Genomic DNA, 144,179 nt, shown 5'->3' on the forward strand with positions numbered 1-144,179 from the left:
CAAGGATGTCTTCTCTTGCCCTAGAGATAGAATATGTAACCAAGAAGAAGCTGAGTGAGAGAGACAGGTGAGAAGAGAAGCCATCCTTCTTTCAGGCTCTAGGGAGCAAACTTCCCAGCCTGGATGGACAGATTTGCACTAGCAGGGCTCAAGCTTTTATGTTAAAGATAATAGCACATTTCTGAGCCTACGTGGTCAGGTGGGGTTGAGAGTCCAAAGTACGGCACGAACCACAACATTCACACTACTAGTTTGAGCCTGCTAGCCTGAGTCTGTCTATCTTTGCTAGGAGGCCTGCTAACATGAGTCTGTTTACCAGCTGAAGTGTAGACTTACCCTAGCAGACCAGCCTAACCAAAGGCTTTGGTATGTAGGCTTTAAATTTGGAAGCTGAACCAGGGTTCTGAGGTGAAGACCCTACAAACTGTTCATTGTAATTACTCCTTCTCTGAAGCCTTCTTTAAAAAGGATGCACTATTTTGTTATGTGAGTTAGCTTTTCCTTTCCCTGGGGCTTTTAAGTGAATCTATTGTCACCCCAGGCAGGGGAGCACACTTGCAGCACCACATGTGCTCAAGGAGGTCTTCAGAGTTTGTCTACACCTTTACACGGTTCCACCATGTATTTAAGCATAAAGCTGACGCGTGTGAACTCAACTCAAACAAAGTTTATACGTTTTCAAAATTGGCATCACAGCAAACTGCATCCAGTTTGTCTATCTCTATATTAAGATTTAAAAAGGGAGGGGGTTAAGTTTTAAAAATGTATTTGGGATTGTATGACACATTCTATTACTCCAGTGCAAATTTCTATGGGGTTGCATTGATGTTACTGAGAAACATTATTTTAAGAAAGATGAGATCTGTTTCAGAGCCCCTGAATACAATGATAGTCTTCAGTGGGTTTTGCATCAGGGCTATCAGAATAATAACTTTTCCCACATTCAGTAGGGAGCGTAACAAGCATACCCAACATTTGCACGTTCTAGGAAACTCCTGCTGAACTCCTGCAGCAATCCAGGATAGCTGTGGCTGGGGCGACTCTGCCAGTCGTACATAAGAGGTTGGAAAGTTTCATCAGCTGAAGCATGATGGAGCGTTCTCTAGTCCTTTCTTGCACCCCTGCATCTCTCCTCTAAAAACCACTTTGCCATTTTTGAAATTAACAACTCACGCCATTGTGTAGCAATTTATTGGATGGGTTGGCTTTGAGGGCATCCTGACATTTAAAGTACATGTCCTTATGTAAGGAGGCGCCCTGGCTCCCCGCCGCGCCTGAGGGGGACGAGCCAGAGCAGGCGTCTCAGTGGGCGGAGTCAGCATGACCTGTCCCCGCCCCCCAGAAGTCAAGGGGCGGGACAGGAAGTATAAAAGCCCGGCCCCAACACTCAGTTGGGCGCAGGCTGCCGGAGAGGACAGATGCTGGTGCCCGGGCTCGTGCCGGGCCGGACCTGCCCCGCGCTTACTACCCAGAGGAACGCTGGCCGGACCTGCCTCGCGCCCACTACCCGGAGGAGCGCTGTCCGGACCTGCCTCGTGCCCACTACCCGGAGGAGCGCTGGCCGGACGTGCCCCGCGCCCACTACCCGGAGGAGCGCTGGCTGGACTTGCCGCAGACCCGGTACCCGGAGGAACGTCGGCCGGACCTGCTGTGTGCCCGATACCCCGAGGAGTGGCCTGAGCTTCCCCACGACCGGTACCCGGAGGAGCCCATGGTCTGGGACCCCCCAGATGACGCCGGCAAGGACCAGGTACCCAGAGAGGGGGAGGTTGGAAGTGGCCCGGGGATAGCCGACCCTGGTTCGGCTCCTGAAGAGCCCGAACCCATGTCAGTGTGTTGCGGCCAGGATCCCCACTGACCGCAGTGGGTCTTGACCGCTGCTAGGGCCCCGGGCTGGAACACAGTGGAGTGGGTGGGCCTGCGTTCCCCCTGCCACCCGTAACCGGGTGGCAGACTCCCCCTCTTCCCGCCTATTGCCACTGCTCTGCCCTGACCCAAAAGGGCCAGAGCTGGTTAGACTCGTGTTTGGTGCCCAGCCTGAACCAAGGGCTGGGCCCCGTTGACTTTGCCACTGCTCTGCCCTGACCCAAAAGGGCCAGAGCTGATTAGACTTGTGATTGGTGCCCCGCCTGAACCAAGGGCTGGGCCCCGTTGACTTTGCCACTGCTCTGCCCTGACCCAAAGGGCCAGAGCGAACTAGACTTGTGATTGGTGCCCCGCCTGAACCAAGGGCTGGGCCCCGTTGACTTTGCCACTGCTCTGCCCTGACCCAAAAGGGCCAGAGCTGATTAGACTTGTGATTGGTGCCCCGCCTGAACCAAGGGTTGGGCCCCGTTGACTTTGCCACTGCTCTGCCCTGACCCAAAAGGACCAGAGCTAATTAGACTTGTGTTTGGTGCCCCGCCTGAACCAAGGGCTGGGCCCCTTTGACTTTGCCAGTGCGCTGCCCTGACCCAGAGGGCCAGAGCGAACGAGACTTGTTTGGTGCCCCGCCCGAGCCAAGGGCCCGGGCTGATGCTGTGTTTGCTCAGCCCCTGCTAGGGGCCTGAGCCTGAACTATTGCTGCCCGGCCTGTCCAAGGGCCTGGGCTGATACTGGGTTTGCTCAGCCACGATTGAGGTCTGAGCCTGAACTGTTGCTGCCTGCCCTGTCCAAGGGCCGGGGCTTATTGACTTTGAGAGCCCTGACCCCGGCTAGAGGGCCGGGGCTCTACCCTGTTTACAGAACTTATACCCCGCTCAACACCTGCCGAGGGCTAAGCCTACCCGGACTGCAGAGCGTAAGGAGGCGCCCTGGCTCCCCGCCGCGCCTGAGGGGGATGAGCCCCGACACAACTGGCTTACACCTTAATTTAAATCAGAATCATTTTTATTTCTATTCAATAGCTATATATTTGTCATGAAAGTAATGACTGTTTAATATTATAATTCTAGGACAAAACAGTAATTTGTAAGATGGCTAGGATTTTTCTATAAAATAGTTTTCTTAAAAATAAAATCACATAGGCTCATGGCTTTGGCTTTTTTTGTAATCATATTAGTCTATAAAAAGGTTCCACGGCAATAAATTATTACAAATGATTTCATTTCTCCTAATGATGTATATTCCTTGGTTTGTGGAGCACTCATCTCTTCTACAGAGAATTAGGATTGGAAATCATAAAGGGCCCTCCTCCCTAGCCCATAAAGAGTGGAATGTACTAGTGAAACTGAGGCAGGTGTGCCTGGGTGAAAGCTGTTCCTGTTTACTTCAATCAGATGTTTAAGGGAATGTGTACAAAAGTCAGTGATATTAAGCAACTGTCAGGCAGCTAGAGTAAAACTGTTTTTCCTAGTAATTGCATGTGAAAGAATTAGAACCACAAAACCCATGGAGACTGATATTTTTGTGCTCCACAATGCAGTAATTCAGTAAACTAAAAATTGAAACCTGACATTTGTTGACTTTTAAGATCACTAGTAGTCAGCTACAGGGGCAAAAACAACATATAATGTTTTCCTATCTGATTTATGTTCCTAATCCCTGTAAAATATCAAATTGAAAGTGGCAAAGAGCAAATCTCCTGTGCCTGAATGTAACAAGGGGATCTTTGCCATGTGACCTGCAAACCTTTGCAGAACATCATTTTTGCTGACAGAATAGTGATGCTGTTTAGATGTTGGTAAATCTGAACACAGCAAATGAATTTTGGTGACATTTACTACCCAGATCCCTGCTTTTCCTATTGCAGTCACAAGCATATTTGTTCACATACCAATTCCTCATTCTAAATTAAACACATCAATTTATACTTCTTGCAGGTGTGGTGTTGGAGAGTGACATCTGTGCAGCCACCCTGAGACTGAGTCCCTCAAGGATGTCTGCAGTATATTTTGTGATTTGACACTTGCTCATAAAATATTGTATATGGTGTACTTGGCTAGCATAAGAAGGAATAATATAAATCACACACCGCTAGCCTATGAACTTCTTCTTTTTTTCTTTTGTTTTTAATTGGCCAAGGCAAACAAATTCCTTGCTTCAGCTCTGACAAGTTAGTTCATCTCTGAAATATGAAGCTGGATTGACAGCAATGTTAAGTGATATCAGTCAGAGAACTAATTCAGGTTCTAGTTTGTACAACCTCTTAAATGTTACTGCATTATGGGGAGGAGGAAAAAATGAGTTCACCCAACAAAGCTGTCTCTCTTAGTCTTACCTTCTGTGACAAAATGCCAGAAGTCTGGTGCTGACCCAGCATGCTAGTCACCAAGGGTCTTGCTATTTGTACCGCTGGAGTCAGGAGCAGTGCCAGGGTTTTTGGCGCCCTAGGCGGGGGTCCTTCCGTGCTCCCGGTCATTGGTGGCAGTTCTGCGGCTGGGGGGGTCCTTCTGCACTCCCGGTCTTAGGGGCACTTTGGCAGCGGGTCCCGGAGCGAGTGAAGGAGCCGCCGCAGAATTACCGCCGCAGACTCAGAGTGCAGAAGAACCCCCCGCCGCCAAATTGCTGCCAAGGGCAGCAAAATGCCACTCTCTCAAATCCTGATGGCCTAGGCAATCGCCTAGGTTGCCTAAATGGAAGTGCTGGCCCTGCCTGGAGTGGACTTAATTGGGAGATGAGGGTTCAAACACTTAATTAGGTAGGAGGCTGACAAGCTAATGAGACCAATCGACCCATCATCTGGGAACACCTAAAAGAGAGGAAGGAAGTGCAAGGGAAAGAGGCTGGCAAAGGTCAGGAGATGCAGGATGAGGAAATCTTTCCCCATCCCTTCCCAGAGAGTGGGCTAAGGGGGAAGTTGGTGCCATTTGTTGTTTGCTGTACTGGTGAACTGATGGGGAGGAACAAATAAACAACACACTGTCACTTATAAATCTGTGAAGCATCCAGCCTGTTTGTGGTGGTCCACAGAGCACAGTAGGTATCCCTGTCACATCTTTCTGCTTTGCCATTGTCTTTTAATCCTCTGTCTGTCCCTCTTCCCTTTTCCACAAAATATCAAGTTCTCTCTTGAACTTCTCTGCACTGTTAGCATTAGTCTATTTTATTTTATTTTGGATGGGGAATGTCTTTTCAAACAAAAGTGAGTGTGTGATATATTTATTAGAGCTAGTTGGAAAAAGATTAGTTTTCTTGTGGAAAAATGACTTTTTTTTTTTTTGCCAAAAAGTGCTGAGAACAATGATGGTTTCTGGTTTTCTAATGAAAATTCTCTATACTTTTTAAGTAAAGCAGCTAAAAATATAATTAATTTAATCAAAAAACCCATTTATCCTTCAAAAAATTGGATAGAAAAATTTCAATCAGCCACACTACTTGCCTTTTATTTTAAGTCTGCTGTGATGGTTGTTTCAAACATGAAGTCCCCAAATCTGAATATTTTCTGGTCCGGTTCTCAAAGGAGAGAATTCTATCATTTCCCTAAGAGCTACACACATGTTCTTTTGAAACCTCCATTTCTGTACTTGCAGTTGCAGTTATGCATACTTTACAGATCTGCTTTCAGCTAAGAAATGTGCCATATCAATAAAGTTGTCTGGCTAATTCTGTCACATTTCCTGTGAATGGGTGACTCGGTGGGACTATGCCTCTCTGGCGGCTCCCCCTTAGACAAATGTTACCTTTAGTTTGCTACCTTTGCATCCATCATGATGGGTGCAATCTAAATAAAGCAGTTAATGCTTTGTGGTCTGGATACTTATTTTAGTGCCATAGCTGCTTGTGGGTGGGTGGGAAGGTCAATGTGATGGAGTCCCTCCGTCCCTTCCTTAAACAAAATGAATGTAATCTTTTGACTCTTCTTTTTTTGATGGACCAGTTGCTGTACTGCTTTGTTAACACATCTGCTGCCAATAGATATGCTTGCTCTGTATATCTTAAGGATATATCTTAAGTATATCTTTGTGTTGCATTGCCTCTGGAGGTGTCTCTGCTATGATCTATTGAGATTGTTCTTGACAAGTATGGTGCTTGGTGGTGGTGGTTCATTGTTGTGTGCTAACTATAGCAATCATATGTTCCAAACTGTTGACATTACTCCTAGTAGGGATCGGGTTAGAAAGTAATGGCGTTGGTTGGAATGGTAATCTCCATGTGAAAGCTTATGGGCCAGCAAAAATCAGAACATAGGGATGTGGTTGACAGAGAAGAAGTAACAAGCCCTGTGCTCTTAAGAAGGTTCTGGTACTACTTAGAGCAGGGTTACCAAAAAGTCACTCATACAAATATTGGAAAAAGAGAAACAGAAAACGCTTAAGGGGACTGCATCTGTGACTGCATGTAGAGCTTGTAGGGGAGAAACTGTCTAATATAGTGCCTGGGGAGAGGGTGCTACTGCCATTGACAATGAGCTTAATAGCAGTAATGCAAAATCAAGTTTGTAATTCCAGGAATTAGTCTTGTCCTGGAAAAAGCCAAGTGGGAGATGTAGTATTTGCTGTCACTCATGCCAAAGAGAGTACATTTGGGCAGATGTTCTTATAAAATAAAAACTAGTTTTACTACTGTGGTCTTTATGCTAAACACATGAGGTGATCTTTACTTTAAAATTTTCATAGTTGTTGAGCAGCTGTGGCTCCCACTGCAAACACTGAGAGCTGTGTGTGCTCAGCACCTCTGACAATCAATTCTATAGACACCAGCGTTCACCATAACCTTCCAGCCTTCAGAACAAGCATTGCAATAGACTGAGGACAGTATAAATGCATGATGCCTGTAACATAACCTGTTACGCTGATTAGATTGCCTGTTGGAACATGACTAATCCACATGCAATCATAGAAATGTAGGGCAGGAGGGGACTTCAAGAAGTCATGTAATCCATTCCCTGCTGAGGCAGAATCAAGTATAGATGGGTCATCCCTGATAGATGTTTGTCTAACCTGTTCTTAGAAATCTCCAGTGACAGTGATTCTACAAATTCCCTTGGAAGCCTATTCCAGTACTTAACTATCCTTATGATTAAAGTTTTATTTTCTAATATTTAACTTAAATCACCCTTGCTGCAGATTAAGTCCATTACTTCTTAGCCTGTGTTTAGTGGACCTAGAGAGTAACTGATCACTGTCCTTATTATAACAGCATTGAACATATTTGTAGACTATTACCAGGTTCCCCTGCAGCCCTCTTTTTCTTAGGACTAAACAGGGTGACCAGATGTCTCGATTTTATAGGGACAGTTCCAATATTCAGGGCTTTTCCTTATATAGGCGCCTATTACCCCCAGCCGCGGCTCCAGTGCTCCAAGCGCGTGGCTGGGGCGGCAAGCCATGAGGGGCGCCTTGCCGGTCCCTGCAAGGGCAGCAGTCAGGCTCCCTTTGGCAGCATTTCTGCAGGAGGTCCACCGGTCCCATGGATTTGGCGGCCGGTACGCCAAATCCGCGGGACCAGTGGACCTCCCACAGGCAAGCCGCTGAATCCATGGGACCAGGGACCTCCCGCAGGCTCCCCACCAAAGGCAGCCTGACTGCCATGCTTGGGGAGGCAAAAAAGCTAGAGCCACCCCTGATTACCCTCACTGTCTGTCCCAATTTTTTACCCTTCTATCTGCTTACCCTAGGACTAAACATGCCTGGTTTTCTTAGCCTTTCCTCATAGGTCAGGTTTCTAAAATTTTTTATCATTTTTGATGCTCTCCTCTGGACTATCTCCAATTTGTTCACATCTCTAAGTGTGTCACAGAATATTGGACACAGTACTCCACAGACCTCGCCAGTGCTGAGTAGAGTGAAACAATTGCCTCCTGTATCTTATATGTGGCACTTCTGTTGATACACCCCAGAATATTAGCCTTTTTCACAATTGCATCACGTAGGCTCAAATTCAATGTATGATTCACTATAAGCCCCAGATCTTTTTCTGCAGTATTACTGCCTAGCCAGTGTTCTTGAACTTGGGACCAATATGGCTACTAGAAATACAAGGTGGCTGAGGCAATACATTTTATTGACTCAACTTCTGTTGGTGAGAAAAACAAGTTTTTTCCAGTTTACACAGAGCTTCTTCAGGTATAAGCACATATTTTCTTAACTGTGACTAGTCACTGTCATTGTTCTTCCTGCGATAGCTGTCGCCCAAAAGAGCTGATTGCCTCCAACTTCTTTTTACAGAAACCCATGACTAAGATAATGAGTTGAACATGTCACATGTAAAGCCACACCTAGGAGTTCCCCTCAGGAGGCTCTAATGTGCCCCAGGGATTCAGATCAGCACCAGAATCCAGTGTCTCCACATGGCATTTCCCTAAGCAAATTAGGGAAATGGGGTCTAGCTTAAATTACTGTTAGGAGGGTGCAAAACTGGTTGAAGAAACAAACTATTCGTTGAGTCATTAAAAGTTAATTGTGAAAGTAAGAGGACATATGTAATGAGGTCCCATAAGGGTCAGTACCTAGTCGAGAGAGAGAGAAATCATACTGGTCCAAGCTTGATGATTTAACTTTTGAATCTCTAAGTTACCCATCTACAAGTGTATTTTCTGAACTGATGTCCACAGCAGGAAGCATTTTCCTGAGTGATTCTGAATAGCATCAGAATATACACAGCATCTGGCTTTTGAAAGATTTAATTACACACATACTCATGTCCAAGGAATTGTTGATCAGATTCTTGACTTGCATCCCTCTTACACAGAGGTAAAGTGACTGAGTTCAGTGGGGTTGCACTTGATATTTCTACCAATGTAAGTCAGCACAAACAGATCCCCAATCATCTGATTCATTGAACAGGGATAACTAAAATATACATGATGTAAAGGATTAAACCACTTTTCTCCTACCCTCTACCTCTGCCCTTTGTGATACTCAGCCTAAGTCTCCATTCTGGCTCAATAATTTGTACCAGTCTGTGCATCTCTGATTGTGTCCCCTCCCTGGAAAGTCAGGTTGTATGAAAGCCTGCATATGGAATCTTGACAGATTAATTCACACTATCTGCCTTGAGACCTGAAGAAGAGCTCTGGAAAGCTCAAAAGCTTGTTCTTTCCACCAACAGAAGTTGGCCCGATAAAAGATATTATCTCACTTATCTTGCATCTCTTGAGACAATATCATTTTTATTTTTCATATAATTTTCCATCTTGATTTTAGAACAATGATACATAATTTGTTATATGTTAACGACAAGAAACAGGCTCCTGACTTCTAATGAGGGGGGAAAATGGGGAATTACTTTGTTTAAAAAATTGATTTGTGTAAAGCACTTTAGAAATCTTTCCCTAAAAGATACGAGCTGTTAAGAGATTTCACTGTAGTTACAATTCAAATGAGCATCAATAAAATTGTCAGCTAAATTCTGATTTCAGAATCTTTATCCTTAGTGCTGTTGCATGAAACAAAGCACACAGCATGACTTTTCAGAAACCAAGTTGACCCTGAGGTGCCTAAGTTTACAAAAACATTGTCTCGATTTATAAACTGAGCCTATTTTATATGGCACTCACTGTGGGGAGAATAAATATGGAATAATAAGTGTCATTTTACCAGTCTACTTTCAGCACCATCATTGTGTATCCACTGGGATCTCAATGTAGGTTTTTGGCTCAATATGGGTATATACTTTGTTTAAAAAAAATAACGGTTCCTGAAAATACCCTTTTTTAAATTTTCAAATTAATTTATTTTGACTATGTTCCCTTTGTGTTAGTTTTTCACGAATATTCTAGACATTCTTTAATCAGCAGGAATGTCCTCAGAAATTTTAAGTCAATTGTAAGTGTTTACTGGAAAGCATACTTTTTTTTTCACACCAAAAAAAAACAAAAACAAAAACAAGAGGGTTGGTGAACAAGTATGTGATGTTTCTAGGACCTATGTATCCAATTAAAACTAATCACAAAACTGCCCATATGCAATCAAAGAACCAAAAATTATTTCTAGAATTTTTTTTGTAATTATTTACGAAGATGAATAAATAGGGGGAAAACTATTGTCAATGGAGAATTCATGAATAGAAAGTGGAAATCACTGAATAACGTATTGCATATTATTCAACAGCTCTGCCTATGACTCTATACTGTATTTTTTACAGTCAGAAAGTCAGGTCAAGCTGCTCAGAATTATGTATTTTTGTGCATATGCAAAGCGACTCCTAAACCTGATTACCTCAACTATTTTAGGCATATTACATAACAATCTAAACAATCATTCTATGGTGGTGGTTACTAATATGGGCTGTGACTTTATAGATTGTCAAGACATTTTGGATAGTTGTTTTATATACTTTGAAAGAAAACAAAGAATTTTCTTACTATTTCACCTTGCAATTGTTTCCTAGCAATATCAAGAATAATAATGTCCATGCTTCAGGTGCAAATGTTCAGGCTATGAATTTATGGGACTGGAAAACCTTCTCCTTTGTATTTCATCTCCATTTCCCCCCCCACTTAAAAATAATCTCCCCTCAGTTACCTGGAGGTCAGTAGGAGTTACACCCAAGAAATAGAATGTAGAACTGCACCCCCTACTATTTAGTATATGGATCAGTAGTTACTAATAAGCTGTCATGTCTGTAAAATGTGTGAAATCCTGATAATGAATACTGTATAACTGCTGTAGCTGCTCAAAGATCTGCTAAGAATTTGGGGAATCCATGGATTCTGAAGCCCAATCTCCTTTCCACTTGTGTTGATGGGACACCTTCCTGTGATGAAAGAAAAGCAAAAATACTCCGTAAGAGACTAATCTTCATAGAGGGAAATATGGCCCCAAAAGAATATTGGAAAATGTTTTTGAACTCCAATTCATTTTACTGCATTTGCTATTCATTGCTAAGGAGATATTCTCCCCCCTCCCCCAAACTTACTAAGGGCTCATTTATCTTCTCTCTCCTTTGTTTGTCTCTATATCCACCTTTGCTGTAAGAGATTATTCTGACACATTTGATGCTTTTTGTTTTTGAAAAGTTTTAAGCAAAATATTATTTTAGAAAAATACTATATGTGAAACACACTGAATCCATGTTTCTCAAAGTCTTTAAAGCTACTTAGCTTCTGAATTATATTGGAAATTTCCACAGGAGATGATTTTTTTTTTTTTAGCAATTCCTTTTTTCAAAGTAGTAATAAAACAAACCCTTCCCACTCTCCTATTCAACTTTTCTAGTGAAAAGAATAATAACTTTCATAAATGAGCTATTGAACACAGCTGAATAAACTTTCTAGTTCAAAAGCCTCGCTGCATAGTTTTGTGTTCTCAAAATGAAGAATACAAGGCAGCTGGAATAGAGAACACTCAGTGCCACTTAGCTGAATTCAGCATATTTAATTTTGTGATTCAGTGATTTTTAGTGTGGTGAAAACATAAATCCATTAGTTGGTACATTAGTGCCTGGTCTGACTTCTACCACCATTAGCAATACTACATACAGTAAGCAGGACTTTACAACCAGTAATTGCACTATAGATGGGTGGTCCAATACAATCAGTGGACTGGTGATAGATGGTGGGCTTGGCATAGTTAGTGGGAGGGCATAGTTAGCCATTTGTGTATTTGCTGCTGATGATGAAAAAAAATCCAGTATTGCTCAATTATGTATAAGTACGCTAGGGGATTTTTCAGGATTCTGTGTTGTAGAGGCATAATGGACTTCATTCTCTGGGCCTCCAGCTCCTTCCATAAGCACAAAATTCCTATTAAAAAAATCTGAATTTGTTTAATTTTCTTTGTGCTATCAAATGTTTATTTTGTAAAGTGGAAAGGATTAAATCCTCTGTATTGCTTTAGCTAACACCTCCAACTGATGGTATCATGATACTATGGAATAGTGTACTGAAGCTGCAAGTTTCTTGGAACAAAGGTTATTAGTGGTGGTTGTATTACATTAGCACCTGGAGGCTCTAACTGAAATCTGTCTCATTGTGGTCAGTGATTCACATTAACTTACAATTGTTCCTGTATTAGTTTGCAATCTAAATAGATCAGACCTCTAGAGAATGTGAGGGAAGGCACACAGAGGAAAAATTACCTGCTCAAGATCAAACAGCAGACAAATTGCAGAGCTGGGAATAGAACTCAGGTCTTTAGACACCTAGGTCCATGCTCTAGCCACTAGATAATGCTGCCTCCCACCAGAAAGTTCCCTAAAGCTAGAAGTAAGAGTTTGGAGGAAGTGAGGGTGGGGAGACACATTCCTGCATTAGCACCTTCAAAAACAAAGTGTTTTATTTATTTATGGTGGAGAGGTTTGAAGCCAAGGGTCTAGTAAGTGCTAAAAATCAAGCCCTGTGTTGTAGCTGGGAATTGGGTGTGGGGCAGCTGGTCATGCCACTGTAGCCAGCATTTGAAGTGGGATAAACAGCAAACATGGTAGGAACAAAGAGGAGAAGATTAGGATACTAGTTTCTTTCTTGCCACTTCCCTTTCTGAGGTCAGCAACTTTTATAGTCTTCTTCCATAACTCATGATTATATGGCAAGCTGTCATGCAAATTGTTCTCTCACATCCATTGATGTCTGCCCTATATCTTTGGGCTCACTCACACTTGGTCATCTTCCATCCATGATCATTAAAGGCCATCTTATAATATAACTCTTAGGGTCAGCTGGATATGTCCATATCAATGTAGAATAACCTCCATCAACTTGTCTCTAATTGGGGCAACCTGCCTTATGCCCTTCACAACTTTATTTTGTTTCTTATAATGGAGTATCCAACATCTTTATTGCCATCACAGAGCATACACATTTCTTTTTGTGGCCGGCAAAGTCTCTCTTCTGTACATTAGGATGGGTTGAATTACAGTTTTATATACAATTTTATTAGCATATTTTTTCTCACAGGGAACTGGGATCAGTACCTGCCACTTGCACCAAACAGTTCTAATATAATGCTGGGCATCACTCAAGAGGGCAACCATTAATTCTAGGTATTTAAAATCTTTCATTCTTCTAAGCCTGTAATATCCTTTATGGTGGGTCCTCCTTCCTCAGTTATCATAATCAGTCTTACCAATGTTCTGTCATGGGTGGCCAGACCTAGTCAGAGACAGAATCTGCAGTGACGACACAGGAGTCAAGAGTTCATTGGGTGGTGGAATATTGCTAGGCCATTACTCAATTTGAATGACATAGCCACATATTCAGAGTGATCATAGTGGGTCTGAAAGGCGGTCTTCCATCCATCCCCATCTCAAATACAGATGAGATTTTAAGCTCCCTGGAGATTCAGTTTAGTGACTATGTGGGCAACTCCCAGGCAGTCCAACAGCTCAGGAATCGGGGTAATGTTTCAAGATTGTTATCTGATTTAGGCCTCAAAATCAACATGGCGATGTCTATTCTTTTTTTAGAAAAAGGACTGGTGCACTGCTGGTGAAGTTGACTTGTGTATGAGCCCCTAGGTCAGGTTCTCTTGGAGACACTCTTGCAGTGCCACCAATTCAGACTTTGACATTGTGCATAGTCACCCAAATGCTATCTTTGCCTCTGGCTGAAATACTATGGGGCAGTTTTAGTCTCAATGTGCAGGGAGGCTTTCTGCAGTCTTCTCAAAGAAGTCAGTGTAGTTGCATTACTTAGGGGAGAGCTGGAGAGTTCCACAGTTACTACAGTAGGTGTTTCAGTGGGCAACTACACCTACTTGAGTCTTCTTTGGCCTGGGTACAATGTTTTCTGGTCTCTGGCCATGCTGTAAGCAGAATTTTGACAAAGTGAGCCAGGAGATGCCAAGGATCAGAGGAAAATCCAGAGAATGGATCACACCAGTTTGCAGTATTTCACTGTGTTCCTGAATAACTGGCTCCAGAGGGATAGTCTCCTCCACAACTGAACCTAAAGACAGCAATAAGCCATTGATAGTTACAATAATCTTGGGCATAGCATGGGAATTTGTAGATCCCGAGCTGTAGCTGCATCCATTAAATCAGTGGTGGGCAACCTGCAGCCCACAGGCCGCACGCGGCCCATCACAGTAATCCACTGGCGGTCGCCAGTTTGTTTTACGTTTGCATGGCCGCCCACAGCTCCCAGTGGCTGTAGTTCACCATTCCCAGCCAATGGGAAGTGTGGGAAGCGGTGTGGCCCACGGGATGCAGGTTGCCCACCACTGTATTAAATTAATCACTGCTCCCAAATCAACAAGAGCCTGTTGAAGGGGAATCCTGAGGGTTTTCCTCCATGCATCTCCACGCATTGTCAGGAAGCCTATACATTAGGATACTAGCTAAACAAGTAGTAGCTTTTCTGTAATAGTCTTCTATATTACTCTTCACATTTTGTCATCATATAGGAGAAAACTCAATGCGAAGATTCACTTATATACCTAACTTTTATATTGCTCTATTTTACCCTCCCACCTTCTATACCATTGTAACTTCTAAAAAAATTACTATGCAGTGTTAAAAATATATAGCACTGTCCTTCTCTTCTCCTTTTATGAAAATAATATTTCATGAGTTATCGGGAATATTTATAATGGCAGCATAATACTTTTCTCTATTGATTTTTAAAAGAGCATTTTTATGTCACCCTGAAATTGCATGGACATTTTATCTAGTCACCAAGGTGAATTACTGCCCTTTCTAAGAGAACAGCTGCAGATTCAGATATGAAAAGGAATCTGCTGGAAACTCCAGCCTGGTTCATCTGAGCCCTTTAACACAACTGTGATGCCGAGTTATTAGTGTAATTGTGTTCACTCTCTTATTATGGTGCTTGGGAGCCTGTCAACATTTCAGCTATAAACTGTTCTTTTCAGGGGTTTATCAGGTGAGTATTTTAAAAAAAAAGTTTCAGGCTGAAAATTAGTGTTCAAACCAAGGGAAAAAAGGAAGTCTGAAAGATTAGCTTAGCTGTAAATCAGTGGGGCAAAAATATTACTGGCTTCAGAGACCGTTTTGTACTCTTGTGATTTAAAAGTATCTTTGGTTTCCACTGCAAATATTACGCATCTGACTTTCCATAAATTGAACTAGCTGCTTAGAGCATATTATAAAACAAGAAAATCCCTGCAAACTGTTTACAACTCCAGCCATTCTTCAGTACAATTTTCATAAGGATTTGAGGTAGGCAGGTAAGCTCTTTTGGGATACTGTAATGCAGCTGTCAGATGCAAAGCACTGTTTTCTCTCAGTACTTTGGTGCTTGTGTTGCTAGGGATGAGCTAACATACTGGAAGCTGCCATTTTCAAATATCTATCTTTGTATATAAATTGATCCTTAGATAGAAAACTGCATCAGCATTAGAGGTGGGTGAAATACTTCATCTGAAATATTTTTGCTGAAAATGCAGATTCAGGTTGACTGAAACATGTAAGTGGATTTCTGTTGATACCTGTGAATCATTAATTTGAAACAAGAAAAAACCTTCAGAAAAGGTGAAATATATTGATTCATTTTGGGGGATGGTGTGGGGAGAGGAGCTAGACGATTCAGATGTCATTCACAAAACCAAAGAGGTACTTAGTATAGGGCTACTGAAATCAATGGAGTTATTCCAGAGCTGAATTTCATTTGGTCTTATAACTTCCTCAAACATTGACATTAAATCTGCAACCAAAGAGCTAATCATGTTCTCACAGAGGAAGAGGTTTGACACTAGATGACAAGACTCCAGCAAGTAACTAACATGTGATTTCATCAGAGCTAGTAATTGCCTTAGGTATGAAAATGACTATTTACAAGCACTTGAATAGACATTTCCAATATACAAGTAAAAAACAGCATATGGAAATTAGTTGCTTACAATGGGCAGGATCAGTCAGCTGTGACTTTTATATTGATTCACTTAAAGCTTTTTATGGTTAATAAACTAAAAATGACAGCTACAAAGATGATTATATAAGTAATGTTTTATAATTTCAAACGTAATTACAAATATATTAAGATCTCCCAAACACAACTGAGCCAAATGTTGAAGTCTGTACTCAAGAAAAAATTCATTGATTTTAAATGACAGTTGCACCTGTACAGCTGAAATCAGCTGTAAGTCCTAAGTGTGTGTGTGTGTGTGTGTGTGTGTGTGTGTGTTTTAATGCTTGCCTTACTATTTGTCACTGATTTCTGAGTACTGATTATAAAACATTATTGACTGCCTTATATAAGGCCTAATCAAGCCCAGAAAAGGCCTCAAAACCCTAAATAAAGTGCAGCCTCTATTGTTTTGCTGAGAAGGGTATGATCAGGAGACAAGAAGTCCATTGAGAGGATTTACATCTCCTGTGTGCCTGAGAGCAGAGCTTACTGCGAGCTCTCTGCCCCATAGCATAAAATAGAGGTAGATCTGAGGTTTATATTCAGTGAAACCAGATTTTTTTTATCATAATTTACAAAGTAATGATTTTTTAAAAAATCTTATTCACATTGGCCTTTGGAAACACACATGTACACGCACACACATACACACAAACTCACAACAGAGCTGACGTGCCAACAGCAGAAAGTGATCACATTGTCATGTCATAAATTAAGTTTAAAGGTGAGGTTGGTCATGTCTTTCCTTATGTCTGCTTCCAGCAATTAGCACTGAGCAGTCAGATGAATCTGCTCTTGGGACATGATCCAACTCCCATTGAAACCAATAGGAAAAGTTTGTTTGCTTACTTATTTGTAGGTCCTGATCCTGCAATTGACAGTCACTGAGACTGCCTGGGTACAGGATGCAATCAGATGAAACTGACTGCAGGATCAAAGCCTACACTATATTTATTCTGCCATTTTCTTGCCTATACCTTACATAATCTGGGAACTGATGCCAAATTGATCCCCTGGCCCCCGGAAGTGGGTTGCTACATGGCTTTTGAGTCTGCCGTGTGTCTGACCCCTTGTTTTTGAGCTGTCGTTGTTTTAATGTATTTTACTGATTTTTCGTAGTAAACTTTTCAGGTGCTTTTTAAATAGGTGATATATAAATGTACTAAACTAATAAAATGATGCAAGAATTATAATACCATATAATATGTCTACATGTGTGCTAAAATATAAGGATTACTTTTAAATCCTATGGTGGCTGATGCTCAGCTTCTGAGCTACACCAATTTACAGCGGCAAAGCATTTAGCCTTTCTTTCTTATGTAGACTTCATCTCACTTTGGATACACAAACATCAGCGTATGAAGATTTCATTTCAACCACGTTAATTTCTTAGGCAAGAAAGTATAGCCATCCTCCTCTGATGTGTTTCTGACTGTGCAGTTCTGCAAAGGATTTGCAAAGGCAGGTAGCCAATAACGTCACAATTGAATACTTAAGAACAGGATGCACTTCTAAAGCCACTGCATGAGGAAATGTGCTTGGCAGGCTGCTGAAACCAAAAAATGTCATCCCACTAACTTGCACCTAGTGCTATTCAGGGCCAGCTCTGGCTTTTTTGCCGCCCCAAGCCAAAAAAGGGGGGGGGGCAGGGCCACTGGAGCAGCAAAGCAGGGCGGGGAGGGAAGGCTTGTTGGAGCAGCAAAGCAGGCGGGGGAACAACACAAAAACGGCCTGGGTGGCGCAACAAAGGGGGGGGGGGGCAGGAGGAGAAACAACGGCGCAGCCGGCAAAGCAGGGGAAAACAAAACAAAAACCCCTACATGGCGGCCGGAACCAAGGGACTCCCTGTGCTGCAGAGTGCGCGCCCGGTCTAATGGGGCAGAGCAGTGGGGAGAGAGATAAGGGGGGCGGCCAGCACTTCAGCGGAGCACTCGCCATGCTGCCCCGACCGCTCTGCTGCCTGCTGGGAGGGCTCCGCTACGCTCCGGTCGGCGGGGAGGGAAGGACGCGGGCTGCCCTGCCGAGTTTGCTGCAGGGTGCTCCCCTCCTCCGTGCCACTGCCCCCTACAGGGCAGCCGGAGCAATGAACAAAAAAAAAAAGCGGCCATGCCACCCTAGGATTGGGCGGAATGCCCCCATAGAATCTGCCACCCCAAGCACAAACTTGCTAAACTGGTGCCTGGAGCCAGCCCTGGTGCTATTCAATACCACAATATGACAATACCAGTCATAATTTTGTATTTTCGTGTCTTGACTTTAGTAGATTACCAAGAAAAGATTATTATGCTTTTAACGATTAATCTTTACAGTGTTCTACAGTAATACAATATATCTATTCACACAGAAAAAAAAGTTGTCTCTTCAGCCAAAATAGAAAAGAAATGAAGATGGTAAGTCAGCCTTACCTCTGCTATTCAAGTTATTGGGTTCAGTTATTGTACCCAGTAACATCTAGGAAAAACACTGTTTTCCAGCAAGTGTTTCAGGCCCCAATATATCAGTTAAGCAGGAGCTTAACTTTAAGTGTGACTGTTAACATGCTTAAAGTTAAGCACTGTTTTTGTACTCTGCTGGATCGGAGCCTCAGAATATTTTAATATAGATTTCCTTGGCTTTGTACAGGAAATTCAACTTTTCATCTTTTTTCTTTGTGTATGTCTGTATATACATTTCTATTGGTCAAAAAACTTCAAATTCTGAAATTTTTGATTGGAAAATTTGCATACTGAAAAGTTATCCTGTTTTTTGACCAGTTATAATAATTCCCTTGAAACACATAAAAAGAAGAAAAAAACAATACAATATTAATCCTGTCTCCTAAGTGCCAATATTGGGACCATAATTCTCCACTGGTGGAAGCTGTAATATAGATAGGGTGCTAAATCAAAGTGGGAATGGATGAGACTGTGAGAAAAGTACCTGCCTGTGTTCTGTCTACATTACCACTTCCACCATTGCTTCCCCTTGTGGAGCTATACCAATGGTATGTGAAAGTCAATTAACCTCCCTATACTCTAGTGAAGGCCTCAGACCATGTGCTAAAATGAATTAACGCTTACTTAGAGACTTCTTAGTATGTATGGACACAGATTAATTTGGATGGCCACAATGACTCCAAAGCAGCCACTATTGTACTTGGCGGCAGCAATTCTTGATTTGGATTTGGATCGTATAAATACTCTCAGATCCATTTATCTTGTATGGTCAGGGACTTCTTAGAGTCCTTGAGTTTTCAAATCACTGAAACCGTAGGTTACAATAGCCCCAAAAAACCTTAAAGACCTACTGAATCAAGGAAAGTGCTACTGTATTGCAAACACATAAAGAAAATGTATTTTTTTTTAGAAAATTTAGCAGTAACTATTTTTCTGATTAACTGCCCCTCAAATACCCTGTTAGATAGGTATGATCAGCTAGGGGACTTGTTAGGCTTTCTAAGCTTGACACTCCCTGGCCAAAGTCAGGTCACAAGGACTTGGCAGAGTGCATAGCTGCATTTATTTTGTTCGGTGTTTGATTATTTTAATTATTAGCTTTTACCTTGAAAAATGGCAAATTTGGTTTGTGTGTGATTTTTATCGTCACAGGCATGATATAAACTAATACACTGAATCAGTTTGAATAACCTTTTTTTCATAATACCCAGGGGCATTCCACATGAGATATTTGACTATATACTATTGGAAACCATCTTCAAAGGTTAAAATGTGTTCAAGATCAAATTAAATTGGTAACTAGGTTGGGGAGTAGGAAGAGACACAGAAACCCACTAATGACACACACCACACAACTTTAAAGCACCATTGGCCAGGGTGAATTTGCACACTAGCGATTTCAAAGCAGTTGCACACATTTTTGTTGAATGCTTTTAAACAACATCTCTCTGTAAATTGGAGGCTGGGTATAACAGCTTTCACTGTAAAGTGAATTTCTGTTGTGAAGCTATAATCTCCCTTTAAAAGGAGGAAAAAAAAAACATTAACCAGACTGGATTTCTGTGATAGTTTTCTGAAGTCATGAAAATGGTGCAGATAAAAGAAATACTGTCTCCACTCCTGCTTTGGATCCACTTCTTAAACATAGACTTTTTTCCCCATTCACTGAGGAATATAGTATTTAGAGATAATAGAAGGTGAACATTTGAGCTGAACCCATACTTTAAGGTCTATGTCAGTTCAGATAAGCAAACCCTTGATTCTTTGAGTACTTGACAGAATTTCTGAGTCCTCATTCTCTACTCATCTCTATTTCCTAGTCCCATAATAGGTTCTCTAGCTCTAGTTTGCACTCTCTGCAATGCTCACATAGCTGCCACCTTTATACCTCCTATACTAGTCGGGCTTCCTGACCCAGAATGCTTTACATGCCATTGACTGCAGAAGCTCCAGAGCACCCAAGTCTTTAATGAAATAATTTGCCAGGATTATCAGAGAGAGAAAGATTATGGATTTGAGACCTGGAAATAAGAATATTGTATGGACAACAAAGGACCTGTTAGGAATTTCTTAGATTTTGGTGCTCGAGCATATGTTTTACATATGAGATGTCTGAGGTTATATAATTTCACTACTGTTTGTATTCTTGTGGCATCCAAAGGCTCCAAATGGAATTAGGCACCCCTTGTGTTTGGCACTGTGCAAACATATATTGAGAGGATGCTTGCCCTGCACAGCTTCCCAACAGGAGAACATTCCATATTTACTAAGATGAAATTGGTCCTTTTCACTTTTGTAATACTTCATACATGCAACATATATTAAAAATTACAAGTTGGTTATGGAACACATGCCTTTTGAATTCCAGAGCGAAGAAGAATATGGTTGGAAAATGGAGCTAGAACTGGTTTGTCCGGGGGTTGGTGTGGCAGAAGTATATTAGAAAATAGGCTGGAATAAAAAGTTCAATTCAGTAAATTTTGAGTAAGTGAGCAGCTTTGTTGCGTTAGCGAGCATGGCATCAAGAATCTCTGAAGCATTTGTGATTTAAATGACTTGCCCTTGATCATACAAGAACTCTGTGGCAGAACTGAGAATAGAACTGACATCTTCCAGTTCCATGTCATATCCACTAAATCATTCAGCCTCTTCTTTAATTCGGAGACAGCTATCCCTAGAGTTTATGAGGGTAACACAGGCAAAGCTAAAGTACAGGTACTGCACAGCTTCAGCTGAAATCTGAAACAGTTTAGAATATTAGATGTAGAAAACAAATGAACACATCAGCTTGACAACTTCAAATATTCTTAACTTTAAAAATGAACTGATTGTCTTCAGATCTGACTTTAAAGGAGGGGGAAAAACCAGGAGAATTTGCAATTTGATAGGTCCTGTGGGTTCCAATCAGGATTGGGGTTCTGATGTGGTAGAGGCCCCTGCCTTATGGAACCTTCAGTCTCTCTACAAGTAACAGAGGATGAGCAATAGGGATATCATCTAGTATACAGTTTGAGCCGGGCAAAAAGCCTGATTTTGTTCACAGGCAATTTTTTGAGGGGGGAGGGGAGGAATCCGTTTGAGATATCAAAGACTGGGACAATTTTTTTTTTAATCTTTTCACAGCTTCCTGTCTCTCATTTAACCTCCATTTAAAAAGTTCTCGGGTTGCATTACTAAATTTATGTCTTGGATTGAACCTCTTTGAAAGTGTGGTAATAGTCACCTTTCATTACTGACAAATATAAGAAACATTTCAGCTCCCTTATCGAACCAGATGGCTTAAACAATAACAGAGTCCACCCAAAACACAGACATGTGACAAGCACATTTGGGCAGAGGGATTTCACTGAGTATTGCTTGGTGGAAGTCTGTCTCTGTGTCTGAGAGAAGTAAGAAAAACTCAAATCTAAGAGAAAAGCAGCAGAAAGCCAAGGACTCGGCCAGAACAAGCACTGGACACATGGCCCTGAGAAAAGCCTGAAGGGATATTTTTGGTATAAATGGTATCTGGAATGGGCCTTGGAACTGTAAGCAAATAAACTGTTTCCTGTTCTTTGATTCCTGCTATGCTTAGGGAAACAGGACTTTGTGCATTCATTTTGGACCTCTAGGACTTCACAAAAGAAATACCTAACTTCAACCTCAATTTGTTTCGGTTACAAGAAGAATCTGCTAGACCCTTAATTTTGGCTAGTTGCCCAAAAAATGGTTATCAGTACCTTAATTAGATCATGATTTTCTCATATTCAAAACCTAGTAGTTAAAATATGAAAAGATGCTTTCTTCTTCCTACTGCAGAATTACAGTTTTACTTGATTTGAAGCTGAGCTCTGATTTGGCCTTCTAGTCACAGAGGCGGGAAAAATATGGTTGCTGGGAGCAAATGGATCAATTAAATAGTGCTCCGTTTTAATGAAGGCTACATCTGCATGCCAATGATAAAAATAACTGACCCTGTCACTAACGATATAAGCCATCTTTTTAGGCCCATGATGAAAATCTACCAGAATCCAACTACGAGCCTTGGCATTTTGATTGATCTTTGCATGTAGTATTTCAGAAGTCAGTAAAACATGCAGATCAAGTCATTATAAAAGACTCAGTTCTATGAACAAAGGTCTCTGGACATGGAAAATAGGGATTTAATTGCGACTCTACTTGGGTGAAAACAGATGAAGAATGTTTTTCTCTCTCTGCCAAAGTGCCTGGCTGCTTCTAACAGGTAGCTTTATGCCTCAACCAAGGAAAGACGGAGAAAAATTTCTTTGGTCAACTATCTGTTAATGTGAATCTTGAGACACCTGTTTAATAGGTACTGAAGCCACTTATTTACATAAGTTTTGTACACAACTACACATAGTAAGAGCATGATACTGTGGTCTAGTCTGCTCTATTCCATCTCTGACTCTGCCACTGATTCCTGAATTTGGGGAAGTCATTTACTCTGTGCCTCAGTTTACTCCATGTGAAATTCATGGTGGATAAATACATGGTAGTTAAGTCCATAAATGGCTATTAGCCAGGATGGGTAAGGAATGGTGGCCCTAGCCTCCGTTTATCAGAGGGTGGAGATGGATGGCAGGAGAGAGATCACTTGTTCACTGCCTGTTAGGTTTACTCCCTCTGGGGCACCTGGCATTGGCCACTGTCGGTAGACAGGATACTGGGCTAGACAGACCTTTGGTCTGACCCTGTACAGCCGTTCTTATGAAATATAATATAACACATATGCAGTGTTGCTGTAGCCATGTTGGTCCCAGGATACTAGAGACTAGGTGGGTGAGGTATCATCCTTTATTGGACCAACTTCTGTTGGTGAGAAAGATTAGCTTACACAGAAAGCTCATCCACCTTGTCTCTCTAACTTAACAACACTAATACTACTGATATCCCAGGTATATTGTTGCTTAATTAAAGTTTGTACGGCACTTGGAGCTCTTTGGATGAAAGACACTATATAAATATTTATTTTTATTATTGGCAAGTGATGTGTGGTTTGTCTTACCACTGGCAAGGATATACACTAGAACCACAGATACTGTATATCAAGGAGAAACTGGAACAATAATGTGACTACTTTCCAAGCCAAATCCGTAATGTTGCATTGAATTTTGCACACAGTATATAGACACACATCTGCATATGCATACCTTTCAGCAGGCTTGTAAAGAGGCTACCACGGAGAACAAGAGGCAGCTCCAAGAAATCCAAATGGGTTCTAGTGGTACAGCATACTCTAAAACCCCACTACAATAGTCTGGCTCAATGTTCAAATTAAAAGCCAAATTCAGCCATGGTGTAACTCAGTTGAAGTCTGCTGAGGTTACAAATTTGACCTGTTACAAATATGGGAGGGATAACTCCAGGATAATTCCAGGATCTGCATAAAGTGAAGAGTCCCTGGACACAGATTTGCCCTTCCTTTAGAAAAGGAGTGTTCATGAACCATGCGAACGATCAGTTCCAAGCATCCATGTGGGGCGTCACAGCATAAGCACTCACATCAGAATCTGCAAATCTTGCCCAACACCTACCACTACAACTAACCAAAGAATATATCTGTGCCTGCAAACCAACCCAGTCAACAGACTGACTGTCTCTAAATGTTGATGCAGTTGTCAATGTCATTTAAAATGGTCTTCAGCAGGGCCAGCACTGACAATAATCAGCAAATGTTGAATGGTCTCAGGTGCTGGACAACACCTTATAGCACTGACTAAAAATGCGAGGTGTTAGACCTCCAGGAGAGAGACAGAGGAACCAACAATAACTGCTTCTGGATACTTGAGATGAACTTAGCCATCGAAAGACCACACAAGCAATATGGCAGTTCCATTTTCATCAAACCTTATCTTGTCATCAACACAACATCTATGACTGATAATGACTTCGAAATCCCGACTGTAGACATCAGTGGCATTTCCATCACAGCTGTCTGCAAACTGCCTTGTAAACAATTCATGTTTGATAGACCACATAACCTCTAATGTGACAAAACATGTTGACTTTAATAGATAGTGTCAAATGGGACTATAGTATAACTGGGAAAAAAGGGGACCTAGCTGAACCTTGGGCAGAGTTCATATCACTTGAGCTCAGTTCATGAGTCTGAGAAGCTCCCCGGTTTCTTTCAACAGCAGCTGATGGAAGCTGGGCTACGACCCCAATCTGTCATTTGTGTAACAAACTTAGTTTGGCTCCAATTTCACATTTTCTGAATGCCATTCAGAGCAATGCAGTCCTAACATGCAGTACCATTCTGGTGCTGCTTTAATTTTTAGAAACCAGAATGGAAGGACTTTACAAACAACCTCAATGCCATTGTAATAAAGAGCAATTCCATACCAGAAAATTATGACCAATGTGTCAATGCAGTGTGCACTGTCTTGAAGAAATATATTGCATGAGGCTGCACAACAAATTATGTGCCAGGACTAACACCCAGATTATTGGATTGGTATGGAAAATACAAGCTGAAGTTCAAAGCAGGCTCATTCTCTGAGGATGCTGGCAGTCAGCAAAGACCTAATCTCCACATTAAGGAAGGAAACAAGGAAGTCATGGCAGAGTCTTACTGAGAGCCTAGATGTGACCCAGAGCAGTACAAAAGCATGGATCTGAAAACTTAGCAACAACCCAAAAAAGTTAGAGCAACACTACAATATTACTGCTGACTAGGTCACGCTCCAGCTCCTAGAAAATGGCATGGAACTGAACAAACAACCCAAGATTATGTCTTAAAGTGACAAAAGACCAGAAAATTTATAATTTCGGGGGACAGTATACAATGACCAAACTAGCCTATGGAATTAATGCCTTCAAGCATAGCAAAGCCACTGGCCTAGGTGACATTCATGCTGAACAAATCAAACACTTTGGACCAGCAATAATTTGTTACTCAAGGTGTTTAACAAATACTCAGCCACACAAAAAGTACCCAAGATTTGGCAATGACCAGATGTTTTGGCACTCCTGAAATCAGGGAAGCATTCAGCAGAGCTAAAGAACTTCAGGTCTATAACACTACTGTGTCCTCTCTACAAACTGTACAATCTTCTCATTCTAATCAGCCTATCACTGCTCATTGAAAAACATCTAATCCCAGAGCAAGCACTTAATCCCAGGCAAATCATGCACTGGTCAAGTGATGAATATCACTCAATGCACCGAAGATGGGTTTGAAAAGTGTATGGTAGTAGATGCCAAGTTTGTTAATATATCAGCAGCATATGACAAAGTAAATTACTGCACACTCCTCACTAAAATATACAACACGATGAAAGATCACCATCTCATATGACAGATACAATCTCTACTAGAGACTCAATTGTGATGCGGGCAGGCCAGATGCCAACTCTTGCCCAGGCTGCAGGCATTAGCTAATAACTGGCAAACTTTTATAGCTGGAGACCGGACCAATTCACATGTATATTAGTTCTGCTCAAAATAGGTCTTTTAAGAATGTATTTTAGTGTTTAGACTCTGTTAAATGCTGATGAATTGCTGTATGCATTAATCTAACTTTCAAGGTCTGTATTTCATGCTATAGAAAATATGTAAGTATTTGCTCAAAATACTCAATGAGGACATCAAAATGCACATCGATGTTGCCAGATGCCTTCTTGTGAGTCTGGAGAGGATTGGTCAATCTGGATGTTTAAATAGCCTCTGAACAACAGTTGGCAGGTCAAAAGTCAATATGCAGAAGTCAGCCGATTCCAATGACTCAGACACGTGACTGCAGTGAAACACAAATCATGGAACATCAATTGGCCTGCCAGCTCCTGGAGGAACTACTCACCAGGGCTATGGACAAGGCCATATCATGTACTGAACGCTGGGAAAACCTATGATTGTGGTGGACGGACTTGAGGCGAAGCTGCAGCATCCATGTGTAGAAAGGACAGAGTAATATGTTTTGCTCTAGCTGAAAAAAAGACGACAACTCTGAATCTAATAAAAATGCCAATACATAAATATCCATCTGGGCTCGCTGATGTTGAATCTGAGAAGATTTTTATCTTTTGATGATTCACAAATCTACTTAACTTTTTCTAAGCAAGCTGGAAAACAGAAATGAATGATGAAGGAAAATGCCAACAACATACACTCACAGTTAAGTCCCAGATGCTACCCAATTTCTTTTTTGCACTTTGTTCATATAGCTCAATGCTTTATAACAAGCTAAGCTGTGTATTTTACTGACTTCTGAAATATAGAACATCAGTGAAAAAGCCAAAGCTACTGTAATAGTTGGTAAGTCACTGTGGACTTGAGCTCTGAAGTGGAATAAATGCATACAGATAGTTGGCAATACGTATCTGAGTTTGGCAGGATTATCCAGAGCAGCGGGAGGAGCACACAAATTTCCTTCTGCTCAGACTGAATGGAACTAGTATTGTGTAGTATTCTCCTCTTTTTATGGGTAAGTTTTTGGGGGATCTCTTCAAAGGGGCAACTGGGCAGTTAGTTCAGTGGGAATTGGGGACTTAATTTACATTTGTACCTTCTGAAAATCTCCCTGTTGATTGCTTGTGCAGTAACAAAAAAACAACTCAGATTATTCTGGGAAATTAATTATAATATTTGTCTTAATGTTTACTTTTATCCTCCTGCAACTGTTATCATGTGGGTTTATTTAAATGTCCTTGTGTTTAATTATTCAATACTAATTAATTACTCAAAATCTATTGCATTTAATTACTCAGTAGATTCTGCCCGGCCCTTTTATGGATGCATAGGGTTGGGGAGGAGAGCACAAAGATAATTGATCCCATCCCTTCCATATCCATGGCCCATGAAATGGAAAACTACCATCTCTGGGAAGGGAAATGCAGGCTGTGCTCTCTCTTTAGTCTTGGGGAGCACACAGTGTGCCAAGGGATTGAGGCTCAGGAAGTAACGTGCATGAGGGAGCAGAGCCATGGCATCTGTTCCCCAGGCTGGAGATGGAACAATCTGTACTTCCTAATGGAGTGTAGCAGAATGTTTCCCCATATTTGTCCTGATGCTGGGCAGTTCAACACTATCCCTTACTCAGTTCTAGGGGTAACCAACAGTACCTAGTGCATAGATACTGCACAGCTGCTGTAAACTATCAGTATATCTATACATACCTTCAAAAACATTTTAAATGGGGACTTTTAGAAGATGCATTTATTGTAACTCTAGTCTCTTTCCTAATATCTCAGCGGGGTTGTTTGATAAATATTATGCTGATTTACTGACCTCTAACACTGAATAAGAGTAATCTTCAATGCAAGCTCTTCTCTAATATATTTTTACTACCAGTATTTTGCTGTGTTGCCTCATTTTATACAAGCAACCCAGGCCAGAACATACCTTTAGTTGTTTTATAAGAGGTTTTTTTGCAAGGGGTATTCTATGATACATATACATAAAACTGAAATTTCACAATTTTCAGTTCTGGAAACAAATCCAGAACTTGTAGAAGGTAGGTTATGTGCTACAGAGTGGCCAAAGGGCAGCAGGAGAGGGTTAGAAGGGAGCCTTATTCCCTGTAGAGAGAAGAAAGTTTGCTATAGATTAATTAGAGCACCTGAAGCCAATTAGAGCACCTGCAGTCAGTCACCTGATAAAAACCCCTGCTTCAGTTAGACAGGGGAGGAGTTGGAGCAGAAAGAATTGGTGTTGGAGCAGAGAACAGTTTGAAGGGAAGCAGAGGAAAGTTTGGAGAATTGCTGTGGTGAACTAAGAAGTCTAAGACCCTAGGTAAATGGGCACCTGGCTTGTGCAGAGAAAGGGCAGGAAGCCCCCCCACCCTCCAAAGCTGAAGGGCAGGAGAGGGAAGTAGCCCAGGGGAAGGAATCTTCAGTTCAAGTGGTTTACCACTATCCTCAGGGCCCTGGGCTGAGACCTGGAGTAGGGTGTGGGCCCAGGTCCCTCCCTCTTCACTCCCTTCCTCTAGGACATTAGTGGGGCAATTAATATTCCAATTCAGAGGCAAGAAATGGTGCCCTGAAACCCCCCCAAAGAAGAGAAAACGTGAGACCCATCATAATAGTGCCAGCAATTTGCCACAGTAAGTATTACTCAGATCTATCCAATGGGGATACTAAAGTTTTAAGGTAAAGTGACCTTGACAAAGATCTCAGAGGAAGAACTAGTTTGTGTCAAAGCAAGAAGTTCCTGGCTCTGCATAATCCAATACTCCATGTTGTTCCTCATGCTCCTTTAAGGATCTCTTCCCTGTGATCAGGAGCTGCAGTGTCTTTTATTCATTGGGGTGGTGGAGGGGGTGTTCCAATTCTGGGTGTAGAAGGAAACTGGTGCCAACCCTAACATCATTACTAATAATCTGGGCAGTTACTCACCCATGCAACTGGTCTTGCCCACTAATATGGAGGATCCACAACTTGGATTTTACATAGGTTTTCCCTAATTTTGAGGTGTAGGGGGGAATCACTTAGTTGTATACTTTCAAATGAGGGGATAGTCAAAATTCAACCCTGTTTCACTTTCTAGCCTAAAATGTATAGGGCTGGAAACTTGTTTTATGTAAAAACATGAAACTAGCCTTGATACTTAGTGTCCCCAAAATGGGGTAAGAGTATGTCATCCTGAAAACCTGACTCTGATGAAAGCAAAGCAACCCTCTAGCTCTGCACCATAGTCCTACTTGTGTGTCCTTGTCATGATGGTCACCTATTTATATTTCAGACATTGCATCAAAAGCTACTTCAACAACACATCCTTGTTATTTCCATTCAAGCACTACACTTGGCCAAACTCCATATCCCACCTGTCTTGCTTCCCGCACCCTACGTAATGAACAAGGAAAACCTCAGAAGTGAGAGGTGGCCATTTAACTGTGCCTGCTCTGCAGACGCTGCAGATTGTTCTGATTCATTGCTGAAATCCAAGCAAAGAGCTACCAGGATGGCTGCTGCTTTTGATGCTCTGCTCAGTGACATGGTGCCATGAAAGGGAGCCCCCTGATGAATAACAAAGGCCCCAGTCCGGCAAAGCACTTAAGTACATGCATAACTTCAAGCACACAAGTAATCCCTTTAGAAGTAAGAAAATGCTTAGGGCCATGACCTAGCAAATCACTTAATTAGGGATAAGCATTCATCTGGAAAAAGGAAGAACTGGACTGAAATTGTTCCCTACACTAAGTCCAAATTTAAACATTTTGAAGGACCCAGGAAGCTTTCCCGACCAGCACCACAACCACCCTATTTTCCTTTATTTATGCTACTGTCCAATAGGCCTTACCAACTCCATTTCTATTCTACTGTCTGTGAGAAAATGTTTGGCCCCATTGCTTTTGTACATCAGAGAGCAAGCCTAGCAGCTCTAACAGTTTCTTACTTTGTGAATATTGGTACAGACTCATAAGGATCTGATTCTCCTTTCACTAACACACACATATGTGACGCTGCACCCCATATTTTTCATAAAAATGTTATCATATTAATATGGTGTAACTAAAATGTTTTATGCAGGATGGGTCATGTAAGGCATCATTTAAAAGGTTATAATTTGCTAAATGTAATTATCCAATTTGTATGCATGTATCATTTCTACATGTAAAGTTAAAAATATTAACTATGCAACAATTACAACTGTGTGTGTATAATTAACTGTATTTGAGATACAATCTGAGCTGGAGAGGAAGGATACGGCACTTTTAAAAAAAATATTTTAGATCTTTAAGTCAGGAACTTGAAAAAAAACTGATCAGTCTCAGTCATCTCAAGTACATGAAAAAGCAACAAGTTCAACTGGTTGGTTTATTTTTAGCCTTCCTCCACCAAAGGTGCAAAGAGTCTGTAAAAAGTGACAGTTGGAGAGAGCTTTTAACGTCCAATGTCAAACTAAAATAATTTTAAGGTTGAGGCAGAAGATCATATTATTATAAAGAAAATATCTCTTGGGGTAGACAGGCCTTTTCTCATGCTGGATATGTTCTCAGAAGTGAATGCATTTGTGAAGTTTAACAAAATATTAGTTCAGCCATGTGTGAAGTTATTTCAGAGTGAAAGGTGTTTGTGGTTCTTTTTCTTTCTAGTTGGGGAAGTAAACATTTCTGAAAGCAGAATTTTCTAGGACCACCTACTGATGGAAATGCAGAACTGAAAATTATCCTTGCTACATACAGTTCCAAAATGTTATATTAGAATAATAATTGTTCTTTGTTTTAATGATTACCAGGTAAGATTATATATAACTACTGCATTTTAGCTCTCAGGATCATATTGGAGGAGTAGTCATAGTATCCTTCCAACATTTAGGAACATAGAAGATCAGGCCATCTAGTCCAATCTCCATTCTCTGACAGTACTCAGAGGAAGAGGCAGGAAAGTTTTCTATAAGGCAGTTAGAGAAAAGCCTGCACCAGGCAGTGGTGCTGGAACATTTTTAGTAGAGGGGTTCTGAAAGCAAGCCCCCTTACCACTCTCCATGCCCACCACCCCGCCCCCACCTGAGGCTGGGAGCAGGGCTGTGTCTCTGGGAGGGGGGGGCCTAGATAGGGCAAGGGAGCCGAGGCCACAGCTGGAGGTGGGCATGGGGCACCGGGAGTGGAGGCCTGAGAGTGGGGCATAGGTGTGGGAACACCCCCAGGTTTTATGTATGGAGCCAGTGGCTGGGATTCGGGGCATGGGGTAGGCCGCTGGGACCTGAGCTGGGGAGGGGAATGCTGGGTGCGGGGGCCAGCAACTTTGCATAAAGCCTGGGGGAGCTGCAGCAGCCCCTCCACTCCTACTTTCCACACCTATGCTGCCAGAGAAAGTTTAGCTGAGCTGCTGCTGTATTGTGCTACTCAGTAAAGTAGTACTGAAGTAAAGAAGAAATTTGATTTCATTCTCTTCTGTGGAAAGTCTGAAAAGATTGTGCCCTACTGTGATTTACAATATACACAGGCCATCCGCAGGCCTGCTCCTGTAACTTTTACCCACTTCCATAGTTTTACCCAGGTGAGTAGTCTTGCTAATATCAGTGGACCCACTCTTGCAAGGTTCTAAGCACTACTTGAGCATGCTGAATGCCCCTTGTCATGCTGTCTGGAGTAGTTCACAACCTCCCATGTCAACCTTGGGGCAAATTTTAAAAAGAGGGGCAGACAGCTCATACTGGGGGTATTTCTAGAAGTAGATTTCACCAACCCAGTGATAAATGTGAATGCCTGGATCACTGTAACTGTCTTAGCATGGAATTACACACCGTTCCCTTGGGCACGTCAGTCTATGTTGGCGACACAAGCTTAGTAATAGTTGGCTGCTATTCACCAAAGATTCAGGTTTCTTCCAGTCCCATGAGACCAGTAAATTACCCAGGTCAGTTTGTACCTCAGATCTCACATGAAAGACAATGCTTGTGGCCAACCCTAGAGTTAACTAAAGATTTATTAACTAGGAAAAAGAGTTAGAGAGTTAGTTACAAGTTAAAGTAGGCAAATGTGTATACAAATGAGTTACAGAATCTGATTTGAAAGGTGACATAGTTGAGGTAATTGGTCAGCACTGATGTCTTTTAGGGCTAACCAGGTTGACCCTGGGGGAATCTCTGCTTCTGTGAGAGTTCAAACAGCAAAGAGAATTTTCTTCTGTCCCTGTTTTATCCCCTTTTTCTTGCATTCAGCTGATGGGACAGGCTTTCTTGGCTATTACCAACTTCGTATGTAACTGTATTAATTAGGCTTTGTATTGCCCACTTAGTTTTGATAGTCCTTTTTGATGGGCAGTGGACCATTCCTCCTGACTGGGTTCTGTATCACTTCTATATCACCATATAGCTTGAGATACAGACATTGCAAGTGAAATAAATGCATGCAGCAACATCCAAGCATTCCACAAAGTCTAAACACAAGACATGTTCTTATGAGTCTAATACCTATCTTTAACATATAGGTGAGTTGATCTGGCTTCCAGGTATGAATTTATCAGTGCTCAGCTGATGCCTACAGCCTTGGGAAAAGCTGACATGTGGTCTTCCAGCATCACACTGTTATACCAAGAAAATAAAACCCAGCAGGATCTTATTAAAGGATATAAGGCACTATGCCACATTTATTGTAAATCATAGTAATAAGTTATAGCTATAATATTCCATTCAATTTCACATTCATTCACACATTCGTTCATACACACACAGGTTCTGCAAGGTTATTGTCAAAGTTATCAGCCTTAAAGTTGCTCATGCCAAGTCACTGGCCAGGTGGCCTGGACATGAGGATGAAGTGGGGCCTTGTCAGATGCACATCTGACGCTCCTGGAAGTGGGTTGCAGAACCAGACCCAAAGTTCTCAGTCTTCAGGGTCTGTTTTTATAAGGTTTATAAGGGTCTGTTTTTATAGGGTTTGCTTCATCATCCTGTTCTCACATTTGAAGTGATGGTCAATCACTGTTCTCACATTTGAAGTGATGGTCAATCAAGCAGATGGCACAGCAATGACTGCTTGTTGTTATCTTGTTCTTTGCCTCCCCCCGCCCCTTGGGGTGGTTGTGGGTGGATTCTGGTTTGCTCACGAGGTTATGCGGTTATCTCCATCCTGTGCATTCTTCGTCCAAATGGTCCTGGGTAGTTATTTTTCTTATTCCAAGGCTGGCACTTCAACCTTTATCACCCATCAAGCATCCATCCGCAAACATACTCTATTTCATTTAACATGTTCCCTATCACATCTACATTTTATTACCTCTTTATTCTTTAACATAACCATTCTAAAATCATTGGGGCATGACAGACTTCAATAAGCCCATTCATACCACTTGTTAAAATGAGAAGAAAACAAGCAAGATAAGAGTAGGAGTGTGTGTGGGGGAGGGAGGGTAGCGAATCTTTTTCCTGCTCTCCGGAGAACAGAGTTGTAATAGTAGTTGTCCTAATGTTATCTTATCACTTTTAGAACAGACTCTGTCTCTGGATGGTCTCCTGTAATTAACACAGACCTTGTAAACTAGCAGGCCTGCTTGAATTAGCACAAACTCACTAGGCTGCAAGAACAGGCTGAGAGACATTTCTTTCTAATAATACAAGCTAAATAGGGGTCTGTACTGTGCCATACTTTCCCCTCATTTTTCCAGTAACAGCATAAACTATATTAATCATTATTTTAATCCAGCAACACCCTCTACTCCAAGTTACATAACTGGGTGTTGAGGATGTTCAGCACTTTATTGGATTAGGTTTTTACTAAGAGGAAGCACCTTAGAGGAAGGATGGGCTGCTCTGTGGGACCCTCAGGTTCAGTTCCTGTTCTATCACAAACATCCTGTATAATCCTGAACAAGTCACATTCTGTCTCTGTACCTGAGTTTCCCAGCTGTAAAATGAGAATAGCAGTGTCCTCCCTCACAGGCATGTGTGAGGATAAATCCATTAATGATTGTGAGGCACTCAGATAGTTTTGTGATGAGATCGTTATAAGTACCATAGACATGCCCAGTTGGACTACTTTTGTGAGCTATCTGAACTGCATTTGGAATCCAACCTGGGTCATGCCCAGTTGGACTACTTTTGTGAGCTATCTGAACTGCATTTGGAATCCAATCCCCACTCTGAACCTCAGCGTCCAAAAGATGGGGTACTAGCATGAATTCCTCTAAACTCAATTACCATCTTACTACTTGTAGCGCTGCCATCAACCAGGAATTGCAGCGCCTGGTACACTCTGGTCCCCCCAAAGACTTGCCCGGGGACCCCCAAGACCCAGACCCTCTGGATCTTAACACAAGGAAAGTAAACTCTTTCCCTCACCGTTGCCTCTCCCAGGCTTCCCCCCCTGGGTTACCCTGGAAGATCACTGTGATTCAAACTCCTTGAATCTTAAAACAGAGAGGAAAATTCACCTTCCCCCCTCCTTCTCTCTCCCCCTCCCAGTCTCTTCCTGAGAAAGAAAATAATCCTAACACAGAGAGAAATTAACTTTTCTCTCCCCCTTCCTCCTTTTTCCCACCAATTGCCTGGTGGATCCAGACCAGTCCCCTGGGGTCTCACCAGAATAAAAAAAACAATCAGGTTCTTAAACAAGAAAGCTTTTAATTAAAGAAAGAAAAAACAGTAAAAATTATCTTTGTAAATTTAAGATGGAATATGTTACAGGTCTTTCAGCTATAGACACTGGAATACCCTCCCAGCCTAAGTATTCAAGTACAAATTAAAATCCTTTCAGCAAATACAAATTTGAACTCCTCCCAGCCAAATACACATTTGCAAATAAAGAAAACAAACATAAGCCTAACTTGCCTTATCTACCTAGTACTTACTATTCTGAGTACATAAGAGCCTGTATCAGAGAGATTGGAGAGAAACCTGGTTGCACGCCTGGTCACTCTCAGAACCCAGAGAGAACAACCACCAAAAACTAACAGCACACACAAAGACTTCCCTCCCTCAAGATTTGAAAGTATCCTGTCCCCTGATTGGTCCTCTGGTCAGGTGACAGCCAGGCTCACTGAACTTGTTAACCCTTTACAGACAAAAGAGATATGAAGTAGTCCTGTTCTGTTAACCCTTAGCTATCTGTTTATGACAGTCCCTTTGAGTTCAATGAAAGCAGGACTGAGGCCTTGGCTCCTGGCAACCTAATTGAGTACTTGAATCCTCAAGGTGGTCAGCACTTCCCCTGCGGAGGGTCTCCAGCAAAAGGCAATGCAGCCTTGAGGCTGTAGTAGTACTTGTGAAGAAGCTCTGGAGATGTGAGAATAGGATTTCTTAGCCTTGGATGCTCTTCACTAAGTTCAGATATTGGGTGTGATTAGGAATGGGAGGCAGATTCAGATCTAAGAAAATGTATGCACCCTTTTTACATTTCAAATTAGCAATGAATAGGCATGTGTAAAAAGCACAATCCTGTTTCTAGAAGAGATACTTCTCTAACTAAATAGCAGTGTTAGGTGTACCGCAGCGCTCACGGAAAGAAATGAATAGGGCACATGTCCTTTCCCATGTGCCAAACCTGGGTAAAAGGGCTTGATGTAGGGTTATCCTACAGATACCCTCTTTCACAGTTATAACATTGTCACCATATAAAAGAGCAGGGGTTCCTGGTGGATTTGCGTAGTCATGCTCCACCAGCCACCCACCCTACATCCTGCTCCAGTCTGCCATCAAAGCACTCATTTGTGCTGCTGACGACGGCATCCAGTGGAGCACAGCTATGTGCCATCCAAGCTGCAGCCCCTTTGCCTGGGATCTGCAAATCCAAAACCCGCCTTGCCATTCAGATGTACAGACCTGATTCTGCTGTTTACTTGGCCTTAAATGCCTATGGGGAGAAGAGGAAGTGCTATTTGGCCCAATGTGCAGAAGTCCTGCAGGATGTCTCCCTAGTAATGAGACTTGATTCATATGTAATAAAGATCAATTTTTTCATTTATCCTGAGCTTGGTGGGTGAAGTAACCACATTTCCATTTTCCATAATAGCAAATGACATGACAACATTTCCGCAGTCTTCAAGGTCTCTTTCATAACATGTTAGAACAATGGAAATCCTCTGAGAAATTCACTTTTCTATTAGTTGGACAGGTCTGAGGACACAAATGCTCTATTAATCTATTTCCAACATAATAAAGCATTAACAAACCTAGCCCTTTTTGAAACTGAAAACACCTAAAGCTGGAACCTCAGTCTTAACAAATGCCAGTACCACTGAGTAGAGGCACCTACCTCTCTGTTTTCTGTAAGATCAGGCCAAAATCTATTTTTTTAAAATCTTCTTACTCTAGTAAAATGTTACCTTCTGTGTGTGTGTGTGTGTGTAGGAATCCAAATCTGACATTTAGACTTTGAGTGTCTCTTATTTTCTCATGTTCTCAAAATTCAAAGTGTGTGTTGTTTTTGTTGTGTAATAGTAAAACAATTTTGCCAAGATGAAATTTCAGGTTCTGCAAGTGCAAAAAGCCCTTGGAGAATTGATCTGTTTTGCTTTGCCTCAAAGGAATTTTATGACGCACACAAAAAAAAGTTGACATGCTTTCATCAATTTCTGTCTTTTTTTTTCTTCAGAAACAGCTGTTCCAAGAAACATCAGTGGAATCCACATGAAATGTGTTTTTTTTTGGGCTCAGCCAACACAAGAAGGAGTTAGCCCTGCCAATCTACAGAAGTCCTGCTTAGAAGAGTATGTACTTTATAGAAATAGCATCTCTGCCATTAACTTTTAGAAAAATTAAAGTGGTATATTGTGAGATGCAAGGAATTGAGCCTTTTGTTCCAAGAACTCTGCAGGGGGAAATATGTTTTTCTCCAAAGCAAAACTAATGCATCTCCTTGAGCATTTGCTCTTTTAATGTATTTTTCAGTAAACATGAGGGGGAAAACTTCCAATTGCTCAAGTGAAGGGCCAGTTGTTGAGCCCTTGAGGTGCTGGTGTCAATAGAGGTTGAATATACTCAATGTAAATAGCCTCAAAACATCTAGCTTACTATCCCCACTGTAAACCAGAGAAGAAACCTTCCTTCCACTAGAAAAATTAAAATATTACCTCCTAATCCCCGCCTACACACCCCTAAGAAACACAAAACAGAACACCAAGAAAAGTGTAAATCTTTGGGTTGAAATGATTCTCCATGTGAGCTGGATGGGATGGGATGGAATCAGTGGAACTAGCACAGAGTGATGTAGCATATTTCTACCTTCCCTCAGGTGGGAGGAAGCAGCTTTGGATCTGTCCTTGGTTTGTAGAAGCCTAGCTCATTGAGGCTGCTGAAATTATGTGCTCTATCAGTGTATCTTCCAACAGCTGTGGCCATTCCCCTTCCTATCCAGTGCCATGCATTTTGTGGATTGTGCTGTCCCCACTGTGGGCTCCAGGAGTAAAGGTGTTGTGGCCCCACTCTTCCCTGGTGGGCTTATATCAATCACTCTGAATCCTGTCTGATGACTGGACATCCTACTGACACATTGAACACAGCTATTGGGCCTAGTTCTCTCCTTTGACTTGAATGGCATTATAGAAGCAGAGAATGTGACCCATGGAATGCTGAAACAGGAGTATGTGGGAAATCATGGCTAATGGTGGCAACTGCGGTTCAATACTGGCAACATGCAATATTCAAAAGTAAGATTAAATTAGACCTGTAGCCTGCTGTCTTGCTATTTGTGCTGTGGGGCACCCTCCTGTGTAGAGAGATCCTTCTTCCTGCAGGCACAGTAATTCAACACATTGTTCTCTAATTTAAATAATGTCAAAAAGATTAAGTGCTACCAAAACCTATGGAGATAATTAATGCATAGTTATTAGTGTGTCTGACTGTACTTACTTCTCTGTCATTTTTAACCAGTTTTAACAGTGCACAATTTGACTTTCATGTAAGCTTTTCTGTGTTTGAACTATTAATAGTTCTGCTGTTTTGCTGGTGGAATGAGTAAACAAATGTAGGACTATCAAAGAAATACTAAGATGGATTAACCAGTACAATTACAATAAGAATCCCTTAACCTGAAAACACTGATTTGAGGAACAGGCGAAGGATAGTTGGGTTAAGGATCCTTCACATGCTCCATAGACAACAGAGGTTCTTACAGAAATGAAGAGATGTTTCTCACGCCTTCGTCAAGGAGCTCAGAATTCTGAAATCCATTCTGGAAAACCAGTTCTAGGTCACCTTTTATTAACAAAGGAGATAAGCCTTTTATGGAAGAGTTACTGGATCCAGTTACACAAGAATGAGGGAATGGGCCATCCAGTCACTTTTAGATTATTACAGTTCACACTGATGTTTCCAGTGGTAGTCACAAAGGTGCTGTATGAGCCATGATTCCAGGAAGCCTGAGGCACATTGTGAAGAGGGCTACTTCCATATGTTCTGGTTTCGATGGGATTTGCATAGTCTCCAAAGTGTGGGGTCCTTTCCTTCTGTTTGATCCTTGGGGCCTCCAATCCTTCACTTTAGTTGGGAGCAAACTCTGTATTGTGATTTTCCTGAATTTTCTCATATCAGAAGTTCCCATCCTAATTCTCCCTCCTCCCCATAGGAAGGAAGGATTTAGCTGAAAAGTGCTAAATTGTTTCATACTGGAAGTACCATATGTATTTGTCTATAGGTTTTTTTCATCCGCTTAGAAGTAACCTGTTAATGAAACAGCTTCCTGCCTTGATCATCCTCCAAGGTACTACACTATTGCTGCTGTATCTGGCCAATGAAAACTACTTCTGAACTCTGTGTGAGGCAAGAAACCACCATGGCAGTTTGAGACCTCACTTTTTCTTTCTACTAAATCTCCTGAATACAGAAATAGCTGTAGGTAGGTGATTTACACTGAATGTGGATGTTAAAATGAAGATGCTCTCTCATTTTGATTAAAAAAAGTTTTGGTAGCTTCTGCATCTGTTTTCCCCCTCCCCCATTGTTACTAGGGTGACAAGATAGCAAGGGTGAAAAATTGGGATAAGGTGAGAGGATAATAGGCACCTATATAAGACAAAGCCCCAAATATTGGGACTGTCCCTATAAAATCGGGACTTCTGGTCACCCTAATTGTTGCATCTCTTTACTTGACTTTACTTAACAGCTTTCACTTTCTCTGCAACTGTTGTTTATGTCTTTCCCTCCTTTTCAGTACTTTCCTCTGAAATATCTTTTTTTCCTAATGTCCCAACTTCTGGCTCTTGTTTATATTTGTGTAATTCTGACTTCAATGGATGTTCTTCTTCATTTAAGTGAAGCAGAATTAGCCCTGTTGTCCCTGTAGATGGGCTTTTTGATTGGGTTGAATCAGGATTTTAAAGATTGTTTTTTCTGTGTGTGTGCAAATGCTGAACTGAAATCTTACAAGCAAGAGATTTTGACCTGAGAAAATGTTAGCCGATGTCAATCCTGCCACCCTGGTTCTACAGCTCTTGAGAAAAGGCAGGCCAACAGCAATAGAAATACACGTGTTTAATGGTAATTACAAAATGGGCAATCTGGAAGATCTTAGAATAAGTCAATGCAATGGAAGAATTTTTCATTGCATTTTTTCAACTGATTTTTTCTAGTGGCATTACTTTTTAGTTAGAAAGTATGACAAGTTTAACTATACACTTCATGCCAATGATGATGGACGGGCTGCCAGTTTTGTCATAGTGTTCCATTACCAGGCTTTCTTTTGTCCACATTTTTTCTTTGGGGAAACATTTTTTTCCCTAACTTTTTTTCTTTAAGGTTAACTCAGGGTGAAGTGACATTGTCTTAAAAATATGATTGGGGTAAAGAGAGCAAGGATGACTCCATAGCCCACTGGTTAGGGCACTCACCTAGTGGCAGTGGCGGGAGGTGGGGCAGGAAGGGGAGACAACCTGCTCCAATAAAAATTTAATTATTTATACAAAGAGGACCAGCTTCAATGGGAGAGATCCAAACTAAAATACCCTATAGCAAGGTGGTAAGGGTACTCATATGGGTGGGGTGAAACATAAGCGCAAGCCCCTGATCTAGAGTGGGGATTCAAATCTGGGTCTCCCACATCACAGATGAGTTCCCTAACCACTAGGTTAGTGGGTACAAGTGAGGGGAGTCCCATCACTATCCTCCTTTAGCTGTATTTTGTGAATCTAGCCCTTCATTTCCTTTGCTTTCACTAAAAATATCCAAAGCACAATATTTTGTTTCAGGTCGAATTAAGTCTCAAGCAACATGATTTTTTTTTTCCTGGCTACTTTGATAGGCCAAAATGTCTGAAACGTTTCAGTTTGATTGGAAGTGTGATTTGTTTTTGTTTTTTTGTGTTTGTATTAGTTCAGAAAAACAATCGGTGAAGCAAAAATATAGCTATTTGCCCAACTTTAGTAGGGATGTCCCTGCCACACCTCTGCTCTGGGAATCATGAGGAGGAAAATTGAATGGCAGAACAGGCCCTCACATTGTCTCTACAAATTGCTCAGAGACCAGCAGATTTCTCAGATGTAGAAAGAAGAAATTTTGAAGCTCTTTGAAGGTGAAGCCAAATCAAGTTGGCTTAGGGTTTGCATGCCAGAGTGACACAAAGCTGCCATAGCAGGGCCAAAAAGCTATCCCTGTACCTTAAAGTTAACTAATATTTTTGTGTGTGAATTATACTAAGAAAGGTACAGTGGTCTATTAACTCTCATTGACTGTAACAATTAGGTTACCTATTGCCATAGGACAAAATTCTGCTGTCAGATGCACAAATTAATCTCTCTTTAAAGTCAATGGGAGTTGAGTAGGCAGATATGAAAACATTATGGCCCAGATTCATAAAGGTATTTAGGCACCAAACTCCCACTGAAACCATTTGGAGTTAGGTACCTAAATACCTTTGTAAATTTGGGCCTCTATATTGTTGTTGTTTAGGAACAAAAGAACAATATATTGTATCAGATTCTGCCCCTGGTTATGTGTCTATTTATTGACTTCAACTGGAATTACATTCATGTAACTAAGGGCTGAATTTAGCCCATACTGTGTTAAATTAACTCCTGTGACATTTTATGCTAACCCCAATGTTTCTCCCTGTATTCACGCCCTGCTTTGATCGTGACACTTTCCCATAAAGGGAAAAACAAAATAAACCTATAATGCTCAGTCAAGTACTAAATTAAGAATCCCCTTTTTTAAGTTTATGAGCCATGCAGGAAGAGGAAATAAATTGTCCCTAATTGTATCTTATTAAACTTCACGACTTAAACAGAGAACACTTCACAAAAGTGACTGTTTTCTATATCCCTTATCTTTTAAAAAATGTTTTTTTTTCTTTGCTATAGAAATCTGAATTTATTGCATTTATATGGCTGAATTTTGGTTGGTTGGTTATGGTTTTTGTGGTGTTTTTTAAACGTGATTTTTGACCATGTGAAATGGTTTGGATCAAATTCATCCAGTTGGACAACCTTCTAAGACATTCAGATTTTATTTCATAAAGTTTTAAACACCAAATAGTACTGTCACTGTCCCAAAAATAGAAACATAAAAGGGAAGTAAAGTTTCAGTCTTATATTTACAGTTTTGTATATGCTGTAATAAAACCCCTTTGCTTGGGTATTAATAAAGTTTAGGCTTCATTTTCAACAAGCTTCTTTCTATATTGGCATTAGGGGATCAGAAAGCCACGGTAGCTTGTCCTGCTTTGATATTTCATAGAACAGTAATGCCTTTACTTGTACAAATAGGTCCATTGACTTCAATGGGACTGTTCAAATGAATAAAAATTGTTCACATAACAGCATTTGCTGTTTCAGGCCTTATATGTTTTTGGCCTAAGGCAGATCATAGGTGATATGTAGGGGGAGCATGTGGGGTCAAGTGTTCCCCTCTCAGATTTCTACTTGGCCTTTTAGGTGAGGAGGGAGGGGGGATCTGTCCTCCTCCCGCCATGCCTGCCCGCCAGCATGCTCTGCCCCTACCCCTAGCAGCCAAGCCCGGGTGGAGAGCGGAGAGGGTGGGACCAGTCATTTCTCATGCTGGCTGCTCCAGGTCGCTGCTCCATGCAATGTGGCAGCTGCCTGTGAGAGCCTGGCTGGGGAAGAGGCAGCGGTGGTGGGCCACCTCCACCCATGCCCTGCTGCTGAGGACAGGGGCGGAGTGAGCCAGAGTCCCCACTCCCGCTGAGCACATTTCCAATTTGCTTGACCCCTGTCCATGGAAGCCAGGCCCAGGTGGGGAGTGGGTCACTGCCATCATCTCTCCAGCCTGGTTGTCCCTCAGGCAGCTGCTATGCTGCATGGAGCGGTAACCCAGAGCAGCCAGCTTCATCCGGCATGAGAAGTGGCTCCCTCCCGCTTCCCGCTCAGGCCCTCCTGTCAAGGCCAGGGGTCAAACATGCAGGGCTGGGCTGGAAACGCAGCGGGAGAAGGACAGAGCTGCCCACCCTACAGGTAACTCTGGTGGGAGAGGGAGAGCATGGTGATTCCAGGCTGGATGCAGGGCAGGGGGCTCACTGAGGAGAGGAGACACATGGGGTGATCATGTGGCCTCTCCTTTAGATCATACCTCCCTCACACATTATCGGGAGGCACTAGTTGTCTATGGGGCAGGTAGTTCATTTTGTCTTTCTAGTTGTTTGTTAAATTGTTTGTTTGAATTTTAAAGAGAACAGAATAATATGAAAGATAAAATCAGTGGTTCTTCTAATCTGCTGCTACTAAACTTGTTGACATTTTGAAAGAGCAAAGAGCTTCATACATATTTGATTGCTGCAGTTGAACAGTGGGATATCATTCAGGATGTGTGAGATTTTATTTCACTCCATGTTGGCAAATGATCCCTTTGTGCTAAACTGGTGGCTTAGAAAGAGGCCCATTCCCTGAGTATATAAACAGGAAATAGCTTTGTGTAAGGGGATATGCAAAACATCATTTGCTTTTTATTGATGTTTCTCTTTCTTTGGTATCTTTCACGAAAGTTCATTCTTTTTGTTTCTTCGATTGATGGTTAAAATTAGCCTTACTGTTGTGATTAGCAATATAACTCCATTTAAAAGCCCGTGGTACTAACCTTCATTGTAATGAAACATTTATTTCTAAAGAAATAGGCAGCAAGCTGTTAAAAGTAAAGCCTCGATTTCATATTTTAGAATGACTGGAGTTAGGGGGAAAAACAATGTGCTGAATTGCCAATATTCAGCCATATTCACTACGTCTAGGTCTTACATATTTTAAATATTAACTGATTCTTAGAGACAATCTTTGTAAATAGCTTAATTATTCCCTTCATGTTGATTATCTTAAAATATAAAGTTTTCTTACATTTTAAGGTCTTCAGAGCAACGATCTTGTCTTCACATACGTTTATACAGAGTTTAGCACAATAGGGTCCTGATCCTTTTAACACTTTTGTAATACAATCATTAAATAAAAATGAGGTGTGAATCACAGGTGGATGGCAGAGCTCTGCCCAACTTGTAAGAATATCAAACTTATCCACAAAGAGGTCTCCAACAATCCTTGTTGAAGATTCAGACTCAGAAGAATTGAAAGAACATTTTGTGAGGGATAGGTGGACAACAGCATGTGTGCTGCCTTCCCAGAGCCAGGACATGAGATGTTACTGTAACACTGGATGGGCTTCTGAAGTCAATGGGCAAGGATCCATTGTTGATGTTTCATATTGGCACTAATTATGTTGCATCATGGGATATGTCTGGAAGATAATAGATGACTTTGAGGAATTCAGAAGTGTGCTGAAGAAAAATGTGCAGGCAATCTTCTCTGAGATCATTCCTGTCTCACAAGTGAAGGAAGACAGAAGATTCTGAAAATGAGCTGCTGGCTGAGTAAGTGGTGTAGGTTGGGGGATTTTGGTTTTGTGGAACATTGGTCCAGCTTCTCTGGGGAGAGGAGAAGAGTATAGTTTGGATTGGCTCAACCTCTGCAGAAGATGGATCAGTCTCTTCAGGGACAGGCTGGCTGGAGAAGTCAGGAGGGGGCTAAATGGATAGAAAAAGGGGAAGGTTAAAAAAGAGGGAAGATAAGATATTTTCAGCACAAAATATAGATGTTGAGAACAAAATTAATTAAGGAACCAAAGGACATGAAGAAAGTAAATTCTTGAATTATGTATATACCAAACCTAGGAACCCAGGTAACAAACAAACAAAATTGGAATTGTTTGTTTATCAGCATATATTCAATCTAGCTGGTATTACTGAAACCTGGTGGGATGAAACACATGAATCAAATATTAAAATCAGTTATTATAACTAGGGCTGTTAAGCGATTAAATAATTAAGTGCAATTAATTGTATGATTAAATAAATTAAGTGTGATTAATTGAGTGATTAAAAAATTTAAGTGCTCTGTTAAACAATAACAGAATACTGTTTATTTAAATATTTTTGAATATTTTCTACATTTTCAAATACATTGATTTCAATTGCAACACAGAATACAAAGTGCATAGGGTTCTCCAGGGCTGGCCTTACCATGAGATGAACAGAGGAGGCTGCCTCAGGTGCCAGACTGCGGGGGGCGGGGGGGCTCCACTAGAACTCAGAGTGTAGAAAATTGCGTGGGCTGCTGGTGCACATGTATTCTCTCTGCTCTAGATGCACAGAGATGGTGGAGTGCTGCGCTGGAGGAAGGAGAGCACAAGAGACATAACAGGCAGGCAGGAGAAAAGGTGAGAGGGAATAACAGAAAGCAGCAGGAGCTGCAGGGAGAGAGAGGGGGAGGAGCCTTTTATGTACCCTCTAGCACCCCCTGGAGCCTGGACTGATTACACCAGCTTCTCAGGGAGATTCCTGTTTCCTGCTGCTTTCCTGAACCCACTTGAGAAGAACAGGCAGTCAACCGAAGTAGTAGGAGCCAGTTAGGTCCTTAAGATGCTGATATCTTCCCTCACTCAGGCCCTGCTACTGGCCTGCTTATTTGTCCCCCTTCAATTGAGTGTTGAGAGCCACTATAGCTGGCACATGAAAGAAGAAAATGCCCCTCGGGGCAGTATTCAGAAAAAGAAAGAAAACTTCCTTTGTTTTCTATCTAAGCAGGAAGGAGCTCTGCTGATCTACACAGACACAAATGTTCATGGTGAGCCTTCCAACCCCAGTGAGGATGGGAGTGATGAGGAGATGCCTGATTTTCCAATTAGTCAGAGTGCAGGTGGCCTGACAGATACTGCAGCATCCACATCTCCAGTAACCATGCGCATTCCTGAAGAAAAGTGTAGATCAGAGAAGAGTGTGGTGGAGGTGCAAGAAAGAGCTGCTGCTGCTGAGTTTAGTTCCTTAAATCTAGATGATCCAGGACTATGACAGAAACTGTTCATGGGAGAACAGTGGCAGAGGGAAATGGAATCACCAGAAACATACATAACTTCAAATTTCTGTGTGGCTTAGTGTTGTGGCATGACATACTGTTTGAAATAAATGTTGTAAACAAGAGATTCCAAGGTGTTGACCTTGATATATCTGGAGCAATGGAATAGCTGTACAAAGCAAAGTCATACCTACAGTCTTACCGGTCAGATGAGGGATTTCAGAATGTTCTGAAATTCACAGAATTTGGCAGAGGAACTTCACACTGAAGCTAATTTTCCACCCTTTCAAGAATACATGAGTCACCAAAGAAGACATTTTGATTATGAGGCATGGGATAATCCCATAAGAGACCCCAAACAACATTCAAAGTTGAATTCTTAACCCAGTTGCTAGATTGTGCAATAGTCAGTTGAAGAATGTTTCGTGCAGCTCAAGGAACACAGCAGTATATTTGGGATGTTGTATGATATTCCAAAACTCCTCACTATACCTGAAGAAGACCCACACCAGCAATGCAGGGCACTAGAGACAGTGTTGACACATGATGACATGCACAATATTGATGTGAGTGATTTAGGTGATGAACTGAAAGCCCTTTCAAGATACATTTCAGCAAGATCAACTCCAAAGGCTGTTCTGGAATATATCTGCACAAATAAGATGACCACCCTCTTTCTAAATGCTTTTGATGCTCTGCACATATTTCTAACACTTCCTGTAACAGTTGCCAGTGGAGAACACAACTTCTCCAAGATGAAGTTAATAAAAACATATGCTTCACAATGACACAAGAGAGGCTGGTTGGCCTTGCAACAATCTCAGTAGAGCATGAGCTGGCCCAGACTGTGGACCTTCAGGAAGCAGTTCAAATCTTTGCAACCAAGAAGGCACAGAAAGCACCACTTAGATTATTCAAGCAGATAAAAATGCCAGTGTTTACTATGCAGACAAGAAAAGTTAACTTTCATCACCTGATCAGCAAATGTAAGTGTTACTTAAAATTTTTTAACATCGCATTTTAAGTTGTTAGTTGTCCTTTATTGGGGTAGGTAGCAGAGCGGAGCAGTACCATGAGAGGAGTAGAACAGGAAGAAGGCAGAATTGAGACCTTTCAATGTTTTGGCCTAAGCGAGAGGGCGTGGGGCCATCATTTGAGCTCCCCGCCTCAGGTGCCAAAATGTTGTGACCCCGGTCCTGGTGTTCACTTTATTATTTTTTTTCTTTAAAATATTTGCACTGTAAAAAAAAAAGAGAGAAAATATTTTTCAATTTATCTAATACAAATACTATAGTGCAATCTTTATCATGAAAGTTGAAATTACAAATGTAGAATTATGTACAAAAAAAACTGAATTAAAAATAAAACAATGTAAAACTTTAGAACCTACAGCTCCACTCTGTCCTACTTCTTCTTCAGCCAATCGCTCACACAAATAAGTTTGTTTACATTTGCAGGAGATACTGCTGCCCACTTCTTATTTACAGTGTCACCTTCAAGTGAGAACAGGCATTCGCATGGCACTGTTGTAGCCAGCGTTGCAAGATATTTACGTGCCAGATGCGCTAAAGATTCATATGTCCCTTCATGTTTCAACCACCATTCCAGAGGACATGTGTCCATGCTGGTGATGGGTTCTGCTTGATAATGATCCAGAGCAGTGTGGACCAACGCATATTCATTTTTATCATCTGAGTCAGATGCCGTCAGCAGAAGGTTCCTTTTCTCTTTTGGTGATTCAGGTTCTGTAGCTTTCGCATCGGAGTGTTGCTCTTTTAAGACTTCTGAAATCATGCTCCACAACTTGTCCCTCTCACATTTTGGAAGACACTTCAGATTCTTAAATCTTGGGTCAAGTGCTGTAGCTATCTTTAGAAATCTCACATTGGGGCCCTCTTTGCATTTTGTCAAATCTGCACTGAAAAATGTTCTTAAATCGAACAACATGTGGTGGGTCATTATCTGAGACTGCCATAACATGAAATATATGGCAAAATGCAGGTAAAACAGAGCAGGAGACACACAATTCTCCCCTGAGGAGTTCAGTCACAAATTTAATTAAAAAAAAAGTGTTAACAAGTGTCATAACCAGATAGCTAAGGGTTAATGTTCTTTTACCTGGAAAGGAGTAACCTGAAACACCTGACCAGAGGACCAATCAAGAAACAAGACTTTTTCAAATCTAGGTAGAGGGAAGTTTGTGTGTGAGTTCTTTGTCTTCTGCCTATACTCTCTCGGCTATGAGAGGATTTTTCTGCCTTCTGCTTTTCTAATCTTCTGTTTCCAAGTTGTAAGTACAAAGATAGGAAGACCATAGGTTTGGGTTTTTTTGTATTTACATGTGTGTAGTTGCTAGAATGTGTTAAATTGTATTCTTTGTGGATAAGGCTGTTTATTCATATTTCTTTTAAGCAATTGACCCTGTATTTGTCACCTTAATACAGAGAGACCATTTTTATGTATTTTTTCTTTCTTTTTACATAAAGCTTTCTTTTTAAGACCTGTTGGAGTTTTTCTTTAGTGGGGAACTGCAGGGAATTGAGTCTGTAGCTCACCACGGAATTGGTGGGAGGAAGAAGTCAGGGGGATATCTGTGTGTGTTAGATTTACTAGCCTGACTTTGCATTCCCTCTGGGTGAGGGAGGGAGAGGAGAGATTAGCTCTCTCTCAGTACCTATTTCCAGGAGTGGAAATAGGGAAGGTGGAATCCCTCTGTTTAGATTCACGGAGCTTGCTTCTGTATATCTCTCCAGGAACCCAGGGAGGGAACACCTGGAGGAGGGAAGGGAAATGGTTTATTCCCCTTTGTTGTGAGACTCAAGGAATTTGGGTCTTGGGGTCCCCAGGGAAGGTTGTTGGGGGGACCAGAGTGCCCCAAAACACTCTAATTTTTTGGGTGATGGCAGCTTTACCAGGTCCAAGCTGGTAACTAAGCTTGGAGGTTTTCATGCTAACACCCATATTTTGGACGCTAAGGTCCAAATCTGGGAAATATGTTATGACAACAAGTGTCATCAGCATGGAAGCATGTCCTCTGGAATGATGGCCGAAGCATGAAGAGGGATATGAATGTGTAGTGCATCTGGCATGTAAATATATTGTGACACCAGTTGCAACAGTGCCATGCAAACACCTGTTCTCATTCTCAGTTGACATTGTAAATAAGAAGCAGGCAGCATTATCTCCCATAAATGTAAACAAACTTATTTGTCTGAGCGATTGGCTGAACAATAAAAAGAACTCAGTGGACCTGTAGGCGCTAAAGTTTTACATTGTTTTGTTTTGGAGTGCAGTCACATAATAAAAATCTACATTTATAAGTTACACTTTCACGATAGAGATTGCACGACAGTACTTGTATGAAGTGAATTGAAAAATACTATTTCTTTTATCATTTTTACAGTGCAAATATTTGTAATAAAAATAATATAAAGTGATCAATATAGACTTTGTATTCTGTGTTGTAAATTGAAATCAAATATTTGAAAATGTAGAAAAACATCCAAAATATTTAATAGATTTCAATTGGTATTCTGTTGTTTAACAGTGTGATTTAAACTGCAAATAACTGAAATCAATCACAATTAAAAAAATTATTTTAGTTAATCATATGAGTTAACTGCGATTAATCGACAGCCCTAGTTATAACATCTTTAGAAAGGATCCAGTGGACAAAAAGAGAGGGGGGTTAGCATATTATGTCAAAAATGACATTATCTGTTTTCAAGTCACTTATAGCTTGGAAGAAAATGATTTTGAATGCTTATGGATCAATGTTCTACCAGATAAAGCATATAATTGGTTATTGGTTGGTGTTTGCTACAGATCACAAAATCACACTAGGGGATATGTTTCTTATTTATCTATCCTCCTTATGCATCCATCAATCATATGTAGGGGGAAAAAAGCTGTGTGATAATGGGGGGCTTCAGTCACAGTGACATATGCCAGTACTAATATTCTTGGGATTTCTAAACCTTATAGCTGACAATTTCCTAATGCAAAAAGAGTTTCAGCCACTACGGGAGGTATTCTGTATTAGCATCATGACAGAAAAAGAGGAATTGATCGCATAACTGAAAATTGGTAGTTTAGGTACCAGTGATCATGTGTTTATCACATTTATAATGAGAACACAGAATAAAGTCCAGACTAGTTATTTTAGATAGATAGATTGATTAGATACTTTGTGCTTATGCTTTAATAGATCCGGCTTCACAAAGCTGAAAACAATTACAAGGCAAATCATCTAGGAGGAAGAATATAATTAGAAAAACATGAATGATAATTGGGATTCATTTAAGAACACTTTAATAGATGCACTAAAAGCCACAATCCCACAGCTGAGGAAGAAGGTCATACTGGTTGAAACCTGATTCAGAGGGGAAGTGAAGCCAGTTCTAAAAATGATATATGTAAAACAAATGGAAGAAACGGGAAGTTAAAAGCAGTGAATATAAACCAGAAGTTAGAAATAGTGGAAAATGTATAAGGGAAGTATAGGGACACAAGGAAAAAAAATCTATGAACAGCAGAGTTAAGGACAATAGAAAGAAGTTTTTAAATATAACATATTAGGAATAAAAAGAATCCTGACAATAATAATAGTCTAGTACTAGAAAGAAATTATAAAGTAATCAATAATAAAGCAGAAAAGACAGAAATGTTCAATATGTATTTCTGTTCTGTATTTGGGGTGAAAAAACAGATTATATAGTCTCATCATATAGTGATGATAACACTCTTTCCATTCCACTAGTATCTCAGAAGAATGTTAAACAGAACTATTAAATTTAGACATTTAAAAAAAAAATTAGTAGGCCCAGATAACTTGCATCCAAGAGGTCTTAAAAGAACTGGCTGAGGAGCTTACTGGATTGTTACTGTTGACTTTCAGTAAGTTTTCGAGCAGTGGGGAAGTTCCAGAAAACTGAAAAAAGGTAATGCTGTAACAATTTTTTAAAAGGGTTAATGGGATGACCTGATTAATTACAGGCCTATGAGCCTGATGTCGATTCTGGTCAACATAATGGAATGCCTGGTATGGGACTAAATTAATAAAGAATTAAAGTGTGTGTGTGGGTGGGGGATTAATGTGATTAATACAAATTAATGTAGGTTTATGGAAAGAAGTTCCTGTCAAACTAATTTATCTTTTTTTTTTAATGAGATTACAAGTTTGGTTGATAAAGATAATAATGTTGACATAATATACTTAGACTTCTGTAAGTATTTGATTGGCCGCACAACATTTTGATTTAAAAAACTAGAAAGATACAACATGGAGCACATTAAATGGTTTAAAGGATGGCTGATAGGTCACAACATGTAATTATAAATAGGGAATCATCATAAAGTGGGTGTTTTTCTACTGAGTTCTTCAGGGTTCGGCTCTTAGCCATACACTCTTTAACATTTTTATCAATGACCTAGAAGAAAACCTAAATCACTGATAAAGTTTGCTCATGATACCAAAATTAAAGGAGTGATAAATAATGATAAAGAGCAACTTGGAACACTTGGTAAATGGGTACAAGCAAACAATATGTGTTTTATTACAGCTAAATGTAAACGTATACATCTAGGAACAAAGAATGTAGGCCAAGTTATGCAATGTTTTGCAGAAATGAGAGAGACTCTTTATCCTAATACAATGAAGCTTTAAAGAAGTGCACCCAAAAGTGGAAGGAATCCCAAACTTCATCTGTGCTTCCTGGAAGAATGAATGTGTCAAAGGTATGGGACCCAACGCCCATCTTGTCATAGTCCCTGTTAGTTGCTGCCAGGTATACCATGGCTGAGGCAAGCACAAAAGGTGCTCCAGATATTAAGAGCAATAGTTCCTGAACAGCTAAAACACATGTAGACAGGAGCTTGCCTCAGCCATGGTACACATGGAAGTGTAACATGGTGCACACTCACTGTTGCGGCACCTCCTGCTGGTCAGTCCAGGAATTCACTCAGTCCAGCCTCGGAGGGCCTTCTGCTGGTTGGTATCTCCTTACCAGTACCTGCTTCAGGTACTTCCAGCCCGCAGTGCCCCTTCTCCTGGGTACTGCCTCACAGCAGTGCCCCCACACTCTGGGTCTCCCCTCCCTGGGGAACGCCTTCCCCTTATGCCTATCTTGCCTCAGTAGCTACTGCCAGTCATCATCTAGCCCCCTTTCTCTGGGGCAAACTGCAGTCTGTAATGGCCACTCATCATTGGCAAGGGAGTTGGACCTGCTGCCCTTCTAGCCCCAACTATCTCCCTGCAGCCCCAGTACCTTCTTAGGCCTTCCTGCCAGGCCTCAGCCTTGGAGATAGCCAGGCCTGAGCTCCCCAGCTCAGCCTGCCCCTTCCCCAGCACTGCTCTGTCAAGGGTACCCTGTCTCTCCCAGGCAGCTAGGTCCTTCTCATTCCAGGGCTGGAGTGAGACTCTCTCAGCTCCTTACTCACAGCCCTCTTATCAGGGCCAGCTGTGCCTGTGGCCAGCTACTCAGCTGCTCTCACTTCTTTCATTCCAGGAGTGGGGTAACTCCCCCGCTACAGGAAGCCACAAGACACCCGTCACTACAGTGTAGACTTGTCATGCCTGTCTAAGCACTGACAGGAATAGAACCCAGGATTCCTGATCTCCAACGTTCTACCTTTTTCTAGCAAAGCTTTATATATCCATTGGCAAAAGTATGTCGAGTATCTCTCTGTTATAAGTCTACACAGAGATAAAAGCCGTGTGGTATAGGTCCAGCTGGCCTGGGTCAGCTGCCTTGGACTTGCGGGGCTAAAAATTGCTGTCTAGATGTCTGGGCTGTAGGACCCTTCACAGGGTCCCAGAGCTCGGACTCTAGCCTAAGCCTGAACAACTACACAGTAATTTTTCAGCCCCATAACCTGAGCCCCGTGAGCCCGAGTCAGGTGACCCAGGCCAGCTGTGGGCTTTTTATCCCCATGTAGACATGCCTTACTGGCTGTTCCACATAGAGGGTAACAATAACTTCTGTAGTTAGAGTCAAGAAGGTCTGTATGAAGGATTTGAAGGTTCAAAATTCAAACAATGCTGATGACTTATATAGGGAGGACTTACCATTCTACATGATGTTTTTTTTCTTTTAAAAATCTGCTTTGCTTACTTTACAAAATGAGAAAATAACTTTTTAATGAGGGTTTATAGTTAAGAATGATTGCAATCTGTTGATTACAGCACAACATGCCCCCAAACTCTATATTCATTGTCTCGGTCATTTGTGACTGCATGTCTACATCTAAAATTTTGCAGCGCTGGTTGTTACAGCTGTATTAGTACAGCTGTATAGGGCCAGCGCTGCAGAGTGGCCACACTTAGAGCAACCAGCGCTGCAAGTGGTGTTAGATGTGGCCACACTGCAGCGCTGTTGGGCGGCTTCAAGGGGGGTTCGGGGAACGCGAGAGCAAACCGGGAAAGGAGACCAGCTTCGCCGCGGTTTGCTCTCGCGTTCCCCGAACCACCCTGCAAACCGCAGGGAAGGAGACCTGCTTGCTCGGGGGTTCGGGGAACGAGAGAGCAAACCAGGAAAGGAGACCAGCTTTGCCGCGGTTTGCTCTCGCGTTCCCGGAACCACCCAGCAAACCTCAGGGAAGGAGACCTGCTTGCTCGGGGTTCGGGGAACGCGAGAGCAAGCCGGGGAAGGAGACCAGCTTGATTACCAGAGGCTTCCTCAGGTATGCTGGATACCTGCTTATTCCACGGAGGTCAAGAAAAGCGCTGGTAAGTGTCTATACTTGATTACCAGCGCTGGATCACCAGCGCTGGATCCTCTACACCCGAGACAAAACGGGAGTACGGCCAGCGCTGCAAACAGGGAGTTGCAGCGCTGGTGGTGCCCTGCAGATGTGTACACCTCCTAAGTTGCAGTGCTGTAACTCCCTCACCAGCGCTGCAACTTTCTGATGTAGACAAGCCCTCATTTTGATAGCTTCTCTCTCACACTGGCAGGTTTAAAGGTTGAGAGGTGTGGTTGCATCCCAGTCCAGCCCTGCCTCCATGCATGGTTTTTCAGAATAGAAGTGCCTCACAGAAGCATGAGAAAGACTTATTCTCAAATCCATGTATTATACTAGGCATACAATTTTCTATCATACTTTTGTAAACAGCTTAATTTTGTTTCAAAGTGAGTGCAGAATCCTTTAACATCACTATACACCACAAGATACTGTCTAGTTAAAGCTGAATTAACACTGTCACCTTCCATTTTTATAACAATAATCTTTCTGGACCACTTTTAGTTAAGCTGCTCAAATAAGAAAAGTTTTTATCAACTCTATTTCATTCTTTCTGGTACAACAGAGATTAAGTCTCTATTCTTGACTGTAATAGAGGGGTTCTAATAATTCTGTGATTGTTTGTTTGTGTTCAAACTTTAAAGCTGTGTCTTATCAGTATAGAAATGGTAGAAAGTCTATAGCTATTGTAACAGTTGCTATTTGACCAGGTGAATGCTGACCCCTGCCAAGCAACTGGGGTAGGAAACAAAAACTAATCTCCCTTAAAAGCAATCCTGAATATTGCACCTTATTGCAGTCGTAAATAAAGAGACAGCTCTAAATTCCTAACTGTATCTAATCAGGGCCGGTGCGACCATTTAGGCAGCCTAGGCAATTGCCTAGGGAACCAGGATTATTGAGGGGGCAGCATTTTGCCGGGGGGGTGGTAGGCAGCTCCGGTTGACCTGCCGCAGGCATGCCTGCGGAGGGTCCGTTGGTCCGCGGCTCCAGTGGAGATGCCGCCGTCATGCCTGCGGATGGTTGGCTGCTCCCATGGCTCCGGTGGACCTCCTGCAGGCATGCCTGCGGCAGCTCCACCGGAGCCGCAGGATCAGCACGAGGGGCGGCGAAATGGCTATGCGCCTAGGGCGCGAGAAACCCTAGCACCCGTCCTGCATCTAACTACTAAAAATACATACTGAAAGCTATGGAAGGTTGATGGTATCACCTCTGATTGCTGAGCATGTGTGAATTTTCCCAAGCATGGATGATACATAATGACCTTCCATAATGCTCTCCTGGACTTTTCATGGGGGTCAAACAATGTCAGAGATAAAATTCCTATCCACCTGTCAATAGACTCCCAGAGCTCCCAAGTTAAATGTCCAACATTTGCAGAAGCAGATGCAAGTAAATCAAGTTTGAACATGTTCTTGACAAAAAACAACAAATCTGTATAAAAAATACTACTTACATTTTATTGCAGTGGTCATCTGAGGATCTTAAATTACTTTCCAAACTCTAATTTAAGCCTCATGACATTTCTGTGTAGCAGTGAGCTATCAATATGCTGAGTAAACTGTGATTTCATTTAAAAAACAGACCATCACATTATATCATTTTGTATGTGTCTGATATTAAAGTAACACTTAAGAAAAAACATCTTATGTCACTTAATCTATTAGAAATTGACAAGGTATCTACTTAATGTGATTAATGATATATTATCCACATACTCAAGTTACAACTGATGGAAATTCATTAATTTCTCATGTCTACAAATATGCCCACAGTATAGCATGACGATTCTTTGGCCTTCTGCATTATTTCAGGAAAATACTTCTTAAATAGAATTTAGTTCTGAATCCCTTGCAGTTGATGGATAATTATAGAATATTGGGAGGGAGACGCACAATGTGATCTGAAAGGTAAATATTTATTTCAGGCATCCAGAACCATTACTACTTTCCAGATTGCAAAGTTTGGAATTTCATCCATTTCAGATAAGATCACAGTGTCTTTTATATAGCTTTTCTAAGTACCATTCTCCCAAGGGTAGGATTAATTAACCATTATACCTAAGCTCTCTATACCTACACAAACAGAAGAACATAGATACATGTTTATGATAACACAGCACAACTCAGCATTTTCCAACTTGACTTACAATAGACACTTTGGATCCAGTTAGCAAACAGCATATAGCCTCCAAAATGTTGCCTATTGATAACCACAGATTTATTTTACCACCACTCAAAGCCAAAAGGAATTGGAAAGTTCATTTTTTGTTTTGTTTTGTTTCTTTTTCCCCTTATATCTGACATTAGTTATTTCTGGGGTTGATTTCCAGGGTGCTATATTTTGATCTCATAATGAGTTATACATTTTCGTAACATATGTAAAATGTAATAAAGTATATATCTGGGAATGAGATCTTGCTGAAATAATGATAAAAAATGTTATGCTTTTTGGCTGAGGATTCCAAAGTTTTTTCCAGCTATTAAATAAGTCTTTCACTTGGTAATTATCTCTTTAAAATGCTTATTTACAAGACTTAAAAGTCCTCCCCTCAGTGGTGAGTAGAACATTTTCCTGACTCAGAGGGAGGCCTTAAGACATCAGTTTCTTCAAAATTTAAGTTTTTGTTACAAAGTAGTGGCTGACATCCTGTACTCCTGAGAAATAAATGTAAGTTTTGTCAGTGACTTCAGTGGGGCCAGGATTTCTAAGCTTTACAATATAATGTTCCAAATCAAGATGAAAGTTAACCTTATGCTGGATTGCCTTTCTGAGTCTTCAGTCAGAAAGCACTAGCGCTTCTGCTGCTTTTTAAATCGTTGGCAAGTCTCAGTACCAGGCAAACTGCCAAGACTACACTAGGGAGGATGTAAGAGAATCCCCTGCCACCACTAGGCATTTGAAATAGTGGGAGGGCAGAATTCTGGAATGCACCTGTCTTGAACAGCAAAAGGATCTTATGTGGACAATGCAGAGAGAGAAAGCTTTTCTTTTCTTCCAGTAGCCAGGTCCAGGAGCAACACCCAGGTAAGAATTCCAGCGTCTTCCCTCTGCCTTGCAGCTGGTTGGGGTCACCGTCATCTTTCACAGTAGCTTCTTTCTTAAAGGTTTCAAGAAGATATTTCAAGATCTGCTTTCAAGCTAAATTGTACTCTTTGGGCACAGTCTCATAGTAAGTGATTTTGTGGAGGTGCCCCATCTAAAGCAGACATCGAGAAGCAGTCTGCTTCAAGGTACTTGGAGCTTATGAGCAGGAAGAAGCTTTGTGCTCACTACTACTCCCTGTGAGTAGAAGCAACTGCACTAGCCAATCTGTAAGAGGAAATAGGGCTACATATTGGCATCCCTACAACTTAGTTTGGGGTACGTGCTCTCCCTGGAGTGCAGGACATGTAATTCCAACTAGAGATTGCACCTCTGCACAGGCTGTGTAACATTCCTTAAACCAGCCTGCCTCCATGTAAGGGTAAGGCTCCTTAGGTCCCCAGTAATTAAATAAGACATAGTATGTATATATTTTTATGTCCTGCACAAGCATTTGTATTTGGTTAGTCAGGAATCAGTTTAGTAATATTTCTGTAGCTGATACTTCCTTTGCACTAAGTTATGAACTAAACCACCTGTCATTAGCTTAAAGTTTGCAACTCTATTGTTATTTATGAGAGTGACAAGGTAAGTGAGGTAATATCTTTTATGGGACCAACTTCTGTTGAGGGAAGGGACAAGCTTTCGAATTTCACAGAGCTCTTCCTCATGTCCTCGCTTCCACAGGGACAGTAACCTGAAGAAGAGCTCTGTGAAACTTGAAATATTGTCCCTTCTACCAACAGAAGTTCATCCAATAAAAAGATATTACCTCATCTACATGTTCTCTCTCATATCCTGGGACCAACACGGCTACAGCAACATACGCACACACATATATAAAATCTTTAAATTTAACTTGTGCTTATATTTATGGGGTAGTTCTGGTCAGAATTTGATTTTTTCCCCCCCACAGGAACAAATATAATGAAAATAAATTTGCTTTCATTTTCATCAGTTATTGTTCTGAATTTCTTTTGGGGGTTGGGAGGTCATAAAAAATTGAAAACTTGAAAATTATTTTTGTCATTTGGCAACCAACTCCCCCAAATTTTCATTGTCAAACAAAACAGTTTAAAACTGTTTTTCAGTTTTTTGATGAAAACTTGAACATTTTTTTCAGAAAGAGACATCTCTTGGAAAAATGTCCATTTTGTCAAAAAAGCCATTTTTCACTGAAAAAAAATATGCTCAAAAATGTTTTGTCTGCTATATTCCCAGGCTAAATTAGGCCCTTTACACCACTGGATTTGCACTGGTGTGATAGATGTCAGAATTTGGCCCTTATTCCATGTAAAATAAAATAAAATATTAGAATCACTCTCCTCTGCTGGGACACTCCTGTCTGCCCAGGTAGAATAGAATAATGGTTTTAAAGTATACTATACAATTTCATAACAATTAGAGCAGGCAATGAAGATGATTATAAATATAACATTTGTGCATATCTAAAATTGAAAAATACTCAGAACTATTATTTATGAATGGCAGTAGACAACTGTTAAGATAGCAAAGTTTTCCTTTGGTGACTCACTAATCTGACTTTAACATAGCAGGCAAATCACTGAAAACCAACAGTAATTATTGTTTCATCATTCTAGTATCCTTATCATTATTAAAATATTTTATCATGTTAGCCTGTCTTCAGTTTCCCATCAAAGGTTTACCTTTCAGAAGAAGAGGACTAATTAGTTCAAATGCTAATACATTATAGATATGAGGATTTCTGAGCCTGCATTCTTCTAAAGATCTAGACTTGAAAATACATGATGTTTCAGATGCTTTATGTACACTTTTCCCTTCCTTCCTCTTCCCCAGAAAGGCATGAGTATAGCACAGTGAGAATACTGAATATTAATTAAGGTTGGGGGAGGGATGGAGAATTATTAACCCAAACTAGTGAATTTAGAATATGGAAGATCAATATATTAAATTCTTAGAATTCCCTTAACAATTCTAAGGTATTGGCTACATGAACTTAAATAGCAGGGGCATAGACAACTTCTTTTATATGTAGGGCTAGAACAAAACACTAACGGCTGTTGAATATCACTTTAATGAACAGTTTGTATCATGACTAAATTTGTCCATTTTTAATAAAATGAGATAAATGAGCTTCTGTTTCAAACTCAATCTTTTCTTTATTTATAAATGCAATCTCTACTTTGAGGGGTGGGAAGGAGAAAGGGGGCTGAAGTCCTCTACCTCAATTACCCAATATGTTTTCTCATGAATAGTCTGTAACTTCTTCAAATGCATTTAAACTAGAAATAGGCCTAATATGGGATTTTGTTGTTGGTTTTGAGTAACCAATAAATGACAAGACATGAGGAATATATGAGTTTTGGAATCTAACTTAGGTATCCCTAGCTCGACTGAGGATGGATTAGAGATTCAGCATGTGAATATTAACCAAACAAAAACAAAAAGCAGAGCAGACAAAAATGTCATATACAGAGGTTGTATGCAGTGGTGGTGTTGCTGTGTTGGTACTAGAGTGACAAGGTGGATGAGGTAATATATTTATTGGACCAGCTTCTGTTGGTCTTCTCTGTACTTTTCCCCATCATAATAATCTTTTTTTTAGATGGAGTGACCAGAATTGCAGCAAAGTATGGGCATACCATGGATTTCTATAGTGCCATTAAGATGTTCACTGTCTTTTTATCTATCTCTTTCCTAATGGTTCCTAATATTCTATTAGCTTTTTTGACTGCCACTGCCCATTGAGAAGATGTTTTCCGATAATTATCCACAATGACCCCAAGATCTGTTCCTTGAGTGGTAACAATTAATTTAGACAGCATCATTTTGTATGTATAGTTGAGATTATAGTTGAATTGTGGATTTATACACATTGAATTTCCATTTTGTTGCCCAGTTACCCAGTTTTGTGAGATTTCTTTGTAACACTTCACAGTCAGATTTGGACTTTACTATCTTGAGTAATTTTGTATCATCTGCAAAATTTGCCACCTCACTGTTTACCCCTTTTTCCAGATCATTTATGAATATGTCGAGCAGCAATGTACAGTCCCAGTACAGATTGTTGGGAGACCCCCACTATTTATCTCACTCTGTTGTGAAAATTAACAGTTTATTCCTACCCTTTGTTTCCTATCTTTCAATCAGTTACTGGATCCATGGGAGAACCTTCCCTCATGTTGTTTGTTCTGACCTCCTCTCCCCAGCGGAGAAACACATACAATGGAGTGACTTGTTTTAGTAGTCTTGTGGTGGTGGGTTTGTTTATTGGCAGTGGGGGGTGGTATAGTTGTACTTTAGAGGGGAGCTATTTGTCATATATTATACTGTGAGGCAGCTATTTAATATTTTTTTTCAAAGTTCTTCAGTCTCTGTTCCTTGGGGGAATGGTTCTTTATACCACTGCCACTACAACTGTAGATAAGATTGCTAGAAGTCATAATAATCTCAAAAGCAGGTAGACATTTCCTGAAAAGTCCTGCCATTTCTTCTTAATGGATGAAGCATTTTTCTTCTTTCTAATGATACTAAAAAGAAACATGTTCCTAAAGAGTGATGACCACAAAATATCCAAGTTCTATAAGGCACCTTAAAAATATGAAGGATTTAGGACCAGGTCCTCAGCTAGTGTAAATGCGTCAAGCTTCAATCAATTTATCTGAAGATCTTGCCCTAATCTGAATGTTTCACAACTCTCCTTTTAAAATTAAATAATAGCTCTCCCAGTAGCTGATTATTTCACAGCCAACAATATTAGACAGAATCAAAGGCAGTAGCCAGCCCATTTAAATGCTTAACAGCTAAGTGAATTGGACAAGAATCTGTGACTGCAGGCTCAGAAACCTTATGCATTTATAATGAACAGATTTAATCAGAAATGAGGCGGTAAGTTGTGGAAAAGGGAAAAAGTTTTGACAAATATTAATGAGTTAGAACTCTTAGTGATGACTGATGAACTAACATTAAGAAGTTACTGGTCAGGACCCTAGTGTTGATCTGAATTTGGAGATGTCCAGAGTCTCTTCCCCCCACCCCTACCCCACTTTCAGTTAACTACATTACCACTATCCTAACAATTTCAATTGCTGTTGCTATTGGACAGCTAATTTCTCAGTTGTCTACGGAAGATCTTTTGCAAATTTACCCTAGGACCAAGTTACTGGATAAGGTACTGTGGCCCACTTTGTAGTGGGATGAATTTCTCTCTCTCTGAAGTAGCAAAGGACATGTGGCTGCTGGCCATTTCATGAAGCAGTATCCCCAAATACCCAAGGTATTGTTGTAATTGTCCCCTCTTATTGCTCTTATTGTCCATATTTCCACTTCAAAAGCTCCATGTTTTGAACTGTTCCTCACTTATAAAATCTGCTGGGGTTCCCAGCAGAGATGAGCCAAGCAAGAAAGCATGGAAAACACCACTTTGATTATTCAAACAGATAAAAATGCCAGTGTATACTGTGCAGACTAGAAAAGTTACATTTGCTGTTCAAGCATTTGAAAGTTAAGTCTTACTTAAAATTTTTGGACAAGGCATTTTAAGTTGTTAGTTCTCCTTTTGGGGGGTAGGTAGCAGAGAAATACCTGAGATGAGTAGAACAGGAAGAAGGCAGAATTGAGATCTTTCAAAGTTTTGGCCCAAGTGAGGGGGCATGGGGGCGTCATTTTTGCTCCCCACCTCAGGTGCCAAAATGTTGTCGGCTGGCCCTGGAGATGACCCATAACTTTTGATAGTGGGGGTGTGGGGAACAGAATTGTGGCTTCAACAGCTGTTACTGATAATACTGTCCATGTGAGCATGCTCAATGCAAGCCAAGCAGCAGATCGGGGGGGGGGGTGGAAGGATGTGACCCTGCCTGCCCCTCCCTTGTGTCACCTCTGGCTTCCAGAATTGTGACAGGGTTGCTGCTGCTAAGCTATGTATGCTAAGCCTGACATGCCAGCTTGGTCTACCCTGCCAGCAAACTTCTTCAGGTCTCTGCAGTCCAAACCTTGCCTAGCAGGTAACTATCAGCGGTCTGCCACCCCACCATTCCCAAGGTTTCTCAGAGATGTCTCTCTGCAATGTCCCACTTAACACTTCCGATGTTATTAAGTTTGCTGCTACCTTAAAGAGACAATACCCAACAGCTTATATCTTAATGTGGGATTAACAAACACTCTGTTTTAACCAAACCACTGAATTGATTTATAGTAAAAGTAAACAAGTTTATTTACACAAAAAGTCATAGGTTTAAGTGATACCAAGTGCAAGGAATAAAGACAGAAAGGGTTACAAGCAAACAAAAGTAAAAAAATATGCTTCAAAAAACTAAAACTTAATTTCAGCAGTTACAATCTTTGCCTAAGGGTTTCTCATCTATACTCAGTTCCCAGAGATTTCACCCCACTTGGCTTAATGACCCAATATTCTATGATTTCAAGAGCTCTGACCTGTTTAGTCCCTTAAGTAATGGATTTCAACATGGTAGTTTCTCTCTTGTGATATCTTCCCAAAGTTCATTGACCTTGCTTCAAAAGGCAAGAAGCCTTCCTGGCGGCTCAGATTGCTGTGTCCTCCAAGGGAGCTGATGCCATGTTAAGTTTTTCAGTCTCCTTCACTGCCCCACTCCCGCAATGTGATACTTAAGAGTCTATCTCCCTCACTTGCTAGGCTGATGGTTTCATTTACCTTTTATGTTAATGTACCTTCTTTTTCTCTGCCTGATGACCAGAAGCAAGTATGCGTTCCTTTGTCTGGAGAAGAATGAGCTTATGCACTGCTTGCCAATTACATTTTAAGATTATAATTATAGCACAAATGTACAACTCTCTGTTCACACTCCTTACACACAATGATTTCTGGGACCAACATGTAACCAGTTTGTATATCATGCCTTGTGTGACACCTTTTAGATACAGACTCTGACAACAGTGTATAGTGATCATGTCAGGCCTGATGAGAGTTGCTGATGCAGAGTAGTGAACAACCAATGGACCGCTGTGTCACACTCACATCATTCACTTTCTGTTGTAGCATCTTCCTCAAGCAGCTTCTCATGGCTCTTCATGCTGACCCTTTTGGCATTAATTTTGGTGGATTCTCACTTTTAAATCCCCACAGAATGTTTGTTGGATGGGGAGTAGGGTTTAGGTAGGGAGGAACTGACATAGTTGGGCAGAGACATTCAGATGCATATTGTGGAAGTCAGGAACTATGTGCAAATACCATAGCCCTTTTCCCAGTCCTAAAGATGTAAGCATTCGTCCTATCGATCCTGAGACATATGCAGGTTAAGCCTATATACTCTTCATACTTCAGAAAGTGCCTGGTGTGATACTGGCAAATCAGCTAACCTGTATATGCCCCATAACAGCTTAACAAGAGGCAATACAATTGTATCAGGATAGTTCACTTGTATGTGAATGTCACAGAGATGTACTAGACCAGCAATCTCTAACCACTCATTTCTAGTTATAGAAATCAATGGTAGTTGATAAATGTGTTTTTTCTGTGTACCTGTATCCTGTTAGAAGTTTAACAATCTAACCAAATTAGCTTTTAAAGGCTAAATCCTTTTAATGTCTTAAATGTTTACATTATGTATGTGACTATATTCAGTTAACCTTAGGATGAAAATTGTGAGACAATGCAGGAGACTAATAATATTATTTACATCTACCTCTGTTATAATGAGTGATCTTCTGTTGCCTTATAGCAGTGGTTCTCCACCTATTTATCATTGTGGGCCACATATGCGGCCCACAATGTGTTACCTGGGCCACATGTTCAGAACCATAGCAGCCCCTCCAACCCCCCACAACCCCTATGCTCAGTGCCCAGCCCTCTCCCAGAAACCCTTCCACAGAGTGGAGCCATAAGCAGACCCTGCTGCAGGGCTGGACAGTAGGGCACCCGGATGCTGCTGGCGCTGGGCAGCGTGGCCCCAGAGGCCCTGGACCCCACTGTGCAGTGCAGGGAAGGGCAGGGCAGCCCTAGATCCTGCTGTGCAGGGCAGGGAAGCCCAGGCAGCCCCAGATCCTGCTGCATGGGTAGGAAGGGCAGAGTAGTTCCGGGGCCCCGGACCCCACCATGCTGGGCAAGGCAGCCCCAGCAGCCCTGGACCGTACCATGCTCTGTCGGGCAGCAGGAAAGCTGGGATCCCAGACATTGCCAGTTGGCCAGTCTGGCAGCCTGGACCCTGCCATACAGGCCCTGTGGCCTTTAGCACACAGCTTGACTGCAACTGTGCAGTAATTGGGCTGCATGTGGCCTGTGGGCAGAGAAACACTGGCTATAGATCACTTGTGTATGCACAGTAAATTGAATGTTAACTTCAAAGTGTTGGGTCAGTGTGTGCTCAATGAAGAAGAATCCTCAGTCACATGCTGTGCTCAAAACACTTGACAGCCCACTTCAGTTATAATAGTGAAACCTCGGGCCTAATCCTGCATCTTTAGTCTGCTGAACTTCAAACAGAGAAAGTTTAAGCCGTGGGACTGAGATCTTCCAAGTAATTATTTGGAATACCCTGAAAAATGTATGGAAAGACCAACAGACTCTACATCTAAGGTGCTTTTGGATTCTAACCTTTTGGGATTATTCCAGAGAGACTTAGCCAGGAAGTTCATCCATCACTGCTACAAATCTAATATAAGGACCTTGCAAGCATTTGTAATATATATATAATCTTTTAACCATTCAATTACTCTTTCTTTTCTTTTCCTAATAAATCTTTAGATAGTTTACTAAGGATTGTCTGACAGCATAATTTGGGTAAGATCTGAGATACATATTGACCTGGCGGTAAGTGTCAGATCCTTGGGATTAGTAGAACCTCACATATGTGAAATTGCATTTTCAGTAACCTCTCACTATATTAGATCTGTTTGTCTGGATGGGAACCCAAGGGCCTGGAATGCCTAAACAGGACTGTGTTTGGCTTCTTGTTATGTATGTGTACTATAGAAACTCCTTTGAACTGGTCTGTGACTCGAAAAGGTGCATCAGACTACCCGCCACATCGGCGGGTAGCGATCGATTTATCGGGGATCATATATCACATCTCCTCTAGAGCGGGCGGTAGTGGAGTCGACGGGGGAGCCGCAGACGTCGATCCTGCACCGTGAGGACGGGAGGTAAGTCAGAATAAGATACTTCAACTTCAGCTACGGTATTCCCATAGCTGAAGTTGCGTATCTTACATCGACATCCCCCTCTAGTGTAGATCAGGCCTAACATATATAATAAACCATCAGTGTTGATAGATTGCCTGTCCTGCTTCTTGAAGTCTGCCATGAATGTGGTATTCTCAGTGTGGCCCATCCTAGGCACCAGTCACACCTGGTTTTCAGGTGATTTACTTACTCTGACTGAATATTTTTTCCACTGAAATGCTGATTCAACTAAATTGAAACATTTTTAGAAATCATACTGATTTTGTCAACAGCGTCTATGGCAAATTATCAAAACATCTTGTCTTAAGGTAGAAATCTTTAGTTAAGATTTTTATGATGTTTGACATAGTTGAAATAATGTCAAAACAAAATATTTCAGTAAGGTTGAAATTATACATTTTGTAATATTTCATTTCATAAAAAATTCCAAGAGGTCAAGGTTTCATGCTGATTTAAGATGAAATGACATTTTTAAATCTTGGAATTTCGTATGGGACAGAAATTCTGGTTTTCAGCCAGCTCTACTTTGACCGCTTACAGCTCCCTTTGACTTCAATAGGAGCTAAGGGAGCTCAGCACTTCCGAAAATCAGACCCCAAAAGCTCTGCTTCTCCCAGCCCAGCCCATTCCTTCCACTAAGGCCCCCGTGTAACAAAGAACACAAGCACATGCTTAACTTTAGGCTTGTGTGAGAGACGTTCACTGCAAACATGGCTTATACAAATGCTCAAAGACTTAGACTAAGAAGTTTTTTTAAAATGTTGCTTGCTTGGAAAGTCACAATATGGTCCTGATTCAGCAAATATGTCCATAAATCCTACTGAGTTTAGTGAGATTTAAAGTTAAGCATATGTTTAAGTGATTTGCTGAATTGGGACCTGTATAATATTCCAGTAACTCAAACAACAAAATTAAGTATCTAATTCTCCACTTCCTTATGTTCAGTATTACACCGGTGAAATTCCGTTGACATATTGTAAAACACACAGGCATTAAACTTGTTCAAAGGAATTGTGAATGAAACCTCATTCAAAATTGTATTCAGAATGCTATTTGAATGACTACTGGGAATATCACTGTGTTTCAGTGAATATACTTTATGCATTTAAAGGGCAGACCATTAAAATCTCTCATTACTTGAGATTTGAATGGTCTTTCTGGCTGGGGGGAAAATGAATCCAGTTCAGTCAAATGAAACCTAATCTATGTTGCTTAAAAAGAAAAAAATTCCAAACAAGACCAAGAATAGTTGTGCCACTGGTTCCTCATTTCTGTTCATGGATGTGGATAAAACAGTTAACTTATTTTTAGTAGACCAAGATGCATTCCGGGGGAAAGGAAGAAGCACTGATGCACTATGTGCTGGTATGGAGCCAATCACCCTGATGGGGAATAAAAAAAATTACCAGTCCATTCCGTGAATTATACAAACTTGCTGATGGTCACCTTTTCCCATACAGTAGGAGGAGTGGGTCATTGACGAGAATTTTCAAAAATGGAAGCAATGCTATGTTGCACCAGGGAAAGACAATGAGATGGACATTACTGATGCTTGAAAGCACAAGATCAGAGATGCTGACAATTGGCATGACATATTGCCAGAAAAGATAAGAGATGGACAGATTCACTCTGAAAGGAAGTACATAGTAGAGACAGGGACATGAAAAAATAACATTTTGTGGAATGGCAGTTGTGTGTCAAGGGGAAAGCTTCTGTAGTTTTTTTTTAAAAAATGGCATTATGTTAGCTATCTGACAGTCATCTGGTACTGAAGCTGATTTAAGCGATAAGTTATATACCGCCGTGATAGTTCTGCAATTTCATACTTGAGTTCCTTCAGAACTCTTGGATAAATGCCATCTGGTTCTGGTGACTTATTACTGTTTAATTTATTCTTACTGCTTAATTTATCCATTTGTTCCAAAACCTCTTTTTTTGACACCTCAATCTGGGATAGGTCCTCATATTTGTCAACTAAAAAGAATGGCTCAATGTGGGAATCTCCCTTACAACTTCTGCAGCGAAGACTGATGAAAAGAATTCATTTAGCTTCTCTGAAACAGCCTTGTCTTCCTTAAGTGCTTGAATACCTTGAGGTTGAACACCACTATTTTAATCAGATGCACGGGGACCTATTGGGAGGAAAGTATTATGGATACTGTCTTCACAATTCTCACAGTCATGTTTTCAACACATGAGCAAGTGAAACGTGTGTGTGTGTGTGTATGAGAAAGAGAGAGAGCAAGAGAGATGATATAAAGAACTGTTCTCCTTGTGTGTGCTTTCTGAAATATTGTAATTTAGAGAACAAGTTATGTGGTAAACAAAGCAGAAGAAATGAGGGCTTGCATTCAGCCAATGATTTATTAATTTTGTCTAGGTCTGTGCAGTCAGATATTAGACAGAATCACTTGCTCCACATAGTGGATCCTGTGATCATCTTCTATCAGAGCTCCAAATAAAAATAAAAAGGAACTGTAACATTCTCCACTCCCTATCAAATCAAAGTAAAATGATTTTACCTTGAAACTGAGTAATGACAAAAACATTGTTTAATGAGATGGTTGAGTTTTTCTTTGTGTTATGAAAAAAATGCTATTATTGTTTTTGTCACGGTAATGTCTGGAGGTCCTGATCAGGAATAAGATACCCGTTCTGGAAGGAGCTGTACCCACATGTAACAATATAACTGATTTGGGACAGATACTATCTAGTGTGTAATGACAGACAATAGCTGGATATAACATACAAATTGGTAAAGGGACAAGGAAACAGAGACTACTATAATTAGTAGAGGCCACAGCACACCGACAACTCAGCCATTTAGAATTTTTGTTTTGAGTAAAAAACGTAAACAGAATTGGGCCAAAATGCCCAGTTGGATGAAGCCCTATGTGAAAATTTGTTTCCAAAGGCAAGAACTATTTCTCGTTTAACGAACATAAGAATGTTGCATCACAGCAGAGATGACAGAATTGAAGGCCAAAGGGTAAATTCCAGTTGCTCGGAAGCATGGGGTACATCTACAGTTCAAAAAATAAAACCCCAGCACCAAGTCCGAGGTCAATTAACTTGGACTCAGTCTGCAGGGCTAAATATTGCAGCCCCTCCCCCATCATGGGAACTCAGAGCCTGGACTCCAGCCTGACCCTGAACATTGACACTGCAATTTTTAGCCCCAAGGCCCCCAGTCAGAGGCCAGCTGTAACTATTCTATGGATCTTTTATTGGAGCATAGATGTACCCAGGCTGTCTATCTGAATCTTAACCATATTTTGATGAGCATCTTACAATGTTTTTTGACAGATGACTGTTGAGGTTTGAAGAGCAGAGCTTGCAATACTGTGCTAGTGTCCAGTAATACGTCCTAATTTTACTGCAGTAGTAGTGGAGGAAATGTGTGCATTGTTCAAGATATATTGGAATATGAGTTCTACTTCCTCATCACATGAAGGGAATCCTCTACACTCAGGGCTGTCTAAATGAACACCTAGTTTGCAATAAGTTTGGGTGTAAATCTACCCTGAACTAGCCTGCAGCAGTTCTAAGTGCACACTGAGTGTAAGTAGGGACCCTGCTGCTGCCCCGTAGAAGTTTCTAGTGCAGTTTGATCTACTCTGTTTTGAAATGGGAGTGGATCAAAGTGCCTAGCAAACTTTAATGTGTGATAGCAGGTCCCACAGACAGTGCATGACATACTGGTGTGGGGAAAATTCACACCAGTCTTGTTGCAACTAAGTGTTTGCCCTCAGACAAAAACCTTATACTAAGGCTGTCCACAGCATTCCACCACATCTGTTTCCCCAAATTTCTTTTCAAGGTCCAAATGTCCTGTGTTTCTCTATTGCCATATCTTAAATAAAACAGAGATTAGAAAATCAAGCTTAAACTTCCTGGCTATAAGAGCTGAGTGCAATATTTGAACGCCTTGGGGTTCATACAGTATAGTTATGTATGTAGGTTACACTTCAGAAAACAGCCAGGCTTTGTGGGAGTCTTCTGGAATTATACATCACAGACACCTTAAAAATGAAAAGGGTTCATCATGATCAATGACAGTTTGATGAAAATTACTTAATAATCAACCTCACCCTCCCTCTCTCTTTCTCTCTCCGCTGCCTCAGTCCAAATCCCAGGGTCTGATCCAAAGCCCACTGAAGTCAGTATGAGTGTGTTCATTAACTTCACTGGTGCAGAAAAGGGCTTATTCAGGGCAGAGTGACTGGGATAATTAAGAAAAATGGCTGTGTATATCCACAGTGGAGTAAACCTCCCACTGGTTGTGTTTTGTGCATAATATACAATCTGTTTTGTTTGCCAAAATTATTTCAGCTATATTGATAATGGCACATATGTTTGGTTTCCCTTTAATAAGTGCAATTTAGTTATAATAATAATTATAATAATTAATTATTTTAGTTACCTTGACTCCTCTCTTCCGCTCTTGTTCAAGGTTTGTAGACTTAACGAAAGATTTGTTGCTTGTGTTAGAATTCTGAATGGCCACATCTCCCTTGAATTAATGCCTGACTATTACTCCCACTATCACTGTGGCCTTGTAGTTTAATTGCTGACCTGCTTATAGTAAATGTTTGTTTCTGACCCTACTGTAATTCCATAACTTTGTTTAATTAGCACAGGCTGAGAGATCAGTGTTACACAGTGGAAAGATTGCAAAGGCTGAAGAGAATCGTTACTTTGAAACTAGTCCCTTAATGACATAATTGCACTAATTCCTTGCAACTGCGTATGATAAATTAAGCTGATTCTATTGTTTTTGGCAGCTGGAGCAAATTACATTGCTATGTTTTTCCTTATTTGTACAATTTTCCTGATTTCTGTATGATGTTATGCCAGCATAGTAAGTAGAATTTCAACTGTCGAGTTAATTTTATTATGAACCGTGGCAAGACTTAGTTAAGCAGATTTCAAACCTTAAATTGAATGAAGATGATGTTATTAATGGCAAGCAGGGCTGGCGCAACCCATTAGGTGACCTAGACAGTCAACTAGGGCACTAACATTTGGGGGGTGGCGACCGCAGCGGACGGATCTTCAGCTGCCACGGTTGTCGGTGGGTATTTTGGGGACGGACCTTCCGTCTCCTTCTGTTGGGGGCACCATTTCGGAGGCGGGACCTTCTGCCGCCTAGGGCGCCAAAAAAGCCGGTGACACTCCTGATGGCAAGATTACCTTCCAAGTAAATAAATCAGAACTATGAAAAATGACCACCCTAATACAGGCAAATCAGCAAAATCTAAAGTCTCTGAGAAGCATATAACATGTGGAGCTAAATGTTCAAAAAATATGGAAAATTTAACATCTCTTAATGAGTGTAATGACAAAAAAGTACATGCAAATTTATGTTAGGGTAGGAAATTAAATGCAGTTTCCATTTCAAATGGACTTTTCATTATTTGTTGAGTAGGCCTATCTACAGGACAGTCTTCATTTTAATGCTAATACATATATTTAATAAACATATAAAATCCTACACGTAATGTAGAAGAATAGAGCTTCTGCCTATGGTAAATAGGTAGTGCTGATGGAGTGCATTGAAGCGCTGGTATCTAAGTACCATGCTGGAGTGGAGAACACAATTTCATAGGTCAAGGGGCTAGATCCAAAAGGGGGACTCAGACTCAGCACTGCAATACCTAACTTGAATGCACCATTGTCCCCAAGTGGACCTATCATCGCTGAGTTAGGTGCCCAGATTTCCTATACAATGAATGGGGAAAGTTAGAGGCTTAAGAATTGGATTCATGAGAGCCAGCAAACTGAGCAGGGAGACCCCTAAACTAGCTAATGGGAAATGACAGAGAGAGAGGTGTTACCTAATCTCTGCCCCTGGAAGAGAGTTGGGGCCTAATTCTGGCCAGGAATTGCTTCTGGAATTAGGGTCCTAAGCTGATCAATTCTTTCTTGCAAAAAGGGATGGCAGAATCATTAATTAGAGCATGTCTCCAGGCTGTGGAAGCCACATTCAGATCTCTACTCTGCCAGGACTCAGAGCAGAGATCTGAACCAGGTATTCCATCGCCATGCCCTACTTGTATGCAACACACAAATATGCATTGAAACAATGTTTGGAACATGGATCTTTCAGGTGAGCTTGCTAGCCAGAAGGCTAGAGAGTCATATTCTCTCTCTCTCTCTCTGGTCCAATGAATATTTACATATATCATGCAAAGCGTAACAGCTTCAGCAGGACAGACTGAGAGATCTTCACCTTGGATTGCCCAATAGACCAGTGGTTAGACACTCAATTATGAAATAGGAACCTTGAGATTAAATCCTGCTCTGAATTGGTGTTCTAACCACTTAGCAATTGGCTAGAAGGGGGCACTACCTCCTTGTCTGCTGTGCCTCGTGCAGGGGCTGATCCACTTGGTATTCTCTTAGATGTTCTATGAGAATGTCTACCAGATATTCCACCCCTTCCCCCACACAGCAGGAAAGGTGAGACGATGCCTAGTTTGAGGATCCTGCCAGGGCTTATGTACCAAGCAGCTTGGCAGAGTCAGGGCCTGAGGTGGCTATGTGCATGCTCACCAGTGGAAATGTAGGCACATAGGATCTTTTAGGTTGCCTATAGTGTTTGGTAGCAGCAAAGCAGGGATTTCGAGTACCTAAATATTAGACTTAGGATCCTAAAGTGACAAGTAGGCACAAAAATCCCCTTGTGAATCTAGCTCTGTGTTTGATCCCATAAAGCATTCAGTACCTGTTTCCTATGCTGAACACTTCAGCTTCTATTGATTTCATTCTAAGCCCAGTGCCATTTATGAGATATTGATTTCCTAAAGAAGAACTAATAGGTTAAATCACTACAATTCTATGATTCTATACATTCTATATTTTTTCCTAGCCTTATAGAAGATTCTGCTCAGATCTGAGAGAGGATTATCACAGACTACAGTGGAAGATATTTTCAAAAACTAGGGAGGAATGAATCACTTTATTTAAGGCCTGGTCTACACTATGAGGTTAGGTCGAATTTAGGTAGATTTTAAAATGAATGCGTCCACACAATCAACCCGTTCCGTCGACTAAAGGGCTCTTAAAATCGACTTCTGTACTCCTCCCTGGCAAGGGGTGTAGGCTAAAATCGACCTTGCTGGGTCGAATTTGGGGTAGTGCGGGTGCAAGTTGATGGTATAGGCCGCTGGGAGTTATACCAGAGTGCTCCAATAAGACCGCACGGACAGCACTTGAACTCCGATGCCACTAGCCAGGTACACAGGAAAAGCTCTGGGAACTTTTGAATTTCATTTCCTGTTTGGTCAGCATGGCGAACTCAGCAGCACTCAGCAGCACAGGTGACTATGCAGTCCCCCAGAATCGTAGAGCGTAGAATGTTTCTATGCTCCCCCTATCATCTCTGTCCCTGACGTTATTGCAGATTAGAAGGTGAAAAAAAAAGTACTTGTGAATGACCTGTTTTCCGAGCTCTTGTACTCCTCCTGCACTGATAGGGCACAGCTTAATGCATGGAGGCATTCAATGGCAGAGGCCAGGAAAGAATTAAGTGAGCGTGAAGAGCAGAGGCAGCATGTGATGCTGATGCTAATGGGGGCACAAATGGACATGATGAAGTGTCTTTGGACTTGCAGGAAAGCCAGCAAGAGCACAGACCCCCACTGCATCCACTGTATAACCGCCTACCCTCCTCCCCATATTCCATAGCCTTCTCACCCAGACGCCCAAGAATGTGAGGAGGAGGCTCCAGACACCCAGTCACTCCAGAAGATGACCCAAGCAATAGAAGGCTGTCATTCAAACAGTTTGATTTTTAGTATGGCTACAATAAGCAATGTGACTGTGTCCTTCCCTCCTCCCCCACCTCACCTGGGCTACCTTGTCCGTTATCTCATTTTTTTTAATTAATAAAGAAAGGAATGCATGGTTTCAAAATAATTGTTACTTTATTTCAAAGGGGGGAGGGTGGTTGGCTTACAAGGAATTAAAATCAACAAAGGCGAGTTTGCATCAAGGAGAAACACACACAACTGTCACACCGTAGCCTGGCCAGTCATGAAACTGGTTTTCAAAGCCTCTCTGATGCTCAGCACGCCTAACTGTGCTCTTCTAATCGCCCTGGTGTCTGGCTGCTCAAAATTGGATGCCAGGCGATTTGCCTCAACCGCCCACCCTGCCGTAAACATCTCCCCGTTACTCTCACAAATATTATGGAGCACACAGCAAGCAGAAATAACAATGGGAATGTTGGTTGCACTGAGGTCTGACCTAGTTAGCAAACAGCGCAAGTGAGCTTTTAAAGCGCGTGACGGTGAGCTGAGTGGGCTCCATGCTTGCTGTGGTATGGGGTCTGCATGGGTAGCCTAGGAAAAAAGGTGCAAAATGATTGACAGCCATTGCTTTCACAGAGGGAGGGGCGACTAATGGCATGTACCCAAAACTACCCGCGACAATGTTTTTGCTCCATCAGGCATTGGGAGCTTAACCCAGAATTCCAATAGGCGGCAGAGACTGCGGGAACTGTGGGATAGCTACCCACTGTGCATTGCTCCGTAATTCGATGCTAGCCATGGTAGTGAGGAAGCACTCTGCTGACTTAATGCACTTAGTGGGGACATACACAATTGACTATATAAAATTGATTTCTAAAAATCAACTTCTATAAAATCAATTTAATTTTGTAGTGTAGACATACCCTAAAATAAGCATAAAGTCAAACCAAAATTATTTTTAGAGGTTCAAAGTAGTCTATTTTAATAATGTATATCTGATTATCTCATTTTTATGAATGGGCAAATTGAGATACAGAGAAGCTATGCTTGTCCAGCTGGTGGTGTAGTCCAGCCTATCAGGCAATCATCTACAAAATATGAAACCTGGGACACAATTTTCAAAGAATGACACCTAAAGATAGACTTCAAACTTCATAATGAGGCACCTGGGCAGGTAACCTAATTTTCAAAAGCACTGAGCACAGAACAGCTCCTATAATTCAATCTCCTGGGTGATCATTTTCTGCTGGAAATCTGGCCAACTGCTTAGGTGTTTACAGACTTGAGCCTGATTATTTTTTAAACTCTTGGCTCTGGGTACTAATTCTGGTTCTGGCATGAATTTGTGTTTACTTATTCCACCAAGGTGTTATGAGACCTACTAAAATAGTAGTGTAATTCTATAGTATACAACTACAGAGTATTATTAAGGGCAGTTGATGGCAGAGGTGGGTATATACATATATATTATACATATATTTCTATACATATATCTTCTCTAAGGAGAAAAGGAAGTAAATAAAATTTTAAAAATCATATTTTACAAAAGCAAACAAAGAAATACCAATATTATGTTTATTTCTGGAGCTGTTTTAAGATTCTTATTGAGAGAACGACATTGCCAAGGGGCCAGTTCATCTGCAGTTTATGAAACTTAAAGCATCTTAAAATTTCAATTATTTGAAATTAAATGTTTTTGATCTGAACCCCAGGGACAACATTCGGACTAGATATCTTCCCTCAGTTCTATTTTTAAAATTCAGCATAAACCTGGCTGAATAACAATATCTCCCCCCGCCCTATGCTTTCTTTCTATGAAGAACTGCTCATAAAGGAGAAGATTGTGAAAGGAGTTGGGTGGCCTCTGTGAAGAGCAGAGCATCCTCACTTCCCATTAAAAGCAATTTCTGAGTAATAATTCAATTGCTGGCTGGATAACCATACTCAGAGAGTAGTTATTAATGGCTCCCAATCCTGCTGGAAAGGTATAACAAGTGGGGTTCCGCAGGGGTCTGTTTTGGGACTGGCTCTGTTCAATATCTTCATCAACGATTTAGATGTTGGCATAGAAAGTATGCTTATTAAGTTTGCGGACAATACCAAACTGGGAGGGATTGCAACTGCTCTGGAGGACAGGGTCAAAATTCAAATGATCTGAACAAATTGGAGAAATGGTCTGAGGTAAACAGGATGAAGTTCAATAAAGATAAATGCAAAGTGCTCCACGTAGGAAGGAACAATCAGTTTCACACATACAGAATTGGAAGAGACTGTCTAGGAAGGAGTATGGCAGAAAGAGATCTAGGGGTCATAGTGGACCCGCAAGCTTAATATGAGTCAACAGTGTGATACTGCTGCAAAAAAAGCAAACGTGATTCTGGGATGCATTAACAGGTGTGTTGTAAACAAGACACGAGAAGTCATTCTTCCGCTTTACTCTGCGCTGGTTAGGCCTCAACTGGAGTATTGTGTCCAGTTCTGGGCACCGCATTTCAAGAAAGATGTGGAGAAATTGGAGAGGGTCAGAGAAGAGCAACAAGAATGATTAAAGGTCTTGAGAACATGACCTATGAAGGAAAGACTGAAGGAATTGGGTTTGTTTAGTTTGGAAAAGAGAAGACTGAGAGGGGACATGATAGCAGTTTTCAGGTATCTAAAGGGTGTCATCAGGAGGAGGGAGAAAACTTGTTCACCTTAGCCTCCAATGATAGAACAAGAAGCAATGGGCTTAAACTGCAGCAAGGGAGATTTAGGTTGGACATTAGGAAAAGTTCCTAACTGTCAGGGTAGTTAAACACTGGAATGGATTGCCTAGGGAAGTTGTGGAATCTCCATCTTTGGAGATATTTAAGAGTAGGTTAGATAAATGTCTATTAGGGATGGTCTAGACAGTATTTGGTCCTGCCATGAGGGCAGGGGACTGGACTCGATGACCTCTCGAGGTCCCTTCCAGTCCTAGAGTCTATGAGTCTATGAGTCTATGAAACTGGTGGGTGCTCAGCTCCTGACAAGATTAACTTCACAGTTATTATATTCCTGTTAATAAAAGGAATTAAATGTTTTCAGGTTTTGCATTAACTTTCCTGGGGGAAAATGTTTTCTTTATAGTTTAATGTGGACAAAGGACCTGGGTAACAAAATGGCAGATGAAATTCAGTGTGATAATTGCAAAGTAATGCCCATTGGAAAACATAATCCCAACTATACATATAAAATGATGGGGTCTAAATTAGCTGTTACTACTCAAGAAAGAGATCTTGGAGTCATTATGGATAGTTCTCTGAAAACATCCACTCAATGTGCAGTGGCAGTCAAAAAAGAAACAGAATATTAGAATCATTAAGAAAGGAATAGATAATAAGACAGAAAATCGCATTGTCTCCTTATAAATCCATGGTACTTCCACATCTTGAATACTGCTTGCGATGTGGTCGCCCATCTCAAAAAAAAGATAGATTAGATTTGGAAAAAGTTCAGAAAAGGGCACGAAATATGATTAGGGGTATGGAATGGCTGCTGTATGAGGAGATATTAATAGACTTTGGACTTCTCAGCTTGGAAAAGAGACAACTAAGGGGGGGTGGTATGATGGAGGCTATAAAATCATGAGTAGTGTGGAGAAAGTAAATAAGGAAGTGTTATTTACTTCTTCTCAATAACATAAGAACTAGGGACCATCAAATGAAATTAATAGGCAGCAGGTTTAAAACAAACAAAAGGAAGTATTTTTTTCCACACAGCGCGCAGTCAACCTGTGGAACTCCTTGCCAGAAGATATTGTGAAGGCCAAGACTATAACAGTATTCAAAAAGGAACTAGATACATTCATGGAGGATAGGTCCATCAATGGCTATTATCCAGGATGGGCTTGGGCAACAGGGAATGGATCATTTGATGATTACCTGTTCTGTTCATTCCCTCTGGGGCACCTGGCATTGGCCACTGTCAGTAGACAGCTAGATGAAGCTTTGGTCTGACCCCAGAATGGCCATTCTTATGTTATGTTCTTATTAATTGTTGCACTTTTTGTGAACTCTGGCCCCAATCCTGCAAAGACTTGCACATGTGCTTGTCTTTACGTGGTGTGATCCGCTCCATTGAGTTCAACAGCACTACTCACAATGCATAAAGTAAAGCACAAGGATAAATCTTTTGCAAGCATCAGAAGCTCTATTTGCAAGAGGTAGATTAGGGTGGGATGGAGGCCAGAGGGAGGGAAGGTAGTTGAGTGGGCATGGCCAGGGTGGATTTGGACCCTCGCAGTTTTGCATCCATGTAAAGACCCACAGAAGCTATTGCAGCAGGGGTGAAGCTTAAAGCAGTGCTGAGAGCCGTAATAGTCTTTGATGGGAAAGACACCAGCACCCACAATCCTTTGAATATCAGAGTTGAAAATTGTTTTCTCTCTATCTCTTCACTTTCTTCTAAAACAACATTAAATGTTAGAACTGTTTGCAAACAATTTTTTTTTTATAATTCTGCAATAGGGAATTAAAATCTCTATTTTCCTGGTACACATTTTGCCACTAGCAAGACAGCTGTCAGTAGAAAATAACTGATCTGAGTGTGTATTTGTTTTTATAGGGACAGCATCTAGTAGTTTAGATTATTTGTCCCTGTAATTTTGCTTAGTTAAACTGCCCCGATCCTGCAAACACTGTAATTTTAGTTGGTAAAATAATAAAGTACTGATCTCATGGTAGTAAAGGTAAGCATGTGCATAAGAGTAAGCAGGAATGGGACCTAACATTGTAGAAAGCCCAGTGTGAACAGACACTTTGCCATTCCTCTTGTAGAAAGTCTTGTAGAAGTTTAATAGTAACATTTCTATAAAGATTCTAAAGTGACCAGGGGTTGAACTAGGGTGACCAGACAGCAAATGTGAAAAATCAGGACAGGGGTGGGGAGTAATAAGTGCCTATATAAGAAAAAGATCCAAAAATCAGGACTGTCCCTATAAAATCAGGACATCTAGTCACCCTAGGTTGAACAGAGGATGAAGGATGAGGTTAACAGTCATAGGAAAAAGTGATTACATCATTGTTGCTCATATATATCTTGCTTGGAATCAGGTTCTCACATTAGTGTGCTGGAGATGTTATACCCTACTGAGGATTAGCAGGATCACTAATTGCCTATTGTCACATTGAAATGTCAGTTTGGAAGAGAAAAAATAAATTGCTATAGCTTTGGAATTTGTTTGAGAATTGGATATGCTGCATTTGGTAATTTTTGGTTTGTATGTACAGAAGTATAGGTATCAAACTAGAGATGTGAAAACCTTTCAACTTTGGACAGGAAGAGGTTCTTTAAAATCAGAATGAAAAGATGGTAATGTACAGTCCTGTATTCAGATCTGGTTGGAACATACTTGTGCTTGTGTGATTTACATTTGATACAAAATGTGATTACAGCAGGTATGTGAACGCGAATAAAAGTAATAACTGTGACAATGACAGCATATATAAACACAAGAAACAATGAATTTTCACAGGCTTAAGGGAAGTAACCTGGAGCTTTACAGGTTTATCTCTCCTTCAGAAGTAATCTCAACTGATTGCTGTTAGAAATAACAGAATTCCTTCACTCCAGATGAAATTCACTACTCTGTTGGGGGTCAGCACAAGGCCTGTAGCTTCTATGGTAATTACTTTGTGCTGACCCTCTGGACAGGGTGGTAAATTTTACCCTATGCATTTTCCTGCCCCCTATTTATCAAAACACTACTTGTGGGAGGAGCTTCCTGTCTAAATGTATTGTCCTCCGTTTTGGATTCTCTCCTCAAACGGTCCTAGCTGAAGAAAAAAGCCACCACCCACTTAAGACAAAATAAAGAGGAAGAGAAAGAACAGAGAAAAGAGTTGGTAAATACTGTACTGCATCCTCTTCAGGAAGAAAGAAGGGAAGAGCACCTTACTACCTGGAGTCTGGGATACCACATTTCTCCATCTTACCAGAAAACCAGCACAAAGTGAATATTAATGATCAGTAAGTTTTCTCCTTGATGTTCTTGGTTTTAACCATGTACACAAACATCTTCCTTAAAAAGTAGTTACACCAAACAAAATACTGTGGTGTTCACAACTGTTATATGATTGCATTATCAGAAATCATGGAGTTATTCAAAGGAAAGATTACAATAGCTCTTATGTATTTCCCAGTAAATTTGTATTGTGACAAAATAATGTGAACCCTAAAATGCAAAGATCAAGATATATAGTCTGCCTCACAAAACAAGTGCATAAAACAACTAAAAATGTTTATGAAAAAGGAAGAAATAATAGGTAGGCACTTACGCTACCTTAGTACAGAGGTGAAAGTGAACTGAGAGAGGGTTTTTTTGTTTGTTTTTTTGTATAGTAGCACAGACCTTTATCTAAACAGCAGCTCTGGAGCAGGCTATGTGAAAAAGCAAGTTTGTGAACTTTAATGTCTCCTTTGATTACAGTTTCACATTCATCTGGCTTTTTATATGTTGAGAAATGTGCATACCCTTCTTCATCTGCTTGCTAACTGTAAGATATTGTCAAGATCCTGTGGTGGTGTATTCTGTCATTTGGAGATCCTTTTTTTGTCCCTTAAATTGCAGATGCCTTCTGGTACTCTGTATATTTTCTGTTTTGTGTGGTGCGAATTTGGTAGTCATGGAGTGTGAAAGGTAGCAAACCCTTCTTTTCTTGTTTTCCTTCTAAGTCATTTCTCTGTCCTATTTTATGTCCCACTAGAACTAGGAAATAAATTCATATGTAAGTGTACAGAGCTCTGTGTAAGGATATGGTGATTGTCTACTGATGTCTAGAAAAGCCTTATTAGCCCATTCTTGATTAAATCACACGTGCAGCAAGTTGGTAATCCTCCAGAACCTTGAGCACAGGACTCTATAGGAATATAATGAGGAAACATAAGAATGTTTGTAGCCAGGAAAGTTCTGAAGAGTGGACTTAAAAACAGGTTCAGAGCTGTTTAGTAACTACCTACCATTTCTGGGCTAAATACCGTATGGTAATTGTGACATGTTTGTGATTGTTGCTTTGGATTTTTCCACAGAGTTGGGAAGTTAATACATTTTGTTTTATTTCTGTCTTGCTTTGTCTTGAGTATCATTTATTTTCCTTTGTTTAAAGTGATCCTCGACTCTCCAGACCTTGTGACAGAACTACCTCTTCCTCCTCTTCATAATTATTGTTTAGGATTCATATTGCATTAGCACTAACAGGCCAGGTTCGGAGCCACATAGTGCCAGACATTGTGGAAATATACTGAAAATTACAGTCGCTTCCCCCAAACAGCTAGGAATCTGGGTTATCATTCTCTTTTGGTATCAGTTTAGTCCCAAAGTGTTCTGTTGGGGTTTTTTCTGTTTGTTTTTTGTTTTGTTTGTTTGTTTGGTTGGTTTCCATTATGCTGAAGCACATACATCTAAGTTCACATGAGTAGGCAATTCAATTGTAAATGAACTGTGAACAACATAGTCTGATCATGCATATTACAAATGCATAATTTTTAAGATGTCTGCAGACAGTGAATCTGCTTACAAAGCCCTTATTTTAAAAATAGTTACATCATGTATTCTTGGGTATAATGTACTTATTTAAGTTTGTACAGTAAGGACTTAATTATTAGTAGCAAAGTAATTTGCAGCAAGAGAATAGATATTAGATTTGTGTAAATAAATGACACCTTTCTCATGCAAAAACTTCCAATTTGTAGATAATCTGCTTGGTGTAATGCCATTGCAGTAAGTACTGTACTGTACTATTATGTCCAGACAACACCAGCTTCTAATACATGGATTCATCAGCTGTAGTAGAGATGTACGCTCACTGAGCAATAAGCATAGTGAAATATAAGTGGACCAAAAATGTGAACAATTTTAAATGAATTGCCCATCTATATTAGGAATTGAAGTTCTGGCTGTTGCCTTTGTTAAAAACTGATCAGTTAGTTTCAGCTGCGTCAGAATAAGATTAGAACTGTGTTTCCGAGGAATGTGTGTAACACAGAGGTTGCCATTTGTTTCCAGTGTAAAGCCATGCATGTCTCCAATACAGACTTCTGTTGGAATGGCTGTGTTGGTCACAGCTCATAGTGTAGAAGGAGTTATTCTGGCAAAAATGTGCCTTTACTGTTATAGCTTGTTTTGCTCTAGAGTGGGAGACAGGGCTGGAATAAGATATACTGGCAAAACAGCATCTACCCTAGGAACACTTTACTGAGTTAGTATAGTATACCAATATAGATATACTGGCAAAGTGCTCCTAGTGTAGACATGGCCTAACATAGTGTTTGAAATCATAACATCCATGTAGTTTCAGTGTGTCTCCTATTGTGTCACTGGCATTTGCATTGCTATCACATGAATCATGGAAACACATCAAATAATGTCATCACCACTGTCAGCAGCTGATAGTTCAAGCAAGTGTCATTGAGCTTTCATTGTGTTGGAATGAGTGGATGTGGATGATATGTTTCGGAGACAGAGAGTGCAGTAGGTGCCATTAAAAAGTCAACATTTATCATATTGGAATATTTAATATTACTGCTAATTACTTTAATTGAAATATTGCTGTGAGGCTTCATACCGTACTAGCGTAAATAGTAACTTTTAAGGGTGCTTGTTGTAAGCTCCTTACTGTTGCACAATACAGAATGGAGCAAACATATGGAAGAGGGGCCAGTAGGAACAGGCAGAGGCCAGTGGCTGTGAGATGCTTGCAACCCCTGTAAAGCAGCAATTCATATAATCACAAGCATAGCTGGGAAGGCTTTAAAGAGAGGGTAACTCTTAGGAGCAACAGCTGTACCCCATCTGCTCCCAGTGCAATGGGCCCTAATTTATACAGCAAAATACTGTGTAAAATACTCTTAAAATTCTCATTAGGTCTATAGCTGTAGCTTTCCATCTCCTTTCTGGGGAATAGATATGGCAGGGGAGCCAATAGGTGCCAAGAGAGTCATGCTGCCAGGTTTGGAAACTCAGGGAGGAGTAGGCAAGCCTGTTGAATCTCCCAAGAACTGCAGAGCTAAGGCCCATCATCGTTGGTGATACAGATTTATTTTTATATAAAGGTTTATTTTCGTTTAGTGTCATCAATACACACTCACTCTGCCCCATCCCAGGAAGACTGGCAAACCCAATCCCTGCCTTTTCCACCTCATCACTGTGCCAACCCAAAGAGAAAACAAAAAGAGAAACAGCATGGATTCCATTTTCTGATGCACAGCTTTTGGGAGAAAGCTGTCTCTTTCCTTTAAGCAGAAAGAAATGTTTCATCTTCATATGATTATATAGAAACTTAATTTTATACAGTAGAACCTCAAATATGATAACACCAGAGTTATGGACTTTCTGGTCAGTTGGACACCAGGTGGAACTAGAAGTAATCAATCAGGCAGCAGAGGAGAAAAAATACAAAAAATACTGTATTGCCTTAGGGCTTTAGCCCAAGGGCTCAGGTGTTCAGCCATAGGGGCTTGGGACTGCAGCCGCAGGGTGGAAAGGGATCAGGGTTCTGGGGCTGGAGGGGGGCTTGGGGCTTCTGACCCTTGGGAGCACAAGACTCATGCCTTTAGAACTGGAGCTTTAGTCCTGTGGCTCCATTCCCAGCTTCAGCTCCGTGGGGAGCGCTGGAGCTTTAGCTACAAGAGGAATGCCAGTTTCAGCCCCAGTGCTCCTCCTGTAGCTAAAGCCCCAAGCCCTGACACTGCCCCATGGGGCAGAAGCTGGGAATAGAGATGCGGAGTTGAAGCATCAAGCCCTGGCACCCCCTGCAAGACTGAAACTGTGAGCAGAGTCTCAGGGCTGAATCCCTGAGCCTTTGCATTCTGTGCATGTCTAAAGCCCTGAACCCTGGTACCCAAGGGTCAGAACTGACACCCCCCCACTCCCACACCCGGAGCCCTCACTCTGTCGCTGCTTCCCCACCCTCTTGCCCATGGCTGAAATCCGTAAGGTCTTGTTCAGAGATACGGAACATTTCAAGGTTATGAACAACCTACATTCCTGGGGTGTCTGCAGCTCTGAGGTTCTACTGTATCAACATAACAGACTTTTTTTCTTTTTCAGCTACATAGAGGGACTGAAAAAAGATGCTGCCTATTATTTTATTTGCTTTATATTCAAGACCCCATTTATTTTGCAGCCTACTTGTCCTAAATTCTGTGCCCAGAGCCTCTAATTTCTGTGGTATTTCTGGTAGGCATTGGATTCTGTCCCAAAGCGGAATTGAGAAATGGATGAAAAAACATAAAGAGGAAAAAATCCCTGTAATTAAGAAAAAAACAAAGAAGTTATGAACACAATTTATATAGTAGCTGACTTTCTTGATTTTTCTTAAGGGTTTTTTCATTTTTCAGCTCTGTGCCACAACAGAGGTCTTGCAAAGTAATTTATTTCCCATTACTCTGCCTCTCTTTTGTTTCTGGGTTCTGCTGATCCTGCAATCTGATCTGTGAGGATGGACTCCTACATTTGTATTACTGACCTAAATAGGATTCCACAGAGGTATACAGGCCCATCCACACAGATCATATTGAAGCACTGGGTCCTAAGACATTATGTTCTTTTAAGAGTAGATTGCTCTTTTTTGGGTGTGAGGGAGAGGTGAACACAGCCTGAACTCAGGAGAGGATCTGTCCTTTCTAGCTCCTCTCTTGAGAGGGGACAGTTCGAAAGCATTCCACAGTAGTGGAATTGTGGAAATCTCAAGGCCTTGGTTATATTGTATCTGGTGCTACTGGTTCAGTTTATTTTAGGGGGAGAGCTAGTTGGTATGATGTCAGCACAAACACTGTAAATTGTGTTTGTTTTCTGCTGGCCTATTGTAACTTTCCTATCAGAACTTAGAAAATCCATCCAAACGTTAATGGACATTATTAACAAGTCTGGGCAACATCCAGGTTTCAGACGTGTAGATCATACAAATTGATGATCTTAAATGCAATAAAAGTCAAGCATTTGAATTACTTAATGGCTCATTTTGGTTTTTTGGTATTTAAATCTCTCTAGAAGACCTTTTATATAATGATTTATATTCCATTATTGCATAAAAATAACTAAGAGAGGAAATAGATTCTCTTTTCAATGTTTCAATAAAAGATTGCATTAACCTTATTAAAAATAATTTTGCCACAATGTTTGTTTATATTTCACTCACATCTAAAAGAAGTTTCTTCTAACATTTTTAATCATTTGAATGTTGAGTGGAACATCTTTCTGTGGGCACATAAAGACTTTTTGGATTGGCAAGGAGAACATTTTAGACAAGTATAAAAAGGTGCCTTATACCAACTGTCTTTTCTCTTACTAGTCTATGTCTCTTGCGTTCTTGAAGCAATAATTAATATTCAAAATCCATCACTTTTTTCCCCTGAAATTAGTATATTTAGCAATTTCAATATCAAAAATTGTATAGTAAAATCTACTTTGAAACTAATTAGAAATGATTGTATCTAATACAGAAAGTCATCACTCATGCATTGTTTGTTTATAAAGGACATGGTCTCCAACTGCATCCTTGCAGGCACATTGGTCTGCCTATATGGAGCTCACTGCAAGAATGAAGCCTAAGATACTTCATGTTTTCCTTTCTCTGAGAGGAGATTCAGCTTGGCCTATAGAAGCAACAAAATCTGTGGCCTTCTAGTCTATAATCCTTCTCCGTATTTTTTTTTAAAAACAACACCTTTTATTCATGTTGATACCATATTTGCCATTATTATACCAAATGATGTAGCTTAAAAAATTGTGCATTTTGGTCAATCATTTAGCCCTAACCAGCAGTGTACTACACTGATAAAATTAACAGATCACACACATCTGTGGAGTGGTAAATAATGAAGAGGACAGGTCAGGTTATTGATCCAGAATGAGCTGTGCCTTCCCGTCTACATTGCTATTTTTTAGCTGCGTAGTGTACTGCTGGTTCCCAGGTACTGGAGCCTTTCCCCATTGCCAGAAATAATTCTGGCAATGGGAAAGACTCAGAGGGGAGGGGAGGGGAAAGGAAGCAGGGAAATTATTTGCTGCAGTGAAAAGCTCTGACAGTGGCAAGGTGCTGAAGCCTTTCCATGTTACCTCTCCCGGCCTTTCACTGACAGGTGTATCTATGTATTGCAATGTGGACACACATAGCCTATGTGCTGCTGAAAGTGATGCATGTAGTGGAAGAGGAAAATGAAAAGCCCGTTGCCTGCACACTTACCCCTACAAATACAATTTAAAGAGAGGGAGAGAGAGAGAGAGAGAGAGAGAAGAGAGAAAATTCGACAACAAACATGTTGAACAAGGGGAAAGCTGTGGAAAAAATACCCACTTAGGGTAACGCAGGGCTGCATTTTAATTTTTGAGTGCTCAGATACTGTGAGCACAGGTGCCTTGTGAAATAATTAAGATTGATAGTTACATAGTGGTTATGTTCTTTAAATAGTATTTAATAGTTCTTTAAATGGTATTTAAATTAAATAGGTTTTTAGCTGAACACGGGGAGATAGTGAGGTATTTTGTGAGGACACCTTCTTCTATTGATGTTTTGATAGAAAATTTATAAAGAAAAAATATTTGTGAGAGTGTCGCAGGTTGGGCTAGCCCCTTTAAATGAAGCAGATTCAACTCCTCTGTGCCAGAATAAGTGCCTCAGTTTAGCTAATTAGGATGGCATGGCACCACCTTGAATATAAAGCATCAGGGAGAATCAAAAAGGGAGGAGGTCCCTGAAGGAAGCTGAGGAGTTTCTTATAGGAGGGGGAAGGCAGGAGATCAGCAAAGGCGTTGGCTGGCTGCCATCCCTAAGCCAAAGGGCCAGGGCTGGAGAAGACTGAAGGAAGGAGAGCAGCAGAGGGAGTTGCCTGCTGGCTTCGAGACTGGAGCTGAGGGCTTGCAGAGGGCTGAGGTCAGGGAGCAACAAGGAGGCTTCCCCCGCAATGTCTCAGTGCTGGGTTAAGTATCAGGGGAACAGTGGAAGGGTCTACCTGCTGGCCTGTCTGAGAGATTAATAGAACAGGGGGCGTGATGAATGCCTCCGAGGTGAGAATGAACTCCAGCAGAGAGGATGGGGGAGGGGTTCTGCTGGGAAGGTTGGCATTGTACTCCACATAGAATGACCCGGGTAGGCCTCCTGGCAGAATCACAGGAGAGGACCGAAGAAGAGTCTGGATGTGATGGAAGATGCTAGATGTCTTGCAGGAGTCAAATGGCAGAGAGGCCACTACGCTGTAACTCACATCAGGTCTGACACTTTCTGAACACACTGTTGTCATAATCTGTATCAAAAAGGTGTCATGTAAAGTATCCTACACAAACCAGTAATTTGCTGATCATTAATATTATTGGGTGATATGTATCTGTAGCTGTGTATAAAGAATTATTAATATGTGCTAAAAATATGTTTCTAAAAGGATTTTGTGAGCAGTGCATTAGACCAGCCTATCCTACATAACGGAATGTTGTTTCACCTGTCTCCAATGTAAACTGAGCCAAGTAATACCTCACAGGAGAGTAAAATGTTCCTCTACATATCAGGTAAACAGAGCCATCAGTCTAAACAATCAAGGGGAAGATCGCTTAACAGTCATGACATGAGATGTAGCCTGCACTCCCAGGAAGCCTTCCTTGCTTTTGAAACCAAGTCAACAGAATTTTGGAAATATAAGCAGAAAGGGAGAGCCATTTTGGCATCCATCACCAACTGGACAAAGAGGGAGCGTGGCACTTAGAACCCATGAAAAGTGGATCCTCCTTGCCTGAAAACCAAGAGAAGTTAGAACTGGTAAGATAGGTGAGATACCTGCTTAGACAAAGATTGTAACTTGCTGAAGTTATGTTTTAATCGCTAGAAATGTGTTTATTTTGGTTCACATGTAACTACATCTGTCATCTGTTTCTAGTTATTATCACTTCAATATCTGTTCTTTCTTAATAAAGGTATTCTTTTATTACCAAAACATTTTAGTGTTGTGTATTAAACTCAGCTAAATTAACAGAGTGGTGTGTATTCTGTCTCTTTGGAGGCAGCAAATTTGATATGTTTTTGTGAGTTTCCAGTGAGAGGGACTAGACACTGCAGGGGAGATCATTTGGGGGTGACTCAAGACTGCAAGGGCTGTTGGTGTCTCCTTGCAATGAGTAACCATGCTGGTGGAGGCCAGGGTGAGGCCATTTTTGTAGTGAGCAGGCTGTTGGTGTCTGGGCTCTAAGCCAAAGCTGCACAGCACAGAGGCACCTGGTGTTACAGGCAGGGCCGGCTCTACAGTTTTCACCGCCCCAAGCAGCGTGCCGAATTGCCGCCCCGCGGGCGGCGGGGGCAGTCCGTGTGCCCTTAGGGTGGCAGATGTGTTTCCGCTGCGGCAGCGATTCGGCAGCAGCTTCTATGTTTAACTGAAGCCACCGCGGACAGCTAAACATAGAAGCTGCTGCCGAATTGCCGCCACCGCAGAAATGCGCCTGCCACCCTAATGGCGCATGGACTGCCCCCACTGTCTGCGGCGGCAATTCGGTGCGCTGCTTGGGGGCAAAACAACAGGGACTGCCGCCCCTTGCAGATTGCTGCTCCAAGCACCTGCTTGGAATGCTGGTGCCTGGAGCCGGCCCTGGTTACAGGACAAGAGGTGACAGAAACCCTTACTGGCATGGGGGAATCCCAGAGCTTCACACTGGAATGTGGTGTGTGCTACATTGATATTCTGGGATTTTAAGGTCTATGTGCACAGAGGGGCGGAGGGGGAGAGAAATGGAAAGAGTGGAGCTGGGGCTAGGGGTGGATCGGGCCTAGGGGTGGAGCAGGACTGGGGGCTGAACGGGGTTGGGGATGGAGCTGGTCTGAGGCCAGAATGGTACTGGAAGCATGGCTCTCCCTCTCTGTGCCCCCTAGGGGCTGGCCTGAGCCATGCTGCAGTCCCCCTCCTGAACATTCCTTTGCCCCCACCCCTAAGGTGGCACACCCCACAGTTTGGGGACCACTGCCTTAGAAGCACAAAAAGAGGCAAGGAAAGGGGCGTGCAGGAATGGCCCATGCCATTATGGAAAGTCAATGGGACTTAAGCTGCCAAATCACTTAGACACTTGTGTAAATTTTACTCCAAGGCTCCTGAGTTGTAACCTTGACTCCGGGTGTATGGTTTAGCTGGCAGCTGTGCTATCCATTGTTAGTGATTTGTAACACTATGTATGTACTCTACTTTTAAGTAACATTAGCCATAAGAATCAAGGTCAGCAAATCCTTTTAATTTCTTAGAATTTTTATCTAGCAGGAGATTGAAGACTTCTCCTGGTTCACAAACAAGATATTTTTAAGTTGTTTCTAGGTTGTCGTCATCATTTGAATGTTTTCATTTGAATCATGCTCTATTTTTCCCTCAGTAGGTGTACTTAGCTGATATTAACATTAATGGGAGTTACATCCATGTTCAGACGACAGTGGATTACTAGACTTTTGTCAGCAATAAACTCAGTGGGAGCATTTTTTTGTTAAATCATATAACAAAATTTTAAACTAGCTATTTTTAGTGGATAATCTCTTTACTCTTTTAACCCATAGCAGTTGCCTTTGGCTTTATCATTACTTTTTTATTTTTCATTTATTATCCCACTCATTTTTGTAAAGTTTTACCTTTGCCCTTCTGGCAGAAGAGGTAATGGAGTATAGTTTGGGAATGAAATTAAGCCATGCAGTTTATCCACCTATCTGTCCGTCCACTGATCTGTTTAGCATTTGTGTCTTTATTCCCTCCCCCACCACAGCTGCTTTTAGTGCTACATGTTAATTACGTTGAGGAGTTTTATCCTGAACTCCCTTGCTGCCCAGTCTTTTCTTAGCCTCAGTTCATGCTCTCTTGTTTTTCAGCCCATTACCCTGCTGAATAATTTCAAAGCATCTGCCTTCTATGTGTCCTTTAAAATTGTGTATCTTAATCATTGCTACCTGTTAATCACTACTTTCCTAATTAATATAAATTATCCTTAGCCTCGCCTCTGAACCTTTGCCCCATCTTTATCACTCAATTTGATTCTGTATTTCCCCCATAAAATGTGACTCATCAAATTGCTCTCACTAGACCTCTGTACTGTACATTTTAATACTGTGCAGTACAGTTTCTCTGCTTTGTGCTCTCCTATTTAATTATGTGTCCTAGTTGTCTATTTTTCTAATTGCTGCCAGGTTGACATCAAACTGATGCCTTTATGTTTCTGTCTACTATTTCTTTTGGTGAACCCTCTGCTGAATTCAAATCTTCATTCGGTCTAAAGTGGATGAAGAGTGGCAGGAACATCATATTAACTCACAGCAATGCTGTTGGAATGGAATGGAATCAAATAAGTGATATAAAGAGTTGATTAACAAATTTTAGCAGTTCTAGAATGTTACAAAATCATTTCGGTAACTGGTCAAATTATGTTTAAGATGCAAAATAGTTTTCTCATATCATCACAAGTGTGCTTGAGTAGTCAAGTTTGATAGGACAAGGTTACCACGCATTTTGGCTGTTTCTTTTCTGGAGAGCAGTTGGCTGCAAGCCATGTGGCAGTGAAAATAGAATATCCTCATCATGCATATCACCATAGTTTGGGAGAGGGGAATTTATAATTGTACTCTTAGGCCTTCATTTTTAAATATGCTTTGTCCGGATGACATCACCAGCTCTGTGATTTTTTTAAAAAAGAAATTGTCGATTTTTTTCAACCATCTATAAAACTAGTTTTAAAAAATCATAATTTGACATTTCATAGTGGGTAAAATAGGACAGTTTTCTAGAAAACATCCCATTTTTAATCAGGTCTAGCTTTTTAAGTTAAATATTTTAGGGGTTTTCTTTATGTGTAATAAATATTCAGATGTTTTGTTTGGTGTACAATGAGTGAAACTAAGACCCTAATGACAGAGTCATGAGTGTGGTAGCAACAAATAGGGTAACTGAAAATTTTAAATAGTAAAATTCTTCTTATCCTCAGAGTATCATTCCCCCAGTTTTTAATGATTAAGTACAAGGGTATAAGAGAAAAAAGGTGTTTAAAAACTTGGATTTTCTATATTGTATAAACAAATGTCAACCAATTTGTCCTCTCTAATGCCTCTGAGGTCTGATGAAGCCTTCTGATGGTCAGAAACTTGATGTATATTTCATAAACAAAAAGCACGAGGAATCCTTGTGGCACCTTAGAGACTAACAAATTTATTTGGGCATAAGCTTTCATGGACTAAAACCTACTTCATCAGATGCATGGAGTGGAAAATACAGTAAAAAACAGGAATCCTTCTAATCTTCAGGCAAATACCAGTAGCAGACAGAGCCGTGAAGGTCAGAGTGTGAGCCATGTAAAAGTACCTCACTGACTTTTTTTTTTTTAAAGAAATCTCACCATCTAGAGCTGAGTACTTCTGACCTAAGATCCCACCAGCAACAATCACTTTAAAGGGCAGACTCAGACCCTTCACTTTGAAAAGAAGAGGTGAGTGGTTTTCAAGGTGTGAAAGTCTTTTTTTTTTTCCCCATTGAGAGGAATGTGCTGCGGAAGAGGAGCAGGTTGCCTCTGAATAATGTGAGGCTGTTGGATGAAAGAATGGGTTGCAGTGTCACACAAAACCGTGCCATCTGCGCATTGAAAAATCTGTTTGAATGGACCTGGCAAATACAATTGATTGGTTTACCCAGTGCCTTATTAGGATCAGGGCTGAAGTCAGGCTGTCTGGGACTCAATCTCAGGGGTGGTGGTTGGTTTTTTTTTTGGGCTGGGTTATGCTGGTAAACTAAGAGAACCAGGTGGAAGAAATGGAAGTTGCTCATTAGATTTGGTGAGTTTGCCTACCTACTGTGACTCAGGTGTGAAACTTGAGGGTCCTGTTTGATCATTAGCTATTTCTGTAGAACTAGGTAATGGCAGTGGCCAAGAGCTATTCTTATCATTTGTATTTGACTTGAAGTTTGTGTCCTCGTGGACATGTCCTCGCTGCAGTGATCCATGCCTTTCACACCTGGAGCCTGAATTAATACAGTGCACAACACTAATTAATACACATTGGATTAATGAATAGAGCAATAGTTTAATTCCAACCAGAAACGTCAGCAGGGTAGGATGCAGAGGCCTATTAGTTAAAGGATTTTTTCGCAGTACATTATACTTGTGTTGCCGGTTAATATCTCAATGCAGTTTAAGGTATTTTCTTTACTCAGTAAAACCTTATAGGAGTTCGGTCCTGCTAACCTTTGAGATCATCTGCCTCCTTGCATGATACCATGAAATTTGAAGTTATTAGAGGCTGTCAAGTTAACATTTCCATGGTGTAGTCAGGGCATTCAAAATGCAAATTTTATGAATTTCTCTAGTCATCAATTCTATTTTTTTTAAATTATTTGAGTTAGTGCTAGCAAGATTCAGAGTTTCTAGCCATAAGACTCTACTTTTCAGCTCTTTGAATGCTAGGGTTCTGGGTAGAGACCTTATCTTCTGGCTCCCTTTTCTACTTCATCTACACAGTGTTCCTCTTGAGGATACACTTTTTTTTTTGGTCTGACCCATATGCCACTATCTTATTTACCCTCGGGAATCTCCCTTGCTATATTGCATATTTATAGGGATTTAAGACACAAACAGACTGTGCCTCTACCAAGACTCAGATGATAAATATTTAACAAGGGAAACTTCATCTTTATTCCCTTTCTCTGTGCAAGTGCATTCAATTGACCTTTTTAAAAAAAGGATTTTGGCTTCATTTGAACCACTACCCCTTCAATTCAAACCTAGCATGTCTCTCAATGTAATACTAAACAACTCATCTGGTAAGTCTGATATGAGCAAAGAACCTATGCTGACTAAGGATTTGGGGTATTAAACAAATCCTCACTATGTTTTGCTTGTATGAATACTGATTTATTTCTAGGATTTAAAAGGTTTCATAAAAGCTTGTGTTACAAAATATCAAAACATGGCTTTAATTTGTATTCAGTTCATTATATGGACTTTGAATCTGTCATCATTGTATGTAGAAGCTGTAGCAGAGATTAAGAGTCAATTCTTTACTGGTAGCAGACTGTTGATTAGGTCTTTTCATGGATTGCCTTGGAGTAAGGTCTATTATTGGAAGGAAGATCTCTCTGGCCACAATGAACTGAACAAAAAATTATGTCTTGCATTACAAGTAGCAAGATGTGTGTGTGTGTTCTAATATCTAGTCATAGAGAGTTTCATAGCTAAGTGTCCTTCACTAAAAAAATATGCTTAGTCCATCTCTGGAGACTTCTTTCATGACCTTCTTTAACCAGGCCGTCCATGTGGATTGATTAATTTTAGGTATGAAACACAAAGTCTATTAATAACTCTGCAGGCAAGGATTGGTACCTCAGAGCAGATCTCGCATGATGAGGAAGCCAGTGGAAAGTTTGGGCACCAATGTGCTACTTTCTCTCCCATCTGAATCTTTTGCATGGCAGTCACTTTACTTCCTGGTTAGATAATATTACCGTTCTCCAGATTTGAGGTGAGAGGGGCATGGAAGACTGTCATAGATCTATTTCTGTCCACCACTGATATTTGGATGTCTAGAGATGAGTTAAAGAAGTCCCCAAAACTGAGTACCACTTTGATTGCTGAAAGGCAAATACAAGAGGAAAGTTGCTGTCTCAGTCAGTAATTACATTGCTTTCCTGTTCTGACCAGTATCCTCTTGGTCTTACCTAGATTACACTGCAGCTGCTTTTAATCAAAGAGCTTGTTTATTTCAGACAATGTGTCAGATGGCTGACAGTACTGTCTAGTGAAGTGGGTGGGGTAATATCTTTTCTTGGACCAAAATTCTGTTGGTTAGAGAGATAAGTTTTCGAGCTTACACATAGCCCTCCTTCAGATCTGGGAAATGTACTCAGAATGTCACAGCTAAATACAATGTGCAACAGATTGCTTAGCATAAGTAGTTAACACATATTTCAAGGGACCTTTCAAGGTGAAGTGATCTCTTAACACCTCTCCAGTCATACAAGGAAAGGAATAATAATAATAATAAAAAGTTGGAGGTGGGAGGATGAGGGTTATAGCTTGTTGTAATAATCTTCATGGACTATTCGAAGAAAAAATTCTGGACAGATGCACTGCAAAACCAATGATATACCAGAGATACATAGATGATACTTACATCCTCTGGACAGATACCCTAAATTCTCTCATAGTTATTGAAATATGAGTTATTTCTGAGACTCTGTATGAGAAAAGAAGCAGTTTTCAATCATGATCCTCAGGAATCTGTATGCAAAATATGAATGGAGTCAGGTATTCTCCATGTTTACTACATGTAGGTGGTATAGGCAGGCTGGTCTGTCAAAGGTCCCATAGATAAATAGATGGAAAAGTAGATCAATTAGTATCAGCATAAATTATCTTTCCTTTGTCCAAGGATATGAGTTCATTCATTAGCGTTGTATCTCAGTCTGGGGGGCTGACTTCGAGGGGTCCAATCACTGTGTCCAAGTGATGCTGGGGCTGGTTTTCTATGACATCCTCCAAGCAGAAAAGACTCGGCATAGCAGAGTTAAAAGGTGTAAAATGTTTATGGGTGAATCTGAAGCAATATGAAACCAGAATGTTATGAACCAACAGTACAAAGCAGATTAGGTTTCTCCACTCCTCTCCTCCTTTTATTTGCTTGTGATGGAGAGTTGAATCATATTAGAGTTAGCTGCATTATCGGAGTCTCCATTTCTAGTTTAAATCTAATATTCTGCAGATTTACAGTTGGAAACATTTCAAGATGTTTTGGGAAATAAAAATAATAGTTGGCCTGTTCCAAATTATAGTAGAATAACTTGTAATTTGGAAGAAAAATGCTTCTAAGTATATTTTCTCAAAATGGTTAGGCTTCCTTAGTCAGAAGAATGCTACTCTAGTTATGTCTGAACTGCAGTTACAAGATGAACATACTGGAAAAGGCAGTGCAAACCTAACTGCAGGTTTGTACATGAGAAGGGGAATCAAAAAAAAATTATACTTAAGTTCCTGAAAATGGAACGTATGATCTGGCTCTATAAATAGGAGGAAATCTCTGGAAATGAACAGACGGATTTATTATTTGAATCAATTATAGCGACATGTTGATGTAATAAAGATGTTATTGCCTTTAGCCATTTAGGTAGAGCCCACACCCTGTTTTTCTCTAGAATGTATTAATCACTTGGCAGACACACAGATTTTTACTCTCTGAACAATATTAAGCCAAAGTAAAGCTCAGTCCAGCTGTCATGAGCTCCCTTCTGACCTATAACCCTGGCTTGTCTCTATGTGAGATCTATACATGCAAAAAATTAAATTTTACTTTTTCATAGTCTATCCATCTACATCCCTTCAATAATCAGTGACTGAAAGCTAATAGCAAAATGCTGACTATTAAGGGTAAAGTTTCACCCAGGCCATGGCCCAGCCTCCATACATGTGGGCACAAGACATCATGAGCACCTTCTTGTGCCTGCAATTATCAGGCACATACTTAAATGAAACTAACACTTGTGCATGGTCTTTAGTATTATTTATTGTTTGTATTACCATATCACCTAGAAGTCCCAGTCATGGATCAGGACTCTGCTGTGTTAGGCACCATACAAACATAGAACAAAAAAACAAGTCCCCCAAGCAGTTCACAAATTAAGTAGGAGACAACAGATGGCTATAGACAGGCCACCAGGGAGTACAAAGAAACAGTGACACAATATTTTTCAGCATAACTAGAAAGTGGTATTCAATAGCCTGACTATTGTCAACTAGTCTAATAGACTGTAACTATTCTAACAGCTGAGTGCATGTAATTTTAGAATTTGTACACATGAAAACTCATTGGCACAAAAGGGTGTTTTGGGGATACCCTTTAAACAATTGCTTATACACAAGTTTTTGCACTGCAGACTGTGCCTTCAATCTGAAAATCTAGCTCCACAATTTAACTTTATTAGAATTCAGTGCATATAATAAACATTTAAAAGGCTCTGAGCAGTGAAGGTCTTAAAACTTTAGGCTCTGTTTGTTTGTGAAGCAATTTTTTCCCCTCCACAAAAGTAGCCAGCTGTCTACTGTAATCACTTCACTGTACATTGCACTAGCTAGAAGGAATAGTGAAAAGATTTTGGAGGGCACCCCTACCCGTAATCTTCACTGTTGTTGTTTTCCATGCTAACTGGAATTAAGCTAGCTTGGGTAGGCTAGCCCATGCACCATACATGTAGATTACAGATCTTTTCAAGTATAAGCTGTAGAATCACATGTAGATAAGTTGGGTGAATAGTTGGGTGAACCACTTTGGCCAGCAAGCTGAAAAATGTATATATAAAATATTATGTTTGATTCTGAAAATGTTCAGAATTGTCAGCAAATCAGAAAAGTCTTTTCCATGCCAGTAAGCTATGTGTGTCTGTCATGCTCTGTATGACTTTTTGTCTAGTAGTTAGGGCACTTGCCCGAGATGTAGGAGACCCAGGTTTGAATTCCCTCACTGGAGCAGGGACTTGAATTCATGTTTCCCCCCATGAGCAATCTAAAGCTATAGGCTATTCAGGGGTGAGTTACTCTGTCTCTCCTAATGAAGCTGTTCCATTTTGTATAAATACATGACAATCCATTGGGTCAGAGAGCGTGTGTGTGAGAACCCTCTATAATAGCCTAATGATTAAGGCAGTAGGAGATATATGTGGATTCAGTCCCTCCTCTGAATCAGTCAGAGGAATAAACTATTCATCAGAAAAATTTTGTCTAGCTCTAGATAGGAGAGAGAGAGAGAGAGAGAGAGAGAGAGAGGATACTAGAGTAAAAAGAGAAGAAAAGGTCAATTTTGGCAGAGTAACCGCACAAAAGCTCTGAAAGGAAAATAGGCAAGGTCCTGGGATGGGTAGGTGTGAAAGCAGCATCAGCAGAAGTCTTAAATGGAAGAGGATTCAGAAGTATGAGAGGAGACATGGGAAGACAAAGCAGTATGGATTTATGTTGAATGTACAATGGAATATAACTTGCCCTGGAAACCCATATATATACATAAGATATCGTATAATTCCATCATAAAATGACAGCACTTCCACTGTTACTTTCTTGGGGCTTTGAGCAAATATATACATTTAATCTCTAGACTGAAATACTGATCTAAAGGAAATTAATACTTATTGGAAACAGCAAATGCAAATCCTTGGTAGCTATTTGTTAGGTATAAATGTCTTCACTTCATTTTGAAAAAACAATAAACAAGAACAATCGTTCTTTAAAGACAAATGATTTTCAGATTATGATGCATGGAAAGTAAGCCTTTCTCATTTAGTAGTAGGCAGGAAGAAATTCAAACTTTCAAGATTTAGAGGTTTGTTACTTTTAAATCAAATGGTCAATAATATTTAACAAATCTTTTTAAACAGGGAAGGGAAAGATGGACTGATGAAGTGTTTGCCAAAATATAAGCCCATCTGATTTAGACCAGCAGATTTAGCAATTGAAAAAGAAGAGAACATGGAATTAATATAATGAAAAAGTTATGGACTTGAACCATCCTAGTACATTACAGAAGTACAATCCCCTGCTACCCCGGCAGTGAGCACTAAGGAATTTCTGTAAAGGGGGTAACAACTGACACATAAAAATATAAACCTCCACAAGCTAACAAATGTTGAAAGTCACAGTACACTAATATTTTATGTAAACCCTATCAAACTTTCATGTCCTGTCTTTTTCCTTTCCCACTCATTCACTTCCTCTGCCTCATGCCTGATTGAGTCTTTAAAAATTCCAGAATCCAGGGTTTGTAGTATTCTGATATTTTCTGAGAAAAGAATTTGAACTGTGGCAGAGATTAGCTGTGGCCTCACTAAATGATTTGGAGAGGAAGACGAGATTCAGAGGAAAGCAGCCAGTATCAAATAGTTGAAGGGAAAGATTATGATCTGGGTCCAGTGTATTCTGGGATTCCAAGGCCATGGAATTTGCAACCAACCACCTTTCTTGTCACAAAATTGTACTCTGGAAACTCTGCTTTCATTATATCAGAACTCCATAGCTAAGGTTGAGTTTAAAATTGTCTCTAGCCCTCATGTTAGTGAATATAATCTCAGATAATGAGCTGAGCTATTAGACTTCTGATTTTGCAAGGAGTCTGGAAAAAATAGCTCTGAGAGGGGTGAATGGCCCTATTCAAATTAATGAGATTTTTATCTTGCAAAGACTGGGATCTGTGACATGATGAAAACTGAAAACTGGGAATGGGGGCAGCATAAAAGAAATTGAATTTTAATATAAAAATGGGATGAATGTGTTGATTATTATTGAAATCCATTTTAAGATATCCTCTATTTGTAAAATATGTCCAAAGCCTCTATACAACTTCAGGTATCGGGGGTAGCCGTGTTAGTCTTTATCCACAAAAACAACAAGGAATCCAGTGGCACTTTAAAGACTAACATTTATTTGGGCATAAGCTTTCATGGGTAAAAAAAACAATTCTTCAGATGCATGGAGTGAAAATTACAGATGCAGGCATTATATAATGATACATGAAGAGAAAGGAGTTACCTGACAAATGGAGAACCAGTGTTGACAGGGCTAATTCGATCAGGTGGATGTAGTCCATTCCCAATAACAGATGAGGCAGTGTCAATTCCAGGAAAGGCAAAGCTGCTTTTGTAATGAGCTAACCACTCCCAGTCCCTATATAAGCCCAAATTAATAGTGTTAAATTTGCAAATGAATTTTAGTTCTGTTGTTTCTCTTTGAAGTCCTGACAGGCCCAACAGGGAAGATAACAGAACACCACTGTCCATCACGTACAGCCCCCAAGTAAAACCTCTCCAGCACATTATCAGTGATCTACAACCTATCCTGGAAAACAATCCCTCACCCTCACAGACCTTGGGAGACAGGCCTGTCCTCACTTATAGACAGCCCCCCAACTGAAGCAAATACCAGCAACTACGCACTAAACCACAGAAACACCAACCCAGGAACCAATCCCTATAGCAAACCTTATTGCCTACTCTGTCCCCATATCTACTCTAGTGACATCATCAGAGGATCCAACCACATCAGCCACACCATCAGAGCACGTCTACTAACATTATATATGCCATCATGTGCCAGCAATGCCCCTCTGCCATGTACATTGGCCAAACCGGACAGTCCCTATGTAAAAGAATAAATGGACACAAATCGGACATCAGGAATGGTAACATACAAAAGCCAGTAGGAGAACACTTCAATCTTCCTGGACATTCTATAACAGATTTAAGAGTACCTATACTTGAATAAAAAAACTTCAGAAACAGACTTCCAAGAGAAACAACAGAACTAAAATGCATTTGCAAATTTAACACTATTAATTTGGGCTTGAATAAGGACTGGGAGTGGCTGGCTCATTATAAAAGCAGCTTTGCCTCTCCTGGAATTGACACCTCCTCATCTGTTATTGGGAGTGGACTACATCCACCCTGGTTGAATTGACCCTGTCAACACGGGTTCTCCATTTGTGAGGTAACTTCCTTCTCTCCATGTGTCATTATATAATGCCTGCATCTGTAATTTTAACTCCGTGCATCTGAAGAAGTGGGTTTTTTACCCACAAAAGCTTATGCCCAAATAAATCTGTTAGTCTTTAAGGAGTCATAGGACTCCTTGTTGTTTTTGTACAACTTCGAGAATTTCCATTGGAATTTCAATCCCGCTCTCACAGAGTGCATTCAGACTTGATTGTGACATATCAAGTATCTGCCCTGGTGCTATATAAAATTGATAAATTAATATGACACTATATATGAGAAACTGCAGGCACAATAATATGGTTCTTATGAACATTTTAAAAAATTAAGCAGTTCCACATTTGATCTTTTTATCCATGTGTGCCCAGCACATTCTTGAAGACCTGGTTACTAATGCCCTTGAAGTCTGCATTCTCCTGCACTGTGCACATCAACAGGGTCACTCCAGATTCCTCCCACAGGGGATCAATGATCCCTAAGCCCTCTCTTCCCCAAAGTGGAAGGAAAGGGGCTCAGCAGCAAGGTAGGGGGTAAAGGGTTGCTGGCTTAGGCTTTAGAAACTACTTCACACTGGGGGAAGAATAAAATGGGTCCTAGCTGGCACCCTCCCTGCTCCCAGCAGCCCCTTGGATCCAGAGCTCTTCAAAGGGGATCCCACACACACACATTCAGGGGACAGTATAACTCAGTTGACAATGTCCCTTCTTCCCCTTCTGCTGCCACATGATCTTGGGGAAAACTGCAGAGAGGAGCTAGTCAGAGACTCCTGCCAGTAGGGCAGAAGCAGCCAAAGCAGGGACCTCTGGACAGTCAGGTGTTGGTGGCAGCACATAGGGTCTCTACATGCCCAAGCAGTGCTTCACAATTTACACTGCTATTTATACCTGTGCTGGAGTGGGGGGGGGGGGAGCATGCCATGCCTGTATTCTACACACTGCTGTAAGTGTAGACATCGCCTCATAGAACTATCTACAGTTTTGACTGGATGTTCTTTGCTCTGTGCTTATTGGCTGTTTGACTGAACCCTCTGCCTCAGTCTCTTCACCCACACCTGCCTCTCTTACCCTCTTCTCCCCTGCCCTGCTCCCTGCAGATCCCTTCCCTTTTCTCTCCATTCAGCTGATTCCCTCCTAAGTAAGTACCTCTGCCCCTCTCTCCCCGCAATATTTATCCAGTTTTTCAGGTTGAAACGCTTTTGCCAAATCACCATTTGCCAACTAAAAACATTTGACTCGTAAATTCCCGACCAGTTCTGTAAGTGTGTGGTTAACTCTAAAGTCCATGAGGTTTAACGCAGATGTGTAAGTGTTTGCAGGACTCTGATTTGTAACTCCTGTTCTGTTGTATTTCAAAGTTGCCCAGAGTCCTGGATGGACACCCTTTAGTACGGCAATTTGAGATGGCAATAATAATAAAGATGATAAAAAAGGAATGACTTTGTGGTACTAGAGTAATACATATACAATTACATCTGTACCTAACTACTGCAACTTGATAATTGCCAGAGTATAAATTTGAGACTGGAAAAAGATTGACTTTTTTTTTTTGCCTTTGTCATATGCTTTTGCAGTCAAAAGACTCAAATATTTCTTGCTATTTTTCCAGACAGCATTGTACTGTACATTTAACATTTATGATAGACATACTGTTTGAAAAAAGCATATCTATTTATATCTCTGTCTAGTGCATTGGAAAATTTGTGGAAGAACAATTCATCCTTGTGAATATATTGCCAAGTAAGCTGGAAAAGTAAATGTCAGCTTTGGTATTTGCTGTATAAATACCATTTGTAAAACACAGGTCTTTCCAGGGGCTATAATCTAAATTGCCTACCTGACTTTTCAGGAAATTGAAAATATGTATAATGTGGTAATTTATCTTGAAAAATAAATTCTGTTATTTTTTTTATATTGAAAAGTATAGCAGGAGAAGGACAGGTATTATTTCAGTTCATTATTTTTGAGATTTTTGTAAATTCAAAAGCATATAGTAATCATTGGGCAGTAAACCTGGATGAAAACAGAAAAAAAACCTTTTAAAAATGATGTCCATATTTGTTACAAAATTATCAAGTACCCTAGAGCCAAGACCTGCACACATTTACATTCTCAGAGTCATCAGGGTTGTCATAAACACTGCATCTTGTCAGTTTTTGCAAAATCATGCTCAGTATGTTCACATGTTTATGTACTTTATATAGCTGTGAAAGGCAAATATACAGTATGTTATTGGTAGTGTTTAAATCTTTTCCAAGCCAGTGGTCTTAATGAGCTATCCCCTGCCATTTATTGATAAACTGGGGGAAGAGACTTTAGGAGCAGACCATAGAATTTAAGGTCAGAAATTATGGTCGTCTAGTCTGACCTGCGCAATGCAGGTCACAGAATCTCACCCACCCACTCCTGTATCAAACCCTTAACCTGTGTTGTCTGAGCTATTGTAGTCCTGAAATCATGATTTAAAGACTTCAAGGTGCAGAGAATCCTCCAGCAAGTGACCCGTGCCCCACACTGCAGAGGAAGGCGAAAAACCCCAAGGGCCTCTGCCAATCTGCCCTGGAGGAAAATTCCTTCCCGACCCCAAATATGACGATCAGCTAAACCCTGAGCATGTGGGCAAGACTCACCAGCCAGACACCCAGGAAAGAATTCTTTGTAGTAACTCAGATCCCTCCTCATCTAACATCCCATCACAGGCCATTGGGCATATTTACTGCTAAAGGTCATATTTGCATAGACATACCTAGTCTGTTTTGCCTAAGTGATTAGCAGACAGATGCTCTGTGAAAGTGATCAATTTTGGCTGTTGTGGGTTAAAATTCATGTAAGTCTTGGATGCACAAGTAATGAAATGTTGTTATTGTTATTGCATGACTATAGGGCAGCACAACTATACTTAATATGCCCTAATTAATGGGTTGGGAGGGTACAGGGGTGGCATCACTCAGTCCCATCCTCTGGATGCAGGAGATTAATCTACCTGAATGCTCCCTGGACTCTGGGACTTCCCTGGACAACAAATTGTGAGTGGGGTGAAGTGGAGGGAAAAGGCAAGCGGCATGTTAAAGGTACATCTGACTCCTGAACTTTCACACTGCAAGATGAGAAACTTAGGAGAAAACTGGTAAACTGGGATACACTATACTTTTGGTGCAGCAGATCCGGAATTTCTGTGAGTAAACAGGGTCAGGGCTGGATATCACAGGGAAATAATTCAAATTTGGGGTGCACTTATTGTTAGCCTGCAAGGCAAAGTTAAGGCTGGCATAGGCAGGAGGGAGTGCTTGAGTGGCTGAAGGGCTGGTGGTATGGGGGAGCTGACACACAGTTACACAAAAAAGACTCCCTCTTTCTGGAGGCAGGGGATACCAAGGTGACTTTCAGTCCTGGGTTCCCCAAGAACCATTACAGTGGGATGAGAGGGACTTTTTCACCCTCACCCACATGCATAGGGCAGCAGGTTATTTGCATTCTTGAGTGGTTTTGACATGTATGAATTATCCTGCACTGACTGCTGCCACAAGGAGAATGCTGAGCTACATGGGCCAGTAATCTCATTTGGTGTGGCAAATACTGTGTATCAGTATCATTGCGAATACATTGCCGTCCTAAGTCACCAAAGACCTTTTTGTGCACCATTAAAATCAATGGCATCCAGATTAATTCCCCAAAACAACATCTCTTTCTTAAAGCCCTGATACTTTTTTGAGGCCTGCAAGAAAAGAGTTTATAACTAAAAACAAAACAAAAAACAAGCACTTGGGAGCAGGGACCACATATTTGTAAGTACAGATGCTCCCCGACTTACACAAGCGTTCTGTTCTGGAATGCCTTGCATAACTCAAATTTTGCATAAGTCGGAAATGTGTCTCCAACCATTACACAACCCCTCCCCAACCCACTCCCAAACCCTCCTATTTCTAGCTTACGGAACTCGGGGACCGTCTGTATTTGTAAAAAGTTTAACACAATGGTGCTTTGATCCTGACTGGGGACATGGGGTGCTATTCTAATGTACATATTCGTAGTATCTAGGAATTCATATCTTCCAGATATCTATCTTTTTGTCTGTACTTTACTTTGGGCACTGACTGTCTTTAGTGTTTTCTGTCACATAGTTTCAAGCACGTTACTGTTGCTAAATAAATAGTAATGCTTCCAAAGGACAGAATGATTTATGTATCATTGGGAACTGGGATTGTGTGTAACTTCTCTAGGGAAAGACGTGACAGTTGTGAGACTTGGGGGTTCAAAGAATTATATTGAACAATGGTCCAGACAAGAATGGACTCTTGGAACAGAACACGTTAAGTGGTTTTCCTGGGAAATACCTAGTGGGAATTAATTAATGAAATTTCCCTATCTCTAGTTATGCAAAATCCCATTCTTTTGAAGCTATGCCCTGAAGAGAAGGCTAAGATCAAAGGCCCACACTGCATAAAACAAAGACTGAACTGTTCCTGTTAGTTCTGTTTCTCTGTCTAAGACAGCCATGAACTTCTAACCATGGGGAAAATCCAGTTGTGGGTTTTGAAGGACTGACACTTATCAGAACAAGAGGTTGGAGGGTTTTTTTTATAAAGACTGGGAGTGGTTGGGTCATTACAAAACCTAAGTTTAATTTCCTCAATACTAATTTCTCCGTACTGTTAGTCATACCTTCTTGTCAATTGTCTGTAATGGGCCACTCTTACCACTTCAAAAGTTATTTCTCCTTCGTTGGTATCCTGCTGTTAATTGATTTATCTTGTTAGACTGACCTAACACTTGGTAAAGCAACCCACATCCTTTCATGTATTTATACCTGCTCCTGTATCTTTTACTTCATACGTCTGATGAAATGGGTTCTAGCCCACGAAAGCTTATGCCCAAATAAATTTGTTAGTTTCTAAGGTGCCACAAGGACTCCTTGGTTCTTTTTTGCTGATACAGGCTACCACTGAAACCTGTTCTTGTATTGTTTTTAATGTTTTCTCTGTAATGCTTTCACCTTAAGAATGAATGGGATTGCTTATAAAAAGCTAGGTGATAACTTATAGCTATGAGCAACATACTGGGCATAGCCTTTGGAGAGAGAGAAAAGATGGCCTGTTAGGCAGTCTAACTTGCTGGGAATGTAGGCAGGGAACTGTGCAGCTTGGAAAAATCCCATTCAGGAGGGAGAGACACTGGCTTCTATCCAAGAGAGGTGATGGCTGAGGAGTTGGAAGCTACAGTGGCTGACTTGGCCGAGGAGAGTTTGTGATTTAGGGAAGCAATATTAAAAATGTCTAGGCATTTAGATATTAGAGTAACAGTAGCCATGTAAGATAGATAAGATTTGGCCTTTTAAATCCCTTTACAGTTTATCAAACTCTGTTTTAAAGGCAAAACAGTGACCTATTAGTTTTCTTGAGCTAAACCCATTTCAATTACACTTGTCGAGAACTGTAGCAAACTCTAGCTGATGGGTATTGCTTGATTGGTCTGATAGAGACTGACAGTGAATAATTGTACCATCAGCAGAAGATGGGACTGACTGATGGCACAAATGGTGAGCAGATTACTAATGCATAGCTAAAACAGAAATGCTGAAAGTACTGAATCTTTTAAGGTGTTATTAAGAGGAGATATTTTAAAGTACATTTATTCTTAAATTACAGAACACAATTATTCCTTTATATATCGTTTACACCCTATTAATATCTCCCTAGTCGAACCCACTATTTGCTCAATAAAAGAGAGTGGGTCAGTAGATTAAAACCAGGTTCTCCTGAATAAATTCAGTCGAAAACCAAACAAAAATCATTTTTATATTTTAAAAGTGCAATAGAAAAAAAAACCAGACACATAAGATGAAGCTCAGACTGATGTTTTAAAAATAGTTCTGTGTATATATTGTCTTGAATCAGTTTCTCCAAACAGTAATAAAAACAGCTCAAACTAAATGGATCAGTAACTGCTCATCTGTCACAGGCTATTGCATTTTCAGATAATGGTTATTAAAATATGCTCTCAATCATCTTCTGATTCTCCAGATACCCATTATAGTTTTAAAACTTTTATAATTGAATCCACAGTTATGCTTAATGCCAGTTTAAGGGGTTTACCAGACCATGTTTCTTTTTTTCATTTTGTAAGATTTGTGAATAATGTTTAAATTTTAATTGGAGGTTTCAAGTGCGAGTTGTTCTTTGTAGCTGCCAAGGTCTTGACATCAACTGGCTTAAAAACATGAATCAGTCTTGATAAAGGAGGAACTATATCATATTGCTATGGATAAACTTCAAAATTTCAGTGTGTGAATTCAGGTAATTATCCACAAACTCAAGTGCTCACCCAAACTAGTCAACCACAGAACTTCTCATGAGCTGAATAACTGTTCCTTTCCATACCACCACCATTTCCTCTCAGCTCACTGCTGAAACTGCTCTTATTATTGAGCAGGGAGGGCCTGTGTCCTTCAATCCTATCCATGGCCTTCCTGTGGCAATCAGTAAACGTATCTCCTACTCCTTATTCCCTGTGTTGGCAACTAACAGTAGTGTAGAAGAGACTTCTCATTGCATTTGACCTTTCTATTTCCAGCCAGATGCAGGAAATATAAAATGGGGCTATATTTAAAGGATTATGAGTATAATATAAAATGGGGCTATATTTAAAGGATTATGAGTTGAGGCATGAGAGCAGGGATGAAATATTTAGTAGTGGACTGATAACTGAAAGATTAGACATGAAAGAGTGTGAGCCCTGAGCGGTAGTTCCAGCCATAGGAAGCATCAAGGAAACATCATAGAGCTGCAAATAAAATGGAGTATTTGGTGATTCAGAAGGGATTGGCAGAGTACAGGAGAAGATGAAAGCCGATATACGTAGAACAACTATGCAGAGTCTTGGAATTTTGGACAAAGATGTTAAATAGTATACAAAGCTTGAGAGGGATTTTAATAGGGCAGTGAGAGCAAAGAAGATGGCTTTTGCTGAAGTCTGTTGAAAAGGCTTGTGTGGAATTTTGTTGTATAGATGAAAGAGAAAGAGGTTGAGAGCAGGAAGTTACAGTTTTCTAAACAAGAGATGAGGTAGAGAGTTTAGAGCTGACCCAACCAGCTTAGCAATAGCTGCTCTAGCAAGTTTTAAGCAGTTTTCAGCTGCTTTAACCCTGTGTGGGAAGGATAGGTGCAGTAGCCAATGCTGAAGTTATCCCCCTAAATCCCTACCACAAACAAAAAAGGCAAGATAACCACCCATCCTTTCCCACTCCCTAAGGGGACAAGAGCCAAGGGACCACTGTATCCTGAGAAGGAACAGGCCACTGCGTCTTCCCCCCCAAACCGCAAAATATAAGGGGTTCCCTGTGTGTCTGGAGGGACAGTAGTGTTGAAGCACATCTGTAGTTTGGAACCAAGAATCAGTGGGGCCTTGCACACTACCAGAGTGTAGGGATCTGCAGTGAAGATTAGGACGCAGTTAGGTAGGGCAGGCCATGGAGCCAGGAATGCCAAGTTTTTAGTTGTGTTTAGTTGTGGGAAGCCTTTGGTTTGTTGAGGAAACTCTTTGACTGGGTTAAATGCAGGCCCATGGTAGAATTAATCCACAACTATTTGCCAAAAAAGGTTCATAGTCTTATGTTCAGGGATAGAACAGGAGAAACAAACCTTTCGGTGCATTCTGGTCTCAGTGATAATTTTATAAAGCCTTTGTTTTAACTTCTTTATGATTTTCTTTCATAGAGAAGATTTTGTTTCGTTTAAGACTCATGGCACTGAAAATGATGTATTAGAGGTTTTTTTTCCTAATGACATGCTGGCTGCTAGTAAATTTATCCCTGAGAACAGCATATTTCTTTCCTCCTGCTTTAAATCTCTTCCACTGAATCACTAATCTTCAATGATGGGACGAGTGTAATGTCTTGAGCCAGATCAGGTCTTTCTTTTCTTTCCCTTGCATTCACCTAGTGTTGTTTTTGACAAAATCCGATAACCACGTTTGCTCCGCCTTCTCTGAAATGCTTATAATAAATGCAGAATTGTGACAATAAGCATAAGCATAATGGATCCTTTCAGGTTTTTTCCCAAGACTCGTTACCAGTATTATACATTATTTCACTACTTCCTTTGCTTGCATCAGTGAAATAGAAGATCAGAGAAACATACAAAAATAAATTATCTGGAAAAAATATTTGGTGTGAATTTTAATTAAACTTCAAGTTAACTTTAAGTTTCTTCTTTTACCTTGTCACAAACACTGGATTGCAAAATAATTAGGGGACAAATCGTGTTCTGAGCTACACACTGCATACGCATATACAAACATTAAAAGCTCATTGATATCCTTGGTTATTTGGCATGGCAGTGGTAGGAATGGCAAGGTATTACAATTATGATTTAAGGCTGAAACACAATCTTTCACTTTCAATTACCGACATAGCCTTCCATAAATTTGTGTGACAGACTTAATATAATTTAAGTATAATTTTTCTTTTATAGCTTATGTAAATATTGTTTCTCTGGAAGGAAGGAAGGATCTATTTATGCATCTGAGTCAGTAATGTCAGAACTAATTTCTCACTTGGACACATCTGCAATGCCAAATCTGCACAAAACCAACTTTTAGTTTTATGTCACAGTCATTGCGAGGTCATGAAGTTTAATCATATTGTTAGACAGAAAATAAAAACGTGTAGATCCTTGAGCTATACATTAACTTCAGTAAAGCTTAGAGATAATTTTTAATATTTCACTGTCTCTTGGCATTCAAACAAAACTCCACCTTGTAGACAAAAGAAAAATCTTACAGCTTTGAACACACAATAGAAATGTTTGGTTGCAGCTGACTGGATGCTGTTTGGTCCCAAACTAAAAGTAGCAAATGGAAAATGCATTAGGGTCAAGTTTTATTTTGCCCTTGCAGAGTTGATGAGGGATAGCAGGAGCAAATGGAAGGAGTCTTCTACATGAGAGCCAAACATAATCACAGACTCTCTTGCCCCTTGAATGACTCCTGGGGGAATTCTGTGCCAATAAATTGAAAAGTCTGCAACAAAAAATAAATATTTTGCGCACAATATTTTAAAATTCTGCATATTATATTTGTCAAAATAACACAATATACACACCAGTTTCAATTATTTTGGGTCATTTATTTCAAAATACCTGTCAGCAAGTATGCCTGTAACAAATACAGACAACAAAAAAGACTCAGGAAATGTTTTTTTGACAAATAGAATCCTTACTAGGCATGTTAATACAGAACTCTGAGTAATAATTCATTTAAACTACAATAAAGAAACTTATTTCCCGGACCCCTCGGAAGCAGTGCAAAGGCTAGGAGGAGTCAGGGGTAATGGAGGAGCTGAGGGAGAGAGAAGTAAATTGCCAGGAAGGAGCCTGGGTGTGAACTTGGATGGTTGTTGGGTATGGGTGGGCAAAGTATGGAAAGGTTTTTTTGAGCCGAGGATGGATTGTTAGGGAGCTTCTCCCATGCAGACTCAGGATAACCCCTAGCCTCTCCCATTCAGTCAGGCACATATGCTCTTATGTTCCTGCACCCCCATGTGTCCTTGCACTCCCTGTCCACATGTGTCCCTCCGCCCCCACTGAGACACTCTGCTCCCCTGTCCCCATGAGTCTCTGTGCCCCCACTCGGACATCCACTCCCCACCCATCCCCATGTGGCCCTGAACCCCCTCCCCATGTGGCCCTGTGCCTCTACTCCTATTCAGTCTGTCCTCCTTCACTAGCCCTTATGAGCCCCTACCTGACCCCCTCCAGGACCCATGCTTTCTGTCTCCCCATAACCCCTGTCTCTTGACTTGGCGCACTGAGATAAAGGCAGGCTTCTTTCTCTTTCCTCCCTGGCAGGGAGCTGCTGCTTTGTTCTATCATCACAGTGTCCTCTAGTGGGCAAAAGGTAGAACTGCAGAAGTTATTTTCTGCGGGGAGCTGCTGCTGTTCTTGTTCCACAGCACCCTCTGAGGGCAAAAGGCAACATTTCGGCAGAAACTTTTATGTGCAAAAAATTAAAACAATGTGAGGCTCATTAATTTATGCATGCATGCAGTATCGCAGAATTCCCCCAGGACTACTGAATGCATGAATTTCTCCCTACTAGTGCACACCCCAAAATTAATGGTCAGAAGCAGGGAGGAAGCAGGAGTCCTTATACACCAGCCAGTGGAAGGAAGCACATGGTGCATTCTCTGAAGTGATGATGACCTAGCAGTAGCACTCTCTGGGAGTCATCCTGTCTACTTAAGATACAGGCACGGACTTTCCATTGTGTTGGGGGGGTGGTCGACAAGTGTTCAAAGATTTGGACTAAAAAGTTAGTTTAAAATCTTTCTCACTTGGAGGGCTTCAATGTGACCTAAATTTAGCAAAGTACTGAAGCATGCATTTAAATCCCAGTAAAGTTTAAAGCTAAGCATCAGTTTAAGTGCTTTACTAAACTGGAGTCTATGTTTTTGAAAAAGTTCCACTGGGACAGCTGTCATGTAATTTTATCTGAGCATATTTCAGCATGATAGAAGCTGATCTATTAGCATATAAGTTCTCTGAGGCTAGGAAAGTCAACTAGTATGTGTTGTCACAGTGTCTAGTACAAAGGGACTGCACTTGAGTGAAGCCACCCAGTGAGTACAATACAAACAAATAACAATGATAATACTCAACACTTATATAGCTCAGAGCACTTTCAATCTGTAGATCACAAAGCACTCTTCAAAGAGGAACAGATTTATCATAAGGATGCTCATAGCAGGGAGTGTGCTGTAAACTGGTAATTATACCTAATCATAAATCAGAGCACTCTAAAGTAGCAGAGGCCATGGAACAGTAATTTAAATTTCTTCCGTGCAATAAGAAGGCTCTTTCAGAAGAAGAATTTAGATGTTTTTTTTTTAATTCAAACAATGTAGATTCCTCTTTCAAGAAACTACTACATTAATTCTACCCTTGAGGGGTTGCAATCCCCAAAACTGTCTGTCCTACATACTGTAGTGTGTTTTAGCTTGAGAACTTATACCTGGGTAGAGTTGTTAGAGACTAGGGGGTTTCATAGGGTTTTGAATAAGGAGGGTGTGTGTATATTTTGGTTTCATACTTTTTCTGGTGTGTGGGGGTTATACATACCCCAAAAACCTATGAAAACCTGGTTAAAATTAAAAACAAGCTCTAAAATTCTATTTTTTCCCTTTTTCTTCAGTTCAGTGGTTAATAAACTTTATAGCATTGCTTTAATTAAGGGGAGGGAGTGATGTGATGGATGAAGATTCTCATCTACAGTTTTCCCATTTCATATCTCTCTGGGAATAAAAGGATTCCTTAATTGTCAATCATTATCTTTTTTTGAGAACAAACAACAACAAAACCAAAAAACCAGCTATATCTCCCTTTATCTGAGTGACAGCAAAGAAATTCTCTAGTCCTATCTTTGAGCTAAGGGAAGGAGGGGGGGGTGGGATGTTCAATCCATTTATTTTATTTTGGTACTGTAGAAGCCACAGTGGCACAGAATAGATTCAGGTGATTTGTTTGTAAGGTCAATCTGCAGTGATCTCTTTTCCACAGAGTGTCCAACCCTAGAGGCTCATTGCAGGTTTTTCTCCAGGCTTGACACAGGTACTTTCTTGTGGAAATTCAGGTGTTTTTACTTTTAACACGTTCATGATAAGAAAACATAACAAATGCATATACCCAAGGAAGTAAGCTGTTCTCCAGAAATCATGTTTTTTTTAATCATTTTAGCTGACGTTTGTCTTTGCAATACTGTATGCCAATTCCTAGGGTGTCTGACTCAGCCCTAGAGAGCCTTTAATTCCCACTTGTTATTTTTCTTTTGTTGACATCTTTTCTTAAAAGCAAAAGTAATGCTAATCTAGTTAGAGTACGAGGGGAAAAAAGAACAATTTCTGAAGATTTCAAGAGAGTGCAATACAACTTTGGGGTCCGGCCCTGAAAACATTTGACTAGTGTAAGTACTCTACTACTATCAGAACTTTCTACTGTGAGTAAACTATCACAAGCTCAGGCTTCTAGTTAGCAGTGCACTGGTCCTTATAAAGGAAGGGTGTAATGAATTCCAGTACATGTTGAATTTACACACTCATCCTGCTAAGAGAAGGCATTCATGATTCACTCATTGTTTTGAAAACAAGATGGATACTGGGATAAACATCTAATGACATTTTAGGAATTATCATCTTGATTCAGAGCACATGGCCCAGACTCCACTGTAAATATTTAGGGGTAGCTCTTCAGTACCACAATGTAGCCGTGTGCCATTGAATGCATAGAGGTCAGATTCAGTGAGAGCATTGTTGCGCCATCAATTTTCACTTTAAAATGGGCTGAAAATGTTTTAAAATTAGGATTGTATTTGTTAGAAGTTGTTGCTGAAAACCCAGGAGATGGATGGAAAAAGTGCATGCACCAAGAACTGTACAACTGCTTGCACCTGCAGCACATATTTGCATTCATCCAGATTTGCAGATAGCCCATCTACAACAGGAGAAGTCAGAAAATAGCGGAGAACAGGAAACCCAGGCTAGAATCAGCAATGACTTCTCATGGAAGATTAAACTATCTGGCTGCAGAAGAACTAAGGAGCCAGGTGATACATGGCCTAGGAACATTTTCTCCTGTGTATGGCCAGAAGGAGGAATGTGCACTGACAAAGGTGAGAGAATCACTAGCGTAATTAATAATATAATTTAGGTCTCATTGCATTAAATTAGCAGATTTTTACGGGTAAATTGACATAGACGGTTCTTGATCTGCCTGTCTAGATAAGGAGGCTGACTTAATGATCTGTTGGGAAGAAGACCCAAAAGGATGTGCATGGGGTACAGCACTTAATAAATGTATGCATTAGTTTGCCTTTAAAAAAAAAAGAAGAAGACAGGAAAGACCAAAACATATTTTCCCACTATTTCCCTGCTGCCTCCTCCTTTCACTGTGGTCCATTACTTCCTCTCCCCTTTCTCTTGGCTGCTCAGAAATTTTTGCCAAAATAAAAAAAAAATGGAAAAAGACAGTTTTAACATTTTTCAGGATTTTTTCCCTTTATTGTTCAGCAAAAACATTTTACAGTAAGCTATACTGGAAAATAGCACCTAAAATTACCTTAAAAGCTAGTTGGGGAGATTTCATGCATCATGCAATGATGGTCACTGAAAATAACAGACCATCTTTGGGTTCTCACCTATTTGACAATTGACCATAACTCTTCAGTTCACATTTTGTTGAAACTGAAGAGTTGAAGGAAAATGCATCATGAAATAACACAATTGTGAGGCTATAGGGCCCCCTTTTCAGAAAAGTCCTTAAGTGCACACTTCAACACATCCCTGTTCAGCAAAGGGCTCAGTGGAACGTAACCACATGCTTAGCTTCAAGTTTGTGTTTAAAGTGTCTTGCTCTTTCAGGGCGTTAACAAGTCTGGAACAGAAATTTCTTACCTTGAAGAATGGATATACAGCTTATCTCTTACAGATTAAACTACTTCAGTGAGACTGGGATGAAAATTATTATTGTATTAAATTTTACCTTTTATTAAGCAGAAAGTGTATGGTAATTTTCAGTTCTGTCTGTGGGGAATTAGGTGCTTAGCTTCTATAGATTTGCATGCGTGTGCTTAGCTGAGAATGTACCCTCAAAAAGTCCAATATATTATATGCAAGCACATATGCATATTGATGTATTTTTGAGTCTTTTCAATTGTTTGCTAATCAGCATATTAACGCTACATACTAAAGCTGAAAAACAAATCTAGGGAGATTTAGCAAATAAAGTTACCAGATTCAATTAGAAAATAAAAGCTTGGTTTTGTTTAAAGAATCATTATGCAAATCTGTCCACATAAATATGCTAGAAACATCAAGCATCATGAGATACAGTTAAATGGCTTCTGTGTTTCATCTATTAAGTTAGCACTGAGATTACACATCATTGATTCCACACATCATAAACAGTAATTACAATATTAATCAAACTGATCCTATGATTGTATCACTTTTATAAAAAGGAGGGTGATGGTTGTATTTACAATATTATTTCTAAAGAGGGAAATTGACTTTATTACATTCCCAGTGGGAATTGTATCTGGCTAGTCTTAAAATTAAGCAGATCTATGCAATTATTTCCATAAAAACTCTTAGCCTTGATAAGTTTATTCAAATTTTGGTCATAACCAAAATACATCAAGTGTTTTCCAATTCAAATGTAGTGAGGTTTCATTTACCCCAAAAAAGAAAAAAAAGTCACCTTTATTCTGAGGTTCACATCACAGGAGCACACTCTGTAGCTTTCAAGATCTGTACTAATAAGTTTCCGTTAAATTGATTTAAACAGCGTTAAATCGATTTAACGCTGTAACCGTCCACACTACAAGCACTTAAAATCGATTTTAAGGGGTCTTAAAATCGATTTCTGTACTCAGCTAAACAAAAGGAGTAACCCTAAAATCGATTTTACTAAATCGATTTAGGGTTAGTGTGGACGGATATCGAAGTTATGGTCCTATTCTTTTACTGAGCTACCCAGAGTGCACCGCTCCGGAAATCGATGGTACCCTGGGACCATGGACGCACACCACCGAAGTAATGTGCCCTAGTGTGGACGCATAAAATCGATTTTATAAAACCTGTTTTATAAAATCGATTTTACTAATATCGATTTAAAGCTGTAGTGTGGACGTAGGCTTAGGGAAGTGCATCAGCCTCCAAAAAGCCTCGGATGTGGACATAGCAGTGAAATGAGGACAGATGTGGGTGGACTTTAAGCATTAGGTAGCAATTTTTATTACTTTAACGCCAAGGGAGGGATGACACCTGCCCATCACCCATACTCTCCTATAGCAGCTATATAACTGGTTCCAGTGGAAGAGGTACAGGGCTCCTTCATATAACCCAGGGCAAGATCTCCTCAGCCTACTCCCAGGATTCAGCCTTGGTCTTAGTCCTCCACCTTACCTGCCTTGAGGGGGAGAGAAGATGCAGAAAGGTGGGGAAGTCAGCCCCAATATGGCCATGAGGTCAGACCTTGGCCTGCGAAGACACAAAGGTCTACCAGGCCCCCACTATCCATGAGACACAAGGATCATCACATAAATCCCAGGTCTTTAACCTGTGGAGGAACTGCACTGGACATACTGGCCATAATCTGTTTAGAGATGAGAATACCTTGCGTACTCCCCTGACTGCCTCCCCAAACCCGCCCAAACCAGGCTGCCTGATATCACAACCCAGGCTTTATCCATGCCCTCACATTCTGGTAGCCATATGTCAGCGCCTCCTTCTGTTTGTGTATGCCATCATCCTGAAATTTCAGGCAGATTGTAACTAGAGTTTCCTGTGGTGTAACCTTTGAACTCTGACTCCTGAATATCCTTGGTGACCTTCCTTACTTCACTTTCCTTCTGAGCCTTATTCCCACAGCTAGGGGTTAGGTGGCTCCCTGGCCAACTCCCCCTGTGAGCATTTCCAGCTTATTACTAAGCTATCCTCTGGCCATGGTGCCAAACAACGCCCACATCTCCCTGGATTCTGTCCATAAGATTATTCCTATGGAGCCCCTAAGATCATTCTCCCCAAGGCCCGTCAAAATATTAACCAGCCCTGTTTGAGATGCCATAGCTGGAAGAGAATGATTTCCATAGTGTAATCAATGGAAAGAGCATGAGCACTTTGCTGGTTTATCACCGGATTCATTCTAGGACTAATACCATCTTATATTATACCATGCCACCAGCAGTGTGGATGCCTAAATTTCCCTAGCCCCACCAGTGCAGAGTCCTCACTGATGGAAGCATCAACTGCTGTCTGGGTCAGGAAGTATCTGCTTCCCGGAAATCTTATCATATCAGAGAGCTGGAAAGAATCTTGGCAATAGATTTTTATCTTTGCTATTATTTCAAGGATATTGATAGAGGGTGATGGGCAAGTAGGCTATATTACTCCTCCTGCTGTGTATGACTCCTGAAGAAACAGTGTCTATTTTGTGGCCCAACCAGTAACAAAAAAATGGGGTTTAAGAAGTTAATATTTATTACAGCCAAAACTTAGGGTGAAAATTTCAAAAGTGCCTAAGTGATTTATGAGCAAAAGTCCCATTTTTTTCAAAAGTGATTAAGGCACTTAGGAGACTAAGTCCCATTGACTTTCAAGGAAACTAGGCTCCTAAGCCACTTAGTTTCTTTTGAAAATTTGATTTGTCACAATCTGCTGTACAAAAAAGGTTTATGCCAATTCATAATAAAAAAAGAAATTATATTTGTCTTTCTATTTATTTTAGATACTTTTGAACTGTCTACATTGGTGACCCTGAAATATTTGCCACAGTTAAATAAATACCAATGCGTTAGTATAGATCAGGGCATAACTCCACTGAAATCAATGTTGCTGCCTTGGCATAAATCTAGTGTAAGTGACAGTAGAATCAGATCATAAAGGTAAGCTTTCCATTGCATTTGCTGATAAAGTTACAGCATCGTGCATGTTCTCATGTGGCTGTGTAGCCAGGCACTGTATAGGCAGTTACCTGTCCGATCCATGAGGATCACAACAGATGTTGCACAGAACGTGCAGCTCCCTGAACACTGACATGGCACCTTGGCCCTTTTTTTTTAATCGGTTCTTTGGTCTGTCTTCCTCAACGCATTTACAACCCTTACTTGATAGTTGCTTCCGTTCAGGTATGGTCTTTGGCTATGTCTTCAAATTTATCAATATTTTTACTGCCTGAGGTAGACTTTGTTTAAGGGTATAGCTGAAATATTTAGTCATAAGTATCTGCAATTAGAAACATCATAATTTGGATTTATGCAAGGTATTTCCTATATTTAGTGTGAGAGAAGCAAAAAGAAATACTTCAGGTATTCAAGTAACATAAGTATAGTAATCTCTTTGTTAAAACTAGCAAATTTTAGGGTCTTTTACTTTGTCACCATATCTATTATCAACTATAACATGATCTCTTAAAACTTCAATTGATTAGAATGATATTGATAAAGAGAGGGATCAGAAGAATAAAGTAATATATCTAATTTAATAGCTCATTTATCAACAAATCCAGAAGTGGGTTCTTATGGAGGCAGTGTTATGCTCCTCAACGGCATCCAGGGTTGTGAACCACTATACCACTACCTGAAGATGTCTTATCTGAGATTGCTGTGGTTCAGCTCCTTGAAACCGCACTGCCTTCCAGGCCTTCCTCCCCCTCTGAAGGTTAGAGAATAGAACTCACCAGCCCTTGAATCCCATACTGTCCAACCCAGTGCTTAATTTGTGCCAGGGCTGAACTCTGGGACCTCTAGGCTTGGCAGTTCACAGCTCTGGCACCTCTGACCATGTTGCATCAGTTATGAATGGAAAAAAAATTGCTTGAGCCCCAGCACCTCTTTCATTACAAATGAAATACTGGTCCAGCCCCTTATCCACTGAACACTCACAGAAACACCAGGCCAAGGATCAGTATACACACAGCTAGTCAGATTCAGTTCAGGACCAACACTTTGCTTAACACTGCAGCACTCAAAATGTATTTATAGTGAAAACAAGAGTACATTTATTATCAAAGACTAAAGATCCAGGAAATGGTGAGAACGGACGTTGGAAACAAATGCTTACAGAGTAATAACTCAAATGTGGGAAATAAAGAGTCTTTGAAGACTACAGCCAAATTTCCAAACACGGGTGTCCTCGGCTAGGAATCAAATTGTTCATTTTTGTGTTGTGGGTTGACATAGTGTAATGTATTGACATAATTCTATATTGAAGCTTTCTTCCTCTAATTCACCTTAACTTACCCCCAGTATGTGACCAAACAAAAAAAAAAACGCCACCAAAAATTTGTATATAAAGGAAAGATAGATGGAAAATGGTTTTGAAATGAGTTTGTAAAGTCCAGAGAGAACTATGCAGCAGCTGTAGCTTTGTTTGAAAAACCAGCCAAGATTACAGGTTTCAGTGTGAAAATGTGGGAGATCTGAGGAGAGAGCAGGTGCATTGTGTAAGAGTGGCAAACCTAAAGGGCAATTTAATTGCTGACGGGATTAATTAGACTAGAAAAAGCAATGTTGGAGTATGGAAGGAGAAATATGTAACAAGGTTACCTTACTGTGTAGTCAAGTTGCTACAGCTGATTAATTTGAATGTGTGAATACAGAGTGCTTGTAGTCTTTAAAATGTGCTGGCTTAAACAGACATAGATTCCTTCATGTAAGAAAACGCTCACAGGAAATCAACAGATTGTGTTAAAAAAATCAAACAACCAATTGACCAGAAAGCTGTTAAAGAAGATACTCTTTGTGAAGTCTTTTTTATTTTTTTGGCCCACTTAGCTAATATATTTGAAAACATAAAGAGAATATATTGTCCAAATACTGCTGAAAAAAATCCCATATCTATTTTTTTTTAAAACTCCCCAGTTGAAGTAACCCACTGCATTTCAGATACACATGCAAAGATATATATCTATATATATGCTGTTTGGATAAGCCCAGTAAGGTACAGAACTTTTATGTTCTGTGAGGAAAATATATTGTCTCATCTTTCAGAGGCTGACTGTTTCTCTGAAGTGTGAATGGTCCCTTTTGACCTTAGAATTTCAACAAAACCAGAAGTCCCACTGTGGCATTAATATATCTCTACTTTACTTTTTAATCATTCTGTTGGTGCAGTTCTTTCAGGTAGTGAAATCTTTTGTCTGGCTTCCCACAAAAGATAATATGCATCTGCTGAATATACATGGAATCATTCCATTTATATCTACCCTGGATATATTCATGTATCAAGGACATATTAATTCCAAGTGGGAGCTATGAAAATCGATGTTAATGAGCCTCCTGGTGACCATAAGTTCTCCTAGGAGTACATAAACTGAGCTCAGTTAAACTTGAACTTTTGTATCCTCAGCTGCGTAAATTTGATTTAGTACAATATATTTAGGGAGAGCTAACATTTCACCTATCACCAGTATGCTCATAAACAAATCTCTACTGGTTTTGTTATCTCTCTTTTCATTACTCTTCCTGCGGTCCTAAGCATCCTGTTCTGCTTCCATGGCAACTGCTATTGTTACTATCTCTGCATGTATTCAGAAGGCACCTTGGTTCATGCATACCCTGTAGAGTAGTCAGCGGAAAAGACACTCAGTGTTTTAAATTCCATTGGAGGAATGAAACAAGGCTCCTGGGAATGTAAACAAAGGGACCAAGGCTAGGTAGAGGGGGTTATTTCCTTCAGTCTAGTTAGAAATCTGACAATAACACACTGAAACTAAAGCCAAAGAAACCTGGACTCACTCTAACAAGTTATTTTAATTTGATATGAATGAGAGAGGCTGGGTCCTGAATTTGAGATAATACCTGGATTTCAAGAAAGTCCTCTCTCCTTTCTGCTTAGCCTCTCCCTCATTAAATGCATTGCCACACATTCTGGTGCCAGCTTGCATTCTTATTCGAGAGGACTTTAAAGTAGAGAGTCAGTTACAGTTAACAGGTTAGGTGATGAGTTCTGGTCTCTAAAACAGCTGGGTTGCTTCATTTTGAAAGCATTTTGGTGAAAAAAATAAACAAGAAATTGTACCTACTAATTTTTTCAGTTTCTTAAAATCACTTTACATATGAGGAATTTTCAGTGCGAGAGTTTTGCTTTCAGATTTCTTTCATTATTATTTATTTAATTATTTATTATTATTTAACACAGACTTTAAAATAAGGGCTCGTCTACACTGGCAATTTACAGTGCTGCAACTTTCTCACTCTGGGGTGTGAAAAAATACTCCCCCCAAGTGAGGGGCGGCTCTCGGTATTTTGCCACCCCAAGCATGGCAGGCAGGCTGCCTTCAGTGGCATGCCTGCGGGAGGTCCCCAGTCCTGCAGATTCGGCAGCACACCTGCAGGAGGTCCGCCAAAGCTGCAGGACCAGCAGACCCTCCGCGGGCAGGCCGCCAAAGGCAATCTGCTTGCCACCCTTGCGGCCACTGGCAGAGCGCCCCCCGTGGCTTGCTGCCCCAAGCATGTGCTTGGTGTGCTGGTGCCTGGAGCCGCCCCTGCCCCAAGCACAAGTTTCAGCGCTGTAAAACGCCAGTGTAGACAGTGCACCAGGTCTGGGAGCCGCGCGCCTAATGGAGGTGGGTTTTTTTAGAGCACACTACACAAAGCACATTAAGAGCTACTGCAGCAGCGCTTTAGCATTGCCAGCCCTAAATTGGAAATAAATTAACTGAAAGGACAGGAAATAGTATTCACAAGGAAAGGAAATACTGAAATGTGGAGTAATGTAGAGTAGGTGCTTTGTATAAAGATTCCAATGTGTACAGACAATCAGTAATGCAGCAGAAAAAGAAGAACAAGTGTCCTGTAAGATGACCCAAAGAATCCTGTGGAAGAAACCCAGTGCTCTTTTGCTTTTAGTTTACCCTTTCTCTGCTCTGTGGTCTTTCAACATAAAATTATCAAAGCAGCCTTTTTGGGACAAATTTTCAATTACGATTTTCAAAAGTTATGCATATCTTCATTTGGACACGTTAGGGTTGCCAACTTTCTAATTGAAGAAAACCGAACACCCTTGCCCCACCTCCTGCCCTGAGCCCCTGCCCCTGCTCCGCCCCTTCTCTGAGGCCGCTTTCTTCCACCCTCACTCGCTCATTTTCACTAGAGTGGGGCAGGGGGTTGGGGTGCTGGAGAATGAGAGGGCTCTGAGAGGTGCAGCAGAGGGCTCCAGACTGGGGCTCAGGGCTTCAGAGGGCAGGAAGGGACTCAGGGGTGGGGCAGAGGGTTGGTGTGCAAGGGGGTGAGGGCTCCGGGCTGGAGGTGCAGGCTCTGGGGTGGGGTCAGGGATGAGGGGTTTGGAATGAAGGAAGTGGCTCCAGGCTGAGGCCAAAGGGTATGGAGTGCGGGAGGGGATAATGGGTGCTGCGGAGCTGGCGCTTGGGGCAGCGTCTGCGGGTGGGGTCAGCGCACTGAGCCCCCGGCCCCCCTCTGCCTAGAAGCTAGAGAGACAAGCCCGCTGCTTCCTAGGAGCCGTGTGGAGCTGGGCATGGAGCTTGCCTACCCCGCTGTGGCCAAATGGAATTTTGTGGCCCAGTCAGCTGTTCCAGCCAGAGCTGCTGGGGTCTCTTTTCGACCGGGCATTCTAGTAGAAAACCAGAAGTCTGGCAACACATGCATATGTCCATCTATCTATATATGGGCACAACTGTGCTGTTTGTGCATACAAATTCATATATAATTAATTCCCTTTTATAAATGGGGGGAAAGGAACAGGGTGCTGGTGGGAGGGAATTAAAGAATGGCTACAGCACTGTGAATTTTGCAGTTCTATTGGCAATATGAAAGCCATTTATGTAAGGGTCAAATCTAGGGGCTTTATTTCCTAAAACACACACCTATAGAAGCACACATTGTACTGAAAGCTCACATCTTAAGAAAAAGGCTTGGTCACAGAGAAAAGTTTCAATAATATCATCATTAACCAATATTCCGTGTAGGCCTGATACTTTAAAGACAAGTGCAATTCAATTATAACACCTCCTGCCTCTCAGCTGAGCTGTATAGGGAGGGGCTTGGAAGACTCACTCTGCAGTGTGTGTGCTCTGGAAAGCCAAATTCTCAGTTGAATGGAACCATGAGTCCCTGCTGGTTGGAGACGGGCAGAAACTGTTAATTGTGGGCTGTGTGTGAACTGTGAAGTGAATGTCCCAGTTGACACTGACTCTGGGGAAATGGGATTTTACTATATGGTTTGTTTTTTCCTTCTCCCTCCACCTCGCCCCATGTGATTTCCTGGTTCTGCTATTGTTGATGCCATAGATGTCTCAGGTCTCTCATGACTTGAGATGCTTGGTGAAACCTGTGTTGCTATGGATAGTCATGGGGACTGAGGAAGAACAGTTCTTCTTCGAGTGGTTGTTCATGTTCATTCAAAGTAGGTGTGCGTGCGCTGCGTGCACGCCAGCTGGAAGATTTTCCCCTAGCAGCGTCTGTAGGGTCGGCCTGGGCGCCCCCTGAAGTGGCCATAAAGGGGCCCGCCGACCCTCCACCCCCTCAGTTCCTTCTTACTGCCAGTGACAGCTAGCTGGAACTTCTCTTGTGTTTTGGCAGTATCCTATCCTTACCGTTTAGTCCGTGTATTCAGTTATTTTATAGTTAGTTAGATCTTTATATATAGTTTTTGTAGTTGGGGGGTTCCCCCCCCCCAGAGTCTTCATCGCTCGTTGGGGCATGCCCGGGTCCCCCGGGTTCAAACTCTGCAAGAACTGCGGGAAATTCATGCCCAAGAGTGACCCGCACTCTGCATGTTAGAGGTGCCTTGGAGAGAGCCACGACAAGGACTGGTGCTCTATCTGTAGAGGCTTCCGCCCACGAACTCTTAAGGACAGGGCTCAAAGACTTAGAGTCCTCCTGATGGAGGCGGCCCTACGACCACCCTCGGACCCAGAACCAGCCGAGGCGGGGCCCAGCACGTCGTCCTCAGTGCGGAGTGCCCCGGCACCAGCATCAGGACTTAGGGCCCAGCCCAAGTTGTTGAAAACCTGGCACCGGACGGAGTCGGGTCATAGGAAGTTGGCCTCAGTGCGGTACTGTTCAACTTCGCTGGTGCCCACTAAGAGAAGGAAGCCGGTGAGGGATCAGTCACCCCACCAGTATCCGAGGCCAACGCCGTCCGCAGATGTAAGTGGACAGGCTGGGCTGCAGTCCTCGGCAGTTCCGTCGACTCCCACACCGCAGAGAGGGAAGTCGAGTCTGGACCAGCCTAATTCCCCAGACCTCAGCGGAGACATATGCCCCCCGTTGAAGCCAGAGGCATTCGAAGCGACCGCAGGCCTAATGGGTTTCCTGGCACCGGCCTCCCCGCACCGGAGAGAGTTGCCTACTGTGGCCCGTCCACCAGTGCAATCTAGAGGCAAGCCGGCCATGCTGTCGCCTCCCTCCCCGCACCGTGCTGTGCAGGTGGCACAGCAGATGAAGGGCTCCCCGCCACCTCGACACCGCTCTCCTTCGGCACTGGGTGCTGCTTCCCCCAGGTCCTTGTACTCAGAGACCTCAGACTCAGAGGTAGACTCCTATCGCTCCAGTCAGTCACGGAGCAGGAGATTGGTGTCAGGGGTGAGCCACCAGCGTTACCCGCAGTGGCAGCAACAATGGCAGCCGCCCTCGCAGTGGCTGTTTTGGACTCCCTGGGCTTACCATCAGTCGGTAGGCCAGGTGTTTGGCCCTCGGTCATGGTCGGCTTCGGTGTCCTCGATATCGGTGGCCCCGGCACAGCTGCCTCCCCACTGGCACCGTCGCCAGGCAGGGGTGTGCCATCGTCAAGTTCAGCACCCACTAACCGGGCAGCAGCACCCACAATGGCTTTCGTTTGGGCTCCGCTGGCACCGCATGATACGCCAAGTCGTTCACTGGCGACCCCGGTACCGGCCACGGTGCTGCATTTAGACTTGGAACCGGCACCGCAACCTCAATACTGGGTGCCGCAGGACCCCGAGGGGCCGCATGCACCGGAGGAAGGGCCTCTTCATGTAATCTCCTCGTCCTCCTCCCCGGATGAGGAGGTCTCGGGCACAGCTGCGGCACCGGCCCTAGAGGACACTCGAATCCTCCAATAATTGCTTCGGCGAGCAGCTCAAAGCCTCGCAATCCAAGCGGAGGAGATCGAGGTGGACACGGACTCTGTAGTGGACATTCTGGCCCCCTCAGGGCCATCCAGGGTGGCCCTCCTGCTGATAAAGACTATAGCTGATACGTCCCTCACCCTATGGCAAACACCAGCCTCATTGGCCCCTGCCGCCAAGAGGATGGAGTGGCGCTACTTCGTCCCCTCTAAAGGGCATGAACACCTGTATGCCCACCCTTCCCTGGACTCTCTGGTAGTAGATGCAGCTAACCAGCGGGAGCGTCAAGGGTTATAGGGGGTCAACACCGAAGAGCAGGGACGCAAAAAGACTTGAGCTCTTTGGTAGAAAGGTTTACTCCACAGGGGGACTACAACGCCGCATTGCCAACCAACAGGCAATAGTAAGCCGATATGGCCATAACATGTGTTTGACCATGTCGAAGTTTGCAGAGCTCCTTCCCCAGGACTCGAGATCAGAGTTTTCGGCTCTAGTGGAGGAGGGCAAACTGATCTCTCGAGCCTCCCTCTAGGCCGCCTTAGATGCGATGGACTCAGCCTCGCGCACCCTGGCCACAGGCCTGGTCATGCGGCAGGGAGCCTGGCTCCAGGTCTTGGGCCTGCCCTATGAGGTCCAGCAGACGATTCAAGACCTCCCCTTTGAAGGGCAGATGCTGTTTTCAGAGAAAACGGACAAATGTCTCCATAGCTTAAAGGACTCAAGGGCCACGCTTCGCTCGCTGGGCTTGCATACCCCTGCGACCCAGCGCAGACAATTTAGACCGCAGGTGGCCCCTCGCCCATACCAGCTGGGGTGCAGGCGGGGCAGAAATGGCAGGAGGCGTCACCAGCGCTACCCCTCAGGCCAGGCGTCTGGCCAATCGAGACCACCATCTGGCCCTAAGCCCCCTATTTGATCGTATGGTTGATGGCGACCTACCAATTGAGACTCTGGATCCTTCCACCCCTACCTTTGGGTCACGTCTGTCCCACTTCTACCGTGCCTGGTCCCGAATTACGTCGGACAAATGGGTGCTCTGCATGGTAGAGAGGGGATATTCTATCCAGTTCTCCTCCTTTCCGCCCTACCAACCTCCCTCCCCGTCCCTCTTCAGGGACCCATCTCATGAGCAACTTCTAATTCAAGAAGTGAAGTCCCTCATTGAGGCAGGGGCAGTGGAGGAAGTCCCATGGGAGCTCAGGGGCAAAGGCTTTTACTCCCGGTATTTTCTCATACCGAAGGCAAATAGGGGCCTGAGACCCATCCTGGACTTGCAGCGGCTGAACAAGTTTGTGAGAAACTCAAGTTCTGCATGGTCTCCCTGTCCTCGATCATCCCCTCCCTGGATCCAGGAGATCGGTATGCCGCCCTCGACTTAAAGGACGCCTATTTCCACATTGCCATAATTCCATGGCACAATCAGTACCTCAGGTTCGTCGTGGCCGACGTCCATCTGCAGTTCACGGTGCTCCCGTTCGACCTGTCAGCAGCTCCCAGGGTCTTCACGAAGTGCATGGCGGTCGTGGCGGCCTTCTTGCGCAGGCGGGGCATCCAGGTATTCCCCTACCTATATGACTGGCTCATAAAGGGCCGATCCAAGGAGCAGGTAGAGACCCAGGTGTGCTTCATCAGGCGGACCTTTCTCAATCTTGGCCTCCTCTTGAATGAAGCCAAATCTACCCTATCTCTGACACAACGAATAGAATTCATAGGAGCAGTTCTGGACTCCATGCACGCCAAAGCGTATCTGCCGGAGTCCAGGTTCGTGCAATTTCTGAGCTCATCCTCAGACTGAACTGCACCCCGGTCACCATGGCACTAGCTTGCCTCCGGCTGCTGGGCCACATGGCGGCATGCACCTATGTGGTGGTCCATGCCAGACTCCGACTTCATCCGCTGCAGTCCTGGTTGGTGACAGTTTATCGCCAGGGCAGGGACCCCCTGGACTCAGTGGTGTCCATTCTCCACTTAGTGCTGAGCTCACTACGGTGATGGCTCGACCCATGGGAAGTCTGCATGGGTGTCCCCTTTGCTGCTCCGCATCCCTCCCTCTCCCTGGCGACAGACGCCTCGGATCGAAGTTGGGGAGCGCCCCTGGGATGCCTCAGGATGCAGGGCTTGTGGTCGCGGAGGACCTCGAGTTGCATATCAATGTCAGGGAGCTGAGAGCGGTCCACCTGGTGTGTTTGACCTTCTGGTCTCACCTGGCCGGCAGGTGTGTTTCAGTCCTTTCGGACAACACAGCGGCCATCTTTTATATCAACAAACAGGGGGGTGCATGCTCCTCTCCCCTCTGCAGGGAAGCCCTCGCGCTGTGGGATTTCTGCGTTCACAATGCCACTCACCTGATGGCGTTCTATCTTCTGGGGGAGCAGAACGGTTTGGTGGACACCCTCAGCCACTCGTTCCAGGGTCATGAGTGGTCCCTCCGATGGGATGTGGTGCGCTCAATTTTCCAGCTCTGGGGCTTTCCTCGGTTAGACCTGTTTTGCTTCAAGGGAAAACAGGAAGTGCCGACGGTTTTGCTCCCTCCTGGGCCGCAGTCGGGGGTCTCTGTCGGACACCTTCCTTCAGCCATGGGAGGACGGTCTGCTCTATGCCTTCCCTCCGATCCCCCTGATACACAGGGTGCTTTTAAAGGTTCGCAGGGATCATGCCAGGGTAATCCTGATAGCTCCGGCGTGGCCGCGCCAGCATTGGTACATGTCACTCCTGTACATGTCCGTTCAGGCGCCCCTGACGCTGCCCCTCCTCCCAGACCTGATCACGCAGGACCAGGGCTCCCTCCACCATCTGAACCTCGAGTCCCTTCAACTCACAGCCTGGATGCTCCATGGCTGAACCCGGTGGAGTTGCAGTGCTCCCAGCAGGTCTGGCAGGTGCTGCTGGGTAGCAAGAAGCCATCAACGAGGGCCACCTACCTAGCTAAATGGAAGCGCTTCTCCATATGGTCGGGTCAGCGGGGTCTCGACCCACTGGGGGTACCAATTCCAGCTGTCCTTGTCTATTTGCTTCACTTAAGACAACTGGGCCTCTCCCTTTCCTCCATTCGCTTTCACTTGGTGGCCATATCTGCTTTTCATCTGTGAGAGGGGGGTGCCTCGGTGTTTGCGAACCCGCTGGTTGGGCGTTTCCTCAAGGGTATGGACAGGCTCTTCCTGCATGTGCATCAGCAGACCCCTGCTTAGGACCTAAGTCTGGTCCTCTCCATCCTCTCAGGGCCTCCCTTCAAGCCTCTGGCTTTGTGCTCTCTGCTGTACCTGTTGTACAAGACCTCCTTCCTGGTGGCAATAACCTCGGCCCGACAGGTGTTGGAGCTTCAAGCGTTAACATCTGAGCTCCCGTACACAGTCTTCTACAAGGACAAGGTCCAACTTAGACCTCATCGGGCTTTCCTACCCAAGGTCATTTTACAGTTCCACATGGGCCAAGATATCTTTTTCCTGGTATTTTATCTGAAACCACACACCTCCAGAGAAGAGCGGAGGCTACACTCCCTGGATGTCCGCAGGGCCTTGACCTTTTACATAGATGCTCAACCCAGCTCTTTATCACAGTCACAGACAGGATGAAGGGGCTCCCGGTCCCCTCTCAGTGAATCTCTTCGTGGATCGCGACTTGCATCTGGGAATGCTACTGTATAGCCAAGACCCCTGTCCCTCCGGTCATGGCTCACTCCACTAGGGCGCAGGCCTCCTCTGCGGCATTCCTGGCTCAGGTTCCGACTCAGGAGATTTGTAGAGCGGCCATGTGGTCCTCCATCCACACGTTCTCGTCTCACTATGCCATCGTGCATCAGGCTAGGGATGATGCAGCCTTTGGTCACGCAGTACTCCAGTCAGCAGTGATCTCCAACCCCACCTCCTAAGGTTAGGCTTGTGAGTCACCTACTTTGAATGGACATGAACAACCACTTGAAGAAGAAAAAACGGTTACCCATCTTTTAGTAACTGTTGTTCTTTGAGATGTGTTGTTCTTGTCCATTCCAACACCCACCCTCCTGCCCCTCTGTCGGAGTGCCAGTAAGAAGGAACTGAGGGGGTGGAGGGTCGGTGGATCCCTTTATAGGGCGCCATGGTGGCGCCACTCCAGGGGGCGCCTGGGCCGACCCTACGGACACTGCTAGAGGAAAATCTTCTGGCTGGCGTGCACGCAGCATGCACACACCTGCTTTGAATGGACATGAACAACACATCTCAAAGAACAACAGTTACTAAAAGGTGAGTAACTTTTTTTTTTGTTTGATTATGCATATGTTTTATTCTTTTGGGACAATATGTCTTTTTTGTTCTCCCACAATGGACTCTAAAGGTTGAAATGTGATCATTTGAAAGCACTTTTTTCTTTTGTTGGAAACCTGTATCCTTTCTCTTTGAATACAAAGATGTTATCTTTTTTGTATTAAAGAGTTAATTTATCCTGTGGGCTCATTATCCTTATTAATTGCAGGTGCAGAAAGGATTTGCTCCATAGCTGAGGCAAATGGCTCGTTTATATATTTAATGGACAAACCTTGTTGTGGATAACAACTTGCACCTTCACTTTAACTGCACTGATGAGGTTCCACTAATTCATAGATCACAAAAGCTGTCAGGACTCAAGATCTCTGGTAGCTGGGAATCTCATAGTCTAGGACCTTCTGCTGAGAATGCCCTTCCTTCAGCCCCTAAATGGTTTCAAATTCTCCAATGAGCGAGCATAGTCATGTGTTTACACCAGTCAACACATGCTCAAAACCATGAGGTCACATCGTGAAACTGAAGCTATAATTAGGGCTGCAGAATCTTTATTATTAGTGATGAGGCACAGGAAGGAAAGAACCCAGCTTGATTTTCAAATTCCGGTTGAGCTTGTCATTAGGGTTGCACTTAGTTTCTTTGATTTTTACTTTGCAAACTGAGCATATTTAATCTGCTAATCACTGAAGGACAATATATGTGGAAGCCTCTAAATTCCATTTTTGCACTCACTTTCCAGAACAGAACCACACTTTATGTTGCCACCCTTGTTTATTTATATTTTGGTATTTTTTTTAAAGTATCCCTTGTAGTACAGATCCAGAAATGAGGTCTATTTATCTGAGTTTGCTAAAGCGCCTGTCCATTGTTACGGCTGCTGATTCATAAGCACTCCACAACCATTACCAGAAGCACTGTGCTTTTAACAGATAGTGTTGTCCTTATCACTTAAAAGCCTGCTGATCCAGCAGGAAGAAATTTCAATTAAAAAAAAAAAAGACAGGCAGGCTTTAAGCCCTGTCTACACAAAGAAATTGTGCTAAATGAATTCTAAATCAAACTGAAGTGATCTAATCTATATTAGTCACTCTTTTGCCCATTGAAGAGTGTCCACACAAGGGATTGCACCAATTTAACAAAATCAGTTTAGGTGATTTGACTAAATTGGTGCAATTTCTCTGTCTTTGTAGAGGGTAAGTGATATAGATCTCTGTTTTGGGCAGATTCCTGCACTTCTGGAAGGTACCACTGAAGTCAATTGATGTTGATGCAGGGTTCTGCCCACAGTGGCCTCCTTGCAGGATAAGGGTCATCTGATAGGCTGTATTTTTGGGCTATCATAGCACAGTAATGAGGCAGTGGACATTGAGGCAGGCACAGAGGTACAGTTGTATGCATTGCTTTGCATCTATACAGATCTAGACTCATGGAATCTATCATTTCATTTCCAGGTATGATATTATGTAGTGGCTACTGGCTAGTAGGTAGGAAATAAATTTAGTGTATGTAAAAGATAGACAGTTTGGGCATTAGATTCCTCTTTTTTTATAGCCAGATACAACATGGATAGCAGACATGCAAACTTTTCACACATGCTGCTGAGGTGCCCCTAACCTCACTTGTGTGGATTACCATATATGGCAAGGGTAATTCAGTCTCAATAGCCTATTTTGTCTTTTTTCCTTCTGATGAGGATGCCAGGAAGGGTGCCAATTTATTTACCTTTGATGGTGGCTTTTTGGGATTGTAGACAGCTATTGACTCAGAACTGGCCTGAGAACACCTGTTAATCAGTGATTAGATGGCAATGATTTTTAACTGGTACTAGCATGGGATAGATTTGAATTCATATTTGAGTTGCTCAGCCTTGGCAGATTCTCATGGACATCAGTGGCACTCTAGGTGAGTGCATGAGTCCAGTTGCATAAAGCACTTTGTAGGTTCAGAGTCTTGGAGTGTGGAGTGGCTGTATATCCCATCACCAATCCCCTAACCTATCCATTCACCCTAGTCTTTTTCTTTAGTAAAATTAGCAGAAAAAGGTATCCCTATAATATGATTTCTAATATTCTTTTGTCTTATGTTTTCAAATTAATTTTTAAATTAACATAACTTTTAGGGAACTAATTTGTCGTAAAATTCATAGGCATTTTAACAGTTGGTCATTAAAATGAAGACAGAAGTCTGAAATATAACTGTTCATTGTAGGGCATTAGTGAAAATTAATTTTAAAATAATCTGGGTAAAAGTAGATGGAATACAAAATACATCTCTTTTGAGTATACCTTAAAAATTTTAAATCATAATCTAAGGGTTACACAAAAGAATTACAATTAAATCCCTTCTTATTGGGATTAAGAAAGAAATGAAAAAAGCAACAAGCTGCGTCAAGCATTTTAACTTTAAACTAAATAACTGATTTTATTGTCATCTTTCAAAGGAGACTTTTTTTTAAAAGAATGTATTAATGAAATCCCATCACAAATTATGCTAACATAGAATGGGTGTGTTCTTACAAAACAAAGATTATAAATTAAATTCTGCTGATGAAAGTGTTATGGAATTTCTAGATGGCTATCAAATCAGCTAGATGAAGCGAACTATCGCTTATTGTCTTGCAGAGGCTAATGTGGAAATTAACATGCTGGGATTGGGCCAAAAAAGCACAATAGTAATGAGTGGAGCTAGCAGAGCTATTGATTGTCAGTTATTTGATTATTTTCATCCTTTTATAAGTTTTCAGACTTTGCTTTTTAGGAATGAAAATTGCATATTTGTTTAGCCGCTTTATGCAAACATATTTTAGCCCGTGGAATATTCCTGAACTATGTTTCCTCCATGAGGTCACCATCCATTATAGTTGGAGATGCTCAAAAAATGGAATATCCATCCCGCAGGAAATTACAATATTTTTGTAATGCTCTGGAGATTCATTAAATAACAAACCAGTGAATAAGAAGGGAATCAAATTCAAAACAAAACCAAACAAAACCTGGAGTGTCTCTGGTGAACTGCTTTACACAGTCTTGTGATGTTGCCAACCTCTGCCTCCAGGGCACATCTCCATATTCCCACACTCACAACACAGGCCCTTATGAGGGAGCATCTCCAAATCACAATCTTTTCTAAATATATTGCTACAATTTTGACTAGTGTTTTCTTCCTAGTTCAGAATGAAAAGTCAAACTATCAAAATCTTTTGCTGAATGAAAAGTTCCAACTAATTTTAATTGGAAAATGTCGTCAAAACATTTTGGTTTGATTTTTCCCAATGGAAAATGCTGCCAAAAGTGGAAAACCAGTGGAAAACTCTGATTTTAATGAAAATATATTTTCTCATGGGGAGGAGGTGTTTCTTTGTTTTTTTAGGGTTTTTTTTTTACAGCCCTTATTATAACCAATTTGTGATAGGTTACTTTAGTCATTTGGTGTTGTTTCTGTTTTGTGGCTGGATGAGTGTGGCTGCATGAGTGTAACAAATAAATGAAGCTGGAGAATGAGATCAAGTCACTGACCATTTAAATCTCTTAGGCAGAGGATGCAACAGTTTCTGGAGTTAGAAACAGCTAAGCTGGCAGGGTTAGTGAATTTTTAGGACAGTTTAAAACTTTTATTTGCCAGACCATTTGGGTTAGACTTTGGTTGAGATACTGCTGTGAGAAGAAAATTAACTAATTTAATATAATATGGAGACAGTTTTAAAATTATTTTTTCGTCACATTCCCACAAAGTAATTTTGCACATGCAAAACCAGCTACAAAGGCTGTAAGCAGATTATTGTATGATTTATTTAATTGTTTTGTAACCAGGACTGGGTTCTGGGCAGTCCTAGCCACTAAGGATGCACTAAGGAGGAAAATGTGAGTGCATTCTATGAGCACTCCTGAAATAGGAGGAGCAGATTTTTATTTGGTATATATCAGCATAGCTGCCTTGACATCAATGGAGTTATACCTGTATATACCAGTTGAGGAACTGTCCCGTTCACTCTGTAATGCACTCTATTCAGAATTATCTTGTTTGACCTACACTGAGGCTTGGTCTACACTACAAATTTCTGTCAGTATGACTGCTTCACTCAGGGGTGTGGACAGCGCTATGTTGATGGGTGGGCTTCTCCGATTGACATAGCTACCGCCTCTCAGGGAGGTGGAGTACCTACCTCGATGGGAGGAGCTCTGCCTCTGCTGTAGGTAGCGCCTTCACTAAAGTGCTACAGCAGGAAGCGGTGTCGTTTTAGTGCTGTAAGTGTAGACAAGCCCTGAGCAAACTTGCTCCATGAAATCGGTGGAAGTGTCAGACAGAATTTTGTAGATCTGCACTGTGCATTCCCATATATTTTAATAATATAATAGTTCCTAACTCTTTTATAGCACTTCTCATTTGTAGATTACAAAGACATTTATGGAATGCAAGTATCATAAGCCCCATTTTACAAAGATCATTTTAGCTAAGGGACAGGGAGGTGAAATGGTTTGTTCAAGGTCACGGAACAGGCCAGTGGCATAGCTGGGGATAGATACCAGCTCTTTGAACCACAGTCAGGATTTAAAGATGCAGCTATTAAAATGAGCAAGTAAAACTTGTGAAATGTGACATGTACTATGTCCAAAGAATTACATTGTTGATGATTTACTAGATTGATGTCAAATCTCCTATAGCATAAAAGGAAGGTTTTTTTGTGGGAGAGATAGGGGTTAAGCCATTGATGGTTTTGTTTCAGCTCTTCAGTTCAATGCTACATAGCTTGCCTATATCAGAGAATTCAATCTGTTTATAGCACTGAATAGTTTAAATGAGTGCTTCTCAAAGCCAGTCTTCCGCTTGTTCAAGGAAAGCCCCTGCAGGCCGGGCTGGTTTATTTACCTGCCGTGTCCGCAGGTTTGGCCGATCACAGCTCCCACTGGCTATGGTTCGCCACTCCAGGCCAATGGGGGCTGTGGGAAGCGATGCAGGCTGAGAGATGTGCTGGCCGCTCTTCCCGCAGCCCCCATTGGCCTGAAGCAGCGAACCGTGGCCAGTGGGAGCCGCGATCGGCCGAACCTGTGGACGCAGCAGGTAAGCAAACTGGCCCGGCTCGCCAGAGGCTTTCCCTGAACAAGCGGTGGCCCAACTTTGAGAAGCATTGGTTTAAATCACAGTTGAGGTGAAGATCCAGACCTATAAATATGGTTATTCATATCAAACATTTGACAAACTGGAATTATGACTGTAGGATGATGACTATATACTGTCTCAATTATATAATCAAAAGTAAGTTAAATAAGAGCTCATTAAACAAAAGAGAGAGGACTATATTTCAATCCCTAAAGTACTCACAAATAATTTTTATGGTCTGCTTGCAGCAAATACACAAACTAGTATAAAAACAAAACAAAAATATCCCCCTAGGAAATGTGTACTAGATGATTGCTTTGTATGTTGATGATAAATCTCATCCAATCTGTATATTGAATGTTATTCTTTCATTACTTCAATGTTGCTTTGTCTTACAACATGATTAGATATAAAACTATGTTACACATAACAATTCAGTGTAATTGAACATGTCAGGTAATAAACAATTATCCTATTCTTTTCTCCCATTTATTTTGATTAAACATTACCATAATATCACAACTACAGCTGATTTAAAAAAAACAGATTCACATTTTTTTAAATTGCAGACCCATTGATACAAAGCACCCAAATTTCCTCTCACTTATACCAGTGGATATCAGGAGCAACTCCATGGAATTAATCTCATGAGAGGTAATTCAGGTTCTGTAATTTGGTTCTCTGGTAATGTTAAGGCTGGAACAGTGTGCATTGGAGGAATGAGCACAAATTTAGGAGTCAGTTCTAACCCTGGCTCTCCCATTGACTCAATGTGGTTTTGGGTAAGTCATTTCACTTTTCAGCTTGTTGCTTCACCTGTAAATGGGAATAATGACTCTTACTAGAGAGAGCTGGATTTTTTTTTCCTTGAGGAAAATGAAAAGAAAAAAAGGGGACTCCCCTATCTGTGAAAAGCTGAGATTAAAAGAAAATAAAGAAAGAAAACATACATGCATTGGATATAATTCATTCTGCTGCGTGCAGTGGGGGGAAAGAAAGGAGTGTGGAAAAGCAGAAAACAAAAACTTCCAAAATTTTATTTTTTTCAGTTGTGATGAATGTAAGATAGAAAGGGTATAAAACAAACCTTAGTTAAGCAACTGCTTAAATGATTACCCATGCCACTTTTCTAAGAGCCTGTGATGTGTTATACCAGACCTCCAAGCTGCGTAGAGTCTCCCACACAGCCAATCATAAAGGGGCTGCAGGGAGCAGCCAATCAGGGCCAAGCAGGCCAGTATAAGAAGAGCTGCAGGGCTAGAGTGAGATCAGTTACTTGCTGGAGGTGGAGGGTGTGTGGCTGGCTGAGGGAGCTACAGGACCTTGGGCAGAGCAATGGTGGCAGAAGCCAGGTGGCATGAGAAAGAGCTTTGTGCTGGTTGCTGGGATTCCATCAGGACAAGGCCCTGAGGTAAGAGTGAAGAAGGTGTGGACTCATGGGGAAGTGGCTCAGAGACACAGCAGATGGCTGCTGTCTGCATGGTCCCTGGGCTGGGACCTGAAATAGTGGGTGGGTCTGGTGGGCCACCCTCCTTAGCTACTGGGGAAAGTGCCCTGGACTTTGAGGCACCCCAGAAGGGGAACTGAACTCTTTTATTAGCCTAGCAGGAGATCTGGGGCCTGAAACATCCAGAGAGGGTGAGGACATTGCCTCCAGGGGATGCCCTGGAGTATAGCTCAATACCAGGGCTGTGGCCACTGTTAGACTACAGAACTAATTAAGGACTGAAGCCCAAGGAGGGCTGCACACACTTGATGATAGGCTGCTTGTGTGAGGTCATTGAGCGCCACTATAGGACCCTTTTAATTTTGATCCTTTAACTAAAGAAAAGGATACAAAAGTTTAATTTAGTTTTGTAGAGTTTAATAAGAGCAACTGATAGTGTAAGATCTAAAAAGATAAAAATAGTGTTGATCTATGATTTGGCAAACACAAACTAGAAAATTGGTCGATATAACCATTTAAGTTTTTCAGAACAATTCACAGAGCCACAATAGAAAATAACATTCATACTCAATCACCGTGTGGGTAGGTGTCTTTGTTTAGATTTTTGACTGATTAGTAACTCCAGTGTTGCTGACACAGGGGAAAAACAATCCAAAGATAAATTGCAAGACAACTTGGTCAATTACTTGCATGCCAGTTCACCAAGGTCTCCTTGCTAATGGATCTAAAGTAGACAACATTTTTAATCTGCCTCCCAACAAATTATATTGGCCCAAGGATCTGAGTAATGCTCCTAATTATCTAACATAAACTCCTACATTTATGACAGATTATATAGATTGAGTGCAGTTCAAGAAGCTTGTGTATTTGGTCTCATTTTATTTCTGTATGCACCTAGAACTTAAAAGGCAGTATAAAACCATTAATTATAGGAAACGTGTACTGTGGCTCTACAATCTTCAACAACAACTTGTTCAGTTTCCAAGCTACTTTACAATAATCTTGATTGGAACCTCTTACAAACAAGGACACTCTGTGGCTCTGTGACAGTCTTTAAAGCAGATACACAAACACATACACTTCCTTACCAAGGTACCCAGTTTGAGGAAGCAGTTGATTGACTCATCAGCCAAGAGAGAGTCTGTGTTACTTATTATTAGTTCTTTGGCTCAGCCATCAGTTTTTAACCCAATTGTTCACAGCAAGAGTTGACATTGTAAATAGAGGTGAAACGAAGGACAGACATGACTATAGTCTTTTCCCAGTTTACTAGTGGGAAACCCAAACTGCTGAATAATGGAAAAAGACAGATAAAGCTGCCTATCTGAGAGAGGTACCTGATATTACCAGGAGGACTCTCAGGTGGCCAGCCCAGGATCTCAATCTTCTCCCTTCCAGCTGATTTATAGAAAGGAGCATAAACACTGCCAAATTAAGTGTAAAAATGTAATAAAAGCCAAAAAAGAGTTTGAAGAACAGCTAGCCAAAATCTCAAAAGATAATAACAAAATGTTTAAGTACATCAGAAGCAGGAAGCCTGATAAACAACCAGTGGGGCCCCTGGACAATTGAGATACAAAAGGAGCACTTAAAGACAATAAAGTCATTGCGGAGAAATTAAATGAATTCTTTGCTTCAGTCTTCATGGCTGAGGATGTTAGGGAGATTTCCAAAGCTGAGTCGTCCTTTGTAGGTGGGAAATCTGAGGAATTGTCACAGATTGAAGTGTTAGTAGAGGAGGTTTTGGAATTAATTGATAAACTTAACAGTAACAAGTCACCAGGACCAGATGGCATTCACCCAAGAGTTCTGAAAGAACTCAAATATGAAATTGCGGAACTATTAACTATTGTTTGTAACCTGTCCTTTAAATCAGCTTCTGTACCCAATGACTGGAAGATAGCTAATGTAAAGCCAATATTTAAAAAGGGCTGTAGAGGTGGTCCCAGTAATTACAGACCAGTAAGTCTAACATCAGTACTGGGCAAATTGTCAGAAACATAGAAGAACATAAATTGTTGGACAAAAGTCAACATGGTTTCTGTAAAGGGAAATCACGTCTTACTAATCTATTAGAGTTCTTTGAAGGGGTCAACAAACATGTGGACAAGGTGGATCCATTGGACGTAGTGTACTTAGTTTTCCAGAAAGCCTTTGACAAGGTCCCTCACCGAAGGCTCTTACGTAAATTAAGGAATAGTGTCCCTAGCCTCTGTTTGTCAGAGGGTGGAGATTGATGGCAAGAGAGAGATCACTTGATCATTAACTGTTAGGTTCACTCCCTCTTGGACATATGGCATTGGTCTCTGTCAGTAAACAGGATACTGGGCTGGATGGACTTTTGGTCTGACGAAGTCAGGGCTGGTGCAAGGATGTTTCATGCCCTGGGCGAAACTTCCACCTTGCGTCCTCCATCCCCCATGTCCCCGCCCTGAGGCACCCTCCCCCGCATCAGCTCCCCATCCCCCAACTTCTGCCCTGAGGCAACCCCCCCTCCCCCAGCTCACCCTGCTCCGTCTCCACCCCGAGCACGCCGTTGCTGCTTCACTTCTCTCACCTTGCGGAGCCAATCAGTTTAGGCACTGCAACCTGGGAGGTGGGAGAAGTGAAGCGGCCATGGTGTGCTCGGGGAGGAGGCGGGGCAGGGAGTTCCCCTGCGTGCCTCTGCCCTTACTTGCTGCAGGCTGCCCTCCCCGCGCTCCCCTGCCCCAGCTCCCTCCTCCTAAATGCCAGCAGCGACCGAGGCAGCTGAAGACCCTGCTGCCACGGTTGCTGCTGAAGAAAATGGCGCCCCTCAAATCCTAGTGCCCTAGGTGACCGCCTAGGTTGCCTAAATGGTTGCACCAGCCCTGGACCCAGTATGGCCATTCTTATGTTCTTTGCTGTGCATCTCTTGGCCAGCTTGCAGTTATGCTTGCTCGGGTTGCAGTTTCTCCATCAACATGCTGCTAGTTGCTAAAATGTAAAGTTTAAAGTTCATGTAATTTATACGAAGTCCCTTCGTATTCTTGGATCCTCTTTAAACTTATTTTTACATTTCCTTATACAATGAAGAATCATGGCCAGAGCAGCTTCATATATTTTTTCCATTTCTGTTCTCCTTATTGTAACAAGAATGGCATGAAATGATTATGTGCCTTATTAATCAGTTACGTTTCTGATTATTCCACTCTGTGGTCAAGTGTCCTTATAATCACACTGTTTGGCTTCAGATCCTTGTATTTACTATCTTTCAGCACAAGTGTATTTGACATAAACATACTCCATTGCAAACATTACCTTTACTCCTTCACTTATTACTTAAACTAAAATAAATCAGTATGAACACAATTATTTTCTTTCCTAATGAGCTTGTCCATAAGGTAAAACCTGTCATTAAAGTTTACAGTATTTGCCCAAATTGTATCACTGATAGCTAACTTCCCTTTTATACACATTTAATCATTATAATAGATTCCATCAGATTCCGTATTTTACTTGCTGTCCTCTGTCACTTCTTATAATGTCTGTGTTTGATCATAAGTTAATTTTTTAATTAGTTTCATTCTTTCATAGACAGGGGGGAAAAATAACTTTCTTTAGATGAACTAGAAGTACATTCTTATGAAAGGCTGCAGCAACTCTGAGTGTCCTCAAACTATTTAAGAGGTTTAGTCATTAGACCTTAGGTTTTTATTCTTAGTCCTTTGTTCTATCTTATCTTGGTATCTGGGCAATTCTTAAATAGTAACAACTAATAACTTTGGGTCCTTAGTTACTGCGTGAATAACTAGAAAAATTTAAAAAAAGATTTTTTACAGAAGTTTTAGGTTTTGAAAGAGGGTCATTTTAAATAATGCAGAAAATTAAATGATGTTGGATAAATGTGTTTTATTATTTTTGGTGGGTAAATATGCAATAACTATGGCATAAAGTCTCAATACAAGTCATATCTAATTAAGAAAAGGAGCTGGGAGTCCTTGTAGAGAACATTTTTTATATGCAGCTGTGATCAAAAAAGTTAACAAAATATTAGGATGAATAAGGAATGGGATGGTGACTAATACAGAGCATATCATATAGACTTCATATAGATCAATGGTGTGGCCATCAGAGGTGATGCATGGGGAGGGCACATGGGATCAGGTGTGTCGTTCCCCTCCCAGAGTGGCCGCTTGGCTTGTACCAAGCATGATCACATGGGCTGAGCATGCTTAGTAAGATCTACTGAAGCTGCTGCTGCCGCCTCTCCCCTACTATCGGCAGCAGGGGCGGCTCTAAACATTTTGCCGCCACAAGCATGGCAGCATGCTGCAGGGGGCACTCTGCCAGTCACCAATCCCATGGCTCTGGTGGACCTCCTGCAGGCGTGCCTGCAGAGGGTCCGCTGGTCCTGCGGCTCCACTGAAGCCAGGAGGTCCACTGGAGCCACGGGATCAGCGGACTCTCCGTAGGCATGCCGCCGGGGTAGGCAGCCGGCCGCCCTCCCGGCGACACGGCAGAGCGCGCCTGGTCGGGCATGCCCACCCCGAGCACGCGCTTGGCATGCTGGGGCCTGGAGCCACCCCTGATCAGCAGATCTGGTCATCTTTGCCTGCAGTACTGTGTACAGTACGAGTCACCACAAACTCAACAGGATATGGAAGAACTAGAGGGAATCCATAGAAGAGGAATGAGAATTATCAAGGGTTGAAAAACCTCTCTTATAAAGAGAGGAGATTGGGATTGGTTACCTTAGGACGAGAGGAAGAGGGGAAATGAAGAAATCTAGAAAATCAATGGATGGAGAAAATAATTGGGAATTTTCAGTTCACCATGTCTCATTACACAAGAAGAATGCAACATTCAATTAAGAGGTGGCAAATTCAGCTCAATAAAACAAAGTATTTTTTCACACATGTATTTAGACTGTAGAATTTATTGCCATGGGAAGTTGTAGGGTCCAGAAGCCAGGATTAAAAAAAACAGTATTATTTAATTAAAAATAAGGAAAAATATCATGATTAATGATGGCAAAAGATGGGAAGGGATATTAACCTCCTACTTCAGGGTTTATGCCTATCTCTGAATCTTAGAGTTTCCAAATCAGACCTAATGTAGGGGGCAGACTATTCCATGTTCTGCAGGTTCTTATACCTTTCTTGATTGTATCTGTTGCTGGCCACATTGAAGACAAGACACTGGACTCATGAGCCTCAGTTTGATTCAGTGTGGAAATACCTATATTCTCCTACATTCCAAGAATGGATGAAGTATGTGTGTATAGTAAAAAAAAATAAACAATTGGACCCCTTCTCCCAATTATGTCACAGGACAAAATTCTGCAGATAATACTGATTTTAGACATTATTGAGCTTGTAAAGCAGGAAGTACAATAATGTATACTATATCAATGTATTCATATACTGAAATGTTATACTTATTTCTAGACCTTCTAAGGCTGGAAATAAATATTCTTAAAAAAGCTCAGCATCTGGAGAAAACACTCAAGTGTTTCCAACAACACAATTAGGATTTGGGTCTGTAAGAAAAAAAATGTTTCCAGCAGCTATTAGAGAAAATATAACCAGTATCTGTGTCAAAGCAATTTATTATGTCTTTAACTGTAACTTCAGGCCCCCTAAATTAATAGTATTGTCATGTAAGAGCCTCTAGTAAAGCTGTTGTGTTGTACTTGTAAAGTGATGTTTGTTACATATTTTAAGAGTGTGCAAAAGTAAAGCCTAGCCATGGTTGTATGCAAAAATAAATGTTTCCTGTATTAGCTACAGTGTCTGAACAGTAAACTGCTGACAACGCATGGCAGTTCTATGTATGAAATAAAACAATGTATATGAGAGACATCCCTTGGGCTATTTGTGTAGAAAAACCTATCTTGGTATTGCTACGTCTGAAATCCTACATTCTTTATGACCTTTTCACCTGCTTGAGATTGTGTACTACAGTATACATTACATATACAAATGCTGAGACGTTATTCTGTTGGGGTGCCCTTTTATCACAGGATGTCAATTGTTAAAATGCTCAGTCTTCTGAATCAATTAATTTGAAGAATGAATTTGGAGTATCAGGGCATTTCTTTTTATTTTAAGCTAATTTACTCTGTTATCACCAGTCGGTTGTTCTCGTCTGTTTCTAAACACTTCACTTATACTAAAATACAAATTAGAAGGGGATGGGGGGAACATTTGAGATCTAAAGATGTGGTGTCATACCTACACTTGCTGGCATAGAGAGATTCAAATTACATCTCCCTATATGGAGTGATGTGCTTCAAGCCCTGGTGGGATTCACCAGAGGGAAGTATAGGGGACAGTATTGCTATTTACCATTCCTTTTTTATTTCAACTGGAATCGAGCAGCTTTACATCCCTGCTGGGTTCTCCATAGGAGGGTTTTCAGTAGAAGTTGAGTAGATATGCTGAATCTGATCAAACCATGGGGTAACCATAGGCATGCTTCCACTCCAGCCAGCGTCACCTCGTATTGAGGAGAATATGAGGCTGCAGTCCCCCCGGCTGGCTACTCCAGAACCACTCCTTGTGGATTTTTCAAATAACTAGGCTAGAATGGACAAAACAGCTTGTTCCTACATCCTAGAGTTTATAAACGCATGGATAGTATCTCTGAATTGTAGAGGGATATACTAACTTTGTCCAAACTCTATTTTGTTTGACGTAACCATTTAAAACTCCACTAACATGAGTAGGAATTTTGGATGTGTAAGGAATGAGGGATCCAGTCTTATAGATCCCCTCAACACCTCAAACAATATAGATGTTTTTCCACATAACCGTAGCCTGATTCTGACCTGATCTTACTTAACACTGGAACTTACTGTGATATCTCCATTGACTTAATTGAATATGTGCTAAATTGCCTTGACATTAATAGTGGCTGAAACTATATGTGTTCATACTCGGTCTGAAATGGCATTTAAAAAAATTCCAAAGACTCAAAACCTAATTGTGCCGTTGTAAGTGCTTCATCATTCTCTACCCCAGTTGCTGAGTTTTTTTTTCCATCTGCTAATTCGAATGACTTGAATTTACACTGATGTAACTAATCTCAGAATCAGATCTCACATTTTTATGACTTGACTTGTTTTTTGTATTGTCATAGATCCCAGTTGAGCTCCCAATCTCAGCCACTCATCAGATGGCTGGGAAGGAACCCAGATGCTAGTTTCCCAGTCCAGGGGACTCTGCATTTTAATTTAATTTTAAATGAAGCTTCTTAAACATTTAAAAACCTTATTACTTTACGTACAACAATAATTTAATTATATATTATAGACTTGTAGAAAGAGACCTTCTTAAAATGTATTACTGGCATGTGAAATCTTAAATCAGAGTGAATAAATGAAGACTCGGCACCCCACTTCTGAAAGGTTGCCAGCCCATGCAATAAAGCCTATCTGCACTTCCGTGTCTCAGTTTCTACATCACTCCAGAGTGTTCTTTGGGCTGAGGTGTGAATTTTGTGGACCATCCAGACCCTTCTGCTGCAGAGCATGGTTGGTTTTCTGAAAGACAGAGCCTTCCTTCACAACTTGTCTCCTCTGACCTTAGTCTATGGCCTTCCTTCCTCCTTCCCAAACTTTGTCTCTCTCCCTGTTCCCCTGTTTATAGACCACCACTATGATCTCAGACTTCTAACACCTGATATTCATTGTTCTGGTAACTGGTGTGGTTGTGTGTGTGTGGTTTTTGTTTTGTTTTCTTTTGTTGTTGAGGAGTGGAGAAGAGAGAGAAACAACACCATCACCCTCCATTCAGACTGGAGAAGAAAATGTCTCCAAGGAAACTCCCTTATTATATTTATTGATAAATTATTAACCAAATCCAGCATTTTTTTAAATCTACATCAGTTAATGAGATTTTTATGAAGTGGACAGAAATAATGATAGAATTAAAATCAGCCATTGAATGAAGTTCACATAGTTGCATGAAGTAGCGGGAATAGGATATAATGGGAACATTTGTACTAACAAGAAGAAAATAAAATTGCATGTGTAGTTAAATTGTTCAGGTAAATGCATGTCCAAAATTAGCACACTTAAGTTACGTTACACTACCATGGCCAAGCTACAGCACTGCAGCAGGGACACCGTAGTGCTGTTGTGTAGATGCCTCCAACATTGGTGGAAGGGTTTTTGTCAATGTAGTTAATCTACCTCATTGAGAGGTGGTGGATAGTTCAGTGGAATAATTCTTCCATGAACTTGCTGCGTCCATAGTGAGAGTTAGGTCGACCTAACTGCGTTGCACAGGGTGCAAAATTTTTCACAGCTGTAAGCAATATAACTGGGATGATCTATATTTTAGATGTAGACCAGTCCCAAGTTAGAAGCTTCCATACCAAAATTAATTTTGTGAATATTTTACGAAAAAAAGTTAGTACCACACTTCTAAAATTACTTTGCTTCTTCAACAAAGAGCTGTTTGAAATTATTATAATCATAAATAAAATTCAGATGCTGAGAGATTTTTCATTTAAGCACTGTATCCTCTTTTACAGACAGCTTCCAGCACCCCTGAGGTATCTAAATGATGTTAAACCTGTTCTACAGGTGGAAAAACAGAAGCTGAGAGAGGCTAAAGCCTTTATTTATTTTATTTTATTTTTAAGGCTCTTCTAATTCTGAATACCTCTGTTTTTGGGCACCATCCTTCAGAAATGGATGGCTTGATTTTTAGAGGTGTTGAGGATCCACAGATCCCATTCTCTTCAGCTGAAACTGAGGCAATCAAAAGTAGTGACCATGTTTGAAAATTTCATTCTTAGGTGCCTCCATCCCATTTCAAAAGTGAATTAGGCACTTTGAAGCCTAAGTCTCATTGAAAGTCAATTGGAAATTAGGAGCCTAAGAGCAAGATTTTTAGAGATATTTATGTGCCTAAAGAAATAGATAGGTATTTACTGGGGTTTCCAAAGGTGCCTAGGCCCCTAATCATTGGGAATAAAGAATCTAGTTGTTTTTGCAATTATCTGCATTTTTAGGCTTCTTATACCTTTAAAAATCTGCCCCTTAGTCACATTTGAGAGTATGTGACTTAGTAAACCTTAGTGACCAACCCAACTCTCACAAGAGATTGGTGTCAGAGCTAGGAGATTAAGCTGCTTACTCTGGCTCCTAGCTCCTATCTTTAACCATAGAACAAGACTCCCTCTCATTCTTTTCTGTTCCTTTGATACATAAGCCCTCTTGGCAATATAAATGGTTCCAGACATCACAAAAGCTATCTGTTCGACTCCATTGTAGCTTCTTTCATATTACTGTAACTTGTGAATTTTGTCTCTGGAGTTTTACCACACTGTGGCTTCTGATTTACAATGGTAAATTTCATTCTGTTTTACTTTTCTCAGTGCTTGCAAGAATTAAGTCAAACAAAAGCTATGCTCGGTTATCTAAAGTGCTTTTTTTCCAGTCACAACAGTATACCTTCCCATCAAACACAGATATGAATCCTTAGTTCCATAGTCTTTCCCCTAACTAACCCTTTTGCTGAGAGAGCCTGCGTAGCCTTTGCCAAAATATCTCATCTGTTACTCATCCTTTTATCAAACACATTTTGAATACATTGACTTTGGCTTTGTAACTGTGCCTAAATATAGGCTTTTAAAAATTCCCAGATAAGGATTTTAAAAATATATTTGAACAGAAAAACCTCATTTGTGCAGCTCCACTGGTGCCTGATATAATATGAATCGGGGTATGTCTTTTCAGTTTGAGTCATTTGATTTCATGTTTTGTTGTAATTATTCTGAAGTTGCAGTGTTTGAGTCTTATTCTTCATTCAGTTAAACCAGTTTTATGCCATTGAAATCTCATGCCAACATGAAAATTGGGTAACAGAGTGGATGATCAAGGCCATTGCTATAAAAAAGTATTACTGGTGGCAAAATATAGAGTTTTCAATGGTCATCAGTGTTCTGCTCTTAAAAATGATTGATTTAAGTACCACAGTATTGGCTATTGGATATGTAAAGTGGTATCAATCCATCTTCAGCTTCATTTAGATTCTCACATTCTCTAAAATCTCTTGATAGATCTAATGGTTGTCTTTACCTCACTATCCGAAGGGAAATGTAGTTTGACTTGCACTATGGGTACCAGGAAGTAATTGTGTTTCCTTGTCTGATCAACATTCTCACTTGTGAACTATACACTCATAAAAGCCAAATCCTATTCACACATGGGCTCTACATCATATAAATGTAATATAACACATTAACATCTTGTAAATTATAAATTAAGCAAAGATACTACCCACACTTAACACTGGTTTAATTTCAGACTAAATCAATGGATTTCAGTTAACTGTTCTGGATTGATGCCAATATAACTGACAGCCGAATTTGGTCCACTAGGTCTTCCTGTAATTCCAGATTCAGTATTCTGAAATCTTTCATAGCAACGACCCCACTTACACTTCAGAGAAACAATGTTTTTCCTCTCTCAAAACCAATCAAACTGTACAGATCCAATTGTAAATTATTAGTTTTATTTATGAGATGTGATATCTCTCAAAAACAGTCCAGAGGCCAGACCCTCAGCTGGGGTAGCTCCACTGACTCTGTTTCAAAAGTGACATGGAAGTCTAAACACTTACTGTCTCTTTCCTAAATGACATTTTACAGTATTCCTCAGGCTTCTGCATAATAGATGGTAAATCTCCCACCAGCAAACTTAACACAATGTTTTCTCAGATGGGCATCAGAGTTTGTAGTGCGTTGCTTCTCAAAGTTGTGCCATCTGTCACGTCCCTGCAAGAAGTCATTCCATAGCCAGGGTTGCTGGAGAACAATAGTGCTCGTTACACTTTTCCTTTTGCAAAGCTTCTGTGCTGAATGTGGGAGTTAGTACAGCCAGCTCTGCATTATCCAAGTATTCACATGCACCAGGGCAATCTGTCCCTAGGTATCTACATCTGAGGTTTTCTGGGTGCTTTGCACTGCTAAAGTGAGAGTGTATGTGTCTGGGGGGGGTAAGTGTGTAGGGGGTGGTGGGGAATCAAGTTCTGGAAATTAATCCTTGGTGTAATTAAATTGATCTCATTAAGTCTGATTCTAGTCTTCCTTATGTGGATTTTATACTTTAATTCCTGTTTGCATTGCTGTCAATGAAATCAACCTTAGTAGAATTGGACAATAGATAAATTGAACCCACTGTTTTTTTCCCCATCATACCTATTTTTGGACCTATCATGGAAAGTGCAGAATGCACTCTGCTGCTGAGGGATAAGAATTTAATACTCTTTGAACTATGAAGAATGTGTCTGGATGCAATGTGGGTCATTTAAAATTGTTCTGTGGATTTTTATTAATACATTTGTACTCTGTTGTAACTACAGTTGTGAAAAAATGTTTTGTTTTAACCACAAAAGAACTTGAACTCATCTGGGGTTTGACTTTGGCCTGTGCTTGTTAACAAGAGATTGGTTGTTAGAACTCTTCTTGAAACTGTGGAACTGCCAAATAATTTATTTTAGATTAAGGAAAGAACAAAAGTATGCTTTCCATGAGAGAGCACATGGTATGTCTGTAAGTGTCTCCTCTGCAGCAAGTCTGAGAAGAAAACAACTACCCCGTGCACACAGTTTGTAGAAATTTCAAGGTGCACAGAAAATAAATGCTTCACAGTTTCATAGCTGCACGCCCACCCCACTAACAATACTGAACATCAAGGAATGTTGATTTGAATTCTGCATGAAGACTTGGGTATTACAAATTCTTATTTTTTGTCAACCATTTCCCTATTTCTTGTTTAGTTTTATACAGTGGAAAAGTAAATTTGCATTATACATTTCCACTCTGGACACACACATGCCTAAATCTATATTTATACACCTAAAGCAAAGTGGACTCTTTTTTTTTTTTTTTTTTTTTTTTTTTTTTTTTTTAGACATGCTGAGCACTCATAGCTTCCACAAAACTGAATGACTACAGTGTGTGCTCATCACACTGGTAAATTAGGTTATTCTGATTTATGTGTCTAAACATGGATTTATGTATCAACATATAGGTGCCTGGGCTGAAAACATAGGCCTCTATATCCATTGTCAATTTAACTAATTAGCCAGTTTTCCCTTAACATTTATTTTGGAGAAACAAACATTGTGTAAAATCAAGAATAGTCACTGGCTTATTATGTGAAACTTCAGAATACAAAGTGCTTGGTAACATTACTATCAGTATTCACTAACACAACTTCAGAGACGAACATGAAAAAGTAAAAGTAGATAAAATTCAGAAATTGAAATTATCTTTATAATTCAAACTATTTCCAGTACGCTTACACTCAAATGGCTATTTAGTTGCTTCACAGCCACATGCTGTACTTTAGAGAACTGGCTTTTCCTGGAACAGGATGACTTGGTATCTTTTTTCAGAGTGATTTATCAGGTAGATTCACAGAGGAATAATGGATACAATAATAAAATTAATCGATATGCCTACAAAATGTATGTTGTCAGCAGTACCAGAATGCAGATTTGAGAACTGTATTTGAACTGACAGTGTTAATAATTTTTAAAAAATGTTTTGCATATTTGTGCATTCCATTGTTTGAAATGCCCTCTCAGAAGCTAGAAAATAGCACTTACCACTTGACTGGTTTTGTTCCTCACAGGTTGGTAATATTGATTTCTGTCACAAGCACCCTTGGTATCAATGTCAGAAGGTCCCCAAAAAGCAGAGGTCTAGGCAGAAAGGGAGAATGCCATCTCTACTATATCTTCATTCTCTGCACTCCCTCCCTCTCTTGAACTCTGTAGATCTCTCTCAGACTCTTTATGTAGCTTTCTGAGGCATTGCTGGAGTTGGGATTGAGTAGAGCTAGAGTCTGTACATTTCATGGGCCCCATCCACTGATCA

Source organism: Gopherus evgoodei, chromosome 2 (assembly GCF_007399415.2).
Source record: "Gopherus evgoodei ecotype Sinaloan lineage chromosome 2, rGopEvg1_v1.p, whole genome shotgun sequence".
NCBI lineage: Eukaryota > Metazoa > Chordata > Testudines > Testudinidae > Gopherus > Gopherus evgoodei.